Raw genomic sequence first — 144,179 nt, 5'->3', positions numbered from 1 at the left:
TAAAATCTAAGATTAGATTTTACATAATCTTAGATTATGTAAAATCACATACACTGAAATCTCATGATGTCATAGTGAAGCTGAGTTTTACAAGAGATCGGAAGGCTTTGTCAGTTTCCCCTCTCTATAAAGCCAGGGAGATCCTCAGAGGGTTTGTTTATTTCCTCTTTGCCTCCTAGAAGGGGAGATGAAACTGACAGAGCCTTCAGGAGGCAAAGAGGAAATTAACAAACCCTCTGAGCAGTGATCTCTCTGGCTCTGTAGAGAGGGGAAATTAACAAAGCCTTCTGATCTCTTTTAAAGCTCAGCTTCCTGGCTAACATTGTGTCTCCCTTCACGTGCTCCTCCTTGCGTAATTTGTCTCTTGTAGCTTGGCTCTGAGTCATGCTAATTCCAGCTACAGTAGATGAAATGGATAGTAAATGTTTGAAGTGGTCTTACTGATCATAGTAGTGATGCTGATTGAGTTCTCAAGCATACACCTCAGAAGCACTGGCTATGGTCTGGCCTAAATGGAGTGATATGAGGTACAACTAGGGTTGCCAACATACAGGCGGGGCCTGGAGAATCCCCCCAAATTAAAAAAGCTACAGAGAGGAGTACTCTGTAGACAATGGAAACTACAACGGTTGGCATTATACCCTGATGAAATCCTTCCCCAACCTCCCCCCCATACACCCAAGAATTTCCCACTCTGGAGTTGGCATCATGTGCAATTGAAGCCACAGAGATATGAGATCATAAAAGGAACAGGGCGCAAAATGCCACCATTAATGTGCTGAGAGGGGACAGTCGAACCATTGAGATGGACTTCATACGTGGAAACCTTCCAAAAATCCTACCCCCACCAGCAATAAGATTGGTGAAGGCTCCTTTAGCAGCCTGCCACCTAAGTCACATGCAAACAAGTGTCTCAAGATGGTCAAAATATCTTAAATAATTTAGAGTCATGTTTTGGCTCGTATGTCACACAGAAGCCCTTGGGTGTGCCTGGAGCGGCTCTTTAGATAGCTCCTGGCTTACAGATTGCTTCTTTTCTGTTGCTTTTCATTCACTCGCCCTGCAATGTGTGTTTGTCAGACTTAACACACAAGAGCAATTCCCCTCCCCCATTAACTCTTCGGTTGTGGTCACTACATCGACTCTTGGTCAGTTTTCAAACAAGAGATCCTGCCAGCAAAAACCCTTTGTGGGCTCATTTAGCAGCATTTAATGTGTCTTGCACTCTCCGACGTTTGGGCTGTAATTCAACTTAAAAGTTCACTGGCCACTGTAAATGCGCAATGCCTCTCTGGCTGTTTTGCCCCTTGCCAGCTCTTCTCTGTGCTTTGCTTCAGAGCCAAACTACAAGTGACGTCTTACACAGGTTGGACACTAGTCCGCTTCCCTAAAGTTTTGATGGGAAATGTAGGCATCTTGGTCTTGCAGCTGTAATGGAGAGCCAAGCTGTAAAACCAGGATGCCTACATTTCCCATCAAAACTTGAGGGAAGCTGACAAGTGTCTAACCTGTGTAAGGCGTCACTTGTAGTTTGGCTCTCAGAGGCACGGAGGAAGAGCAGGGAAGATGAGTAGCTTGTGCTATGGCCTCTCCTGACCTCCGTTTTGGCCGGGCTGCTAAATCCTTTCCCTGGTTTCAGGCCTCCATGGTTTCTAATAGAAAAAGTTCAAAAACATCTGGTTCTTTGGATGCCTTATGTATGTGTGTTTAATAAATATCTTTTCCACCGGTAAATATATCTCTGCTGGCTGCACCATTTCTTCTGATAAAATATCTATTTCTCTCAAATCTGATTCTGCATCCAGTTTCGGCTCTTGAACAGAGAGGCAATTTTGTGTCTGAGGTTAACATAGGTAAAATCAGTACAACTTGCTCTCAAATGGAATTTTCGAAAATTTAGAATTTGGCAAGCTTTCAGACTGTTAGAAGTTTATGACTAGAGATGGGCACGAACAGTAATACGAACTGTAAAAAGCCACGAACAGCCCAATCAGCTGTTCACGAACAAGCTGTTTGTGAAGCCCTATTCTAAACAAACAGGTGGTTATTGCAAGCCTCATTTGTTGCTGTTCCTTGCTGTTCATCAAGCCAGACAATCTGGCACCTGCAATCAATTCCCTTGGCAACTGGAGGCAGGGACTGCCTCAACTCTGTCTGAACTCCTGCTGTTGCCTTGGAAACCCCAATCTAAGCCCAATTTAGCTTGATAGGCAGGTCTTCCTTTCAAGTGTGGAGCTCCAAATTTGTTACAAGGAAGCAAAGAGCAGGGGGGAGGGGGGATCCCAGCTCTGGTTTTGCAGACAGTGAGGGAGAGACAGTTGCTGTTGGCATTTTGAGAGAGAGACAGGGTGAGTGCATTGGAGCTTGAATTTTCTTTGTGTGTGGTGGGATAGGGATCTACCTCTTCAAGTTCCAGGGCTGCTGCCAGGCTCTAGGCCAAGCTATTATTTTTTATTGGTACATTTCCTGCTGCCTGCTCAGGTAGGGTTTCTGGGAGTGGTGCGGTAGGGATCTTGATGGCTGGAGGAGAGCCTGCTGGCCCCCACAAACAACAAACATCAAACATGTTTGTAAACAGCTCATGTTCGTCAATGTTCATTGTACATTGTTCGTGGATGGTAATGAACAATGAACACCATGTTCAGGGTTTTTTTCTGTTCATGTCCATGTCTATTTATCACTGGGAATAGTGGAGATAACACACTGGATCCTATGTCAACGTCAAGGAAAGCAGATGAAGATGTAATTGATTTGCTCAAAAACTGGCAACTTTGCCTTAATTATTAGATCTTTGTTGATTTCCCATTTCGAAGCAGAAGTACGCTTAGCTGTCCATCATGAACCATTTGAGTTGTAAGCTCAGAAACTGTTTCTTAATCTGAACTTTTCCAACACTAACAGAATGCAAGATGAGAGGATTTAATTTCATGTGTATGTGTATTATCTTTTGGGGTTGTTTTCTTTTTCTCTTTCTCTCTGTTTTCCAGAAATATGATATTGCTGCTGTCAATCTCAAGGGGAGATAAAACTTTAATGAGAAAGCAGTTAAAAAAAAAAAAGCCCAAAGACCTCTGCATGTGACTGCAGTTCCCTTGATGGACTTCTGTGCACTCCGTAACCTTCAGAAGAACTAATTAAATAATGGGCAGTATAATTTTGATTCTGCTTACGAGACAACACTTCTGTGATGGTGTTTAAAAAAGAAGAATGGCCTTTTCAGAACTGATAAAAAGTGTGTTTCGCCGGTGGTCATGATGCAAGACAGAGTTAGATGTAGCCCGTTAGTTTCAATCCACTAAAGCTGGCCTATGTAACATTGAAAACAACTCACCCATCATATACTTCGAAGGACTTGACAGCCTTTGCAACCCCAAGTAGATAAGAAAATCTGGAAATGTATCAACCCCCTGGCATCAACCACTCCACAGGGTTAGTCACAACACAAGTTGTGTACTTTGAGTTGTTAAGATAAATGTTCTTAATTCCCCTTTACCTAGTTTCTTCCTGAAATCCAGCAATCCCTTCCTTTCCCTCTTTTTAGGAATTTGGAGTCAGTTTTTAATCATTTCCTTTTTGATCAAAGAGAAATCTGAAGATGGGCTGGGGGAGGGGGAAGTAAGCTCTGCAAAATTTCAGAATTTCACTCCATAGATTATCAGAGTCAGGCAATATCTTCCCAAACTTTCCTATCTCCCTGCTAGAGCACCACCCTGGGGTGTATAACAAAACAACTGCAAGGGCCGAAGATACAAAAAGGTGCCTTGATTACTCTTCTAAGAAAAATGAAAGAGAAATCCTTAAAAGAGGGGGGGAAGGGAATAAGAGGAATAAACGACTGTATCTAAAAAAGTAAATTTTGGAACAAGAAATTCCCTGCCCCATAATAACTACAGCAGGTGTGCACAGAGCTCAACTAAGTGTGTTCTATATACTGGCCCAGCACAGAGGTGATGTGGTGTAGAATCTGGGTTAGGCAGATTCATGAAAGAGCTGCATAGCTGAATATGGATTGGAAGAGGGGTTCCCCCAGTCCTGGTGACCACCCTATCTCTTTGGATCTCAATGACTTTTAATTAAATAACTTTTTCTCCAAAAAGCCTCTGTAGTCAGGAATGTGGAAGGGAGGGAGTTATAGTATAGCCCGATCTCATCAGATCTTGGAAGCTAAGCAGGGTCAGTACTTTGATGAGAGACCACTGAGGAAGACTCTGCAGAGGAAGGCACTGGCAAACCACCTCTGCTTCTCCCCTTCCCTTGGCTGTTTCCACACACATTGAATAATGCAATTTCAATACACTTTAGAAATGCTTCAGAAGTGGATTTTTTGCTTCACACATGAAAACTCAGGATGATTCCATACACATTGGATAACACACTTCAAATCCTCTTTATAGATCATTTGGAACGGATCTTTTTGTGTGCAGAACAAAAAATCCACCCCCAACGATTGATAAAGTGCATTGAAAGTGCATTATCCAACATGTGTGGAAGCAACCATCAAAAGCCCCTGAGGTCGCCATAAGTCGGTTGTGACTTGACAGCATTTTACACACACACAGTCAGGAATGGAGGCTAGAGAAGTAGGATGCTTCACTGCCAGCCTTTTCTCCTTCTCCAATTCCTCCCTTAGGCTGCTTTCGTCCTCCTCTCTGAGGACCTTCATCCTTCCTCCTCCAGGAAGACAAATGCTGGGAGGAAACGTTTTTAGCATGATGTCCAGATTGGCCCTGTATCTGTGTGGTGGTCTGTTGCATTTTGCACTGCCATAAAGGATTTCTGCTGCTATGGCTTTCTTGCATCGTCTCTGAACCTTTCTTTAGACATTTCTACCATCCATGAATTTCATCTCTGGACTGTATCTACCCAGGAGTCCTCATTTCATTTTCAACCTGACCTGTCAGGAGGACTTATCTCTTGTTGTTCCTGTGAATAGTTTAAGTAGGTAGCCACATTGGTCTGCAGTAGGACAGCAGGATTTGAGTCCAGTGGCACCTTAGAGACCAGCAAGATTATCAGGATAGTTTAGGTGAGTAGCCGTGTTGGTCTGCAGTAGAACAGCAGGATTTGAGTCCGGTGGCATCTTTGAGACCAACAAGATTTTCAGAGCATAAACTTTTGAGAGTGAAGGGAGCTCTGATTCTTGAAAGCTTACACTCTGCAAATCTTGTAGGTCTCTAAGGTGCCACTGGACTCAAATCCTGCTGTTCCTGTGAATGAATCCCAGGTAACTCTGACTTTGATTCATTCATTCGTTCATTCATTTATGGTCAATGACCATTAAGAATCATCAACAAATAGTTACAACATTCCCAAAAGTGGGAAGCACATTAAATTTCCAATATATAAAATAGGGAATATAGTAAACACATCATAAGATTTAAAATGCACATTAAAACATTAAAATTGTTAATATCATACTAAAAGGGAGGAAAAATAGATCTCTATGTATAACCTCATTGCTTGCTACGAAATTTTATCGCTTAGACTCAAAACTTGGCTATACGCCTGATAATAGTTGCGTTTTCATCTATTAAAAGTTACTCCAATCCCTGACAAGATATTAATGTTTGGTGTGTCTATGCCCTAACTCACCCAGGATCCTGATGGCTTCAGAGAGATTAGGCAATTTCTGAATCCCTCCCAGCTTGATGACTCTATGAAAAGATGGTTCTGTGAAAAGTATTACGATTTTCATTCGGTCATTCTGTCCACCTTCGTCGGTTCTCCAAGCTCACCTGGTCAAACCATTTTGCCTCTTTGTCTGTTCTCCTCACCTCTTAAAAGAAGGAGAAAAAAATCACATCCGTCTCACAGGAATATTATGCGTCGTAATTAGTTTAAGTGCTCTGGGAATGAAGCTTTCTAAACACCATGTATTATTACTGAAATATGTGTACGACTCTTTGGGAAAACCAAAGGCATTTCAAATTACTCTAACTGCTACAACCCCATCATTAATGTGAGTACTTAGAAAGCAGGTGCCCATTGTTAAGTCACTGGGGAGGCGATGTGTTTAAAAACGTAATTAAATATAAAAATGCATAACAGAGAAAGCCTATCGTTGACAGCACGGAACAGTTCAGCCTTCCCAGGAATTGTAACAAAGGCAGTGTTAAGAGCTCCAGTCTACACTGTATCTTCTATAACATTGGCTGATTCCGCACACGATGGATAAAAAATCCGTTCCAAATGATCTATAAAGAGGATTGGAAGTGCATTATCCAAAGTGTGCGGAATCAGCCATTGTTGCAGAAATGGCATTGTGGAACTTTCTTCATTGCTGCAGCTTGAGTTCCCTAGGTTTTGTTGACTGTGCACAGTCCTATGAAGCTGTTTGCATATTCCAAAGCATTTTGGCTACCCCATTTTTTTTTAAAGATACAAACAGGGCCATGGGAGCTGATATACAATGAATGGTGCAGTTGACTCTCTCTTATAGAATTGGTTATCAAGCATCATGGTGCATCAATTTTCTAATTCAATGCATACATTTAAGTGTTTTTTGTAATTCATCGTTTAGAACTCAATCAATCAATCAATTTATTCTTGCAGTTCATGACCAGCACATATTAATTTATGCCGATTATAACAAATGGGATTTTGAGAAATAAAGAATAGTAGAATTTTTTTAATGAGCATAAAAACCTTGTAAATTTAAAAACAAGGCTCAGTATTAAGGAGTAGGGCATAGACCAAGAAAACCATTTAATTCATATATTGAATACCTTCTGTAGTCATTCATCAATGTTCCCCTCTAAGCTTTGAGACCCCCCTTAAGATTGGTGGCACGGCTTCTTATTTTTCTTCCCTACAGGCACCACATCTTCACAGAGCCTTCTCCCCTGCAAGATTCAATGCGATGCCATCTTCAGTCTTATTTGGCAGCTATAATAAGATCCCATACACAGACAGAGTTTGTCACTGTGACCATGATAGTATCGAGACAGTTTCGCATGTCCTGCTTTATTGCCAACTATATGCAGACTTGCGTCTTAAATATTTAGAAACAGAATTAATTAATATGAGGGGCTTCCCGGATTCTCTAAAGGTCTTTCACCTTCTGAACAACACCCTGCCTAAAACCACTGAGAATGTAGCCATGCTTCTCTATATGGCTATAAAATTCCATCAGGAGGGGTTCCAGAAGTAACTTGGTTTTTCTATGTTTCTTGTATTGTGAATATTGTGCCAACTGATGCCAATAAGGGTTAACCGAACTGAACTTTTAGAACTAGGAAATTATTGCTCTTAAGATCAACTTTGGTCCACTGGCCCTGAAGCAGTGAAAAGCAACTGTAGCCTGTATCGTTCATTATGTCCATTCATGAATTCTCCCTGATCCGCAGCAGTAGTTTGAGATATTTTGAAGCAATGTTGGCAGTAATCATCGCTGCCCCACATCACGTTCTCTCACCCTTATTCCCACTGCTGCCCCATCACTGCCCAGAGGAGATAATCCTAGGTTTGCTAACCTCCAGATGGGGACTAGAGAGCTCCCTGAATTAGAAGTGATCTGATCTCCAGTCTACAGAAATCAGTTTCCCTGGATAAAATTGGTGCTTTGGTAGGTGAACTCCATGGCATTATACCCCTCTGAGGTCCTTCCCAAACTTCCCCTTCCCCAAGATCCATCCACAAATCTCCAGGAATTTCCCAACCCAGAGTAGGCAAGCCTAGATAATCCTTCCCATTTGTTTGCTTCTTCAGCTTTCTTTAAAAACAACACAGCAAACCTCATGCACCACACAGCACTTCCCAAACTCTTGGGAGGCCCCGCCTTCTTGCAAGAGCTCAGCAGCCATTGGGGTTGCCAGAGCAGCAGGCATCCAAAATGGCAGCCCATTTCTGGCAAGAAGAAGGAATCTGATGAGAGCTGCGGGGCTGGTATGCACAGATTTCCATGGCATTTTTAAAGAGACCTGGTGGAGCAAAGAAGTAAAGAGGATTATCAGCTTCAATAACATGAATCTGCTTCAATAATACGAATGTGAAGCAGTTTCAATATAAGCAAGTTTCATCTGCTGCAATGTACCAGCTTGAAGAGTGTTTTGCCACATGTGATTCCACACTTTCTTGACTGTGCAGTTTTGCTGAATTAACTCACAAATATCCCCAATACTCAGCCAACCCCTCTAAGCCACTTCATGCTAAAGAAATGTAAGGGTGCCTAATTGTACTTCCTGTAAACTTGAGAAGTGCTTCCCTTTCATTCATCCAGAGGAGTTAGATGCGTTAGAGGAGATGGGGGACTCCCTATGCCTCTGATTTTTATGCTTCCTATTTCGCCAATCAGGAAGCAGGGGTTCCTGGTTTTATTCCTAATTACCCAGGTCAAAGGATGTAACAACAAGTTTTTTTCTCAGATGTCTCTTCAGTAAAGTTGGCTGTTCAGATTTCTATCAACAATGAAAACCCACATGCAGCAAAATAATTATTTTCCCCGAGTCTTTTCTGTTTTCCACCAAACAACGTGAGGATCAGCAGGAGATTGCAAATGGGAATATCTTTTATTGATGGCAAAGATTTAGTGCCTCTTTGTGCAAAAGTTTCAAGGCCATGCAAATCCTGAAGCTAGCAAACTATGGGATTGCTTTCAAATAAGGGTTCTTCTGAACCAGCGCACAGCAATCCTTGTAGCATGATTTCCTAAAATTGCAAATGTCCTCAGTTTTGTAATTGTACTATCTATTCTGGGGTGTACTGTTTCCCCCCCTCCTAATTCCTATTCTCATCTCAAATTGTTGTTCAGTTTAGGAAATATTTGATGACTAGGACAATTGCATTCATTCGCTCCATCAAACATGTATTTTCTCAATCCAACAATATACAGGGCAACTAAGTTGAAAATTCTCCCACAACAAATTATTTAAATACCCCCAATAAATATCCATGATTCTGTTCACAAGTGTTCAAAGTGCAAAGTGCAAACACTGTAATAAATATAGTAATAAATAGTTATGAGTAGTTCAAACAATCAATGAGTCAATAAATAAGATACATATATAGGATACATATACACTCATCACTTCTTAAAGATACAACAACATTATAATAATATTTGATTTATATACCACCCTTCAGGACAACTTAATACCCACTCAGAGCGGTTTACAAAGTATGTTGTTATTATCCCTACAACAAAACACCCTGTGAGGTGGGTGGCACTGAGAGAGCTCCTAGAAGCTGTGACTGACCCAAGGTCACCCAGCTGGCTTCAAGCGGAGGAGTGGGGAATCAAACCTGGTTCTCCGGATTAGAGTCCCGCACTCTTAACCATGACACCAAACTGGCTCTCAGTCAATGGTACAGTCCATGCAAGCTTTTGTTTGCACTCTTTCACATTCTTCTTTATTGGTTCAAAGACAATAGTCCACCAGAGGCTCCCAATGGGTATCAAGGTAAATGAAATCTTCTTAATATTCATAAACACAATGTAATCAGAGTCTCTTGTTTTTCAAATGATCATCCAGCCCGTAGGATGCTGCCAGCAGTAATTCCACCCAACAGACCACTAGCCCCACTCTATGCTTTTTCAAGGGCTGATATCTAAGAACGTTATTTCATGGATCTGCAGCTCACTGGATGCACTTGGTTCCTGTGAGTGACGGATACTGCCTCCGTCAATATACAGAGCAAGTCAGACAATATCTTTGACAGGGGAAAAGTAGTAATGAAACATTTCTAGATGCAAATGTTCATGTTGTTCGATATATTGTCGAAGGCTTTCACAGCCGGAGAACAATGGTTGTTGTGGATTTTCCGGGCTGTATAGCCGTGGTCTTGGCATTGTAGCTCCTGATGTTTCGCCAGCAGCTGTGACTGGCATCTTCAGAGGTGTAGCACCAAAAGACAGAGATCTCTCAGTGTCAGTGTCAGTTGAAAGTAAATGTTCAAATCTTCCCTCAGTTAGTTAAACTCTCCTCTGTGTTCCATTGGCCAAAGGGCTGAATCCTTGAAAAACTATAGCCAGGTTTTCCCAGGGCCAGTTCCAGAGTTTCTGCCGCCTCAGGCCGGGGGCAACTTCAGGGCTGTTGCCGCCCCCCCCCCCCCACACGTGCATGCGCAAAGTGTGCACATGCTTGCACCCCGACTGCATGATGACATCACTGCGTGTCATCAGTATGTTGCTGCGAGCTGGCCCCACTGGCGCTCAGTTGCCCCGCACTGCCCCGGCCACCCGTTGCACCTGGCCTGCAGCTGCGTGCAGGCAGCGGCGGCAGCACGGGGCATCTGAGCGGAAGGGCTGGGGGGCTGCCTGCTCAGACTGCCCTGCACTGCCATCACCAGTACGTGCTCCCGGCTGGGCTCAGCAGCTGCGGGGCAGGCGGCCGGGGTGGTGTGCAGGTGGCTTCCCAGCCCTTCTGCTCAGCCATCAGCACTGCTGCTGCCAGTTCTGTGTCACGTGCCCCGCCTCCGGTGCCCCCTCCAGCACCTCAGCGCTTGAAGTGGCTTGCAGACCCACCTCAATGGACGCGCTGGCCCTGGGTCTTCCACAAGTTGCTCCTAAATTGGGTGTCTCATCAAAGAGAGGACCTTCTCGGTCAGTACCACAAGTCTGATCTTGCATAGTTTGTGATTTTTTTAAAAAAATTGTGTAAAGAAGCATCTACTGTTGCATAAAGTGCCATCAAGTTGCACCTGACTGATGGTGACCCAGTAAGGTTTCCAAGGCAAGAAGCAATCAGAGATGGTTTGCCATTTGCCTGCCTGTGCATAGCAACCATGGATTTCCTTGGTGGTCCCCTCTCCAAGTACTAACCAGGGCTGATCTTGCTTAGCTTTCAAGACCTGATGAGATAGGGCTAGCCTGGACCATCCAGATCAGGGCAAAAGTGTACCATCAAGAAGCAACTGGCTCATGGTGATCCCATGAAGTTCCACCTCATTGGGTTTTCAAGGCAACCAATGAGCAGAGGTGATTTACCATTGCCTTCCTCTGCGTAGCAACCCTAATCTTCCTTGGAGGACTCTCATCTAAGTACTGACCCTGCTAGGTTTCCAAGTTCTGACAAGATCAGACCCTCAAGTTGGAATGGAAGGTCATTTCCAGAACTGAAGCAGGTGACATCATTAAAACTTCTGCTCTACCATCAGTCATGGTTGGGCCAGGGAAAACATCTACCTGAGAAACTGGAACACAGAGGCTCTGATCCACAGAAACCGGATCACAGAGGTTCTGTTATGCTTCACAATGACCATAGATGCAGATCTCTCAGTTGACATTAAAAGATCCATCCACTTCTGCACAACTGGAAAGGGTATTACGAAGTTGGATGATATTGTTTGTACCACATTACCTGCATAAACTTGCATTCTATATGAATCTCCCTTCCTGGATTTGGAGTATCAATCTGACAATTCAGTCGAATTTTAAGTAGAGAGAGTTTGGTTCAAATCTTTCTCCAGTCATCATGACACTCACCAGACAAATAACCCATAGCCTAATCTACCTTGCGGAACTGTCATAAGAGGGGGGGGGGAATGGATAATTCCGTGAATCCTACCCAGAGCTCATTGAAGAAAAGATGAGACTTAAACAATAATGGACAGCTAGAGTCAACCAGATTAGATAACACTGGAATAGTTGAAGTCAGATTAAAATAATAATAATAACATTCGATTTATATACTGCCCTTCAGGACAACTTAACGCCCACTCAGAGCGGTTTACAAAGTGTGCTATTATTATCCTCACAACAATCACCCTGTGAGGTAGGTGGGGCTGAGAGAGCCCTGAGAGAGCTGTGACTGACCCAAGGTCACCCAGCGGAGGAGTGGGGGATCAAACCCGATTCTCCAGATTAGGGTCCTGCTGCTCTTAACCACTACACCAAACTGTTTTACATCCATCCAAAGTGGTTAAGAAGCATGTCCTAAAAGTTAAAGATTTAATCCCTTCCCCTCTCCTCTTCAAATCAATCGAACCTCTCGTCCGCATTTAATATTCCTGACTTCCCATCAGAAACAATGAAAAGCTCTTTGACGCTCTTCTTTTTTAACCGTTCCTGCCAAGACAACTGTTAATATAAACAGGACATTTTAGGTCTTGGAAAGTTCTTTGTCGACATAATTATGTACCAAGTATTATGACTCTCATTTTGTAGAGGAATATATATATGCCTGGATTTCCATCGATCCATCTCGAATCAATGCTTTTAAAAAATCTTAAGACACATTTTACTTAAGAGCAGAAGCCTGCATTTTATGTTTTGACATGGTATTATTGATTGGGAAGGCGAGAGTGGGGCACGCCACCTGACTATCTCTTCGCCTTCCACGTCTGGCGGTGTCTGGTAGCACAGCGTACTTAATGGCTTTGCGCTTTTTCTTTCCCCTTCTCTGTTTGTTACCTCTCCTATTTATCCTCCCTTGCCACAGCACGGGGCCTTTCCCAGTTTTTTAAAGTAATCAATACCCCCCACTGCTGGCCGTCACTCATATTTGGCACTCCTGTAAATTATTCAGGGGTCTCTCTTGAGCCATATAAAATTTCTATTGCATTTGTCAATTGACTGATCAATAGTTCATTTTTCTTATCCTCAAAGACACACACACACACACACAGGGTTTTGAACTTGAAAGTCTAACTTCATTCTTTTTAAAAGAGAGAAAGAAAAATGGAGAATGGAAAAAAAATTCTGAAAGGAATACGGCATGTTTAGCTACAAGTTGCAAGAACCACTTCTTGATATTTCGCCACTCTCAACATACATCTCCTCTTATGTATAAATGCCAGCTTGAGCTTTCTCATGGCTGTGAGACGTTCACCCTTCTCTGTAGAATAGGCTTCCAGAATTAATGACATCTGACATTTAAGTGAACCTTAAAGAAATCTGAGCAAAACCAGACACTAACAGTAATATGGCCAATGCCTCTTTACGAAGAGGTGTACTGACATTCTCAGTTTAAAATAATAATAATAGTCAAGTTGTATTGAGGTTCTCAATTGATTTGATGGCTATCCTGCACTTCCTGGCAGCTTTGGAACTGGGGTATAATGTAAAACAAAAAAGGGAACAAAATAATTCCTTTTATATTGAAAGGACAACTTTATTTTTAAAAAGTTTGGTAGCTGATGATATGAACTAAGTCACTTAGCCTTGTAGCATCAAGTTTTACAGCGGTCTCCTTTTTAAAAAAAATGCACAACACTATGTCAGCTAAGCCAAGAAGACGGTCCCAGCAGAGTGAGACGGCTAGAATCTTTTTCTTGCTTTAGGCAAAATGGAGGAATAAAAGAGATGAAAACAAGAAAAGCTTCCTGCCGTAGTTCCAGCAACGGTAACATCAAAACTCCAATCATTTGCTGTTGTAGTTTGGTGGCTCCCATAAATGTTTTAGTTTTGAGAAACTGCTGATCGCAGTGGGGTGATGGTGGGGGAGGATTGGGGGTTTCCTCCAGAATGTTAACTAGCTTGACTGGCTAGGGGAAAAAATCCAGGGCCTTGTAAGCAAGTTGTTACTTGGCTTGGTCTCCAGCATGTTGCTGAGTTGCTACAGAAAGAACTTTCTGTTCCTCCATGGGAATGTTTGAAGCAAAATTCGTGTGAAACGGAAGAGGCATGTTCAGTCTGTGGCCCGTGAACCTGAACTGAGGTTGCCATTTGCCCGGGGGAGGGGGGAGCGGGTGGCAGAGGAATTCCTTCCCCTCCCATTGCCCACCTCTTTCCAGCAAGAATTGGGGGGGGGATGTGGTGGCCAAAACAGCATCCTAAAAATATTTGTTTAAAAAAAATTCTATTCCACCTCCTCAGAGTGCTGCTTGAGCCAGCTTACCATTTAAAACCACATACGCCATTAAGACACAAGCAGCACAAAAACAATCCATAGAAAAGAAGTAGACCATTAAAAAGCTGCTAAGATAAAACCCCATAATTAAAAGTCTGGATAAAAAGGTGCCATTTAACCTGGCACCAAAAAGACTGTAAAGTAAGATCCAGACAAGCCTCTAGGGGAGGCTGTTCCAAAGGCAATGGGCCACCACAGAAAAGGCCCTGCCACCACCCACCTCACCTCTGAAGGCTGGGGCACAGAGACCATGTCTTGAGAGATAGGTCACTGGCAGGCTGGAAAGCATAGGAGGAGATGGTCCTTCAAGTACCCTGTCCCCAAGCCATTAAGGGCCTTAAAGGTAAGAATCAGCACTTGGAATGATGTCCGGAAACAGGTAACCAGCGGAGATCTTTCAGCACTAGGGTGATGTCATCCCTGTAAACAACATCTGACAGTAGCCTGGCTCCTTCATTTTGGATCAACTAAAGTTTCTGAACTGTTTTCAAAGGCAACCCCATGTACAGCACATTACACTAATCTAACTCGAATGTGATCAGATCTTGGATCATTGTGGACAGATAACAGTGTGATATCATGATGTCATTTCCAGCCACATAACCAGAAGTGATGTCATCACTTATCTGGATGCTCTAGCATTCACCCCCCAACTCTATGGTTTTAATATAGAGTTCTGAGTGAATGCTAGACCACCCGGTGAGGCAGTGAAGTCTTTTCTGGTTATGTAGCCAGAAATGACAGCATGACTTAAAAGGATGCAGTTATGGTGAGTCTCCACCCCTAATGTCTAACCTGAACTCATCTCACTGACCAGGGCTGGGTGTCCAATCCACCCTTGGGGTGCTTGGAGTGGCACGATGAACAGAGCACAGGTGCCCCGCAGAGGGTTACTGCAAAGTGGGGAGTCAACAGGCATTGTCATCTGGACCTGCACAGACATCAGCCAGTCCAAAGGGCTCATCTTGGACGTGGATAGTGCTGGCAAAGTAATTATGGTTCCTCACTTGGGAAAACTAAATACCTTGGATGTCAACCATTTATGGAAACTCTGCAGGGCTACCATCAATCGCCTTTCTTTGCCATAAAGCCTAGGCCACTAAATCAGAAGGAATTCAGCCTCTGGCTGGCCACCATATGTATTTGATGTGCTGCATAATGGATCACAACTTGCACAGGCCTGCCATGTAGGCCCACACACAGCAAAGCTTGCATCGGAACAAAAAAAGCAGCCAGGATTCTGTTGGACATTCCTCTTGGCTGGCTCCTCAGATCTTTCTTGCACAATGCCTCTGGATTTCCCGTTGCGAGGTAATATTTTCCAAATGTCCCCCATGATAGCACAGGGATGTGTGCTGAAATTTTATTCAGGTCATTTTGGGGTCATTTGGTTCTCAGTGGTTTTTATTTGTTTCCTCTGTTATAGCTTTCACACCTGTGCCGATTCTAGTCTTTATTTGTTTCCAGGATTCAATGGGAAATGTTTCTGCTCATGATTTCTTGCTTTGCATGCTGATTGCTCCGTGCAGGAAATCCAAAGCTGTAGTTTCCCCAACAGATTCCTGTTGATCCTTTGTCTTGCAGATCTCTGAGAATGGAGAGCCCTCTGTTCCCATCCCCAGTTTAACTGGTTCTGTTGTCAACCCACTCTAACCAATAGGTAGTAAAATAGTGACAGACCTTCATATACATGAAGTGTGCAATCATATTTCACCTACTGCAGCAGACATCTGTAAATGGAGGGGAAAATTGATACATGATTTCATGATCATAACACAGCTCTCTGTGTGGAAGGGAAAATCTGGGAGGCAAATTATTTCAAAAGCACAATATCCACCAACACATGGAACCACCACTGTAATGCTGCATGCAGCTAATACTGCATGAGAGCCAGTTTGATGTAGTGATTAAGAGCAGCAGGACTCTAATCTGGAGAACTGGGTTTGATTCCCCACTCCTCCGCTTGAAGCCAGCTGGTGACCTCGGGTCAGTCACAGCTTCTAAGAGCTCTCTCAGCCCCACCCACATCAAAGAGTGATTGTCATGAGGATAATAACACACTTCGTAAACTGCTCTGAGTGGCCATTAAGTTGTCCTAAAGTGCAGTATAAATTGAATCTTATTATTATGTTGTTAATGCCAGAACAATGACTTGTTTGTGTAGGATGACCCCATCCATTGTGTGTAACATCAGACCCTGTGATTGGCAGGCAACACAAACTCTAGATTGACCAGGCCAGGTATGAATACTAGGAGCATGGCCTTCTGCCATTGCTTGGTTCACAAGAGCAATGCCAACGGAATGACCAAATTCCAATTCTTGGACAACCTGAGTTATATTGAAGAACTATAGAATACAGTAGAGATTGGCATGAACCAAAGTTTGTGATGAACCAGGCCAGTTTGTGGTTTGTGAACCAGTGGTTTGTCAGACCCCATGTCTGACAAACCACCACGAACTTTAGGCTGGTTCCTTTGGTTCATTTTTTGGTTCATAGCTGCAGACAGCCTGGAGCTGATCAATCAGTTTCCTAAGCAACAGGGGATGGACTTCCTGCAGACCTTCTGTGGACCTGGAAGTGATGATTTGCTGACCTGGGTGTGACATTTTCACGAACCAAACAAACCGGTTCGCAAACCGGGGCAGGTTCGTGAATGTTCATGGTTCGTGAAATGCGATGAACCACGAACTGCACGGTTTGGTTTTTTCCGGTCCGTGCCCATCGCTAGAATACAAGACTGTTGTGCAGAAGGAAATACCATCCAGAAGTACAGGAAGTGATATAAGAATGATGCAAAAGGGCACTCTGTATCCAGCTTTAGAAAGATGGCTGTTATTCTGAATAAAAGAGCAGGCACATGGATGCACTTCAAAGAAGGTAACATCCCATTTGTAGATACATTTACAGATCATTATCAGTTGGCCTAGCTCCATAGGAATTAAACAGCCAAACTTTCAACCTCTATAAATCAGCTCAATGAAGCTGATTTATGCCAACTGAGGACTGTAGCATAGGTCACCTGCATTGCTAGGTGATTAGCCAGCCGCTGACCCACTCGCTTTTTGCTGGAAGCCTGCCCCTTGTTCTATTTTTTGCACAGCAGCTGTCAGTGGCTAATTGTGGTGAACTTCTAACACGACATGTTCGATTCTGATGCTTCCTTGTGAAACGTGGGGAGGTGGCCGAAAAAGCAAGAGAGGCGACAGGGCAGGAAATACAGTTTGCTCTTGAACATCAGATCACAGAGAGACCACTCTGCTCATGAAATCAGTCAAAAGGTGAATTCGGGAATCACTGGGATTTCTTTGTACATTGGCCAAAGGCATGTTAGCACTGAAAATATTTATAAAGCAGCAGCAGCAGCATCAGAGGAAACTGATAGACATGCTCCACTAGGGAATTTGCAGTTAAGGGAGCAGAGAAAAAACAAAACAGAACTTAAATGAATAAGCACGTCTTTAATAATAGGCAAAATAGAAAAGAGTCCAGTAGCACCTTTAAGACTAACCAACTTTACTGTAGCATAAGCTTTCGAGAATCACAGTTCTCTTTGTCAGATGCAGGGAGGGTAAGAAGAAACTGGTCAGATATATAGGTGGAGAGGGGAGGGTGGAGTAGATGCAATCAGTGGCTTCTGATAATGGGATTGGTTGGCTTCTGATAATGGGATCAGTTTGCTTATCGGAAACCACTGATTACATCTACTACTAGATTCAAGAGATCTGGGAATTATAGATGGCCAAGGAAGTGGGTAGAGAGGAGTCTCCCCTTCAGTGCCAGGAACAGGGTTATAGCTCATAACACCTGCCCAGTATCTAGGAAGGGTTTGTCTCAGTGGAGCACCCTTAAGTCTGGAGAGGAGGGAATGTCGTGCTGTGTTTGAGTATATAAAGTGTAACATCTGTGAAGCAGTGTCAATCTCTGAAAGAAGCCAGCAACTTAGAGTTATACAAAGTGTTTAGTGCCTCACACCAGTGAAGTTTCTGTATAAAAAACTTTCTGTTTCTTCAGCTGAAACATCTGCCTACCTACCCTCTGACTTTACCTTCTGTAAATAAACCTTCTTACCTTTTGAACCTCCCCAAGCCTTGTGTGCCAGTTTCTGCTAAAGGGAAGCGCAAAGCCCTGATCTGTCCCCTAGTAAGACTTGGCTGGGTAACCATTTTTAATAATCCTTAAGGGTGGGACTAGAAGGAAAGTTGAAAATTATCATCAACCACGTTACCAGCCCAGTATACAGCTCCACAGGCTTAAAGAGGAGAAGTTTTACCTCAGGATAGGGGAAGGTCAGCCTAAGCCTGAGTTGGATGTGGGTTTGTGGCACCTGGCAATCAAAACTCTCAGCATCTCTGAAAAATAATTCCAGAAGAATGAGGGATGGTCTCTGGTCCTGTGGTTTTACCATCTTCTTCCTCTGACCTGGATAACCCAGGCAAGGCCTATCTTGTCAGATCGCAGAAGCTAAGTAGGGTCAGCCTTGCTTAGTAATTGGATGGGAGACCTCCAGCAAAGACCAGAGTTGCAGAGGCAGGCAATGGTAAGTGACTTCTTGCCCATCAAAAACTCCACCAGGGGTTGCCGTAAGTCAACTATGACTTGAGTGTTTTACTTTTCTCCCCGCTATGTTCTGTCTTGGTCTCTAGCCAGTGATGCCTTCTTTGCAAAATCATCTATGAAGTCATTTCCATTTGTTGCATTCCTTACCACTGAATTCTCATTAAAGTCAGAATGTATTCAGAATCATTTGGAGACCTTTTCTTTTCAAAGCGGCAGGAGAAATATTTGGCCACTTTTGTGTGCTAAGTTTCAGTTTTTATGACTGGTCGGGTGCATGGCGGGATCATCCTTAACTTGTTCTTCACAACACAGAGCGAGCCAGAAATTGAAATAGATAATCACCGAAATATTTGCAAATAAATACGACTATTAATTAGACTCCAAAGATGCATTTTGTCCATGGTGCACAATTGGAGGTACCATAACTCTGAACAAATGATAGCAGATGTATTGTCGAAGGCTTTCACAGCTGGAGAACGATGGTTGCTGTGGGTTTTCCGGGCTGTATTGCCGTGGTCTTGGCATTGTAGTTCCTGGCGTTTCGCCAGCAGCTGTGGCTGGCATCTTCAGAGGTGTAGCACCAAAAGACAGAGATCTCTCAGTGTCACTGTGACACAGAGATCTCTGTCTTTTGGTGCTACACCTCTGAAGATGCCAGCCACAGCTGCTGGCGAAACGCCAGGAACTACAATGCCAAGACCACGGCAATACAGCCCGGAAAACCCACAACAACCAAATGATAGCAGGTTAGGGGGGTTTATTTTGTTTTCCTTAAAACATACCTTTCAAACAAAACCTTGAAATATTTATTGGGGGAGCCATATGGAAGAAGCAGATGAGGAGAGAGGATGAAACTCTTTCACTTAAAGGAAGCATACAGAGAAAGCACATTACAAAGCACTTCACATTCTTTATCCCTTTTTTTTTCCAGCTCATCCCACCCTTCGATCCACGAGGGACGACTTCCTTTGATCATTGCAGATCCATATTGACATGTCCCAGTCCATCCTATATTCTCTAATCTTTCAGTGCTCTGTGCAGGGAGCACAAACCCAATACATACGCTCTTACTGCTAGGAACAAGAAATTGCACATACTCTACCCAAGACCACAACTCGACAAAAGTTATATCTTCTTGACTGCTTCTCCTTCCTCTGGAGGGGACTTGATTTGCCAAGAGAATTGAGTTCTTCATTGTTCTTCACTTCCTTACACGTGGCTGATTTTCCAAGAGTACAGGTAATTGAAGTGATTTTACATATATGTTTGAGGGGGTTTGTTTGTCTCTCTCGATCTGACCTTCTCTCTCATGCTCTTGTCTCCCGTCAGGTGAAAGAACCTTCTGGAAGAGACAGAAAGGCCCAGAGCACATGTCATGTCACAAAGCCCTTAAAAGAGTGGAAAAAGAGAAATGGACAAAACACAGCCAGCAGTGGCAAGAGGGGAAGTAATGCGATTCCACAGCAGGCTTTTTTGTTCATGAATTGTACTGCTCGAAGGTGTCGGGCTATCAGGTGGGAAATCATACTGTTTGGTTTCAAATCAAGAGAGCTCAAAAGCAGTGTTCATGAGTGTGTAAAGACTTTGCAGTTCCTACAAGCATGTATTTATTGGGACTCTTTAGGAGGAAAGCTGGGGAAGTCATGTCTCAACAGATATCAACAACCTTGACACTTCCAAAGGAAGTTCTGAGCTTCTGTTAACAGTTTTTTTTTAATGTGTTTCCAGAGATTCTGTCTTGCTTAGCTTGTCCTGAAAAGGGCACGTTCTTTGGTGAGATGGAACTGAATACGGAAATTATACTGATACTATGGCCATACCTCCATGCAGCCTTGGCTGCTAAAGGAGGGGGCTTTGCATTGCTCCCCTGGCAGAATGCAGAGTGGAGCAAATTCCCAGGCATACGGGTCTTGGCCTGGAGCCTCTTTGGAGTGGCTCCGCCTGCCTGGCCGCAGTTGCATTCAACACTCGGCCCACCCTCCTCACCCTGTTTTTGGTGCAGGATTAGCCGGTTGCTGCTATGCAGAGCCAGGTAGGAATTTTTCCCCTTCTTTCCCAAATTGGAAATGGGTAGAGGGTTTTTTCGCCTACTTTGCACCAGGACTTGAGTGGAAGAAATTGGCTTGGGTGGAGCTGTTAGTAGTATCACTGGTGGGATAGAGTTTTGTGAGAGGCAGCAGGCCAGTGAGCACCCTTGGCGCTTCCCTATTGAGGGGGAAGAGGGGTCTGCTAGGAGTGGCTGGTACTGCTTGTGACGGCTGCCAGCGCACGTGGGCAGACTGCCTGGGGAACCCCATGTGCAAGTCCTTCCCTCACTGCTGTATGGCTGAGGCTTGGAGCTTGAAAGGGGGGAACCAATTTGCCTGGCTGGCCATGTATCCTAGCCATCTCTCGGGATGGCTCACATCCAGGTCTTCGGGGCTCGCCCAGGCAGGTCAAGGCGGAGGTCCGCGGGTGACCCCATGGCTTGACCTGTACCGCTTTACCCTTGCCGCAGTTTTGGGTTAATGTTCATGTTGAGGTTAGTTTAATAAAGTGGCCCTTAGATCCAACACCTGTGTCTCTTCATTTCAACTAGGGGGGCAATGTGATGCTCGAGAACAAAGCATCACCATAGATTTAACTCAGTTTCAGCCATCCTTGGCCAAAAGCTCTACGTCTCTGATATATAGATTGTCCCTTAGCCTTGTTCATGCTGCTACCAAAAACACTAAAAATGGACTTGGAAAGAAAACTGAAGAAGTCACATTCACCAGGAAATAACGAATATGTTTCTGGCAGCTTGGCTAAAATCTATTAGCACTAAAACATATTTAAAGTAGTAACCCATTTCCATTGAAATTACAAAAGATCCATCAAACAAGTTCAAATTAATGTTGGAAGGATGACAATATACTTGGGTCTCTATAATATATGGTGAGAGAACAGATTCTACTTGAGACTGTTCCGTAAGATATGGAAGCTCTGTGCTTCGGTGGCAGATCACACGGCTTTTTGTTTTTGTTTTTTTGAAGTAAGGCCCACATTTAGTCCCTGCCATCTCCAATTACTTTCCAAAGATCCCGGAGAACTGTTGCAAATCAGATACCAGGCTTGGCGGACCAAGGTCTAATTTTAGGGGCGTGTGATTCGGTATTCCTGAGCTGAATATATACCCCCCCCCAAATACCTATTCTGTATTATTCAGGTATATCTGGATAAACTGGCATTTACATTCCCAAATAATCCGGATATATTCGAGAATATCCAGAAATCTCATTTGAAAGATTGCAGCAGCTTGTCCCCCTGCCCCCTTTGCAGGCTTCCCAGAATTCCCAGATAACAGGAGGAAAGGGAGGGAGGGTGTATTACTGTGTGTGTGTGTGTCTACGTCAGTGTTGCTTGCTTGCCATATGCCATTGCTAGGTCCGGCTGCTGCTTTGGTATTATTGGCTTGTTAAGTTGGATGCAGAGGTTCTCTGACTTGATGTTGATTCTGTTGGGTTTTCATTGGCCCCAGGTTCTGCTTGGCATCTTTGAGTGGTCGGGCTTGTAACAATGGCCCTTGCTTCTGTTTGGTTCTGGTGGGATTCTCTAGTTTGACATTTCTTCTGGTGGGATTTGTTGGTTCAGTTTGCATTGGGAGGCTTTGCGTCATTGGTTGCTGTTGTGTGCTTGGCTAAGGCTTCCTGTGTCCCAGAGAAAGCCTTGGATTCTTCCTCCATAGGAAATAATGGAGCGTGGCTGGGGGAAACTTTTTTCTGCGCTCTGCAGAACTAGATCTTTTGAGGATCTTCAGTGGATAGGATTCCTGCAATTTTGGTGTAGTTTGCTTGGAAAATGGCCCCTCCAGTCCCACCTGGAGGATTTTCTGATAGTGAATAATGGAGACAATATATTCAGAATTCTGAATATAACCTGAATCTGAATACTATACCAGTATTTCTGGATTTGAATATTGGGAATACCAAATATATATGGTATTCTTGATACCTGAATCTGAATAATACCATTTTGTGTGTGTGCACACCCCAGTCTAATGCATTTGTTCAGTGCATTTTTATTCTGCTTACCTTCCCGGGAGTATACCTCATTCTTCCTCTTTTTTTGATCTCCACAATGACCCTGTAGCTCAGTTTATGGAAGTTTTGTACACAGAAATGGAAGCCCAGCTGTGTGGCAGAATGCATACTTTGTGTGCAGAAGGTCACAGATATAATTCCTGGCCTCTTCCCCTTTAAGGTCTCTGTTAACTGATATTGGGAAAGACTGTTTTTTTGCCTGAAAACGCAGGGAGCCATTCTTAGGGACAGAAGACAAAAATTAAACTACAGATAGACCAGCAGCCTGGATATAAAGCAGCTTTGTATATTCATGACATATTCAACATTCCCCTGGGGCTTTCCTCCAAAGAGTCGGAAGGTTGATAGGGATATGGGTTGGAAAACCACAAGCTTAGACTACTGGCATCAACTGATCAGATTTCCGGGAAGATGAGTTATCCACTTCCATCATTCTTGTAAAGGCTTGCTGCCAAATTATTGAGGGAAAGAAAGAGATGCAAGGGGTCCCTCTGGTTAATTTTTTTAGGAAAAGCCATGCTTGGGCTTTAAAAAGTTGACTGAAGTTAACTAAACTAAACCCTGGCCTAGGACCTAGGAAACATGGGTTCCAGTCCCCACTTAGAGTATCTCTGCAAAAGACATCTTACACGGGAATGCTCAAATGCAGGGAGATGCAAAGATAGCCAGAAAGTGTAGTTTAAAAAGACAGAGCCGGAGATTGCTCCTCAGAGGGTTTGTTAATTTGCCTCCTGAAGGTTCTGCCAATTTCACCTCCCCTTCCGGGAGGCAAAGATGAAGTTAACAAACCCTCTGAGGAGCGATCTCCAGCTTTGTCTTTTTAAACTACGCTTCCCGGCCAACATTGCATCTCCCTGCACTTGAGCGTCCTTTTATTAAGATGTCTCATGAAGCTTGCTGGTATTGCAACCCTAAGTACACTGAAGTCAATTAACTTAGAAGTGTATAACACTGCTTAGGATCGTACATGAAGCTGCCATATAGAATCAGACCCTTGGTCCATCCAGGTCCGTGTCGTCTGCCCAGACTGGCAGCAGCTCTCCAGGGTCTCAAGCAGAGGTCTTTCCTATCACCTGCCACCATGGCCTTTTAATTAGAGATGTCAAGAATTGGACCCGGGACCTTCCTCATGACAAACAAATGGTTTCTCACTGACCTATAGCCCCCCCAACCCACCTCAATGTGTCACCTTGGCCAAGTCACTTTCTCTAAGTCTATCCTATCTTGCAGGAAAAGTGAACTCCTTAGGGAAAGAGCAGGATTTGATAACGATAACGATAACGATAACGATAACGATAACGATAACGATAACGATAACGATAACGATAACGATAACGATAACGATAACGATAACGATAACGATAACGATAACGATAACGATAACGATAACGATAACGATAACGATAACGATAACTGATTTACATACTGCCCTTTGGGACAACTTAACACTCACTCAGAGTGGTTTACAAAGTAAGTTATTATTATCCCCACAACAATCACCCTGTGAGGTGGGTGGGGCTGAGAGAGCTCCGAGAAGCTGTGACTGACTCAAGGTCATGCAGCCGGCTTCAAGCAGAGTGGGGAATCAAACCCGGTTCTCCAGATTAGAGTCCTGCCGCTCTTAGCTGCTCTTAACCACTACACCAAACTGAAATGCAAAAATCATGAAGAAAATTCTGCTTCCTTGCCATTCTGCGCTCAACAAGAGATGCACTCTGCTTAATAAGAGATTCCCTCTTCTTAACTCTTTGTGTGTGTTAGAAGCTGCCAAGTATAGAACCAGAATGCTGTATTACTGCTCTCTGAGATGAACCACAAGACTTGCAATTCCCCACATGGAAGAGTGGTGCATTCCTAAGCTCTGGAGAGATCCCACCCACCCAGGCTGGCTCGCTCCCCGAACTTGGAAAGATTCTATACCACACTAGTCCTTTGCTTGGGCAATAACAGAAACCGGTGATGAGCTGAAATGGAAGTTCAGTAAGAACATCTGAGGGATCTATCATAGCTAGGCATCATTTCAAAGGCAAGGCTCGGTGGGCTGGGATTTAGCGATGTCCAGCAGGGTCACATTGTCTGCATTTTTACAATTCTCACATATCAACATGTCATGTCAGTCCTCCAGCCGACGGTTTCCAGCTCGTTTGACTGGAGTGCTGAATAACTAGATGCACTGACAGCCAATCTTTCATAATGACCGAGAAGATTCAATTCAGATGACCAGCTTTTCTTCCATAGCGTGGAGTGTGTTCGGCTGGTTTAATGACCATGTAGAGGTTTTCATGTGGTGCTGGCGAGGTCACTCACATCACAAACGCTGCTGCCATCAAGATTTTCTTTGTAGTCCCACTCTTATGGAATCCATGAGTAAGCGTGGAATTCTGGAATTTCCAGCCACAGGGCCAAGATGGGTCAGCTCAGGTAATATTCTACTGTGCAGCACCTTGTTTTATATTAGAGGCCTGGGATTGCTGCGAAATACGTGACCAGATATCACACGGTCCTGTTTTTAATAAATATTGGCACACTGCACCAAAAAGTCCTCTAGACACTAAAGATTCCTTTCCCACAAAGACCAGTACTGTAAGATTTAAACACAGAGAGAGAGAGAAATGTGGATTTTGCAAAGTTCTGAAGTTAACTAAACAGTTAACTAGACTGATGATGGTGTTAGTTAACCAGCAGGGGGAGACTTAAGACAGTTTGGCATGTGGAAATTTAGGGCTGGCTCGGTTCATATCATTTCAAAATACAATGCTCTTTACATTATTAGCTAGTGGCAGGTAGAGATTATTAGATAAACAGTGTGACGTGGCATATTACCACTCTGAGTTCACAGTAAATGCTGGAGTTGTTGCTACGGTGCATTGTTTCTTTTGAGAAGTGTCTGTTTTGCTTACCTTTATGATGAAAGCTGGTTCACAGACACCTCGCTGGATCCAATTCATAAGGTCAGGTGTGCTACGAAAGCATTCCCCGTGTGGGAGAGTGGTAGGGAAGGATATAAAAGAGGGGCAAAACAGTTCTAGGACAGGAAGAAGTTACAAACTTTGACACCTGGGCTTAAACCTTCAATGCAACCAAGAGGTAGTTGCCAGTGAAATAAACTAGCTTTCCATCTGTTAAAGAGTTTTTACATTTCTGCCTTGATTAATGGGGTGCTGAATCCTGATTTAGAGCGTCCTTCTACTGGGATACAGGTGAGCCCCCGTACCCATTATCTATGAAGCCGTTCCTAAGTAAGGCAACATTAGCAAGGTATATGCAGGATTGCAAGCCTTGAGTTTAAGAGAGAAGTATGGAGATCTGCGTGCAATCCTGAAAAAAAAATTGCTGCCTGTGAAAGGCAATCTCGATGTAACAAACAAAATTAAGGAAGCTTATTTTTAGGGAGCATTTTGAATTTTTTCTGCACCACTGCTTAGTCCTCAAAACCCCCATTTCTATTTTGCTTCTCCTTTGCTCGAACTGAGCCCACAATTCTTTACTCTCACATCATTTGCAGTTTTCTTGCTCCAAACGTCTCCAATAAAATGTACTCATTTTTCAAAGTTATTCGTGCATCAATACTTTGGCAATATAAATTGGGCATACATTATATATGCAAGGGACTGCATTATATGTATACATTTCATGTTAATTGTGCACAGTATCTGTACAACACATGAGAATCTCCAAAACCAACGGTGAAAACCAGAGCACTGGAACCAGTGACAAAAACATAAACAATTTTTTAAAAATGAGATATGGAAACTCATTCCTATTGATCTGAAAGCTTTCTTAACCTAAGTCTTGTTTCAAACAAAATAATGAAATTCGCTTAACTGTCTGCACTTCTGATTCCCCTTGTGCTAAACTGATAGTTTTCAAACTGTTCCTAGATAATGTTTAATGAAATGTTTTAAATGTTTTTAATGCTGTTATCCGCCCTGAGCCTGCTTGCGGGGAGGGCGGAATATAAATATGATAAAATAAATAAATAAAATAAATAGATGTCCCTCTGAGTCCCCTGAAAGAAATATCAGTTGATCTTCATGGGGCAGATTGGCAATGGTGGGAGAAGACACTTAAAATATAGCTTTCTGACATTGCCAGACTTTCTTTGTACTACTAGCCTCACAGGAACTTTGGGTGAAATCTAGGAACGCAGTTCATAAGGGGCAATTGCTCGGAGGATTCACTGATAACTTGCATGAACCACAAAATGTGCTTCGCAGTTCTGTGCATCACTTTATATGAAAAGATGCAGAAGGATCAACTAACTCAGAAGTCTTAGTATAACAGCAATATTTGGAGCCTGAGCCCTCATTTCCACCTGCTGCATTTACACGGAATCATAGGGTTGGAAGGTTTCTCTCGGGTCATCTAGTCCAACTCCCTGCACAATGCAGGAAATTCACAACTACCTCCCCTCCCCACATGCCCAATGACCCCTGCTCCATGCCCAGAAGATGACAAAACACCATCAGGATCCCTGGCCAAACTGGCCTGGGGAAAATTGCTTCCTGACCCTGGAGTGGCAACCGACATTCCCCTGGGCATGTAAGAAGCAGCCACAAGAACTAAGCACTGATGTAACCCTTCCTTCCCTCCCTCTCATGCTCTGCCTAGGTTCACAGAATCAGCATTGCTGTCAGATGGCCACCTAGCCTCTGCTTAAAAACCTCCAAAGAAGGAGAGCCCACCACCTCCTGAGGAAGCCTGTTCCACTGAGGGGCCGGTCTAACTGTCAGGAAGTTCTTCCTAATGTTTAGCAAAAAAACTCTTTTGATTTAATTTCAACCCATTGGTTCTGCTCCGACCTTCTGGGGCAGTGGAAAACAACTCCATGCCATCCTTCAAGTTTTGAAGATGATTATCATATCACCTCTCAGCCATCTCCTCTCCAAGCTAAACATACCATGCTTGGTCCATTTTCCACTTTGGTCTCCATAGCCAGATATAAGCAGCCTTCAATTCTCTGCTCCATCGCAGTCGCCTTCAAGGATAATGCAAATGATACTCTTCCTGGTAAGTTGTTTCAGATAGAGAGAGATACGGGGGCAAGTTTGCGCAAAGTGTTCTTTAATTTAAATTTGGGAAGATTGACTGCCTACCAGCCGGAGCCAAGAGAAAAGAATTTAATGAGTGTTGTTTAACTAATTGCCAATTATCTTTGAGCAGAGTGGTAATTTCCAGCAGCTGCGTAAAAAGCAAGTTTGGATTCAATTTATATTTTGGTGTTGCCAAGCAGAGGAGATAGCAATGTGTGGGAGGGTGTTGGCTCCTCTCAGTGATTTTTTGAAAAGATAGCATCGTTCTTTGGGAAGGAGGTGGAGACAACGAAAACTGAAGCTCTGTGTTTTTATTTATCTGGAGCCAATGGCTGCAGTAAACATAGATTTTGTTAAAATTCAAGAGTTCTTGAATTCTGAAGTTCTAGAAGTTGCTGTTTCAATGTTTACGCTTCCCATGTTGGTGTACCTAGGATCAGGTTGTCAATTATTCATTGGTTTTAATGACATTGCCCTTTTGAAGATCTAAAGTATCTATCAGATGTTACTTTCACGAGCAGTGGTGTGTAGCGGTTAGTGTACTAGACTAGGTTCTGGGAGACGCAAGGTCAAATCCCCACTCTGCCATGAAACTTGCTGGATGATCTTGGGCTAGTCACAGTCTCTCGGCCTAACCTATCTTACAAGGTCTGAGGATAAACAAGAAGCGATGAGGACATCCTTCTAAGCTCTCTGAAGGAAAGGCAGAATAAAAATGTACAGAATAATTAATGAAGAAAAAAAATAAAAAATAAAAAAAAATTAAAAAAGGAATAATTAATGAAGAAAAATACTGACTCCAGTGAGTGATACCAAAGGAAGAAATCTGTGAGCCACCATCCTAAGTCAGTATTTCCCAGACATCGGACTTGCAAGCAATTCCACACAACCCATTTTAAGGTCTCAGATTGCTGGCCTAAGATGTTCCACAAATATTCTTTCTTTCTCATTCATTCTAATCTTTGACCTTGTAGTGCCTGTCTTGAAACTTCATGGAATATTGTTCTTCCACTATCTGGCAATTAATTCCTAAGGCTCTTGTTGTGACTAGAGATGGGCACGAACAGTAATAAAAAAAAAAAAAAGCCACGAACAGCCCAATCTGCTGTTCGCGAACAGGCTGTTAATGAGGTTCCATTCTAGATGAACAGGTGGTCGTTGCAAGCCTTGTTCGTTGCTGTTTGTTGCTATTCGTCAAGCCAGACAGTCTGGCACCTGCAATCAATTCCCTTGGCAACGTAGGCAGGGATTGTCTGAACTCTGTCTGAACTCCTGCTGTTGCCCTGGAAACCCCAATCTAAGCCCAATTTAGCTTGATAGGCAGGTCTTCCTTTCAAGTTTGGAGCTCCAAATTTGTTACAAGGGAGGCTCTGGTTTTGCAGACAGTGGAGAGGGAGAGACAGATGCTGTTCGGCCGCTCTCCCCAGGGCTCCCGCCAGCTTATCCGGGATCATTTGTGTTACCACACTGGACGCCTCACCTCGAAGGTCGTGACAGCACAGGGCTGTCCACAGGCTATAGTGTAATTCCTATAGTGTTTTATCAAGTTTGTACTGTATATTTTATCTGCATCGTCGCTCATATTTTTGTTACTGTTTTATTGTTTGTAACGGCCTTTGGCCTAATGCAATAAACCTTACCTACCTACCTACCAGATGCTGTTGGCATTTTGATAGAGTGCATTGGAGCTTGAATTTTCTTTGTGTGTGGTGGGATAGGGATCTATCCCTTCAAGTTCCAGGGCTGCTGCCAGGCTCAGAGGCCAAGCTATTATTTATTATTGGTACCTTTCCGGCTGCCTGCTCAGGTAAAGTTTCTAGGAGTGGTGCAGTAGGGATCTTGACTAAACTTGGATGATGGCTGGAGGAGAGCCTGCTGGCCCCCATGAACAGCCAACCACAAACATGTTCGTGAACAGGGCCATGTTCGTGGTTGTTCATGAGTCCCTGTTCGTGAATGCCAATGAACAACGAACATCATGTTCGGGGTTTTTTTTCTGTTCGAGCCCATCTCTAATTGTGACCCACTGGTGCATCTTCACCCACTCATGTTCACTGGAGTATTTTAGGATAATTCTGTTCTTGGACTGCAACCCCACTAAGGTGAACACAGGACACCATCCATATACAATCCCTAGGAACTCAAGAAACCCTTCATTTTTGGTGTCTACCTTGGGACAACAGAAAGAGAGGACAGAATTGTCCAGGACTTGGCACACTATGTGGTCAGTGGGATGCAGTCAGCTCAGTAAATCACAGTTTGTGGCATCTTAGTTTAGGGAACCACACTCCCAAATCACTGAGCAATACAATTTCTTATTTGGCCTGAATATTCTAGAACTCTGTGTCATGGCAGCGAATATTTTGCTGTTCCAAAACTATTTCTCCCCCCCCCCCACACCACCCAGTCACCACCACAAGAAAGCTATATTTTTGAAAGGAATGTGGAAGTGGCAGGAATGGTTGTACGTTCTTTTTCCCCTGCACAGATATTCTGACATATTTTTCATGCCGTGGGGTGTACCTGTCTGACTTGGGCATGCTGCAACAGCTCGTGTTTCTCTGTTTTGTCTGTTCGCGTTTTCGTCTAAGTTTCCATACGGATTGCACTGGAAGGTTTTAAAAAGAAACCCATCCAATGTGAGTTTATATACAGCGCCAGATTTTTGTTAAGCACATGAGAGGATTTGAGTGCCAATTTATTACTAAGTGTCCCTTCTGGCTGTGTCTATAAGTCTCCCATGGAAGAGCCAAAACCCATAGATCACTGGAAACGTTAATCTTCTTATACTTTCACGTATCAGGTTCTCTTTGATGTTACCAAACATGTTGACTCCTATCTTGGTTGAGTGTGCAATCCAGACATAGTTAACATTAATGATGTTTTGTCTACATCATTCACACCAAGTGACTAACAATCTAGAGTTGCTTCCAAACTCTTACTACACTGGAATGTTCATAAAGTCCAGTCTAGAGCAACAGCAGTGTAGGCAGGAGCCCAGTCACACTTTGTGGAAGAGAGGACTGTTAATATATTTTAGGTGATGTCCTGTATTCACTTTTACTGATGTATTTTTAATGATGCAATTTAAGTGTTTCTAATTGGATGTATGGTGTGTTTTATCATGCTATTTTAATAGTTGGCTGCCTTGGAGATCCTGATTGGGCAGAAAAGCAGGATATAAGTGTTGCAATGACACCAGTAAATAGTGATGTACAATCATCTCCTCTAGCAACACCCTGCTTTTTTTTTCCTTTGATGAGCACTCGTAGTTATTCAAATTGTTCTACAAATGCTTTGCACATGGATGCTTTTGCACAGTTGCCATTCTTCCATTTCTTTGTCTAATCAGTCCATGTGCAAAGAGAAGAAAAGTTTACAAAAGAGGCATTTTCCATTGTCGCCTCGATGCTACAGCGTTGGGGACTTTGTGGTCAACTGTGTGGTTTCTCTCTCTCATGGCCTTGTGCCTACATGATTACCAGAGCCAGTTTGCTGTGAGAGCCAGTTTGGTGTAGTGGTTAAGAGTGGCAGGACTGTAATCTGGAGAACCAGGTTTGATATCCCACTCCTCTGCTTGAAGCCAGCTGGGTGAGCTTGGGGCAGTCACAGCTCTCTTGGAGCTCTCTCGGCCCCACCCACCTCACAGGGTGATTGTCGTGAGGATAATAATAACATACTTTGTAAACCACTCTGAGTGGGCATTAAGTTGCCCTGAAGTGCAGTATATAAATCGAATGTTATTATCGAAAGTTATTATTATCTGTTTTCACATGGCATTCCAAACTAGAGTGAGAATGCTTTGCACATTCTTGCATTGCTATCTGGAAACTGTAGTTTCATCCACTACGTTTCAAAGTATGCACCGTCACAAGGAATGCCATTGACACAAAAGCAACACATACTCAAAATGTATCTATGCACGGCTATGCATGGCTTGCTTCTGGTTACCCTGGGGCACACATCATCCCAGAGATCCAATGAATTAAGAGCACGAGCATGGACCAACAATTGTCATGCTGAATCCCACCCCAACTGCACAAACTGAAAATCGTTCCAAATGCCACTTCCTTAGAACTGATAACAAAATGTGAATGTGAACATATGGAATGTTTGATTCATCCTGCTAATCAGGTTAAGTCAGTTTTCAACATGTTCTTGATAGAGGTCTCAGAATCAGAATTTGGGACCGTAGAATTCACTGTGACTTTCCAGGTGCAGTACATCTGGGTGTTATAGGTATATGAATAATTTCCCTATTCACGTGGGACCACTGTCTCGTGATGGGAAGAACAGTCAAAGAAGCAGAGCTCGCAGGCAACTTATTTATTTATTAATATATTTATACCATGCCTTCCCCTTGTCAATCAAGAAGAAGGCTTACAATTACAAGTTCTTAAAGAATCGCACAAACAAACCCAACAAAACCACATTCATACCCACCCCCCAAGAAAATATTCACAGCTTAAACCCCTTTAAAAGGCCTCTCAAATAAGAACAACAACTGCACTTATATCCCACCCTTCTGGACAGATTCATGCCCCAATCAGAGTGATGAACAAAGTCAGTGTGATTATTGTCCCCATAATACACCTAGGGAGCTGGGGCAGAGAGGAGCGACTTACTCAAGGCCACCTACTGCACTCAGGGCAGTTGTGGGAGTTGAACTAGCGGAGTGCTGATTCACAGCCAACCACTTTAACCACTATGGTGCAGCAGCTCTTCCTACAAATGTCTAAGTGGAGCTCCTTTCACCTCCTTAGGGAGCCTATTCTATAGAGTGGAAGCTAACATAGAAAAATACAGGTTCTGGAAGATGCCAGGTGGGCTACCTCAAGTAAAGAAAGAGCCAGCAGGAGGCAACTTGAAGACAGAGATGTATGTGGAGAGATGGTCCTTCATACATGTGGGTTCTAGACCACCAAAGACTAAATTCCATAACCAACACCTTGAATTCAACACATTTATTTATTATATTAGATTTTTAGTCCGCCCTCCCCACCAGGCGGGCTCATGAATATGAATGAATATACATATGCAAAAAGCTCATAAATAACTTTGGGAATTTCCTTTTTTACAGGAAATTCACCACAAGGAAAGAGAAACTAGGGCAATAATAAAACAAGGAAGAAACACAACTGAAATGGGGTGTTCAAGGCAAGCTTGCAAAACTTCTCTCATCCTTAATTCATACTTATAATAGATGTATAATATCTGGTGCTGATTTATTGGCACATGTACAGCCAGTGTGGTGTAGAGGTTCGAGTGTCTGGGAGGCTCCAGGTTTAAATCCTCACTCCGCCACAGAAGCTTGTTGGGGGACTTCAAGCCAGTCATACACTCTTCGCTCAACCTTCCTCATAGGGTTGTTGTGAAGATAAAATAGAAGACAAGAGAATAATGTAAACCACTTTGGGTCTCCGCTGGGGGGAAAGATGGGTTATAAATAAGTAAATAAAATAGCACCGGAAGAAACACATACAGTTTACAGCAAATTAGGTGTAGGTGCTCTTGAAATATCATGACAGTAAAGAATCATGTAAATTCCCGAAAGAGAAGAAAAACTGAAAGATGGTTAGATGGCCATTTATCAGCAATGCTGATTCTATGAGTGATTCCGCACATGTTGGATAATGCACTTCCAATCCTCTTTATAAATCATTTGGAATGGATTTTCTTGTGTGCGGAACAAAAAATCCACCTCAAACTATTGATAAAGTGCATTGAAAATGCATTATCCAATGTGTGCAGAATCAGCCTATGACTCAGTGTGAACTTAGACAAATTGTGAGAGGGAGAGCAGAAAGGGATGAGCCAGTACTTGTCTCGTGTGGCTCTTTCTCATTTGTCCAGGGTAATGCCGACCTCCACTTTGGGCTCAGGAGGGAATTTTCCTCTAAGCCAGATTGTCCAGGGATACAGGAGTATTTTTTTCCTTCCTCTGCACATAGAGCAGGGGACACTGGGGGAGGTGAGGGGAGATAGTTGTCAATTAACTGCAGTGTGCAGAGGGTTGGACTAGATGACCTTTGGAGTGACATCCATATCTATTATTTTATGGTTTTTCAAAGCAAAACAGCAGCAATGAGAACTTTGAAATCATTGCAAAGCAGAACCAGTTCGCTTTAAGCTCGACTGTGGAGAGTATCAGGTAAGGGTTTGGAAATAACGATATAGTAGCAGTTTTCAAGGTGAGTATTTTCAAAATGAAATATGGCAATTACTGTTCTACAGCTTTTAAAACATTACTGGGAAATGTAAACTTTTTCTGGAAATGTAGTTAACTTCTGATGACACTTTGTTTGATTATCCCCTCACACACAACGATTTAGTGAAATATAACCCCGAGGGCAAATCAGCCCCTTCCTCTAAAGTTGGCTCCAGCACCTTTCTTCCCGATTGCTTGATCGTTCCTGAGAACCACGAATTAACAAGCAGATGTAAATAGCGATAAATTATGCTCAATTTTGATGTTTTCCATTTAGCGGAGTATTATGTTGCAAATGATATAGTGCATACTTTAAGAACTCGTTAATTTGGATGCAATAATGGATGAGAATTCCTCAAGGAGTTTTTTAAGGCCAGAAATATGAATGGCATTCGCTCAACGGTTATATGATTAAGCAACGAGACCTGCTGAGACAGGCATTACTAGGGCTTGATTGACGACAATAATTGATTGACGTGCAGAGTTAAAGTCAAGGGCACCGATTTACGGGTTGGGTCAGTCGTCTCTTGGTGATGCCCAGTTGGTAAGTCTTATTACTATGCTGATAGTGTCTGTGACTGAAATGTTGAAATGGGTTTTTAATATAAAAGTGGTAAATTTTAACAGGGGTGAGCCTTAAGTGATTTATCTTGCAATCATACAGAACTAGAAGGGTGGGATCTGGTTGAGCAATAACCAATCTGGAGGTTTTTCTGGGTTCTCCAAGAGTTCTTGAGGTTGTTCTAGGCCACATAATGCAACCGTTCAGTTATGAGTTTCTCACCATCCCGTTAATGTCTTGTAAACTGGATATCTCATACTCCACTATCACTACTTCCACTCTTTCGGTTGGATCCAGCTAGATTTTTCACTAACCGTGCAATCCTAAGAAGAGTTACTCCAGTCTATGCCCATTGAAATAAATAAGCTTAGACTGGTGTAACTCTGCCCAGGATTGCACTGTAAGTCTCACTCAGGGCCAAGCTACACATGACGAATGACACTTGAACGGCAAGTGGATTGAGTGGAGGGCAAGTGAACAGGGAGAAATACACTTGCCATTCAAGTGTCATTCATCATGTGTAGCTTGGCCCTCAGTTCTCCTTATTATTGTAAACCCACTTAGCTTTTGTCAGTGGCTGTTTCCACACATGTTGAATAATGTAATTTCAATACACTTTAGCAATCCTTTGGAAGTGGATTTTTTGTTTCACACATGAAAACCCAGTTTCAAATGATCACTAAAGAGCATTGAAAGTGCCTTATCCAACATGTGTGGAAGCAGCCAGTGGCTGATTCCGCACGTTTGATAATGCACTTTCAATGCACTTTAGCAATCGTTTAGAAGTGGATTTTTTGTTTCACACACAAAAAAAATCAGTTCCAAATCGTCTCTAAAGAGGATTGGAAGTGCATTATCCAACATGTGCGGAATCAGCCAGTGTGAGATTCTCATTATAACCTATTTGGTTGGTCAGAGAAGACCCTTTCTTCTTTTTTCACCTACAAAACAGCTGGTTGGATCTACTTCTTTGTCCTACACATCAGAATGACTCTCTCTGGGAGAAACGTATGCATGCCAATATATCTTCTTTTCTCCCAAAGCTGGCTTGAGGGTAGCAATCTTAGCAAGAAAACAATGCAGAGAAAATAATCACAGACCTATACATAGTGTGTACTTCTGTCCTTATTCAAGCAACCCTGAATTCACAAGCTTGCTCTGCATACCCAGAATGCCGTTTTATATGTTGCACCAGCCACGTTCTAACTCATTTTGAGTCTTTGGCACAGTTCGTTTTGATCTAGGTTTCTCTGGCCAGCGATCCCCCTCTGGTTCACTGTCAGGCAAGAGGAAAGATCTGTACTCCAATTATGCCACTCCATGAGAGGAGCTACTTAAAGGAGGTCAAGGTCACGAAGTTCGCTGGCATCAGAGGCCTAACACTCAACGACCAAGGCATCGCTTCACACTCTCCCACTGATGTATCTGATTGCAGCTCTCCGCCTTCCTCATTGCACAAGATAACAAGATGGCAAAGAGAAGGGCGAGACAATAATGGTATGAAATATTGATAGACTTGTTCCCTAAGCAGTCCACAGATCCAGCCAATGCTGTTGTTTCCATTGGCTGTTAGGATGGAGAACTTGCTACAAGTGTGTGTGTGTGTGCAGGGAGGAAGGATAACATTGAAAGTGACACTTAATTTTTCTCCTATTCATTCCAGGGTCCCCTCCCCCTGTGTGTACTGTCTGGGACACCTACGATACATTTCAGTGGCCGAAATGTTCCAGCAACTGTGATTTGAATAGTGAAGTCTTCTGCTGGACCAAAAGACCAAAGACCAAAAGTGAGAGATCTAAAACGGTGTTAAACATTTGACAAAGGCAAATAGACAATATGTGTGAAATCCTGCTTCCCATCCATCCTTCTATTTGGGGAAGGGGGTGGAATTCAGTCGCTGTTGTGCAGAACACGTGTGCACACACACACACATGAAGCTGCCTTATATCGATTCAGACTCTTGGTCCATCAAGGACCAAGTATTCTCTACCTAGAACTGCAGCAGCTTCCCAGAAGCTCTGGCAAAGGTCTTGAGCCGTAGCCAACTTATGGCAATCCCTGCTGGGGTTTTCAAGGCAAAGAGACTAACAGAGGTGGTTTGCCTCCGCATAGCGGCCCTCGTCTTCTTTGTGGGTCTCCTTTCCAATTATTAACAAACTCCGTCTTAGCTTCCGAGATTTGATAAGATCACCTCTTACCTGACTGTTTAAACTGGAGATGCTGGAGATTGAACCTGGAGCCTCCTTCGTGCCAAGCAGTCGCTCCACAATGCAGCCCCAGGCCCAGGGGGTTGGTTGGATTGAGACATCCCCATCACAGTATGCCAGGAAGGCCTGATGCCCCAATAACAGGAGCAGCGCAAGCAATTTAACACGTGGCTCCCGTCCAATTTCCTGAGTGCTTCCCCCTCTTTGTAGAAGAGAACAAGAGGTACGGCATGTGTAGAATCACAGGAGGAAATAAGAAGGTGCTCCGGGCCTCGCAGGTGGAACAGCTCTCTGTAGCTTAGTAGCAGATCACTGCCCTCCAAGTCTGCAGACCCCAAAGTAATCCCCCTCCCATTCTTCCCACCCACCACCCACCCATGCAAAATTTCCTTATTTATTGCTTGCTTGGAGATTCTGTTTGCTTAGATGGGTGTAAAATGGCTGCCTGCCAGGATTTAGAACTTGAAGGGAATTAAAAGCAATCTGCTATTCCCAAACCAGGGGACTGGATGCAACATGTTTTCTTTTTCATTGTGCTATATTAGCACAATAAACCTACTATGGAATTCACTCCCCTGGTAATTGCAGGTTTGCTGTGGATGTTTTATTTGCTTATGACATCTGTAGCCCACTCATCTTCCAAGGAGCTCAGGCCATAGGGTGATCCCATTTTTTTTTAACAAGGGAAGAGCTGTGACTCACAAAACCCACAGCTCTGTATGCCTCGCAGACAGAAGAGAGTTTTGGTCCCTGGCAGGATGCTAGGAAAGGCCACTCTTTGCCTGAGATCCTGGAGAGCTGCTGCCAATCAAAATGCAAGATGCTGAACTACATGAACCAATAATCTGACTCGGTATAAATGAAATGAAATCCTGCCCTTAAGTCATATCTGACTTATAGTGACCCCTGGTGGGGGTTTCATGGCAAGAGACTAAAAGAGATGGTTTGCAATTACCTGCCTCTGCAACTCTGGTTTTCTGTTGGAGGTCTCCCATCCAATTAATAACCAAGGCTGCTCCCTCTTAGTTTCTGAGATCTGATGAGATCGAGCTCACCTGTGCTATCCAGGACAGGGCATTGAGAGGTTTACTGCCTCTGAACGTGGTGATTCAGGCAGCAGACTTTGGAAAAGATCTCGGCTTGAGAGCTGCTGTTAATATAAACCAGACAATATGGAGCCCAGTGTCCTTGTGCAGCTTCCTATGTCCACGAGAAGCATTGCCCAAAAATGTTAAAGACAGGTTAAAGAGGGGGGAAGCACTGCCCACTTCTCCAAGAATGGCCGGTTCACTTCATAACTGGGCACAGATTTGGACTAATCCCTCCTCGTTTCAAGTCCAACTCTCTGTGCCCTTGCTAAGAAGGTCTTCTGTCTGGAAAGATGATCTAGTGATCCGTGCATGCCCCAGCTCACATGAACAGTCTCAGACCAGCCGATTGGCAACCCTTCAGAGGCCTTCTAGTTCCTGCTCTATTGGAGAACATGCCTAAGAGCAGAACAATACGAAAAAATAGTGGAGATGATTTGGGAGGAGAGTGGACAGGGGGACCCAGCATCTGCCAAACACATCCAAGTGAAAGTTATTTGGCACCCTTTTTTTAAATGTGCATTTTAGATCTATGGGCAAAAGAATAAACTTTTATCTGCATGTGTTGCCCATAGAGATGGGCACGAACCAGGAAAATATCGAACCATGCGTTTCACGAACCACGAACCACAAACTTTCGCAAACTTGCCCTGCTTCACAAATCAGTTCATTTGGTTTGTGAAAATGTCACTTCCGGAGCAACAGAAGGTCTGCAGAAAGCCCATCCCCCCCCCATTGCCTAGGAAACTGATTGATCGGCGCCAGGCTGTCTACAATGACAAACCAAAAAATGAACTGGCCTAAAGTTCGTGGCAGTTCATCAGAAATGGGCTCTGACAAACTTCAGGTTCACGAACCACAGACCAGCCCAGTTTGTGATGAACTTTGGTTCGTATTTTGGTTCATGCCCATCTCTAGTTGCCCATATTGCACTTTAAGTTGTTTCATGGGAGGAATCAGATGCATTTACTCCAAGACTTTTTATACAACTTCTTTGTGTGAGTAATTTTATTTATCATAATCATATGTATTTTACATTTTTAATTAGTTTTGTTCCCCAAAAAATGTCTAGACAATAATTATTACTCAAAAAAATCTCATTTTAGGTCAGATATTTTGGATTTATTAGCTATATTAATGAAGTGCTTTGTAGGAATATATAACATTGAGAAAGGCCTTTGAGCTGAAATGGATCTTGTTCTGGTTCTGTGTGTCTCTGTGGTGTGTGTTATGTACCATCAAGTCACCTCCAACCTATGGCAACCATATCAATGAATGGTCTCCAAAACATCTTATCATTAGCAGACTTGCTCAGATCTTGCAAACTGGAGGACATGGTTTCTTTTATTGAGTCCAGCCATCTCCTTTTAGGTCTTCCTCTTTTCCTTCTGTCTTCTACTTTTCCTAGCATTATTGACTTCTCCAGAGAATCTTACCTTCTCATAATGTGACCAAAGTGCGATAGCCTCAGTTTTGTCATTTTAACTTCTAGGGAGAATTCAGGCTTCATTTGATCTAGTACCCACTTATTTGTCTTTTTAGTTCTATATATATGGAGATAAAATATACTCATATACCTGTATGTATGAGTTTACCAGATGTATATACAAGGGTGTGGTATACAAGGGTATATTGAACCACACTGTTGATGTTTTTAATCATACTTTTGCACTTACATTTCTTGAATTAAATTATATACTGGTGTTTTATTCATTTGTATCATGTTTTTAGTTATATTTAATTCACTTTTTTTGTTCCAGTCTCTTTGATCTCCCTGTAGTACCTTCTTTTAGCCCAATCTGGGTGGTGAGTTTTCATTACAGGTTTTCGTTACAAGAGAGCCAGTTTGGTGTAGTGGTTAAGAGCGCGGGACTCTAATCTGGAGAACCAGGTTTGATTCCCCACTCCTCCCCTTGAAGCCAGCTGGGTGACCTTGGGTCAGTCACAGATTCTCAGAGCTCTCTCAGCCCCACCCACTTCACAGGGTGATTGTTGTTGGGGGGATAATGATAACATACTTTGTAAACCACTCTGAGTGGGCTTTAAGTTGTCCTGAAGGGTGGTATATAAATTGAATATTGTTGTTGTTGTTGTTGTGAGTTCGAGTGCTGCCACTGATCAAGGGACATTGTATTTTACTTATTTATTTCATTTCTTTCCAGCCACAGAGCTCAGGTGGCATCCACAAAGACCGGCAGGAAGTTTCCTATCCAAGCATTGCCCAAACCCAGCTTACCTTCATCAACGTGGCTTCTTCAGGTACCTCCAGAGCGTGTCTTTGGACCTGAGCATATGGAGGGTTTCCGGCAGTATTTCCATCTATGTGTTAAACCCAGAGAACACCTGTAGCCCTCTCCATCCCTGCCCGCTGCTCAGCCAGCTGAGCCAAGGAAACTCTCTGATCATCTATTAATCTCTTTTGTTGCTCTGAAGGTACCGCAAAGGCTTCAGCCGTGGAAGCTGTCTAATGATTCTCTTAAGATCAAAAGGCAGGTGTCATAAAGGTTATTAATATTTTCCAAGTAAAATAGTGTTTGCTTTTCAAAGCCCTCGCCAAAGCTCTCCTGAAGTGTGTTTGTCATAAAAAAAAAATACCTCCAGGTACCTTCGTCCAATATCTAGGCAGACGGTTTCCAGACCAATCTGGGGTGCCAAATTAACAGATCAGAGAGGAATCTTTTTTTTTTTTTTTAAGAAAGAGAGTTAGCTGTGAAATTTTCCAGAATGGCTACTTCACCACTTGAACATCTTTGTTGAGAATATGCCTCCGATGGTGCTTGTATTCATCACAACAGCCTCGGAGGAAACAGTCTTCGTTCAAATGCAGTGCTAGCTGGAAATCACTGGAGTTGGTTGGTTGGTTGATTTATTTATTTATTGCATTTCTAGTCTGCTCTCCCCACAAATGGGCTCAAAGCAAAGCGCAATGCATGTAGTGTAACATAAACATGGAGCAAGGATCACTGAGTGTGTCGAGGGAGGGGAGGTATTTGTGAATTTCCTGCATGTACAGGGGGTTGGACTAGATGACCCTGGAGGTCCCTTCCAACCCTATGATTCTACGATATTAATTTGAAAACCAGATAAAACGTCAGTAAAACCAAGAATACAATTTCTGGGAGGCAGCAGCATACATTTTGCACGACCCAACAATAGCAATAGTCCATGGGACTGGTCAGCCAACTGCTAGATGTTTGCAGTTGGCAGGAGGCCAGTTGACTCCAGGGCCAAGGCAGGGCCAGTGGAAACACCATACCACCCAGGCTATTAGCTCATTCCACACCAAGTTTTTAAAAAATATATATATAAGGCAGTAGTTGATGTGGGCCCTGATTTAAATAGCCCAGGTGAGGCCAATTTCATCAGCTCTCAGAAGCTAAGCGGGGTAGGCCTTGGTTAGTAATTGGATGGAAGACTTCCAAAGAAGACCAGGGTTGCAATAGCAAGAAACCTCTGTTAGTCTCTTGCCATGGGTTGCCATAAGTCAGCTATGACTTGATGGCACTCTCTACCACCAGTCGATGTGGAGCAGCTAAAGCAAGAGATCCTGTTTAGAAGCAGTGGTCCATAGTGGTCAGAGTGCTAGATTGGGAACTGCTCTGCTTGAGTTCAAATCTCCCACACTGCCGTGAAGTTTACTGGGTGACTTTGGGCCAGTTCCACGCTCATAGCCTCCCCTATGTTGTGAGAATCAAATAGGGAAGGGAGAACCAAGGGCGCCGAGGTCCTTAGGGGAAGAGCAGAATTTTTAAAATGTAGGAGAATATGATGAGGAAAAATATATGGTGCACATATATGGTGCCCCCAAATATCATAGTATCCCAATCATGTGTCATCTCCCAACCCAGGAATCTCTCTGGATTGTCGCATTTGATTATCACAATTATCAACCTTCAGCAGTTTAGATCATGTTCTTTTTTCTACCTCTTCTGTCACCAAGCCACCTCTCTTCAGTTTCTGTTGACCATCAACAAGGCACCCAGAAGGAGAATAGAAGCACCCCTCCATTATGGGGGTAAATACAGGGGTCAAGTTACAAAGTAAACTTTTAAAATAAATTCAAAATAGATGTTTATTATCAGTTCTCCTTTTGCATTTTTATTTGTTTCTGGATGTGTGGGTTTGTTTGTGTACCATAAATATTGTACAATTGACCACCGAGGAAAGCCTTGGAGCCAAAACGTGTATGGTTTGTTTTGGTGTTGGTCATTTGACAGTATCATCAACTGCACATGGAGAATGATTTACCTATATTTAACAAAGCATATGTTCAGGCCCTATGTTTTTAACTTGTTTTTAACTTCAACTTTATGTACACTGATAATAAATACCTACTTTGAATTTATTTTAATATTTTACTTTGTAACGTGACCCCTGTACTTTTTATCTCTTTGGGTTGAGTCTGTGGGGGTTCCCCCCTCTTCCTTTCTTCGTTGTTCACCCCTCCATTATGCCTGGATCCAGCTCAGCGAAAAATCCTCTCCCCAAAGTATGCTTGTATTGAATTTTCATCTCATTTGTAGTTATTTTCTCTCTTCCTGAGAGCAGTAAAAAGCTAGTGCATTATGGTGGTATACACGCATGTGTGAATCGACTATTCATTGTCACCATTATATATTGCAGAGTTCTGTTTCATCAAAAGATGCAAAACATCTTTTCCCCAGTAACATGGGAGACTTAAAAAAAAAACCTTAAAATTATTGCATTCCTTCTAGTTCTGCTCTGACATAATTATTTCAGACATCAGGGATGGCTACTGCAGAGAAGCGATGAAATTCTCTGCAAAAAAACAACAACACTGAGCCAAACTGGTTCCCTGCAAGGTATAGATTATATCCTTTCCTGGCTTTTGTAAAAGCTTTCTTTGCATTTTGGACAGGTTAAGTATAGAGGTATAAAGCTTTTATTTCAGTAGCATGAAAGCCGTTTCAAATCGGCCCTTCCGAAAGGAAAATAAATAACACCTAAGAATATAGCATGTAAGTTTGACCACAAGCGATGATGACTATGTGTACAGGTTTATAAACCACCTCCTCTGGATGTTCGCCAGGCCTCAAAACAGTTGTTGGGATGTGCCATTCAGCACAAAGCATACAATGCCAGAGACGGCGGCATTTGTAGCTCTCGGAAGGTGTGTACAGATTGGATAGGTCTAGAAGTTAGGCCAAGAGCCTCGTGGCACAGAGTGGTAAGCTGCAGTACTGCAGCCCAAGCTCTGCTCACGACCTGAGTTCGATCCTGACGGAAGCTGGCTTCACATAGCCAGCTCAAGGTTGACTCAGGGCCAAGCTACACATGACGAATGACACTTGAATGGCAAGTGTATTTCTCCCTGTTCACTTGCCCTCCACTCAATCCACTTGCCGTTCAAGTGTCATTCGTCATGTGTAGCTTGGCCCTCAGTCTTCCATCCTTCCGAGGTCAGTAAAATGAGTACCCAGGTTCCTGGGGGTAAAGTGTAGACGACTGGGGAAGGCAATGGCAAACCACCCTGTAACAAAAAGTCTGCCAAGAAAACATCGCGATGCGATGTCCCCCCAAGGGTCAGTAATGACTCGGTGCTTGCACAGGGGACTACCTTTACCTTTTAGAAGTTAGGCCAAGTGCCTGCAAGGATATGCATATTGAGCAATGGTTTGCATGTGTGAATGGGCTACCACAGATTAACCACAGAGAGAACTTTTGTTTCATCCTTTGTCTTCCTGAATATAATGGGCTGGATTTTTCAACTCCCTTCTGCTACATAAGGAATCTTTCTCCAGGCTGAGCTACCAGAAGCGAAGAAGATAGGGGGTAAAAATTCTACGGACCTTGATCATTCTGACGGTCTGTAGAACTGGACACATCTTGTGATTTGCTTTCCTATAATGTTTGGGTTGGGACTGCATGTGATAAGGGGGTGTGCAAGAGGATATTTTGTTTTGGGGGAGGCATGCTGCTTCTCTGCAGCCCTAACGCTGGAATAGTGGTGCTGGAAAGTCCCATCAAGTCGTAGCTGACTTCTGGTGACCCCTGGTGGGGTTTTCTGGGTACTGGATATCTAAATGACTTCTCCTCCCAATTCTATCCTCACAGCCCACAGTTTTTGTGAAGTGATAGCGAAGAGTAAGTTGGAATCTATGTCCTATGATGGCTCAATAAAATACAATGGCTCAATAAAATACAATCCTGTTAAGAAATTTCATTGACATTATTGAAACTTCTTTTGCTTTTCTCGAAATCTCCCAGACATTTCACTCAAGTATGTGCCTCAATTTTATTTATTTTTAAAAAAATTGATGCATTTAGTCTAGGTTGAATTCTATTTGGATACTTGATTTCTGAAACGTTATTCAACAAATTGATGCCCTAGACTTGCCTCTTCCCATTGCAAACTTCTGAGCGTCTGTGAATGAATAGGGCAGAATTTCAAGATAGGAAATATATGCAAGTGAGAGTTTCTGAACCCATGCCAAGCAATTTGTTCTAGCTTTAATCAATATGCTGTCTTTTAACTTCATATGTCATTATTACTGTTCTTTTTTTTAAAAAACCCCGGTTTTAAAACTTTGAGTGAAATACTATGAACTGGATAAATGCTACTAGTCTTTTAACTTTCAGAAATACTTCAAAACGTTCAAAGTGAATGATAGCCGTTTATTTTTTTAAAAAAAGAAGTCATCAAAGTGATTCAGTTAATAAGCTGTACAATAACAAAGTGATTAGCAACAACAAAATACGTGAATTATATATTTGGAACTACAAATTCTCATGCAGAACAATTTAATTGTTTGATTTATAGTCTTCCTTTGCATAAAGGAAACACCCAGTTCCTTCCTCTACTATGTGTCTGTCACCACCATCTTTTTTGCTCCTCTTAAAGGTGATCTCTAACTAGGAATGTGCCAGAGTGATTACCCGTGGACAAGCTAAAAGTGACAAAAGGCACGTGTTGGACACTTGTCAGCTTCCCTCTAGTTTTGATGGGAAATGTAGGCATCCTAGACTTGAAGCTTCGCTCTCTGACTGCTGTCCAATGGACTTTTCAACTGTCACTTGTCCAACATTCCACCAAGCTGCCTACATTTCCCATCAAAACATGAGGGAAGCTGACAAGTGTCCAACACGTGCCTTTTGTCACTTGTAGTTCCACACCCAGAGAGTAATGTATTGAAAACTTTGGAAATCCCTCCCCAGGGATATTTGTCTGTCCCCTCTATTGCTCTCTTCTGCCTGTGGATGAAGACTTTATTTTGTTTTGTTTGGCATTCCCCCAATAACTATAATTGGCCCTCTTCTCTGTGCTTGGTCTTGCATGTGTGTTATTGAATTATTTTGCACTGTTTAAAATGTTTTAAATTAAAATGGTTTAAAATGTTCTTTTAATCATTTAAAATTTTTATTGTTTGAGGGACAGACAGACAGACAGATAGATAGATGATAGAGAGATATGAGAGAGAGAGAGAGAGAGAGAGAGAGAGAGATTGTAGGATAAAATCTAATGACTGAGAATTCATGTTTGTGTCGTCTTTGCAATTCAGACTCTTATAATTGCGCATGAAAGAATAAATCTGGGCTAGGCAATATTGATGAGGCTTCTTGTAGACTTCTTTCCCCAGAAAGACATCACACATGGCAGAAGCAGAAACATCTGTGAGCTGAGCTGCGGACTTATGCCTGCCTCGTGTCCTCACCACACCCTGTCCTCCAACAACTCTGCAGAGAGGAAAAGGAGAAACTGGGAAGGGTGCTCTAATAGCTGCCATTTCATCTTGCATCCTGTTTGCCAATGATGAACAAAGATCTGATTTTTCAACGATCAGTTTGTCTGTTTGTGAGTGTTCAGCACATTGTTTCACTATATCCCTTACCAACTATGCAATACCGAACAATTGGCTTTTCACACCTGCGCATTCTCACACAGCCCCCATTCCCATTATGGTTGTAAAACTGCTCCGTTCGGCAAGCAATTGTTTAAATAAATTATGAGATCACTCAGAAATAATGAAAATCAGTCATCAATAAATGCTTTGGTGTTCCTTGGTGGCATTAACGGCCACCGTTCAGTTTAAATCAGCAGCAATATTGCGCATGCACAGTTTTGGGAAAACCAAATGCGAATCAGTTCGGCAATCATCCACGGCTGCTTGGCCAAACAGACCAAGTGATTGGCTCATACCTGATTGGTGCCTTCTAATGCTGTAAATTCAATAGCCTGTGGGCCAAGCTACACATGACGAATGACACTTGAACGGCAAGTGGATTGAGTGGAGGGCAAGTGAACAGGGAGAAATACACTTGCCATTCAAGTGTCATTCGTCATGTGTAGCTTGGCCCTTTGACAAATATGTTCATGGTGAAAATTCTAAGCATTCCTAGTTGAGATTCTTTGCAGCCTCCATTTCTTTCTTTGTTGAGTGAACCAATGTGGTATCAAAATTAGAAAGCTGGATTAAAGCTCTGGAATACCCAGGTTCAAATCCTGTGCAGTCACCAAAACTCACTGGGTGACCTTGCTACTCTCTTAACCAGAGCTTTTTTTCAGTGGGAATGCAGTGGAACAGAGTTCCAGCACCTCTTGTATCCAGTGGCCCCGCCCCCCTGATCTCCAAACAGAGATCAGTTCCCCTGGAGGAAACGGCCATTTTGTAAGCCCCCACCCCACCCCGCGTGTTTCTCCCTCATTTCCCTCTTGAGAGTTCCACCACCTCTTAACCTATCCAACCAGTGCTGTGGGATAACATGGCGAAAGAGACAACCATGAGTTCTTCTACGAATTCCTCAGAGGAAAGGTCTGATGAAAACAAAATAGTGACTTCAGTTGCAATGCTTTTTGTTTGTTTGTTCTAAACAGCTTTTTAGATGGTTCATAAGCCCCCTCAGGCACAAATACCGGTGAAGAAGCAGAGTGTAGATGCTCTGAATAAATAAACACACAGTAAAAAGGAGCCAAAGAGAATTGTCAAAGTGTTTTATTCAACATAAAGAACAAAAAGGAGCAACCAAATTCAAATTCCAAATGAGTGGCTTCTTTCCACGTAGGTGAAGTCAACATTGTTGGGATTTAGCAAGTGTTTTCATTTCAGTCATGAAAGAGTTAAACTGTTTGTGTTACTTGCTTAATTAGTAAACTTACTAATTAAGTTTCGAGTGAGTTTCCCCGCTGTAGAAAGGGGAGTCTCCATGAATAATGAAGTAGAATTAGGATTTCCAATTGGGCAACTTGTTTATTGGCGGGGGAGGCAATTAAGTGATTCTATATACTGAAGTTTTATTGCTCTTTGTTCACTTGTCTTCTAAGAGCCAAGCTACAAGTGATGCCTGACACAGGTTGGACACTTGTCAGCTTCCCTCAAGTTTTGATGGGAAATGTAGGCATCCTGGTCTTGCAGCTGTAATGGAGAGCCAAGCTGCAAGTCCAGGACGCCTGCATTTCCCATCAAAACTTGAGGTAAACTAACAAGTATCCAGCCTGTGTCAGGCATCACTTGTAGCTTGGCTCAGTTACTTTTCTAGCAAGATGTAGTCAGCTTAGCAATTTATTATTTTCTCCAAATGTAACCCTATTTTTATCCTTTAGTAACGTAATTTTACAGAGCTAGACTGGAGTGTGTGTGAGTCTATTCGCGTTACTTTCAATGTGCAATCTTTGCACAAACTCTGCTATATTTTCCTACAGTGTGAAGTCAACATGTTACCAGGAACATTGTAATGCAGAGGTCTCCTTTCAGAGAAAAAAAGGCAAAAAAGTTTCTTCCCCTCCCCGCACTTCCTCCCCCTCCCAAGTTCTGTCCACCATTACCCCTCACCTCTGAACTGAAAAAAAGACTTTACGTAGTGTCATAATTTAGCAAATTACTTCCTCAAAGGAAGGTCAAACATTTTACCATTCGATCAATAGGAAGCAACTTACAAATCATGTGTATTGATCATTGTAATCATTCATAGGAATGTAGGGCAGACACTAAAATCACAAGCACTTAGTCTTAATTGCCCACATTAAAGCAATTATGCCCCAAAACTGTCATTGTGTAATGCCGAGCACACCGCACACTTTAATACATCTTGGTAACTTTTAGCAATACAGATGGAATCGTAAGTCAACTTACCGGGCCGTAGCACTAAAGGCCTAAAATATCGCTGGAATTATGCAAACAGGGCTTTGGCCTCGTTCTACACTAGAAGTGATAGCATCAAGAATGTGATTGTAAGAGGGAGGGAGAGGCACGTACTCACACACCCACACACGTATGCATACACACACACTTCTTTTTGCTCTTTCAGAGGGGGAATGCAAAGAAAGCTCCGAATTTGCTAGCTCCATCATCCTTGAAATATTGAGTCACGTAGGTAGCCATGTTGGACTGCAGGACTGGAGTCCAGTGGCACCTTAGAGACCAACCAGATTTTCAGGGTGTAAGCTTTTGAGGGTCAGAGCTTCCTTTTTCAGACACCTGGCACCTTAGAGACCAACAAGGTTTTCAAGATAGTCAAGTGGGTAGCCCGGTTGGTCTGCAGTAGAACAGCAGGATTAGAGTCTAGTGGCACCTTAGAGACCAACCAGATTTTCAGGGTGTAAGCTTTCGAGAGTCAGAGCAACCTTCTTCAGATACCTGAAGAAGGGAGCTTTGACTTTCAAAAGCTTATATCCTGACAATGTTGGTAACGGGAGAGATCTTTCTCTGCCTGAGACCCTGGGGTCAGGCAAATGGAGCTGGATGGGGCTGTGGTCTGATACAGTACGAGTTAGCTTTACGTGCTCACCTCAAAGTTCAGGGACACATCACGCCATGAAACTTTCAAGTAAAGATCCATCTCTCATAGAAAAAAATGCATGTTCATGTGTGGTTTCCATCTCCCACGAGAGCATCTTCCATAACAGGTGTTGGGAAAGAATGTTCCAGAGCCATTGCCAGTCAGAGCAGACAATGTGAGCTACGTACACAAATGGGATGACTTCATGTAAGGCAACTCCATACATGTGCAATTTATGGAGGAGCTGTGGCTCAATGGAAGACCATTTGCTTTATGTGCAGCAAGCCCCCGGCTCAACCCCTGGGACCTCCACAAAGGTGGTTGGTGCCAGGCAAAGCTCCCCTTTCCTGAAACCCTGGAGGGGTGGCTGGCTGCTAGCAGACAATGCTGTACTACAGGGCCTACTTGGTAGAAATAGAAAAAAGCAAGAGACCAGTAGTACCCAAGACTAACAAAATTTATTGTAGGGTATGAGCTTTGGTGAGGCACAGCTCACTTCTTCAGATACAGCTAGAATGTGAGTCCATCTGTCCTTATGTCACGGTCCGTATAGGTGCTACTGATTTCTTGCTCTTTTCTACTATTATAGACAGACTAATACAGCAAGCCCATCTTGATCTACTCGGTAGAAAGTAAGGGTATGCATATATAAAGTTAAATGCATTTTCTGCAGGGGGCCACATGCAATTTGCGAGGCTTGAGGTAGCAATAGTACGGTGATTCGGTCATTTCATTCTTCTAAATTACTCAGCAGTTCCTTTTCAACTTATATACAACACACATCTGGGAAATATGTGTCTGCTGGGTACAGTGCCATGTAATTCTATGATTATCGATAATTATTATCCATTAGACCATCTCAAGCCCTTTTGGTAGCTTCATAAACCCAGAAGTGATATACAGTGATACCCATTCACCATTTCCTAGGCTGGAGGAACCCATCAGGCACCAAGTGAAACTCTGAGATGCCACCCAGCTTAGCTACAGAGAAGAAAAATTCATTCTCTGACGTCTCCAAATAGAGGACTTCAGGCCTTTTGGGAAAGACCCTTCTTTGACTGACTCTTGGAAAAGAATCTGCCAGACAGAAAAGTCAATACTGAGAAAGATGAACCAGTTGTTTGACTTGGTATACGTTCATAAAATTCAGGAACTTTAAGGAGGGATGTAAATTTAGACAGAATTATTCATCTCTGAACCCACAATCTGATACCCTGAGGAAACTCATATATAATATCCTCACTTCTCTTCTTACTGGGAACTGGTTGGTTGGTCTTCAGATTTACTCTAGATCATCAACAGCAAGTTCAGACCTGGATCAAAACAGAAGCTGCAATAACGACACCACCAACAATAAGGAACTGGAAGTCTTTGCAAATGGGAATGTAGTCTCCAAGCTGTGGCTAGGATATAGCCTCCCACACTAAACTCAGGGTATATTTCACAGAGATTTCAAAGGTCTAGTTTCCCTGGGATGGGAAATTCTACCACTTCAGAGTGCAGTTAGGAATAAGCTCACATGATTGAATGCTTCCCCATAGCATAAAAAGAAGAAACATCGAAAACTATTGTGTCAGGGAAGGGCTATTCTAGAACCCTTCTTCTTGATGTACTAATATTCTACAAGGAAGGGTTTTTTTCAAGATGCCTTCAGTCACAGAGCTTTGGGAAGTGGGTGTGTCTCATGCCATCCAATTTTACCAAACTGAGGTCAGACTCTTTAAGAATGTAGTCGGATCTGCCCCGAGGCAACCCATTGATTTCAATGGAGTAACTCTGTTTAGGATTGCACTGTATGTTTGTAAACAAGATTTTCTGGCAATTGTAGCCAGTAGCAGAAGTACAAAAAAAAATATTCTTTTCCGGGGCTTGTAGCCCCACCCCTTTTTCTTTAGCCGCACCCATTCAGCACCACCCATCTTTGTCATAGAATTCTAGGGTTGGAAGGGACCTCTAGGTTCATCTAGTCCAACCCCCTGCACAATGCAGGAAATTCACAACTACCTACCCTCTCCACACCCCCAGTGACCCCTGCTCCATGCCCAGAAGATAGTAAAAGATGGCTAGGATCCCTAGCCAAACTGGCCTGGTGAAAATTGCTACCTGACCCCAAGGTGGCGATCGGCCTTGCCCTAGGCTTGGAAGAAGGGGCCACAAGAACTAAGTACTGATGTAACCCTTGTTCATACCTTTCCTTTAAAGATGGGCCTTGGGACACAATAAATACTGACCAAACCAAAGTAATTTATTTATTTATTTTTAACCGTTATTGTTCATTTCTTAGGGTGGCATTTCTCTACCACCAGTAAACGTAACTCCAGTTCTCTAGCCTTGCTTGTGTTCGCCACTGAGATTTGCTGTAAAAAAACTGTAGATGAAGATCAGCTTTCAAAAGTTTCAGTACCAGTTTTCTTCTCTTTTCGACATTAAGTAGGAGACCAAGTCAACAACATATATTCTTGTCAGAAAGGGGGTGGGGTGTTCTTTGTTCTGTTTTTTGCTTGTTTTGGAAAATATAACCTCACAGAGGATTGTGAGCATTTCTTTTTATCCTGTGTCAGAGAAGCTCTTTTGAAATTAATCCATAGAAACAAATGCACCATCTTCATTCTCAGCTGATCTTCCATGTTTTGAAGACCAGGATTAAAATACTTACCACTGTGGCATGTCACCTCTTCCTTTCCAGATCAAAGATGCTATGGAGAGCAGTCTTTCAGTTTTACGAGCACAGTGGATCCTCCCGAAGCTGGCCATAGATGACGTTGCGATTCCCCTTCGGCGCTCAATGTGTCAGGAAACTGGTGATCCACCTAGAAAAGTGCATTCTTTGACAACTGAAGTTAAAGCAAGACTGATTCCTAGAGATAACAAAAGGGTTTCCATAAGATCATCTGGAGAACTAAAAAGGCCATTAATGTTATTTTAAACACTAATTTCCAACACTTGCACCAAAACTTTTTGTACCCTTTCCTCAGCCAATAACCTCCCAAACTCCTACTTCTCATTTTTTGCCTTCAAGTTCTCCCCATTATTGCGGCGGGATCTAAAGCGCTTCAAACCAAAGAGATAGCAGAGAGACATCAATTCAACGATCGCATGAATCCCTTTTTCCTCAAAGCTTTCCCAACTGGATGATTGGACTTTAACTTGAGAACAAACAGAAAATTTTATTTTGACCAGTGGAGGGGTATAGGGGTCACTTCAAAAGCATAAGCTTCAAAAACATAAGCTTGGGGTTGCCTAAGTGTTCGGATATTTAATATACCATTCCCAGGATTGTACCACTTCAGAAGTCATATGGGGTACCCTGTATTTGAAAGTTCACCCACGCCAAAAATGTATTTACTGCTGAAACCTGGTTTTGTTAGAATTCTCCGAGCCAGCTCTTCTCTCCGGTGTGCCAAAATGTGCAGGAATTTGCAAATAAGTGGTTTTCCTATCTGCATCGTGGTCTGAAAAAGCCTGTGATTTTTGTCTACAAAGGCAATCAGAGGAGGCTCAAGACTTTTTGTCAGGATTTTAGCAAGTGTCTCATGTTCAGTCATGAAAGAGTTAAATTGTTGTTCTGTTATTTAGTCAACTGGTTTTCATAGGACTACTTAGCTGTGGAGTTAAGCTTCCCACCATAGAAAGGGGAGTCTTTGTGCATAATGAAGGAGATCTGGGATTCGCTATTGGGCAATGGGGGGGGCGCAATTAACTAGCAACATATTCTAAGGTTTTATTGCTCTTTGTTCAGTCTCTAAGTATGTAGTGTGTGTTAGTTATCTCGATGTAAGTGTTAGAATCTCACTGAGTTTAAGTCTCACCATCAAGATGTAGTAGCAGGTTAGTTAGCTATCCTTTATTTTCACACCAATGTAACCTTCTATTTTAATATGTAGTCAAGCGTTTTTCTAGACCTAAACACTGGAGTCAGTTCTTATTATATTCTAATGCACAACAATTTACTCTGCTAATCAAAACCCTACACTTTTGCTTTCTGGGGCATCAGTGATTGCTCCCCACTTCCCTGTTACCGTCCCTCACCCATTTGCCCACCTCACCAGGACAGCTGTTGATGACTCCATAGGAGATAATCCTCCAGTCCTCTTTAGAAATAGCATTGTAAACTGTGTACATCCGAAGGGCTACCTGAACACTCGTAATAATCCTTTCTCTCATGAGAGTTTGGCCCCCATACTGCAACAAATAACCAGAAATAGTGGATGTTCACCCACCAAAAGGAGGAATCTTGTTTGGAACCTGATGCATGTGGCTTGAGCCAGTTTGGTGTCGTGGTTAAGAGCAGCAGGACTCTAATCTGGAGAACCGGGTTTGATTCCCCAGTCCTCCACTTGAAGCCAGCTGGGTGACCTTGGATTAGGCACATCTTCTAGGAGCTTTCTCAGCCCCACCCACCTCACAGGGTGTTTTGTTGTGGAGATAATCCAGCTCTGAGTGGGCATTAAGTTGTCCTGAAGGGCAGTATACAAATCGAATGTTGTTGTTGTTGTTGTTGTTACTGTACGTTATTTTTAAAAGGGCTGGAGGGAAGTGGTGGGCAACAAGGGGTTGGTGACTGGTAGGACTGCAGGTTTCCACTACACACACAAAAATCCTTCCCTTTGAGACAAAGAAGCCAGCCCTGAAGGCAATTTTGTACCTCACTTAGGCAAGTTGCTTCTCTGCTTTGTTCCTCTTAAGAAAATGGCAACCAACCCGGTTTCCTTTTTTGATCAAGTGACAAGCTTACTGGATCATGGGAAGTCTGTTGACGTGATTTACCTGGATTTTAGCAAAGCTTTTGATAAGATTCCCCATGACATTCTAATGGGTAAACTGGAAGACTGCGGACTGGACTATAGGACAGTTCAGTGGATAGGGAACTGGTTAGAGGACCTCACTGAAAGAGTGGTGGTCAATGGTGTTTCATCAGATTGGAGGAAGATGTCCAGTGGGGTGCTGCAGGACTCAGTTTTGGGCCTGGTACTTTTCAATATTTTTATCAATGATCTGGATGAAGGGGTAAATTGCTGATGATACCAAATTGGGAGGAGGGGCAAACACCCAAGAAGATAGAGTTAAAATTCAACAAGACCTGAATACTCTGGAGAAGTGGGCAGTGGTGCACAGGATGCAATTCAACATGTAAGTGTACAGTATTACATCTGGGCCACAAAAATGTGAAGCGCAAATACAGAAAGGGGGATACACTTCAAGAATCGGGGGAGTAGTGTATGCAAAAGAGATCTTGAGGTTAGAGTGGACTGTAAACTCAATAGGAGCAGTCAGTGTGCTGCGGTCACAAAAAAGGCAAACTCAGTCTTGGGTTGTATCAAAAGGGCCATTGCATCGAAATCGCAGGAGGTCATAGTTCCTCTCTATACTGCCCTGGTCAGGCTACACCTGGAGTACTGTGTGCAGTTCTTCAGACCTCACTTCAAAAAGGATGTGGACAAAATCGAGAGGGTGCAGAAGAGAGTGACGAGGATGATAAGGGGTCTGGAGACTGAGCCCTACGAGGAAAGGCTGAGGGCCTTGGGAATGTTTAATTTGGAGAAGAGGAGACTGAGGGGGACATGATTGCTCTCTTTAATTATTTGAAAGGCTGTAATTTGGAGAAGGGCAAGGAGCTGTTCCAGTTGGCAGCAGAGGATAGGACCTGAAGCAACAGGCTTAAATTACATGCACAAAGGTACCAGCTGGATATTAGGAAAAACTTTTTCACAGTCATAGTAGTTCAAAGGTGGAATCAGCTGCCTAGGGAGGTGGTGAGCTCCCCTTCACTGGCAGTTTTCAAGAAGAGGCTGGATGAATGTTTGTCAGGGGTGCTTTAGGCTCATCCTGCACTGGGCAAAGGGTTGGTCTTGAAGGTCTGTACGGCCCCTTCCAACTCCGTGATTCTATGTCACATCTATACTTCCCTAAGTGGAAAGACTTGTGGTAAGGTGGTAATCTTTTCCTGAGTCTTTAAGCCATGCCAACACCTGGAGAGTCAGTCATCTCCATTCTTGGTACAGCCATAACCACTGCGATCACAGACCAACTCTTCTTCGATGTGCCAGATCACCCACTTTGATTTCTCTGAATGTACATTGGAAAAACGGGCCGTGGGCTTCCTACTCCATTTTGCCTAGTCAGTGTAGAAATCCAGCAGTCTAGCTGTGGCACCTCTTTTACCTCTGTCAGCCATCACTGCTGGAGCAAAACAACAATAAAAAGGCAGAGGAAGGAGACAGTAACCCATGCCAGAGGAAAGCACCCAGAAGAAGGGCACCAAGCCAGGGCCTTGTCCGAGGGCGCCTCACCGTCTGGCACCTGACCCTCCTCACCCCCATGTTTGGGGCAGAGGTGGATGGAATTTCGTGACAGCTAAGAAGTATGCTTTGTGAGAATGGGGATTACGCCAAAGAATGTCATTTGTCCTCTGTCTTCTTTCATTTAAGCAACAATCAGGTTGTTCGGCCGGCTCCTTTATGAAAGTTTAAAATTGGTTTGTCATCTTTCCCCCCCTATCTCCCCCTTCCCCTTTTGCTTCTCACACCTTATCTGGTTTCTGCATTCTTCCCTCTTCAGTAGTCAAAGTGATTGAAAACTGAGCGGACGATCGTCCCCTCCCGCCACCTTCTTCACATTTCTCATTTACCTCCGAATCAAATAGGCCCTTTGTCTCTGGACGTCCCTTGATATTGCCTCTGTTACACGCAAGATATTCTTCAGGTCGGGTGGGTTAAAAGGGAGGGAGATGCCAGGACAGAAGAGCATCTTGGACTTCCTCTACGTGGCCACGTCGCCACTGAAACTGTCGCCCAATAGAGGAAAGATATACAACTCCTATTTGATGAGCAACGGGCCAATAAATTCATTAATCATCATTTTATGCCTCATCAAACACTTCCCAAGTTCCTCCATGGGAGTTATACAAATTAGCCAGTGAAAAGGCAGTAATTTTAGTTTCACTAGGTAAGTGCTTTCTGATTGCCTTCTTCAACAATGCTTCCCTTGACAAGCTAATAAATCAGGCCTTTCGGAATTGAGAGCACGGCTGGTGCGAACAATGACTCCACATAGTTTTGCCGCCGATTTTAGCTGGAAAGAACCAAAGAGGATGATCTGAGGACCAGAACCGTGGACTTTATAGCCAGGCAAAACCTTTCTTTGTGAAGAATGGGTGAAAAAAATAAAGGCAGAAAGACTGAGCTTGGGGACAGGGAAGAGAAGGAATGGGAGAACTGATTTTTTAAAAAATAAATCAATTACTAAGCATATTAGCAAGCTGTCTCCAGTGGCAACGATGTGATTCCTGAGGTAAGGTATGAAGTGACAAAATCGGGGGGACTTTTATCACTCCTAGGCTGCTTCCACACACATTAGATAATGCACTTTAGCAATTGTTTGCAACTGGACTCCCCTGTGCGAAACAGGAAAATCCACTTAGAATTGATTGCTAACATGCATTGAAAGTGTATTACCCAACATGTGTGAAAGCTGGGCCATTTAACCTGGAAGAAGAGCCATGTACCGACCTAGAATTCTACTTACTCCTTAAGAATTTTTATATACTCAACTAATTGATACAGTAGCTTTGAGGGAGGGAAGTGAAGAAGAGTGAAGGAGAAATGTCATGTATCTAGGCTCAGGGAAGCCAAATATGTAATAATTACTTTATCAGCTTAAAGAAATTTAAAGGTACTGCTTGTTTTATTCCCAAGACTTGTACAAATGTATTGTTTATGTACTTATCGGTTGTATAAGATGTATAATTCTCAAATTATTGTTTAATTTAGAATATGTATAACTTTTATACTATGCACTTACTTTATTCTATTTTCTTTAAATAAAATTCTTTTTTTAAAAAAAGAATTTTTATATATTCGTTTTCACACTCATGAACACATACTAAATCAGACTATTGGTCCATCATACTCTATCTTGTCTACTCCAACTGGAAGCAACTGTCCAGGGTCTCCGGTTAAGCTCTTCCACATCGTCTACTACCTGATATTTCAACCAGAGCTGCCGGGAATTGAAAATAGACTTTCTGCATGCCCAGTGCTCTTCCATTGAGCCACAGCCTTTGTTCCAAGCATCTCAGGACCCAAAGAAGTGTCTTGTACCACCTCTGATCTTGGACGCACCATACATAGAGAGGGAGGCAAACCCTTTGCAAGTCTTGGAAACCCAGAAAATGCTCCGTGTTATATTTACTTGGTTACTGAACTTGCCTTGCTTATAACCTTGTCCCACCGGCTTTTACTGCATAAGACTGTTAGGTGGGCTTCAGGATTTATTTAAACAATATATAGCTATTGCTCTTTCTCTGCTTTTGCTGCCTCCCAACAAACCAGTTGACGTCTACCGCAGTCCATTTTGGAGAGCTTGAGTGTTACAGCACCAGGAGCAATCAGCCTTCTCTCCTACACACACACCGCTGAACCCTTTGAAAGTTTTTTTTTTTTTAAGAGGCCAAGCATTACTTTCAAGCTGTGGACTCTCTGATCAGAGACAAAAACTGTCAAGATGAAGGACTATAAAGGACAAAAGGTCCTTGAAAGGAGAGAGACAATAACCCAAGTGGAGGGTTGGGAGGGTATGGAAATGAAGTCTGATTGCAGAGTCCCTGGTACTGCCCATACCGGGCAAGCATGGCCACTGGTTTTGATTAAAAGGTCGTCCCAACCAGGGAAGCCGGCTAATGATTGCCCAGCATTGTCAACATGCTACTTTAGCTCTGTAAAATTTCAATCCTATATTAGATCTGTAGGAGTTAGCCGTGTTAGTCTGTAGTTGCAAAATAGTAAAGGAGTCCAGTAGCACCTTCAAGACTAACCAACTTTATTGCAGTATAAGCTTTCGGGAACCACAGCTCTCTTCGTCAGATGCATCTGACAGAGAGAACTGTGATTATCGAAAGCTTATGCTACAATAAAGTTGGTTGGTCTGAAAGGTGCTACTGGACTCTAATCCTATATTACTTGCTTGAGACCAGGCCCCATAAAGTGCAATGGACTTCCAAGTAAACGCATCCATAATCAAACTGTTAATGTCTTGGAGAAAGACAGAGAGATGGTTCACACTGTTAGAGGCTGGGCGGAGGGCTCTCTCTTGTGGGACATAGACAAGACCCTTTGGATGTTCATTGGTCATGAAGCCACAGAGTGGTGAATGGGAAGAGGTAAGAGTGATGTGTTAAAAATGAAAACAGGAAAATAGTGTTCCAGCCAACTGTTGAGCCTCTAATCTTGTGCTACTCGGCATTCATTAACAGAGGTGATTCATAGCTCAGCCAGTTCTGTGGTAGAAAGGGCTGCTGCTCAATGAGAGTAAAGAATCCAATAGCACCTTTAAAACTAACCAACTTTATTGGAGCATAAGCTTTCCAGAACCACAGCTCTCTTCGTCAGATGCATCTTGCATCTGACGAAGAGAGCTGTATAGTTCTGGAAATCTTATGCTCCAATAAAGTTGGTTAGCCTTAAAGGTGCTACTGGACTCTTTTACTATTTTGCAACTACAGACTAACACGGCCAACTCCTCTGAATCTATGCTCACTGATAAAAACATTTGCTTTGCTTGCAGAAAGTCCCGGCTTCAATCCTCCGCATCTCCAGTTAAAAAGCATAATAAGTAATCAGCATTGAGAAGAAAGATCATTCTCTTCCTGAGACTTTGGAGAAAGAAAACTTGACTTAGCTCATTTATATCTTGCCTTTCTCCCCAATGGAGACTCAAAGTGGTATTTTTATCACAACAATCCTATGAGGTAGGCTAGGCCGAGAGTTTTTGACTGGCCCGAGGTCACCCAGCAAGCTGCCATGGCAGGGTGGGGGTTCAAACCTTGATCTCCCAGACCCTAGTCTGACACTCTAGCCACTATTCCGCTTTGGCCATCTATGATCAACAACAGGGCTTTTTTTCTGTGAAAAGAGATGGTGGAACTCAGTGGGTTGCCCGCACAGGGGGCAACTCTTGGCGGGAGGTGGTGCCCCTGGTACCACATGTGCGCGCGCAAAGTGCACGCATGCTCCCAGGGCCAATGACTTCACTGTGGGTCAGCTGGAACAAGGGGGGAGTTTTTAAAAGTTTAAATTGCCCTCAGCGAAAATGGTCACATGGCTGGTGGCCCCGCCCCCTGATCTCCAGACAGAGGGGAGTTTAGATTGCCCTCCGAGCCACTGGAGCAGGGTGGAGGGCAATCTCAACTCCCCTCTGTCTGGAGATCAGGGGGCGGGGCCACCAGCCATGTGACCATTTTCAAGAGGTTCTGGAACTCTGTTCCACCGCATTCCAGTTGAAAAAAAGTCAATACTGTGACTTGGAATAAGGCAGCTTTGTATGGTAGGTTGGTAGCTGCAGCGATTTCATTCTCCAGCAACAAAGAGAAATCTTGTGCTCTCGGTGATAACATTGTTTCACTCTAGCCATGTCAATATAAATGGGAAAGGGAAGCGGAATGAAAGGACCTGCAGAATGTAGCCTTCTGCCCCCGAACCTGTTGGCACCTGCAGAAGAATTTAGGTACATTCGAGGCCACCTTGCATTTTTGAGGGTGGGAGAGAAACATGGCAGGCTTATCTAAACTGTATTGCTGTGATGGCGCTGACAAAAATTACTTTAAAAAAAAAAAAGGATGAACGGAGATAGCCCCATCTGTGAGTTCTGTCATGATATCCAGGGCTTAATTGGAGCCAGCAAGCTTCAGCCCTGGAACCTATTATTAATATCTTGGAACAAGACAAAAAAGAATACCTCTTCCTCTAGTAAAAGGCTTTCCCCCCTTCACTAACCACAGTCACCTTTCACAGACATGAGGGGTTAAGAAAAAAAAAAAGTTCATATCGATGGCCGAAAGCCCACAGAGATTTCTGGTGATTTTCTTGCTCTTTAGAAATTAAAAAACCTGGTGATTTATACAGATGTTTATAACGGTGCAAATGATTTACAGTGTTTTTATTAATTTTTTTATCGCACAGTACTTGAACTGGGAGACTTCTAATGAAATTGATCGGCAGTCAGTTCGATAAAACTCCGGATTCTCTCCAGGAAAATCTTAGAGAATTCTCTACCACACAGCATGGTATATTGAGCATCAACCTACATGGCTTTTGAAAAAGAGAATTACATAGAACGCATGCAGGACAGTTCTAATCTCTCAACAGATTCTGGCCGTAATCGCTGAATAGAGCTTCCATATACAGATGCAATATTTCCCCATTAACCCACCCTGGAAATATTCTTTCTAGAGAACTTTCCGGAGGCCTCTGTTGGCCTACAAAGACAGAATCCAGATTTGATGGGATCTCAGTACGATACAGCAATACTTCTGTGACTTATTCAGATTGTGTATCCGGGACTACCAGAAGGAAATGGTTGGGCCACTATTATTGTTTCCAAGAAATGTTATTTTATATGGGGGGGCAGGGGAGCAAAGAAATGTCATTTAGGGAGTCATGGCATAAGAAGGTTCAAAGACCTGGATTTATTTGATTCAGTTGCTAAGCAGTGTTCTTTTAAGAATATTTATTGCAGTGGCCTTTTCATACCAAGTAATTGTCAGAGATATAGGTGCCGTTGAGAAATGACATTGTGTGGTCTGAAATAGGCAGAAATGGTAAATATCCTATTTGGGAAAGACCCACTTAAAACTAGTGTGTGCAGAGAGGTTAGAGGGGAACAGAGAAGACCTGCATTCAGATCCTCACTTGTTACCTCAAGGCAAACACTCTCTGGGCCAAGCTACACATGACGAATGACACTTGAATGGCAAGTGTATTTCTCCCTGTTCACTTGCCCTCCACTCAATCCACTTGCCGTTCAAGTGTCATTCGTCATGTGTAGCTTGGCCCTCAGCCTACCTCACAGGGTTCTGGGGAGGAAAAATGGAAGCAGGAAGGACCACGTACACTGCCTTCAACGCTTTGGCGGGACATTGTTCTATAGTAATTTGGGTGCTGGTTTAGGATCTGGGAGACACAGGTGTGAATCTCCGCTCTGCCATGGAAGCTCTCTGGGTGATCTTGGGCCAGGCACACACGCTCAGTCTAACCTACCTCACAGGGCTGTTGTGAGGATAAAATAGAGAAGGGTTAAGCTGAGGATATGTGGGGTGATGAGGACTGATATGGTTTCTCAGTGGGGAGAGAGGGAGGGCATAAAGTAAATAAATTTGGATTTAAATATAACAGAAGGAGCCAAAGGAGAGCCTGTTGTGACATCTAGTTAATCAAAGAGGGAGCCCTAAACACTATATCTGATGAAGAGAGCTGTGGCTCTCAAAAGGTGGTTAGTCTTAAAGGTGCTACTGGACTCTTGGCTATTTTGCTACTGCACACTAACATGGCTAACTCCTCTGGATCTAAACGCTGTGATATGTGGACCGGTACTTATGCTCTGCCCTTCCATTTGGCCTGTTTTGGAGCCTTGGGCCTTCCAGTTGTGTAAATCCCCCTGAAATCACTGGAAATTACTCACCAGTTACAATCCCTCGAATTGCAATTCTTCTTATTCCTCTGGCTGGGTTGCAGAGGTAGGGAATGGATGGCAAAGCTACCAGTCTCTCCCTGCTGGCACGCTTTGAAATATACACATTGTTAGCCATGTGGACAGGTGAGGGGTGCTTACATAAATCTAGAGGCTGCTATTGTCAGAAGTAAGAGATTACCGGGGAAAGTCGTAATAGAGACTGTATTTAATCTGCAACCAATTGATTGCTCCACTGTTTCAGGTATTTGTACTGTAGGTTTAGATTTGTTGAGTGGTTTTGCAGAAAGCCTCCCGGGTGCGCTGTCTTATCTTTTTTTTCCCCCTTCCCCCAAATTGCTGCCTCTGACAGTATCAGTCCCTTCTTCTTTTTTAAGGGGGGAGGGGTGGAGAAACTTGGCCGTAAATCATGCTCCTAATCAGCTGTCACCAGCCAACAAGCATACATTGGCATTCAGCCGGCAAAATTTGTTTTGGAGAGGCCTTTAGCAACTGAAACCATGTTTGTATCAATAACCATCTGTTAGCTTTGCCTACATAAGTATGTACAACATGGGGAGGAACTAGGCAAAAGACAGAAAGCTGGGAGAGAAGGCGAGAGGGAGGGGGAAAGGGTATTAATTGCCTGTTCAAATGGGGGGGCACTTTTTTAAAAGACAGAAAGGCTGAGAGCCAAAATTCTTTACAAAATACGACTGTTGTGTAAATGGGATTAGATCGAGGAGGTTTATGAGAACTAGGAGGAGATTTATGAGAATGTAGATTTTGATAAGGAAATGGCCCAATCCATAGATTTGTGCTCTCCCTCTCTCCCGAAGCAAGATTCAGGTACAGTAGCACCTTAAAGAACAACTAGATATCCGGGTTGTGCATTTTCTAGAGTCAAGGCAGCTTTGACTCTCGATAGCTCGTACCCTGGACATTTAGGCTGGTCTTTAAGGTGCTACTGGGACCAAATCTTGCTTTTCTAGGGCAGACCACACGAAACTTGGAGAACGTTTCTGAATGAGTGAAAGAAGATCTGGGCGACCATTCAAAGGAAGGTGCACAGGTTCAAGAGAAAGTTCTGCAGAACATCCAATGGTACATCCGTAGAGTGTCTGAACAGAGCTACAGCAAAAGAATCCAAAAAGCAGTTTCTTCCAGGGCTTTTTTTCAGCGGGAATGCAGTGCAACTGAGTTCCGGCACCTCTTAAAAATGGTCACATGGCCGGTGGCCCCGCCCCCTGATCTCCAGACAGAGGGGAGTTTAGACGCGGAGGGCAATCTAAACTCCCCTCTGTCTGGAGATCAGGGGGTGGGGCCACCGTCCATGTGACCATTTTCGCCAAGCACAATTTAAACTTTAAAAAACTTCCCCCTTGTTCCAGCTGACCCCAAGTGATGTCATTGTGCCGCCTTGAATTCCACCACCTCTTTTCCCAGAAAAAAAAGCCCTGGTTTCTTCCAATTCCTTTGGTACTAACAAGCAGCGAGTAACTCTCCTATTCCAACGTGGGGGGTGTGATTGTGTAAGCCCAGGAGGGCTTCATGTACTGCAGTCTAGACCCCAGGTGTAATTCAAGAACCAGCCAGCCTGTTCTCCTCTTGGTGAACTGGCCTTCCACGCATGACTGCTCGCTTCTGGAAATAACTTGGCAAACTGGGAGCCGTTTATCTCTTTTTTTTAATCTCGGGACCTGATCCAATTAAATAAGTGCACGTTTACAATTGCATCCATCAAGGCAAGGAGGAGGAAACTTGGGGGGGGGAGCAGATTGCAAACAAATGAAGACGCCACCAGTCTAGAATGGATGGGCTGGATTCGGGTTGCACCTTCAAGTTCAACTAGATTCCTAGCATATGCGTTTTTCTTCATATCCTGGAAATCAAGTTGGTCTTTAGGGTGCTACTGGACCTGAATTTTGTTCTTCTACTGCAGACCAACGCAGCTACCATCTTGTCCCATGGGCTGTTATTCTTTTTTTAAATCATTTTCTCTGTCTTTTAGGCTCCTGGTTTGGCCCAGAGAACAAATATGTGAGCTCGAATTGAAGGAAAGCCCCCCCCCCTCCAATATGAACTGGCTAAAAAAAATTGTAGGGGCAGTTTTTGCTGGATGTAGCCCCATACGTTTTTGGGTTTTCTTCTGAATTTTGAATGATTAACTCCCCCTTCAGATTTTAGTATAGTGGCTGCTTCCACACACATCGAATAATCCACTTTCAATACTCTTTAGTGAACATTTGGAACTGCTTTTCCATGTGTGGAACAAAAAATCCACTTCCAAAGGATTGCTAAAGTGCATTGAAAGTGCATTATTCAATGTGTGTGGAAATGGCCAGTATTTCAAGCGTTGCATTCCGAGTTTTCTGCCTGTGCTTTTTCTGCGGGGGCGGGGGGGAGGGAGAAAACTCGAAAGAGAAACACCACATTGAAATCTGAAGGTGATTGATTGAAAGTACGATCCTAAAGAGAGGCCATTTCCACACACGTTGAATAATGCACTTTCAATGCACTTTTGCAATCCTTTTGAAGTGGATTTTCTGTTCCACACATGGAAAATCAGTTTCAAATGTTCACTAAAGAGTATTGAAAGTGGATTATCCAACGTGTGTAGAAGCAGCCATAGTTTCCCTTTCTGCACCCCCTACGACCAACTGGCTTCGAAGGGTTTAATTCTGGGATTGCTCTGCTATGCCCGCTAGATTCCTGGGAGCGCCACGCACAGGGGAGGTGGTCCAATGTATCTCTGAATGGTTCTGAGTATCCGGCCTGCTTTCAGCTGTGGCAGGAAAAGGTCCTGTTTCCACTGTAAGGAAAGGAAAGCTTTCACTCGCAGAGCTGCGAAATCACCTGCTCTTCAAGGAGTCTGCCTGCTCTTCTAGGTTTGTCTCCTGCCCACCAGCCTCTCTTGGATCGGCCTGCGTTGGGAGCGACTGCATATCTATCTAATCAGTTTGGAGAGGCTGCCCGTTGCAACTCTGCATGAGTCAACGCTCTAGGTTGGCCTCTTTCCCATCAGCCTCCCCGGATAATTCTGCAGGATGGAACTGAAACAGCCTGGGTGCAGAGAAGCCTGTGACTCACTTAAGGAAGGGGTAGATCTGCAGGAGTCCCTGTTATAAGCTTATAAACTCTTCCAGTGGCAGGCTTCTCTGAAGACGGCAAATTCTTCTTCTTAGACTGAGTCCTATGGGAATGTCGTTCCAGTTTTAATGGTGGGGGGGAGATAACATGCCAGCTCTCTGAAGTTTGTATTGGACAGTCCAAGGCAGAACTTATTAATAGTCTGTGTCTAGTCGGAGGTGAAGATTTTGTTACCACGCAATAGCCCCCCCCCCCATTCAACAGCTGCAAAAATCATGTGGTGACTCTAGCCGGGAGCTGGGGAGGGGCTGAGGCGGAGGTTTGTTTGTTTGTTTTAAAGCTTAGCTACTGGCCCGAGTTATTTATGGAAAGCTCCCATGTGGCTCCCGGTTCTCTATCTGTAGGGCTGTCAAGAGACAAGGGGGTGGGGTGGGGGGCGGGCTGCGACCCCTGCATCCCACTGAAGCCAACAAGCTAAGGTCAGCCGAACTTTTTAAAAAATGATCCGATTTTTTTTTTAAAGATGTTTATGGGGTTGCCCTTTTATGGTTTGGGAAACGATCGAGATCACAGATCCACAACGCTGTGGACGCGATCCAGGAGGGACCGATTGATTACAATGGCAGAGAGTTGCAGTGTGAACCTGTGAATATTTGTCCGAATCAGAAGTAATATGGAAGATCCGCGAGAAAGAAAGAAAGAAAGAAAGAAAGAAAGAAAGAAAGAAAGAAAGAAAGAAAGAAAGAAAGAAAGAAAGAAAGAAAGAAAGAAACCCACTTTATTCAATGGAACTTTCGCCCAAATAAGTGTGCGTTCTCAACTCTTGTTATTCAAGCAATGGGGGTTCGAAATACTTCCTTTTACGTGGCTCCTTGCCTCTTTTTCTGGCTTTTCAAGTCACGTGTGAATTGGGCCGTGCAAGCATGGAAGGAGGGATAGCTACACCCTGCTAGGACAGGTAGCCTAGGCTGCAAATACGTGTTAAGTTTTGTCATTTCAGAAGGAAAACAGAACGCGCTTCTTTCATGGCTCACGTCGTGCGTGTATAGGATGGGACAAGTTTGTACGCAGAGACGGGTCATAAAGGGCCCTGCGCGTGAATCCTCATTCTCAAATGTAACCAAGTTTAAAGACTCCTCATTATTATCTCCCCCTTTTCCTCCCCCACTGGTTGATTTTAAACTCTAAATTACCCCAACTGGAAGAGACTTCTTGCTTTTATTCTCTGGCTGTTCCCACCGCTCCCCCACCATGCAACATTATGATAATGTTGGCCTCCCTTGCAGGGTCGTTGTGAGAATTAATGGAATGCTCTCTATGGATTCTTAGGGCCTGACCAAGCCCGAATTAACCATTTCCTCCCTCCCGTCAGTTGCAAAGGAAAAGATTTAAGCCTACCCCTTTTACTCTCAGACTAAAATCACTAAAAGAGGGCTTTGATCCGAAGGAGACCCGACCTCTAAGCGTTTTTATCAGAGCTGCTCAAAATGCGAAAGGACAGCAGTCCAGCATGTCTGTTTCCAAAGAATATCCTAGAGCGTTTTTAAAAAACACAATGCTATACTTTTAAAAAGAAAAATTAAAACTGGGGGGACGCGCTTGCTATAAAGACATTTCTGATCAAGGCTATGGAGTCTTTTAAAGATCAGTCACACCCCTCTATTAAAAATGCACGCAAGTTTCCTTCGGCCAGATGAACTCGAGCCGCACCATGCTCAGCCCAGCGAAGTCTCATTGGCTTTCCAGGCTAGACTAAATGGCACTTTCACATAACACTGAATAATGCGCTTTCAATCCACTTTCAATGCACATTAGCCCCCGTTTGCAAGCGGATTTTGCTGCTTCGCGCAACAAAGTGCACTGAACGAGGATTTCATCGCGTGTGAAATACTTGTCTGCTGAAGCTCCAGGTGCCCCATAAACTTGGAAGCGTCTCCTTCGGGACCACTGGCGCTAAATTCAGCTGAGGGAATAATATTAGAGGATAATATTGCACGCACAACAGCACACTGTGGTTGTGTTAGTTAGCAGCCTGCTGCGTTTTCTCGAAATATTGTAACTTTTCTCTTGCTCGAACGTAGTGGAAGTGTTTTCCAGTGAAATCGTAAGCAGAGTTACTCCAGTCTCAACCTACTGATTAGACTGGAATAACTCTGTTTAGGATCTCGCTGTTTCTCTCGTTTCCAGCTCTCCTTTTTACGTCCCCCTCCTTCCTCTTTTATTTTAAAGGAGCCAACGCGTTCTTAGCAACCCCCCCGCCCAGTTTCCCCTCCCCTTTTCTAGCTTGGAGAAGCGCGAAGTTGCAGGGACCACCATCTGTCAGTTTACGACCCCCCTTTTTTCCTGGGGAGGGGGGCTAGACTCAGAGCTGCGCTTTGCAAAGGGAAACTGCCCCCTCCCGAGACTTTTTTCTTTCTGTTGTGTCTCAGAACAGCCCCCTTCCCAAGGAAACAGCTGCGCTGAATTTCCAGCACCCATAATTAATTAAGAATCGGGGGGGATTTGATGATTCAATAAAGGCCAGCTTCTCTCTACGGCTCCGGCCCACTGCCTCTCTCCCCCCCCCCCGTCTTTTTTGGGCGGTGGGCAGTTGACTCTCGATACGACTCTTTTCCTTCCCACCCCTGGGAGAAGAGAAGAAATGCCAAAAGACAACCCCCCTCCCCTGGAAATTCTGAGCCACTTGTTGGCAGCTAAAGCGTTTCTCTCCTTTTTGTTTGTATGCACTTTAGCGGGGGGGGGGGGGCGTTAAAGGGGGAAAGCAAAGAGCTTCTCCAAAATTAGCATACTGATCGTTGGGGGGGAAGGCCAGTTTTTTGGGAGGGAGGGCGATTTACTAAATCCTGAGGTGCTTTCCCAATCAACTAACACGGCTGTGTAAAAGTGGGAGGGGCGTTTCAGGTTTTATTATAACCGAATTCGATTCAACGCCCCCCCCCCTCCTGTGAATTAGTTCCCTCTCTAGGGGTTTGTTCGGAAACTAAAAATCAGGGGCTCCATGATAAATCAGCCCCCCCCCCAATAAACCGCAATAAAAATACCACTCTTATTTATCAAGAGAACAAGCCATTCCTCTGGATTTCAGCTGTGGCTGTCCCCTCCAGATCTTCCATAGGGCTTGAGCCCTGCTGAGAACTCCTATCTTGCTGACCCGCATCAGCAGCCGGCTTCGTTCCTTTCTAGACTGTAAATTTACACATACACACCACACCCGATCCATTTAGGTCCCAAAATTATTCCTCGAGGCTTGACATCCGTGTAAATGGGATGGAGGCAAGCCCCCTGAAGGCAAGCCCCCTCGCCCAGCTTATTTAGCTTCACCTGAACGGGTCTGAAAGCGGTTGGACAAAGAATCGGGGTAGTTAACACGCTTTCCTTAAGCGTGCTGCGGATCATTTGAAGCATTCCTCTGGGGTGTTGATTGCCACGGGTTTAAGGTCTGGATTTCCACGCGCAGACAGGCAGACCCGCACCACAGAGTTTCCCAGCTAGCTGCTGCGCTGGGCGCTTTGCGGAGAATGAATTCTACTGGATAATCAGGGAATTCTTTTTCCTATAACCCGGACATGGGGTAGGGAGTGTGGAATTTACCCTCTTAGTACTTTTTTATCCTATACACCAAGATTGCAAGTAGGTTAAAAAGAGGCAATTATTCCCTTTTAGGCAGTCCCTGAATGGAAAATAAACTAGAATAGTCCTGACTTTTTTTCAAACTTAACTAGATTCAGATATTTTGGTTTTCTTAAAGATACGGACGCGATTCCACTTTCATCTGCACTGGAATTTACTACTGAGTGGACTGGATTCACTGCAGATTCAGCTGCCTTTATTTATTGTTGTTGTTTGTTGTTATTGTTGTTGTTATTGTTATTCCACCTTTCTTACTGAAATCCAAGGCGCTTTACACAGCGTAACTGAAACACAGTATAATCAACACCTAGGATGTTCACAGAACAAATTCGGCTCATGTTTTCTGAATGAAGCCCTTTCCTTTTCCCTTCTTGTCCTGTAACTTGCAGCATAAAGCACTTGTTAGCTCTTTTCCTCCCTATGCAAAACATACCCACACGGCAGTTTTAACTGTTCTTGTTTCGGATTTCTGAATGGTACAGGCGGGTCTACCTTTATCTGCCACCATCCGGCGCTTTCCAACACATGTGTGAAAGCGTGTTCAATGGGTTTGAGTCTAAATCCTTGGGCTAAACTGGGGGCGGGACGCATGGGACTCAAAAGTCTCGGCTTCAGCCATTCTCAAGCGAGCCGGGCCAAAGGGTTTAGACTTAGGACCCTAGTTCTTTACTCGAGCTCTAATGTGGAACTGAACTGCAGCGCTCCAAAAAACAACAGGCCGAGCACATGGGGTTCGGAAACGTTTTGGATTCAAATCCTTCAACTGGAATGGGGTTCCCTGGTCCAAACCGGCCAAGGTTGAGAAGGAACACTCTCACAGGCTGTTTCAGTCCTCCTGGCGCCAGCAAGACACGCGTGTAAGAAACAGATTTAAAATGCAACATCTGCACTTGGGAAGTAAATCTTGTGGAAATCAAGGGCTTTTGAGTAAATGAAGGTTAAGGGATACGTGGAGATTTATGGCAGGGAAAAGAGTGGAGAGGAAGGAGGCGGAGTTTCAACACCGACTCTATTCGTCCCTTTTAAAAGAAAATATTCTAATTTAGAGCAGATTTCTAAGGCTTTGACCAAGAACCACCAAAGTGATTTCCCCCCCCCCTCCCCACGAGATTTCATTGAGTTCAAGGGAAGAGTTAAGTACATCCCGTTCATGAAATCTGCATTTCTCCTGGAGACACCCCACTTGGGAGCAGTCAGTGCAAAAACTAAGCTTTGGACCAGGGCACCTTTCCTTTTCAGGCAGAGTCCCAAGAATGTGCTAATGTGTGATTTGTGGTGGCCCAAAGCGTATTTCTGGGTACAGAGCTTTAGGATCCTGGAACTTGTTCGTGCCTTGAAAGCGTCGTCAATATTTGTGGTTGGATTCTCGAATTAGACGCTAGGAAGTGCTGGTTAGGAACTGGGCACCACCTTCAGCTTCCACGGTTTATGCAGGTTTGTTCAGAAGTCACTTTCATAACTGCCAATAGGATTTACACACTGGCTTGGAGGGAGGGGGGGCTTCACTTTGACTGGATCGCGCCCTTTATTTATGTCTGTCTGGCTGTCATTTATAGTCCGCCTTTCGCACTGAGACTCAAGGCGGATTAGGCAGTTTGAGACCAGTACAGTCAATTTCAAGGATATTTCCATAAACAAAGCCATAGGGTAAATAAATACAAGTTTGCAAAGACATAGCATTAGCAAGAATCCGATACAACATAGCGATGAAGTCTATGGTTCCTAGCTCATTAGCAAAGCATCTGAGACCCACCCCCCTCCATACAGAACAGCCCTCCTTTCTGAGTAAAAAAGCCTTTTTGAATAATTCGGGTTTTCAACGTTATTCTGCTGATTGGTGAGGGGGGAGGGCTGGAGGTTACTTTATTCCTGGAGGATTTTCTTTGCAGGCACAACAAAACTGCTGATATGGTTTATAGCCAAGGCTAGAAGATACTCGCCTGCCTTGTCAGAAATCTGCGATCCGATTTATTGCCCGCTATGTTTGATGGGGAAGCCAAATGAATGGGTCGGGCTCCATTGCTTCAACAATTCTCAAACTAGTTGAGTTGGTAGGATTTAAAGCGGATTAGGATTATGAGGCTGCAGAGGTGTTGCGTCAAGAGTGCAAAAGGGGGGAAGGGGCACAGGGACTTTTGGCAAGGACGAGCCGGGGAGGCAGGACTGTCTGCAAAGGGAAAAGATCGCAGAGCTTTACTGGTTCTCCTTGTCTCTTTTTAATTGGAAGAAGAAAGACCATTTAAAAAGTTGATTCAGCCACCACTACCTCCCATGAATCATAGAATCATAGGGTTGGAGGGTCCTCCAAGGTCATCTAGTCCAACCCCATGCGCAATGTAGGAAATTCGCAACTACCTCCCCCCCCCACACACACACACACCGCCAGCGATCCTTGCCTAAAGCATTGCTCCCCAAAACCAGGTAACCTCAGATTTTATTGCTATTTTAAAGAGATTTTCTAGTCCTCAGGAGTGCGAGAGACCCATATCAGTTGATCTACAGAATGGCAACGATCCTTGAATAATGGAAGAGAGGCAGCCCTGTATTCATAATGCAGCCTGACACACACCAATATCCTTAAGGTTAGTTTGTAGTCTGAAGACAATACGGTGATGGAAAGTGCTATCAAGGCATGGCTGGCTTATAGTGCCCTCTGTTGGAGTTTTCAAGGCAAGAGAGGAACAGAGAAAGTTTACCATTGGCTGCCTCTAGATAGAGACCCTGGTTTTCTTAAGAGGTCGCCCATCCAATTACTAACCCAGGCCAACCCTGCTTAGCTTCCGAGACCTGACAGGCTACTGACTGCATTACACACTGTGTGTCATGCAAACCTATTTACCGTACATATCGCATTCGCAGAGGCCTTTCCATTGCGACAAAAAAGTCGTGCTTTCTTTATTGTGTGCATCCTCACAACAACCCTGTGAGGTAGGTTACCATAGTGGAAATGTTTAAACTTCCATCTGCTAGGACCAGGGGCCACTTCTGTAATCAGTGGCAGAGGTGCTGGCGGAATTGCACAGCTAAATTCCCAGGGGACCATTTTGGAGCTGACATGGTTAAGTTGGCATGATAGGCGCCCCATAGTAAACCAGACAGGTTAGACTCGGATTAGTTTTAGTGGCCCCATTCCGGAGTAATATCCACTAACCCCGGGAACAAGTCTGGCTTCTTCGGGGATAAACAGAAGGTCACCGAGATCCAACCAAGGAAGAACTAGGGCCTTGCCAGTCTACTCAGAAGTAAATCACTGTAAATTTAATTCCAAATTATTTCTGCTTTGGATTGCAATCTTTAAACTGCAAATGGAACCAGACTGAGTTTCCTAAGGTCCCGGGACAGTCCTCTGTTACCCTCTCGCCTCCTTATTCGGAGGAAATACATTTGACTGAAATTAGAATTCGCTTTCTTCTCAATAACTTGTGAAATCGACATTTTGGAGAGATAGGGGACTTTTGCTGTTCACTATAGCCCTTAAATAGCAATCCTAAAAAGATTTACTCAGAAGCAAGCCCCATGCTATTCAGTTGGGTTTACTCCCAGGAAAATGTCAGACTGCAGACTTCTGTCCCCTGTTTATCCACAAACCTCAGCAGCCGAAGAGACGGATACCTCAAATAAGCCCCCGCCTCTTGGTCCAGTGGGATTTACTTCAAGGGTAAGCGTGGAACTGATTCCTGAAATCAGTTTAAACCCCAGTCCTCCTAGAGTCATCCCAATAACTGAAAAGCAAAAATCCCATCTCTAGGGATAAAACGGATTGAGATTGGATTGGTGTTTAAACCGGGAGAAGTCTGAAGTGTGGCCGTAGGTAAAGCGCAGTAAAAACAAACCAGAGTTAGGACGCTTTAAATTGCGGATCTGCGTTTGGTCTCAAGTTAAAATAAGCTGAGCTTGCCCTTTCCCGAGCCTGCTGAGCCCTCTTAGACGCCATTTCAGACGTTTTCCCAGTCCCAGTTCCCCCCAATCCATTTAAACCGGTTTCCTGGATTTCTGCTCTTCAGTACACAGAACGCAGTTGGGTCTGCCATTCGCAAACAGAATCCTATACATTTCTCAGCATCTGACTGTATACGTTTTCTCGGAAGGAAATCTCAATGCCCAAAGGGCTTCCCCCTCCCTTGTGGTAAAAGATTATGCCCCCTCCCGCCTCCCGCCTCCCACGTAATCCCGAAGTTTACTAAATAGCCTAGGCTGAAGCCTAACCTACAAGGTCGTTGTAAGAATAAAGTAGCTGGAATGCGGGAACCAGACACCTGAGCCTTTGGAGGGAAAGCAGGACGAATTCCTACAGAGGTGTATAGGATTGGGGCTGCAGGCACGTTTACTTGGAAGTAAGGGATACCGGTTCGAAGGGGACTTTCTCTCAAGTAAGTGCGCGGATTTAATTTCTAAGGCAAAAAGAGAAATAACCACTCAACGTTCTCTTCTGAAGGCAAATTGCCTTTCTGTGCAGAGAAGGGAACCGAACCGGCTTGCAAGGCGCAAACTGGGTCTACTCTTTAGGGGAGCTGCACAATTCGCGCTTGGTCGGATTCTTCTGCCCCGGATCTATTCTGGGATCCTCTCTAGTTTATTGCAGCATAAACTACATCTGACGAAGAGAGCTGTGGTTCTCGAAAGCTCGTGCTTCGTCAGCATCTGACGAAGAGCATCTGACGAAGAGATCTGTGGTTCTCGAAAGCTTATGCTGCTATAAAGTTGGTTAGTCTTAAAAGTGCTACTGGACTCTACTATTTTGCGGCTACAGACTAACACGGTTAACTAGATCTCTGAAGGAGGAGGGTCTTGGAGAAGTTTGGAGGGTGTTTAACTCTTCACGCGTTTCCATCACCAACTCGCTAGCCTCTTTCTAATCCGGAGAAAACGTTCTCAGGGGATAAATCTGTCCTAAGGAGCGGCGTTCTTGCCAGCTTCCAGAATCTAAACTGAAGGGAAGACGGGCTTCTCCATTTCCGGAAGAACAACTTCGAACGATTTAGGCCGCAACTCAGTGCAAGCTGCTTATCAGGGAGCACACACACACAACAACACGCACACACATTCCATGCGACTGACTTCACAGTAAACATGCATAGGTTCCTCAGCACGCAGTTTTAACTGTAGATTAGCCAACGTAATTTCGGCTAAACTGCAGATTCGCCAGTAGCAAAATTCCAGGAAACCTATTCAGAAAACAGGCCTTAATTGGAAGTCCTGCCTTGCCCCAGAAGTTGCTGGGACTTGGGAGACATGAAAAGGACAAACTACTCCTGACCATGCGCAGAGGGTCATTCTGGGATGGGAGGGGGCGAAGAGAAACAGAGAGCGCAGGTCAATTGGAAATAAGGAGATGCTGTTTAGAAGGCCCCAGTAATACTCGAAAGGCAAAGAACGCGATCCGCCAGCCGCTTCTGCCGGAGCAGTTCCTCCTGGTGGGCTCTTGAACTGCTCCGTAGCAAGACTGCTTGCAGCGACCTGGGAGTAAATCGTGCACAACGGACGGGACTTCTCTGTCATTTTCTGTCTGAAGAGAAGGGGGGGACAAAAGTGGAAGCCAGTATGCTTATCTTGAGTCCTTCTCACCCTCCCACCTCAAGAGATCCCCAAACTCTTTATAGCTTATAAGAAAAGTCTGTTGCACTCCGGCTCTATGCTTGTTTGCCCTGTGTTAAATGGGGCTTACTCCTTAGGGGACCGCTCTTTTATTCGGAAATTTTAAAAAATCCCATTGAGTTCAATGAACATGTTTGAAAATATCCCTTCGAAATCCTCAATAAGAAAAAACGTCAGTTATCTCTACTCTTTCTATGGAGTAAACCCCAAGGTCTTGATCCGAGTAAATATACCTAGCTTGAGAATGCAAGTCCTCCTGGATTTCAACGGGTCCCCTTCCTTCTGAGAAGACCCACCCAGTACTGCAGCATTACTCCCTTCCAGCAACTGAAATAATTCCTCGGATGTGTTGTAGCCCTGTTAAATCCCACTCGTCTTACTCGGGGGTAAGACCCCCGAGCCACTCCCGAGGAAGCATCCATACAGCGGGCAGCGCACCTACTCCAGCGCCTGTCGCTTCCGAATGAACCGGTTTGAGCCTCGCGGTTCTCTTTCCCTGGGGAACGGCCGTGACTGTTTAGGGGTTATCCGCAAAAGCCTTTCGATGCTTCCCAGATTGGGGAGGCGGTTTAAAATTAAAAAATGACTTGCAAAGTAAACTTGGAAGTCCGCTTTGGTCGGTTTCAAAGGGAACCGACTTCTAACACAAGTTAGGAAGCGAAAGCGTTACCAAAGGGTCGGAATGGAGCCCGTTCTGGATTTTGCAATTCGGATCGACCTTCCCTGTCTCTGCTTCTTGACTCCCCACCCCTAGAATGTCAAACTGCGCCCCGGGGGTGGGAGGATCTGGTTTTAATCGCCTTGCATTGGAGACCCAAAGAGCGGATCATTAGTTCATTGCCACTGCGTTTGTAAAAAGCCTTTGACCTCCCTCTGAACTGTTCCTTTTTGAAAAACCTCCAGCCGCAACCCAACCGGTTTCCCGGAGCTTTTACGGAGCTGGCCAGGTGGGTGGACGGCCTCTCGCTCCCTAAGCGCGAGATCCACAAGATAAAAAGTCTGAAAAACTAAGCTGGGGAGGGCCGGGCGCCCGGGAAGGGACTAAAACCAGAAGGTGTAAAATATCTGTATTTATATAGAGATCTAGCTGGTCTCTAAGGTGCTACTGGACCCGAATCTTGTTCTATTTAAAAAAAAAAATATCAAAGAAGAGAAACGTTCTGGACCGGACCATACCGGCTTGCAAACGCTTTTCAAAGCAATTTATCTGTGGCTTCTCCTCCTCAAAGCCCCCAGCCTTAGGTCACTTCTCTCTGCTTTGATTTGCACATTTTAGATTCAGGTTGAGTTTCACGGATTGTATGTCTGGAGAATCTAACCCTCCCCCGCCCTATATCTTAAATTGCAAACCTCCACCTCCCCATCCTCAAGCAACTTAAGCCGCAACTCTCGAAGGGACTGAGAGTCTAACAGTGCAACCCTAAGGAGAGTCACTCCGGTTTCAATGGGCTTAGACTGGCGTAACTCTTTTTAGGGTTTGCACTCTAAACCTTCTCATGTGCGAAAGTAATTTTGAGCGAGGGCAAGGAGTACGCTACTCTCGTACAAAGGGGTTGAGCAGGTTTATTTTACAGGAAATCCGGTTGTTTTCGGTGGAATAGGTTCTGGAGCAGGAATGGTGTGGAATTCCGCCTAGAATCGACGCCTTCCAAAACAATACATCCTCTTCAAATATTCGGGTCCGGTAGCACCTTACAGACAAGCTAGATTTCCCGGGTATGAGCTTTGGACTCTCGAAAGCTCATACCCTGGCAATCTAGTCGGTCTCTAAGGTCCTACTGGACCCGAATCTTGCTCTTCTACTACAACCAACTTCCCTGAAACTATCTTCAAATCTGTTTTCTTGAAAGGAAATTTAGCAGCATGGAAGTTTCGCAAATTTATTCCAAGTCAGGTACACCGACCTGACATTATGGGGCCTCTCTACCGGATTTCCCATCCCTCAATGTATTTTCTTGGAAGCAAATAAGTTGATTTCAGTGCTCATGTCCTTCTTTCTACCTGTTCTTAAGTTGGCCGGCACCCGAATGCTGGACCTACCAACTTCATTTCCCCCTCCCCTCTTAAATACTCTCGTGGGTCCCGCTACTAATTCGGATTTGCCCGAAAAAGCGTATTAGTGAATAGCCGTGCAATATTGAGTCCCCTGCACTTTCTATCAAGAATGATTGAGCCGGTTTTAAAAAGCTGTCTCCTCCGCGCTACAAATTAACTTCTTTATAAGGCACAGGGATATTCTTGTTGGCTGAGTCAGTCAGGGACGTCTAGAGACACCTGTAAAATTTCTGGCTAAAAACATTCCTCCCTTGCGGGGTTGAGAACTTGCTTTTAAGGGGATGAGAAAGGCGCCACCTGCCCGAAGAAAATCAAGATGACTCCAAACACCCTGGAGAACGTTTAATGCGTCAATATATCACGCGTTATATACAGTTGCAGACGTTTTTTCGCAGGGACGTTCGAATGGCCCTCGAAAGACGAAACCGAGTGAAATTGACAAAGTTTAGAATCTTTCCTTTCGGAAAAGAATGAAAGTGAAATCTTCTGCCCCCGACATCCTACCCACCTCCATTGTAACTACTTATAACTAGGTGCGTTATAACTGCTTATAACTGGATGAAGCGCCTAGGGAATCTCTGAGACCTGTTTACATCTAGAAGTCGACCGAGGCCCTTTAACAGACTTTAAAACGTGGCATGGAAACCGGGTCACACCCAGTTCCTTCTATTTAATTGGGCTGTTAGACTTTGTTTTTTAAAAAAAAAAAAAAAAGATTGTTTTGATGAGAAGGCATTCGTGTTTTTTAGGGAAACTGAAGTCGGCCTCAATCATTGATAGCGTCTAGCAACGCGGAATAAAAATACTGTGGTTTTATACCGTGATTAAGACACCCGTGATTCTCCCCTCCTCCATTTTCTCAAAACAACCCTGTGAGGTGGTTAAGACGAGAGACAACAACCTCACGTTATCCAACTAGCAGAGACAGAGGTTGAAATCAAGAGTCCCTAAATTCTCTTTCTGTAGCTTAACCACACCACCCAGATATATAGGTTTTTAAACAGTAGAAAAGAGCAAGAGTCCAGTAGCACCTATTAGACTAACAAAATTTGTGGTAGAGAATGAGCTTTCGCCAGTCACAGAAAGCTCATACCCTACCACAAAAGCTGTGAAAGCTCATAGCCCTACCACAGTTTTTGTTAGTGTTTTAGGTGCTACTGGACTTCTGCTCTTTTCTACTGCTACAGACCGACTAACACAGCTACCCATCTTGATACAGGTTTTTTTTTTTAAAAAGTCCTCTGTCATTAAACATTCAAACAGATTCCTTGTGGGGGGGATCCATAGATCTCTTTCGTTGTCCTTTCCAACACTTCCAACACTGGACAGCGAAACATAATGGTTATATTTTAGGTTTCATTATTCATATACCTCATTTATAGTCCGCCTTTCTCATTTACACGCCAGATCCACTACATCTCTTTAAGAATGGTTTCAATCAGGGAGTGGAATTTAAAAAAATAAATAAAGCTGTATTATTTTTTCCACCGGACAACAACTTAATATGTGTGTGTGTTTGTGTGCCTACATATACCCGTCCATCTTGTTATTTAAATTTGCAGCTAGGGAGAGGAGGGTGTGGATTTTTTTAAAAATTCAATTAATTATCTAACGCCATCTTAGTGAAATGGGACCTCGTGAATCGCGCTGAATAACTGCAGCCCTGGAGGGAATGGATTAATTCCCTTCGGAATTCGCACTTCAAACGAAAACCCGATGGGGACTTATTCAATATAGCCCTTATTATAGACGTCGTCAACCTTCTTATTTCTGGCTTATTGTTTGTTTAGCTTACTTCCTTGCTTCAGAGTTCTGGAGCTCCGGACTTTTTTTCTTCTTCTTTTAAAAAAGGACACACTTTTAATTAAAGATAGGTTATTGATGCAAATATTCGTAATTAAATGAAAGCATTTTATCTCCTTCGGGACATTGGACCTTCTGTTTAGATTTAACTTAGGCCTGCCTGAATGGTAAGATTGAAGAGCCATTTTTAAAAAAAAAAAAAAATAGGCCAATAGATTTTCTCCCGTCGAACTTGCCTTAACTCGTCACTAGCTAGAATTAGTGTAACTTATCTCTCTTTAATTGATGCAAATAATTTAAACAGATTGTGGAAGAGGTGAAGCTCTAGTTAATTCTCTCTCTCTCCCCCCCCCCTCCCCCCCTGTCTGGGCAAATAATTGGATCGGGTGTATCGGGTGTAGAACTGGAGTTTTCTTTTGAAATCATTCTTTATACTCTTTCCTCTTTCAGCCACGTTGACTTGATCTCTCTTGCAAAAAACGGCCCCGAGTACAGGCGGTTCTTTTGGGCAGATCATAGCCCACCGGCTGTGAGGAAAGAGGCCATAAAAAATGAACAGGCGTGGGTAAATTAATTAACAGTTAATTATAAGTCAAAGCTGGGAAGCGATTGCAACACCTTGAGCTGGCTACTAAAAATACAGGTATGGAGGAAGACTTTTTAAAACAGATGCTCTACTCCTACCCTGCATGTCGTGATTAAACGAATATTATTGACCAGTTGTTCGAAGTGGATATCAGCCCCAAATCGAATATAGATGGTGTGCGGGTGGATGACTTAGTTTTGGGCTGTTAAGGGTTTTTTTAAAAAGGGGGGGGGGGAACGGATGCAGCAATAAAACGCTACTCGACATGGTAAGCTCTGTTCTTTATCGGTGGGCTTACTCCCGAGTAAACGCATTGCATCTCATTGTGTTATAAGCTCATGGTCTTTAGCAGGGCTTCTTCTGAAAGTCAACCTACTGAATGAACCTTCCAAGAAAAAAAATGAGAAACTATTTTTTAAAATTTTCCAAATAATAAATGAAATAGAGAGGAGGACACAGAGATTTATTTCCGAGTTACTGCTTTTTCAAGGCAGAATGTCTCTAATGCCCCATGTTGTCTTTTTGAGAGAGGGTTTTTCTCTTCTATTTCGGAAGGGGCTGAAAAACCAAGCTTTGAGTCCCAGAAAGAGGCCCTCCGCCAAGAACCTAACAGGTTAAATTTCCTCTTCTTCCACAAATCGGAAATCCATCTTTCTTTGCCTAGGCTTGCGTTTGCCTGGCATTTTTTTCTTCCCACCCGACAGTCGAGGTGCTTGATTCGAAAGGGGTCTTATTAGACATCTTTTCAGTCGAAACCGAGAAAGAAAGAAATCCGCACAACTTCAGAAGGGGAGAGCTACGTTTGAAATTCGGTACAAGTCTGACACCTACCTGTGAATTTGGGAACATTCCAAGGGCGACCCTCCACCCTCCATTTGTATGCGCTAGCCTCTGCACAGAGAAGCGCCCCCCCTCCATCAATTGCTTCTGCACTATAGAACCGCCTATAGGAGTACCAATTTAACCACAGGAAAACTAGAGCAATCAGTGTCAGAAGAGATCTAGCTACCCACGTCCGCACACCTTTCCAAAATGGGGTGGAAGAGGAAAAATTATCTGTAATTATATATCTATAAATATATATATAATCTATATATAATTTGCTATCTTCTAGACATGGAGCAGGAGTCTCTGGCGGTGTGTGTGTGGGGGGGGGGAGGTAGGTATGAATTTTCTGCATTGTGCAGGGGGTTGGACTAGATGACCCTAGAAGTCCCTTCCAACCATATGATTCTATATAACACACACACGCACATATATATATGCATGTATGTGTATATGTGTGTGAGCGTGTATACTGCTGCGCATACATATACATACACACATATACATATATATTTACACACATATATGCATGTGGAGTAGTAGGGAATATACAAGTCTTTAATTCTCCGGTGTATTATCTTAATAGGTATTCCCCCGTCCCTCTTCTCTATAACTCTGCAGACGTTTGCAATAGTAATAAGAGAGAAATATGGCATAAAATCGAACTCATTAGGAAAGTTCACAAGCCGACTGATTTGCATAAACCCCGACACTGATTGGAAGTAATTAGGTTAGGAGACGGCGCTCGGTTGCCATCCTGCGCCTTTTGGAGCATTTCCACGTTACACCTTCCACGCGTTTCTGCCGCCCTCCCTCCCAAGTCGCAAGCTCAACCGAACGACTCCGCTAAAACGCGACTGGCATTTGTGCCCATGACCTTTGGACCCTCCGGGGGTCTCTAGTGCGACTGTTAATCTCCAGATCTCAATAGAAGATCTTTCCAAGCCCTCCAGTCTTTAAATATATAATAATAATAATTTGGAGATCGTCGGGACTGAACCTAAAACTTTCGGCGCGCTGGCTACCACCGCCGCCCTGTCCTAATTTGCAAACCGAATTTGCCTTCCAGATACTCGCTCCTGGGAATAGGCGATACTTCCTAGTCCTATCACCATACTGTCCACTTCAGAAGGTGACATTTAGGTGACTTCTCCCCAGCACAAAAACACACTTCGATTCTCAGCAAAGCTTTCAGCTAAAACTTCTTTAAAATAGAGGCAGTGCCCCGAGAATCTTTATAATTATCTTAGTCTCCTTTAATTGGAAGGGGCGGGAGAAAAATAAGAAAGGGATACCTTTAAAATACTGGTTTGCTTACAGGGAGTTTTAATGGATTGTGGCTTGCCCCAAACATTTGTATTTTTAAGGATGGCTGTAGCTACTTTGATTGACATCGAGAATTCATGAAAGGCCCCCGCAAGACGGTTGCTTAGAAAACTGTTGGATTTCTCGCTCCAGCCCCTTAGAAAACGCATCACGTCGGGAATAACACTACCGATAATAATTCAATAGGCATAAAAATTTAATTTAAACTTGTATATATATATATAGATATTTATATATTTATATATTTATATTTTTTTAAAACTATGAAACAATTTTGGAAAAAAGACACAGAAATGTATATATTTAACAACCCAACATGAATGGCTGTACAGGTGGTTGGATTCCATAATTTACTTCCGAGATATTGTGTTGCCGGTTTAAATACAAAAAAAAAGCTACATTAAATATACAATTTCATACAAATTTCTTCCTCCTTTTTCTTTCTTTTTTAAAAAATTGCCTTTCCTCTCTCCTCTCCCAAACATTATAATTCAGTTTAAGATAGCCTCCCCCACCCCATCTTCCTAAGAGGTGCGTTTACCTTCCAGCAAAACGACCTACAGTGCAATCTTAGGTGGAGTTCCTCTAGTCTAAAGGCACTGAAAGGAATGCATTTAGACCGGAGTAACGCTGCAAAGGATCGCACAGTCAGAACAGAAGTCTCAGGGGTTCCTTTCTTTTGGGGTAGTGTTTAATTTTTTTTTAATAACCGGTCCCAGATCCAGAGCGAATCGGTCTGCAAATAAATTAAAAAACGAGGGAAGGAAGGAAGTCAGGAAAAAACACGGTCCGAGTCCCATCTTGTAGGGCGGAGAGAGATGTTTACGCTCGGCAGAAGCCCAAGATTTAAATATGGGACGTACCTTTCTTCAGCTCGTAAGAGGAGTCTTTGCAAAGCTCGAGCTGCGATTGGCTTCGGAGGAGCTTCGTCTCTTTCGCCAAAGCTTCCGCACGGTTCAAAAGAGTCTGGTTTAATCCGTTAAAATGCGGGCTGGCGTTGCCCGCCGCGCCCGCGTTGTGGAGGTGTCCGAAAGAGCCGTAGTTCGTATAACCCGGGTAAAAAGGATTCGTGTAGTAAAGCTGCCGGGAGAGGACGGCGGTGCTGTTGGGGAAAGGGCACTGGGCAGCCGACGGCGACCTCGACGGCGGGGACTGCTGAGCCGAGCCGGCCGCCCCTAAGCTCGGAGGGCCGGGCAGGGGTGCCTCTCCGTTCCCTTGGCCGCCGCCCTCCTTGGCTTTGTCCGCTGAGGTGGCGATCTCCGCCAGGGACCAGAGTTTGGGCTTGGAGAGGGCCGCCGCCTGCGGGGGCGGCTGGGGCGAGTGGATGACCGACCTGCCGTTGTTGGAGGGGTGGAGGGGGTGCAGCTCCGCCGAGGGGGGTCTGTACTGGAGGGGCGGCGGGTGGGCCGGGGAGGGCTCCTCGTGAGTCGCCTGCAGAAGAAGGCGGCCCGGCACGCAGTGGGCCAAAGGCGGCGAGCACCCCGGCGCTCCCTTGGACGGCGCGTCCTCCGTCGCGTCTTTGCAGTCTGAGTCGCTCAGGGCGCCGTCGGAGTCTTTGCCCGGGGCCGATCCTTTCTGCTCCACGCCTCCTGCACCTGGGGAAAAAGCCACACAAGGGCCATCAGGCCTCTCCGCTCTCCACACCTCCCTCCTCTCCAATCCTCGAGGGCGCGCACCCAGTCCCCTTTTCTCCAAAGCAGTTTCTCCTAAGAACCGGCGAATCCTGCCCTGCAAGGAAAGCCCAAACTCCCCCGTGCCAAAACAAAGGCGGCGATCCCAACAACACTTTCTTGGGAGTAAGTCTCATTGAGCATCATGGGACTTACTTCTGAGTAGACCCCCTCAAAGCCTCCAAGCTGGCCCGCCCGGACGGCTTCCCTCCCAGCCTACCTTCTAATTAGCGCCTTAGAGACCAACTAGGGTATGAGATTTGGAGAGTCAAATTCATACCCTGGTAATCTAGTTGGTCTCTAAAGGGCTACCGGACTGGACTCCTGCTCTTGTACTGCAGACCCACCCGGCTACCCGCCTGAATCTACCTTCTCCAAATCCAATACTAACAACGCTTTCGTGGGAGTAAGCCCTCTGGAGCAGGATTTTGAGTAGACCCTTTACCTGTCTCCGTGGCCTCCGGGTCGCCCTTCTCCTCCAGCTTCTGGGGGTCGTCCTCGTCGTTCTTCTCCAGGTCGATGTTCTCCTCCTCCTCTTCGTCTTCGCTCCGGTTCCGGGGCGTCCAGGTCATTTTATTCTCCTTTTTGAGGCGCCGCCGGGCGTTGGCGAACCAGGTGGACACCTGGGTGAGGGTCATCTTCGTGATGATGGCCAGCATGATCTTCTCGCCCTTGGTGGGGTACGGGTTCTTCCGGTGCTCGTTCAGCCAGGCCTTGAGGGTGGCCGTGGCGTCCCGGGTGGCGTTCTTTCGGTACGCCGGATCGCCGTAGGGGTAGGATCCCAGGGGAGCCGCGTAAGGGTGGTAGCCCAAGGAGCCTGCCATGCCGGGCGTGTGGTCGTAGGGCGAGCCCTGGAGGAAATTGGGAGGGAAGGGACAAGAAGCGGAGGTGAGAACGCGCGTTAAGAACTGAAAAACAGCGACCCGATTTGGCCAGCGGTTTGTGAACAAGGGTAGAGGGGCTCCCCCCCCCCTTTCAGGCCTAGTAGTGCGGGTGTTTGGAAACCTGCTGGATCCAAAGACAGTCCCGTGAAAACTCTGGTGCGAACGTCTGGACGCGGCCGTAAAGAGGACCCGTGAATAGTCCACCAGACACCTCCTGCCTTCTTAGATCGCGACCCCCCTTCCATCCATGCCACATTACCTCGCCGTAAACAGTAACAAATTACACCCCCCGCCATTGAATGCAAGCTTTCACACAAACCTTTCACACCCACAAGCTTTGCTGAGCGGTTGCAAGCCAATGGCTGCGCACAAAGCGAGGAGCTCTAGCCCTTTTTACACTTACACACACACTACCCCCCCCCCCATAAAAGCCCAGCAGAAAACCCCAGATTTCAACTCGATTTCAGCCCTCCCGCGCTCTCTCCAAGAGGCCCAAATCGGCCTCTTAACATTACTTCGACTACAAGTGCTACTGGATTCCTCGCCCCAGCCAGGAAAAAGGGCACCGTTTTTGCTCTTTTGCAGACCGAAATTCGCTTTTCCTCCCGCTTTAATTTGACATATTGAACCTGTTTCTTTGACCAGACTTCTGGAAGGAAAGAGGTTTCCAGGAGTGTTCCGGGGCTTGTTTATTTATTTATTTTAAAGTAAAGAAAGTGGCATTGAAAACTCCGAAATCTCCGTTCTGCAGCGTTGCCTTTCAAAGAATCCTTCGCCTTTCTCGGAATCGGCTTGCGGAGATCGCATTAAAGCTTTGCAATACTTCAGACGGCTCATTAAAGAAGCCGAGAGAGAGAATCTATTCTCTTCTTTCCTTTCTCCACCTTCCATCTCCAACCCTCCAACCGATGAGCATCTAAACTACTGGGCTTGAATTTAAACAATTGAGGGGGGAGGAGGGGGGGTCGGCATTCACATTCTTTTAAAAAATTTACAGCAACGTTAAGCTACATTTATAACGTGGAAAGGGCACGCGAACGCTCTTCTCTGGGCATCTTACTCTTTAAAAAATTAAAATCAAGGGAAGAGGTTTGGGGAGGTCTCCTTTCGCACGGTGTAAATCCCATAGAACTCGATGACTTCCAAGCCCTCTTGGCTAAAACTGGACTCTGCAGAGCTGCGCAGAGCATTTCGAGGGACTTGCTCCCGAGGAAGCACGCCTAAGCTGGGGCACGGCACAGCCGCCCTCGGGCGCACACTTACCTGGGAGTAAGTCCCCTCCAAGCGCGGAAGTTCCTTCGCAAACAAAGCGCACTGTGCCATTTGTATTTAAGACCGTCGTCGCGCCCACGGCGAACCGATCCGGATCCGGCTAACTGATTCGAATTGCCCGCCGTGTAAACGGCTGTTCCTGTCTTCTCCCGGACTGCGTTGCCTTTCTTCCCCGTACCTGACCGCCTGGCCCCCGTCCCCGCCCCGGGTGCCTCTCCAACCACTTCCAACCCGACCGGTTCGGATTTCTGCGCCTTGTCCGCCTCCCTCCCTCCCTGCCCGGCCAGCCTTCAACAAGTTCTTTCGGCTCCATCACCCCTCCGTCCCCCCCGGCCGCCCTTACCACGTAAGAGGAGAAGGCGGCCGCGGCCGCGGCGGCTGGATCCGTGCCGTACTGGAGGTGGGAGTTGTAGCCGGGCGAAGGCGCGCTGAAGGCGGTGGAGCCGGCGTAAGGGGAAAAAGCCGAGCCGGACGACGAGCGGCCCAGCTCATCCGTCCTGGGTCCGGAGATGACGCTGGTGCTGTACGCCGGGCAGGAGTAGAGAGCCAAAGACGCCGAGGGCTGGTATAAGTAGCTTTGAGGATACGACATGGCCAAGCGCAGGCATATACCCGCCAGCCAGCCTGCACAGCAGCTGCAGCCGCAAGATCCGCCGCCCGCTCGGCTCTCTCCGTCTCTCTCGCCTGGTCGGAGGGCGCAGAGCCCCTTGGCTGGACGCGCGCCCCTCTTCGCCGCCTCCCCAGCGCAGCGGATCTAGGCGGGCACCGTGGCCAGCGGCTTTTCTCCCCCCTCCTCCTCCTCCTCCACCTCCCTCCCTCCCTCTTTTGCGCCGAGAAAGGCTCTCTCCCTTTCTCTCTCTGGCTTTCTCTCTCTCTGGCCCCCCTTTCTTTTGAGCTGCTCCAAAGGTCCGGCCAAGATGCGAAGTTGCAAATTGAGGTTTCTGACGCCCCTGCGACGCGCCGTGGCGAAGCTCCACCTTTGGCGGGTGTTGGCGGAGGAAGGAAAGAAGGGAAAGGGTGGGGGAGAGAAAGAAGAGGGGGGAGAGAAAGAGAGAGAGAGAGGAGGCTGGTTCCTGCCGGGCTTGCCACAGCCTCGCAGCCAGCAAAGCGCTCTCCCTCTCGCTCGCTCTCTCAGTGCGTCTTTTGGAGACTCAAGTGCGCCGGCTTCTGGTTGGCAACCGACAGCCAAGCTGTTTAGCGAAGCTCGCCTCCAACTTTGTTCATTTGCTAAAGACACCATCAGCGCGGTTTCCCCTTTGATTTATAGCGAGGAGCTCTCGGGCTCTGGCTCGCTGGCTGCGCTGGAAAGCCGAGGCGTTCGCCTTGATGAAATACGTTTCATAATAAGATTTACTAGCCCTTTGGAAAGAACGTAGGCCGGGGAGGGGGCAGAGAAAGGAGAAAAAAAGAATCTGGACTCTCAGAGTAAACAAACTCGTAGTTATTTATTTATGTGTTTATTTGTTTTTTAAAAAAATCTCTTCCGCTGAGGCGAACTATCCCCAACCCGTTGCCTTGCGATCCACAAACTTGTCTTCCAAAGACAGTGTCTCTCACGTAGAAGGTGAACGTTCCTTCTCGAGCAGTCCTGACCTGGTTCCCCTCTCCCCAGTTCCTCTTGGCTTTTCGGCACTCGGTCGGGCTCTGCGTTTCCCACGCCAGCCTCTGAAAGGGGTTGCCATCCGCAATTCACTTAAGCCGGCATTCTTAACCCCCTCCCCAAATTAGGCGAGGGGGAAATGCCTCTGAAGCGATGCGTGGGTGGAGCCGTTCTGCACGGATCCATCCATCCGGACCCCATCGTACCGACTTGCACTTGTGGCGCACCTTAAGAGGCTTGAGGATCGCGGCGCCGGTGACTCTGGTAGGCTTTCTCGATCTTTGTTGGAGAGCGGGGTGGCTCTTTTGCGAAAGCGCCTGGTTTGGTCTTTGACGTGGGAAATTCAAATTTAAATCTTGGTGCAACTTAGGGGTTTTTTTTTTTGTTCTTAGGAAACCTTTTAGCCTTGGCCTACCTCACCAGGTTATTGTGACAGTAAGGTGAAATCGCACACATCTGAACGAACTGGAGAAAAGACAGTATCTATCTATCTATCTATCTATCTATCTATCTATCTATCTATCTATCTATCTATCTATCTATCTATCTATCTATCTATCTATCTATCTATCTATCTATCTATCTATCTATCTATCTATCTATCTATCTATCTATCTATCAATCATCGCCAGGTATATTCACTGAGATCCCGCTGTCTCCTAGGTTCCTCTGGACAAAAACACAACCACGAACAAATAAGGCGAAGCCCCAGGAGAGGAGATGGAACGACTCAGAGTCAGGACTCCTATGGATCGAGGCCCAAACCCTGTCGCCTAGTCACGTCTTTCTTAGCGGGTGGCTGCGGGAGGTCTACCAACACGGTTGGTTTAATTGCTCCCCCCCCCTTTCTTTTTTTCCCACTGTAGGGCCGCTGAGAGTCGAGCCCCCCTCCCTCCTCCCCGCCCGCGCTACCTGTTGCTCTCTGTGCAAGAAGAGACAGCCAATGCCTGGCAACTCCCTCCCAAGATCCTAAGAAAAATAGGTACGTTTCTCTCTCTTTTTCAAAAAATGATTCGTCGGTTGGATATTGCATGAGTTGGGACGGTAGGAGGGTCTCTTCTTCCACCGGGAGTAAGAAAAGATGAGGGTGGGCTAAAACGAAGATGATAGTGGAGGAAAAAGGGAAGGATGTCCAATGCGGGGTCTCTGGTGGACCTGGCAGAATAAGCCAGGTATACCCCCGCCCCTTTAGAACTCATAAATGGGTGGAAGGGAAAGTACATTAAAAACATATGGACCCGGAGAAATCCCCGGGGATCGGAGAATACACTCTCCCTGGATTCTAGCAGATCTCTTTCCCAGCAGGAAAACATCCTCGGGTATCCCCCCCCCCGATGCTTTTTGGAATTGCTTATGTGTAAACTGCCTCGGGGCTCTCTCGCCGGCTTTGCGCACCCGAATTTTGGCTTCCCACAAACCACGTTAAAACCTCTCGTCTCCTGGTGACGTCCAAGTTTCCCATGCCATCTAAAAGGGGTGTTTGTTGAGGGGGGCGGGAAGAGAAGGTCCACATGGGGAGCTCCAATGCAGAGTCGAGTCTCTCCCTCTCCTCTCCCCACGGCAGCTGTTATCTCTTGCGGTGCGCAATTTGGCGACCAGCTTCCTTCGGAGCGCGTTCAAAGTAAAGGCGGTCGCCGATGGAGTGATTTGCAGCGCCTTCCCCAGGATCGAAGCAGGAAGAGCTTGGACAAAATGCACGATGGTGAATTCGCTGGGCCCGGGGAGGTGAGAAACCACTGGTTTCCAAGGAAAGTATCCTTGCAAAAGTTTCTCCAGACGCACGTGGATCTTTCTTTCTTTCGCTCTTTCGCTCTTCCTCTCTTTCTTTCATGATGGGACGGGGTGAGGGTGGGGGGGCTGGACGTGAGTCACTGAACTGATGTTAAGTTCTCTGGACAGAAAATTAAGTCGTGCTTACACCGCTCTGGACTTTCTTTTTTTGCGCTGGAAGTCAATGTTGCGATTTTAAGGGTTAGGGGTTGTAAGGGTTAAGGCTGCAATCTCATGGACTTGGAAGCAAGTTCCCCCTATTGACTTCCGAGTAAATAAGAACTTGTTCTATGAGCTGCGAAGCTATTCCTTCCACAACTCAAGCCGGAGGTCTTGAAACCCCAAAACGTTCACTTCCACGGCACCAGCTTCTACCTCGGTGTATCGGCTTAATTGGGTTGCGGACCGAGCAGTTTAGCCAAAGAAACGGGGGCGCGCACGCTCCGGATCAGGCCACAAATGAATCCTCTTGGAGATGCGATGTGCTCCAGGTGTCTTTGGCTTGCATTCTTGGGGGGTGGGGTGGGAAGAGGTCCGAGGGAAGATTGCCTGCAATTTCGCACTCAAAGCAGGCAAACCTCCAGAGAATTCCTGCCCTGCCTGCTTATCAATTCCCCTCTCTGGTAGCTGCTTCTAATTCCTTTGGTGCGTTCTAATTTAGAAGGCTGAATTCTTTACTGGGCGAAGGGCTTCTTTAAACCAACAAAAATACTAAATACGAATGGTTCCTTAGTCCTATTACTACTACAGGACAAAAATACTCTAATTAGGTAGGCAGAAGTAATGCACGAAACTTAACATTCTTGTTAAAAGTTTTATTTGAGAAAAAATAAGACTTTCTCTCCCCCCATATAAATATAGATGATTAAGATTCGGGAAACAACGTGGAAGCATTAAACAAACAAGAAGTTATCCTTCTAACTACAACTGAATCCGGTGCTTTCAGGGTTCCTAGCAACATGCTACAACATCCCTGTAAGGTGGGCCGGGATGGTCACTCACATATCGCAGGTGCAGAGTGAGTGTGTGGCTATTTTGGATGCAAGCTTGGTCTTCTCTCATAAGGCAGACGCATGGAGTCCCTGCCCCGAGAAGTTTGCAATCTAAAATGTTTAATAAGGAAGAGTGCAGAAAGGAAAAGAGAGAGAGGGTGATATTGATATGTTTGTGCGCGTAGGGGGGTAACTCTTCATTTCAGTTTCACATTCTTACGCCAGTTTCAGTAAGGACGAGGGCTTGGGGCTTCACAGAAAAGCTTGTCTTTTTTTAGGTATCTGAAGAAGGGAGCGTTGAGTCTGGAAAGCTCATGCCCTGGAAATCTTGTCGGTCTCTAAGGTTCCACTGGACTCTGGTTCCGCTGCTGTTCTGCTGCAGATCAACATGGTTGAAGCTTTAAGAGCGTTTCAAGTGGCAGGCAGAGAGGTCAAGATCTGTCCTGCTCCTTCATAGGTGGTGACTTTCTATGGTAACCAGTGACATGAGTAAAGAGAAGTGGACAGAATTGGGTTACAAGTGGACAGAACTGCCTGGCCAAATAGGGAGGTCTTGCGCAACTGAAACCGTACGATCGTAGACCCAAGTTAAAGTTAGCTGAATAGTTATACACTTTTTTCCCTCCCCAAAAGAACCGTGGGAAATGTAGTTTGGTAAGGCCTCTGGGGAAGGTGCGTGGACCCAGGCTTCTCATTTTCATCGCGAGAGGGGAGCTGGTTTAGAAACCCGTTTCTGTATGTGTATGCATGGCTGTATACTCACACACCCATATAAACATATATACATATATATGTACATGCATACACATACATACCCACAAATATATATAACATGTGCACAACACACACATACATATACATGACACTTACATTATACGTAAGTGTATCATAAATTAAATATATACATTTTAATCTATAAAGAAATTAAATATATACATTTTCCCATGGGAATTTTTTTCTATGTTCACTCACGCTTAAAACAGGGGTGCTGAGTTTTTAAAAAGTCGAAAACAAATTGGAGAAAGAAATCAGTTTGGGAGAAAAGCAGCCGAAGACCTTTAACTGGAGTGAAGACGACAACACACACATTTCCCTTTTAATAGCGTTTTAAAGATTTGGGACTACATTACCCAAGCGCCTCTCTGCCTGTAGGCCCCGCCTTTCTCGCCTCTCCGTTTGCTGATTGGATAGTTGCTTGGAAACGCTCCGGGACGCTCAATCTCGATTGGCTCCCGGCCTCTGCCACTCCTGATTGCCAGCGAAGTGCAATCTCGGCCGGCGCCTGCAGCGGAGGCGCTATGGGGCCGGTGGAGAAGTGGCTGGCTCGTTGCATGGCAGGTTCTGGCTCTTTTTGCCGGTGCGGGCGAGGGAGGAAGCTGGGCTTGGAAAGGTGAGCGCGGCTGGGCATCCTCTAGGGGGAGGAGCAGAGCAGCACGCCCCTTGCAAGACTGGTTCCCCGCATTCCCCCCTCCTGTTCTCCTCCAAAACTCCCGGGGGTTCGGATGCCACCGCCTGCGTTGTCCCCTTGCTTGCTAATTCCTCCTTTATTTGCATCTTGTTGCAAAGTGGGATTAGTTTGCTTTTGATCTGGGAATTGCAAAGCCCCCCCCCCCACCTTTTTAAAGCTCCCAGAAGTGTAGCAAAAATGCCAAACATTTACATGAATGGCTTTTAGTTGGCTAATGGCCTGTCAACTATTAGCCAACTAATGGCTATTAGCTGGCTAATAATTAACTGGCACCTTGAAGAGAGGCGGGATAGGAATATTTTAAAGAAATCGGTCTTTTAAATATTGTTTGTGCTTTTTGACGCTCCGAACGTGTGCTCAGAAGTAAGCCCTCTTGTTTTCTAAGGGGCTTACTACTAGATAAGTATGCATAAGGTTGCTCGGGGCGGGGGGAGTGGTGAAAACAGAGCTTTTCTGAATATCTGGGGTGACAATGCGGATTAGTTAGTTTTGAGGACTCTTTATAGTGCCAATCCTATGCAAAATAACTCTCGTCTAAAAACTCATTCGCTTTTGCTACCGGTGGGGAATGGCTTCTTGTTCCTTTCGACACAGGATTGTTTTCTACGTCTTAGTGATTGTGTTTCTTAGTGATGGTGAAATATTGATGTTGTGGTAAGTGGTTTGGAAGAAAGGAGGTGTGTGGACACACACACAGGCAACAGATCATGCATCTGACGAAGAGAGCTGTGGCTCTCGAAAGCTTATGCTACAATAAAGTTGGTTGGTCTTAAAGGTGCTACTGGACTCTTTACTACAGGCAACAGTGAATATTTGAATTCTGATGAATAGAAAGCCTGATTATGAATAAGAGACCGATGCATGTGTTTTAATCAATATCATTTTATTCCAAACATGAAGGGACAAGCGTGTTGATGTTCCAATCATATAGCAGTAGGCGTGTCTCCATTTTTACTGTAAAAGAGTTTTGGGAGAGAGAAACTGTACGCTGAAATGCAATACTATAATGATAAGGCAGCAAGCAAAGTTTTTCTTTCTTTCTTTCTTTCTTTCTTTCTTTCTTTCTTTCTTTCTTTCTTTCTTTCTTTCTTTCTTTCTTTCTTTCTTTCTTTCTTTCTTTCTTTCTTTCTTTCTTTCTTTCTTTCTTTCTTTCTTTCTTTCTTTCTTTCTTCCTTCCTTCCTTCCTTCCTTCCTTCCTTCCTTCCTTCCTTCCAATACCTGCTTCTTCACAGTCCACATTCCACCTTTCTCAGTGATGTCTGTTCCTTGTTCATTTTACCTGTCTGTGTTTTCCTTGGAAGAAAATCTCTTTTGTTATTAATAGGACAATTCCCAACTAGCAATGGGTAAGATCACAGTTTTAATCTGTAATCTGTTGTCCAGAAGAATCCACTGAAATGTAACCTATGTGATCTTTGATGGCTTTGGGTGGATTATTGTTATTGTATGATTATTGTTGTCAGGTGTATTGTAAGTGGCGCAGTGTGGATTCACACTACTGGTATGTTGTAGTATTCAGACTGCAGATTAGTACGTGTTTTCCACTACACATGGATAATACTAATGTAATATTAAAATGTCACTTATTAATGCATTCATATTGCTGATCTAACATAATTATTGGTGAAGATATCACACACACACCACAAAATCCAGTTCCTAAGTAAGAGTTCTATTTTAAAATGCTAAAATGTATAGGCTATTGAATCACTTGTTTGCCTTTTCCCCCTATTCTGCACTAGATATTAAAGAATCCAGGCCCATTAGAAATCCTGGTTAAATAGAAACCGTCAGCTGGAATCTCCCTGGCACCATAATAAGCAGGCCTAGAATAATTATTATTTTGTGTGCGTGTATGTGGTTATTAAATGTGTGTCCCACTCGGATTATTTTGTTTTAAGAAGCAAGAATCAAATCCCGTGTTCTTAAAAAAAAAATTCACATGGGCTTGTTGCCTCTGGTAAACATGCTGATACCCATAAACCGGGTTCCCACATATTTTTACATTCTCAGTCCACACAGGTGTGCACTTTCCTCAGTTTTAGTTCCTCTGTGACATGGATATTTTGTCACCAGGTTAATTTTTATTGCTCTAAAGCTCTCTCTCTCTCTCCCACCCCCTCCAAAGAGCTTCTGTCATAATCCTCCAACAATACTCTTGTCTTCAGCAAGTTGGAGAGCTTTTAATGCATTTAACGCCGAGTGTGTGTGTGTGCATGCCAAATGAGTAATAATTTGCACTTAGCTCGGTTGCCTCTCGAACCTGAAAGCAGAGCTGTCTCAACAATCCGTTTGTGGCTCAGAGAGGAATAAGGTAAGACAATTGCTGTGTTAACAACCTCCTTTCGATAGCTGTCATTCTGTACAAACAAACAAACAAAAAAGGACTTTATTGTATTTTGCAATTTTGATTCTAGGTTTCATGAACGTGACGCTGCCTAGGCGGTATTGTGCCGTCGCAAATCGAACTGTCTATTGCTGAGTTGAGTCGTCCTTGCTACGGTATTCCTCTTGTCTCGGCATTGCAGTTTTTAAAAAGCACTGTAGATAATTTTTGGAGGTATTGAAACATTTATGGGCAGCTTCCTTTGCTGTGGCTGTCACCTCGGCTTTGCGTCAAATTGTGGATTCATTTCTTAAGGATGTCTCTATTTGCTGCTTTGTCTGCACATTGGGAGATGCTGCATAACCACGCAAAGAGACTTTTTCCTTAGAGACTCACATTTTTTTTGAAGAATAAAAAAGCAAAAGAATCTAAATCTAATCTCCTTTGATGGGGCCTGTTTGACTCTTTTTGATTAAAGGAAAATATGAACTTGACGTATTGGCTCCTCTCGTGTTCTGCTTTATGTCGCTCGAATAGAAAACTTTGCCAACGTTGGAGGAACCGTAACATCGAGGCTGATAAGTCCGCTTCCTCTTTATGAGTTGGTTGAAATTGCCTTCTTCATGCATGCCAAACCGGTCTAATGCAGTGATTGCAGTTTTATGACTGGTGTAGGAAAAAGCTGGGGCCTGGGTCAGCTAGGTGCCGAAAAATATGATACCTTGTGGAGGGCAATGCGTGGGCAACTTTCTTATAGGACTCAAGGTATCTCTCCCACCTTCATATTCATTCTTCAATCAGTAATGGGGTTTTCTTAAGCTTTAAGGTAGCATCCAAGTACTGTACTTCCAGTGGGGCTAGATTTATCCCCTTAGGAACTGACATTTCCCCCCCTACCTTCCCACTCACAGGTGGGTTAAAAATTGGTTTTTAGTTGGGAATCCAGACAATAGTAAAATTTTGGTTTACGACTCTGTGAGGCGTGATCGTCATTCAGTGTTTATAGCTCAACACTCAATTTTTATTATTGCACGTAGGATTGTATTGTAATTCTCTAATTACCAAACATTAATTTTTCTCTTTTACCCATGGGGAAAACCGAGGCTGTTTTCTCTGGGGCCACCCAGAGAGTTAATGGCTGTCAATAATTAGAATCCATGTTTTTTGGATCAGGCCCAACCCTCTGGCCATAGTTCTACACTTGGCTTTCTTTGCCAGCCATTTGGGTGTGCTATTTTTTTTAAAAAAATTTACAGATGTTATTAACAGGTACTTTTTAATTTTTTTTTAAAAAAAAACTTTTACAGGGCAGCTACATGTGAGAACAAAGAGTTCCAGAAGCTAATAATTGATGGGCAGATGCTAGGCCCAATTTTCCCCTGAGGTAACCCCGTGTGTGGGCTGCTCTGCTTCAGACTGCAGGTTGGGGCCTCATCGTGATGGAATTCTTACATACCAAAAAAATAAAATCCCTGCATATGGAAAACTAGCATGCCAGGAGGAAGGCTAGATTAGAATCCTTCCCCTCTGTATAGCTAGAACTTTTTTTCCTGTATGACATTATATGATTGTGTTTGGAAAATGTAGAACTCACAATTTAAATTTAATAGTTCAGAGAGATGTGTGCTGCAGGTACAACTGCCTTTTTATTTATGTATTTATAATCTGCCTTTTTCACTGAGACTCTAGGGGGATCCTACAGGACTAGACAATTTAAATCAATAGGAGTGGGACATCCAATAAACTATGCCCTCCTGTTACAGTTTGTTTTAATTTTTCTAACTTTGATGCTGGATGTAACTATTTTTAGACGGAGCATTTTTTTATCTTGTGAATGCCTATGGCTAATGTCAATAAATCTACTTCCGCTTCTTCAATAAACTATGCAATCAAGTTTGGTTTGCCGAAATCTGAAAACAGAGCTGAAACCGAGAATAAAGATCAAGACAACACATTATATGATGCAGAATTCTCCCTTTTTAAACGTGGTTACTTGGAGTTGTGACAACCTGTGTGTGTCTTTGTGTGCAAGCATGAGAGAGATACACACACTAATAAAGTAAAGCGTTGTCTACTTTTAAGCTGTTAGCAGTATTTCTGGGGAGGGGGTTACTTGCTTTAAGCATGCCAGAAGTATGGATGTGCTTAATAAGCTGGTTATACCCAGCCATTTTTACTCAGTACAGTTTACAGATACTATGAATGGGTAACGAATGGCCAAAAGAAACAAAAAGAGTCTCCTTCTAAGTCTCAATGATTATTTTAGTGAATGATTCAGGATTTCTTCTAATGGCAAATCTCTTCTAATGGCAAAGAGTTGATGGAATGAAAACTGGAAACATGGAGAGAAACTGCAGATGGACATGATCCAGTCCAGGTCCTACTTGTAGCTGCGCATATGCGCAACAGAAAGCACAGATAACCATGTAGGGGCAGGGGGGAGATGAGAAAAGTATCACCCTCAGCAGCAAGAAAATCCTTTGTTATAAAGTAGGATGAGAAGCGGAAGGCAAGAGAGGCCTCTGGAGAGGTGGCATCTAAATTTTCTAAATAAATGAGAGGTAGCCAGGAAATGGATTATGTGTTATAAAGCAGACTGGAGAAACTCCGCATGGGATTGCACTGCAACCCAACCAAAAAGGGGTGCTACACAACACATCTTCTAAAATGTGCTTCCTTTCCTTTAAAATGACTGTTTTGTCCACCTGCAAGCATTTGCAGGCTTTAAAAATTTATTTTCCTCACTTCATTTATATCCCACCTTTCTCTTGGATGGGGATGTGAAGCGGTTTACATTGTTCTCCTCCATTTTATCCTCACAACGAACCTGTGATGTAGGTTAGTCTGAGAGTGTATGCCTGGCCCAAAGTCACCTAGCGAGCTTCCATGGCAGGGTGGGGATTCGAACCCGGGTCTCCCAGATCCTAGTGTGCCACTCTAACCATGATGACTCTTGAAAACCATCTGGTACGTTGACTCGAGTGGTTAAGAGTGGCAGGACTCTAATCTGGAGAGCCGGATTTGATTCCCCACTCCTCCGCTTGAAGCCAACTGAGTTTGATTCCCCACTCCTCCTCTTGAAGACAGCTGGGTGACCTTGGGCTAGTCACAGTTCTCTGGAGCTCTCTCATCCCCACCCATCTCACAGGGTGTTTTGTTGTGGGGATAATAATGACATACTTGGTAAACTGCTCTGAATGGGCATTAAGTTGTCCTGAAGGGCGGTATATAAATCGAATGTTGTTGTTGTTATTGGTGAGTGGTTCTGAATTTTTGCAAATTAAGTCACTGGGAATAGGGGAGGGAGAAAGAATAACTTACTTCCATAAACCTTTCATTACACTTCTCGTTCAGAACGATTTGATGTGAGAAATCTGACTTTTGAAAGCTCATATCCTGGAAATCTAGTTGGTCTTTAAGGTGCTACTGGACCCGAATCTTGCTGTTAGACAATCTTGCATTTCATTATGTGGAAAATAAATAGGATCTCTATCTCTTTTACAGTCTTACAGAAATTAAATGCAAAAGACTGGATGCAAAGGACGGGGTCTTTCCAAATGTATTTATTCTCTGGCTCACAGAAGTAGTAATTCCATGAATGGAAGGAGACCTTTGGCATCAACCCATAGTCCTTTCAGGAGAAGAAGGTAAGAGAAGGGAGAGTTTCTTTCGGACGTTAAAGTATTCTAAAGTGTTTATTTAAAAACAGGTTGGACCAAAGATGAGAATTTGTTTCTTCTCCCAAGTAGAGTAGAAGGAAGGCTGCGTGGCTGATGAAAAACAAGAAATGGGTGTTTCACCTTTTTATTAAATCAGCATTTCAGCTGTTGAGTGATTCATCAAACCTGTTACCCTGTGAAGCAGGTGTAACACGGCTATCCCTTACCCTCAAGTAGGTTTTATTTCACATGGGAGCAATTTTGTCATCTTTGAGAACTACTTAATTTTTTTTTCCAATGAGGAAAAACTTTACATGAGATGTGTGAAGAATATGGTCCTCCCCGCTTTCTTAAATATCAGGACTTTATATCCTTGTTGGTTAAATCTTGGTAGCATAAGGAGCAAAGATTAAATTGAAAGACAAACACTTGCTGGTGTCAGCTTGTTCTTGCAGTTTCACCCTCAGTCAGCATGATGTAGTTATTAGAATATTTGACTGGAACTGGTGGAAGGGATGAGTTTAATTTTCTGTTCAACCACAAAGCTCCTGGGTTGGTTACTTTTTCTCTCCTAGTCTTAGGGTCTCTCTATAAAAGTCATGTTACCTAGGGACGCTCAAGTGAACTTCGTTTCACGTGTCCCCCCTCCAACTTTCCATGCACTCATTCATGCAGTCACACTTCAATTTGCTCCGCGTGCATACAGTCACGTGTTTGATACCAGTCCCTCAACTGCTAAAAGTATCCCAGTTTCCCCCACATCCATTCATTGAAATGCAGATCTTGACACTTTCTCACACCTAGCAAGTCAAAGGAGCCTACAGTACTTGTCCTTGCAGTGAAAACAGAGCTGAATTGGCACTCTGTCCTCTGGAATCACTTGCAGATGCAGTCACACAAAGGGAGCTCCCATGAAAGCGGCATTCACGTGCGCCAAGCAAGAACAGCATTCACATTAATTGAAGACTACACATTCAATCCTGCACTTGAGAGTCCCTAGGTACTTAGTAATGTCTTTTTCCACTCTTAGTCAAAGTAAACAATACTAACCCTGGTAGAGCAAAGCTTGGTAGACCAATGGTCTGCCCTGTTATAAGGCAACATCATATGTTCATGCATATGTTTTGTCTGAACTGTTGCAATCCATTCTACCCTCTCTGGACTGAACAGACATTTCTCTTTGGGACCCTTGATTGAGCTTACAACTTCAATTTTTAAAAACAAATGAAATGAAGGAAATAAAGTAACATTGGAGTGGACCCTACCCCTATCCCTACTATTCCACTGAGCAAAATGTATTTATTAAAAATATTTATACCTCGCCTTTCTTTTTGGCTCAAGTGTGAAACCGTCCTGCAGTCTAATGAGTCATCCTCCAACTTAAGCAGGTCTTCCTCCAACATAGGATCCATTGAAGTTAGAGGACAGCTCCTTAGATTGGAAGGAGCCCCGTGGCGCAGAGTGGCAAGCTGCAGTACTGCAGCTCAAAGCCCTGCTCACGACTTGAGTTCGATCCTGGTGGAAGCTGGTTTCAATTAGGCGGCTCAAGGTTGACTTAGGGCCAAGCTACACATGACGAATGACACTTGAATGGCAAGTGGATTGAGTGGAGGGCAAGTGAACAGGGAGAAATACACTTGCCATTCAAGTGTCATTCGTCATGTGTAGCTTGGCCCTCAGCCTTCCATCCTTCTGAGGTTGGTAAAATGAGTTTCCTGGGGGTAAAGTGTAGATAACTGAGGAAAGCAATGGCAAACCACCCCATAACAAAAAAATCTGCCAAGAAAACATCGTGATGCGACATCCCGACTATGGGTCAGTAATGACGTTGTGCTTGCACCTTTACCTTACCTTTACCTTAGATTGGAGGAAAGATACTTTGAGGATGCTTAGATCTTACCCCATCAGCTAAGTAAGATGAAAGTAGATTCCTTCTGTTTGCAGAGGCCAAAGGATATTGTAGGTGGCCTGTTGGAGAAGCCCTGCTTGGCGGCCAGGATTGCGCCTGGCCACTGCAGGGCTTTGAAGGATGGGACAAGCCTCCCTCCCTCTCACCCTTGTGAACAAATTACCCCAAACTGAAATAAAAATCTTAATCCCATCGATCTACTTCGTGGCATTCCTGGCTTCACAAAAGCGTTGACTATGTTTAAAAAGAAGCATGTTTAACTACAGTTAAGCAACGCAGTGTGGATTGACCAGGGTGGAAATTCTCTCCCAAACTGCCAACTGCCTTCCAAGGTCTCAGGGCCAAGCTACACATGACGAATGACACTTGAATGGCAAGTGTATTTCTCCCTGTTCACTTGCCCTCCACTCAATCCACTTGCCGTTCAAGTGTCATTCGTCATGTGTAGCTTGGCCCTCAGACAGAGGTCTTCTCCCCAGCCTTATTGGCTGGGAGTCTTTTCACAGCTAAGACCAGGGATCGAAACGGAGACCTTCTGCATGGTTTTGACCTATGCTGGGCTCTTCAGCCCTGGCGCTTTTTGTCTCCGGTTTGCCATGGCTTGGTAAAATTTGGCTCTCTTTGCCTTTGTAACTTTGTTCTTGGGAAGAAATCTCTCTGTGGAAAAACAGCTCACCCAAGTGGTTTCTTGCATTTTCTGCAAGTGTGTAATAGATGTCTAAAGACCTGAAAATGGGAAGAAAATCCTCTCTGCTTACAGCAGCTACAGTAAGACTCCCAAAAAACCAGAGCGAAACACGAATCCTACCTTCTTTGGTCACCACGATAAATAAACCAGGGGCTCTGACTCCGGTTGTATTGGAAATGCACTAAATAACACAACCGCTCTGTTTATTACTGGCTTCGTTGGATAATATGCAGCTATAAAGCCTTCATGAGGTTTGTTTTTATTAAGAATGATCTGTCACTCTGAGGGGAGGGGGGGAAGCTACAATTTCTTTGTAATTACAATGGCCCTGGGGCAGTCGTGTGTATGGAAAGAGGGACCAGAGAAAAAATCTTCAAAATGGCAGAGGGTACTCAAATGGATTCCAGAAACGCTTCTTTGAACGTCATCCTTTCCATTTCAAAGTAGTTGCGAACAGGGTTGCCAACCTCCAGGTGGAGCCTGGAAATCTCCCGGAATTACAACTGATCTCCAAACTGATGAGTTCCCTTGGAGAAAATGGCTTGAGCCTTTCTTTGCGGGAGGGTGGAATGGTTTGCTGAGCTTTGTTTTTGAAATATTTATTGGGCACTTCTTCCCAAAAATGCTCAAGCTCCTTGCAACAGAGTAAGTCTTCTTGTGCTGGGGAAAAGCCCTGCCCCCAATTGGGCGAGCCCAGGGTTCATTTCGTTGAAAAAGAGCTGGAGGAACTCATTAGCATAACTCATTAGCATATGCCATGTCCCCTTGCCATCACCGGCAGTGTGTCATTAGCATGATTGATTTGCATATGTCACACCCCCTGACATCACCTATCCCAGCTGTTTTGGACCCAATCCTGGCCATTCAGGGCTGAAATCGGGCCCAAAATGGCAAAAAGGGGCTGAAAATGGCCAAAAATTGGCCCAAAATGGTCAGGATTAGGCCGCTGATGAGCAGGAGATTGATCCACCACCCATATGAGGCCCGATCTGGGCCATTTTGGCCCCAATCCAGGCTGAAACAGGCATAAAATGGCCAAGAGTCAGGTGGGCGGGGCCACCTGACATGTGACCTCTTGGGGGAACTGCCGGAACTGCATTCCTGTGCATTCCCCCTCAAAACGAGCCTTGGGCAAGTCGAACATGACCCTGATACGACCTCATGGTTTGGTAGCTTTAGAAGGGATTGGGCAGATTTCCAGAGCCAAGGCCCAACATTCAATACGAAACAAAATTTAGGGACCAGTAAATGATGGTGGAAAAAGTCAATTAAAAGCCATTTATAAACAGCGCTTTAAAAAGTAGCAATTCAGAAGGTAGGTTTGATTCTTGCTTCTGAAGTGCATGGTTGACAAAGCTTCTTTTGTCTGGGTCTGATAGGTCATCAACTAGCCAGTCTTGATAATGTCCAATATTTGACAGCCTCGTGAAAAATCTGTCCAGAAAATGAATATCCGGTGGGCAAACCAGGTCTTTAATTCGCGGTTGTCGTTGTTTAATGCTTCGGACGCATTTTCTTGTTTGTTTTGTCACTGAGGAAACTCATTGTGAAGCAGGCATAGAGGGAAGGGCCATTTTATATGCCGTAGGACTGGCTAAATCTGAACGTTGGAGCCTTAGCTTGTGTTTCTATATCTAAATTCAAGCTTGATTACACTTTAGAGCATAATCCATCTTCAGAGGCGAATTTATAGAGAATCTTTACAGGGAAGAACAGCATTGATTTGTTCTGGGCACGCGGATGCGGCCGAGAACCGGCTTTTCGATTGGCTGCAATTTACTTAACACGGCAAGCATTTTAAAGAGAGCGTTTGTTTACATAGCTGTGATTGTGTTCCTTCATCCCGTCCTCCTCTGCTTCTTTCTTTGCGCTTCTTGCCCAATGAGAGGCGGCTGGTGGTGGCAGCAGTGGCGGCGGCTCCTGCTAAGTGTTTAAATGATGACACCATTACGTGAAGTGATTTTGCAACGAGGGGTTCCAGCCAAGAATTACACCTGCTTTCCCATCTCCCTCGAATCCTGACTTTGCCTGGCTTCTGTGGATGATGATTGATTTGTTTGTGACAGATTGCAGGAAACAGCCATTGATTTTTCAATATTTTTACCTTAAAATTATTTACAATTGTAACCATGGGGATGTATTTCCATGGGCTGTCGGCTTCTGAAAGACTGGGGATAATATTCCCTGGTCCCTGACAAGACAAATTATCTATAATGAGCGCAGTAGCTGAAGGGTATACTTTTATTTTAAAATATGTCAATAACCTCGGTGACTAAACGAATATTGATTCAGCATAATGAAGGCTGAGTAACGTGAAAATGAGCTCTTCAAGGAGAGGGCTTTCTTTCTTCCTTTCTTCCCCCCCCCTTCCATCCTAGCTTGTAGCAAAGGAGCCCTCTATTTTTTATGACTGCCTGTCAAAAATGTGCCACGTTACAAACGAGTCACGGTTAAACAACAGAGGGCACGGAAGGCTCTAGAAACAACAGCCATGTTGTGCAGGGCATTTCTGCATCAGGAGAGGGCTTCCCAGATGTCAGTCCTGTGCTTTGAAACTATCACATGGTGAGCGTCTGCTGATTATTGCAGCCTGTAGGGAAAAGCAGAGGATCCCAAAATCCTGTACCAGGAGTTATGGAGAGGCAGTCCCATGCATTGCAAAAATCCAAAAAAGAACAATCAGGGCTAAATGAACCTCTATGGAAAATGTTAATAAATATTTAATTGTAAAGTGACTATGTGCTCATGCAAAGTGCCAGGAAAATATAAATACAATATCAATGCATAGAAAACGCATAGAAAAATAGACCTATATACAAAACTGTAAAGCATCCATTCATAAATACATATACAATAATGAATAACTATGAAAACACGTAACAAGTACTTGTCCACCTGACTGGCAGCATATAAATCTTCACAAACACTGTCTCTTTAATTCTCTCAAGGCCAAGTCGAGGAATGAAGCTCCACGGAAGACATGAAAAAGCAGGTGAGAAAGACATGTGGATAAAGTTCATACATCTGTATTCTTCTCATGCAGAAACAAAGTGTGGAACTAGAGATGAAGAATGGGGCTGAACCATGCAGTTCATGATTTGTTGGGTTTCACAAACCACAAACTTTCATGAACTTGCTCCAGTTCACGAACCGGTTTGTTTGATTCGCGAAAACGTCACTTCCAGGGCAGCAGAAGGTCTGCAGAAAGCCCTATGTATTTAACATTTTCAAACTGCTGGCAATAATCTAGATACAGAGTCCCCAAAATGGGGGGGGGGGGCTTGGGCTCCATGGCACCCACTAACATCTTTCCGGGTGCCGAGTGTTTTTAGAAAGTGAGTATCTGTAGGAGAGATACATTTTTATTACTTAAATTCAGGACTTTTTTTCTGGGAAAAGAGGTGGTGGAACTCAGTGGATTGCCAGCACAGGGGGCAACTCTTGGTGGGAGGTGGTGCCCCCGGTACCACATGCACATGCACAAAGAGCGCATACGCTCCCAGGACCACACGATGTCACTTTAGGTCAGTGGAACAAGGGGAGGGGGAGTTTTTTAAAGTTTAAATTGCCCTCTGTGAAAATGGTCATGTCTGGGGGGCCCGCCTCCTGATCTCCAGACAGAGGGGAGTTTAAATTGCCCTCCGCCCATATTACCTTATCAGGTACTAAGGTTCCCTAATGCATTCATGGCGGGATTCGAACTGGGTGCCTTCTGGTTCGCAGCTTTCTGGTTACTCCTCTGACCTAGCTCCTTTAGATGTAAATTTTAACACTTATGTAGATGATTTCTGTCTTTTCCTTTGCATTCTGTTTCTTTTCTTTCCCCTTGTAGTCCCAGGCTCTTGATCACGTGCCCTTACCATGCCCATCAACTAACAGAAAAAGTAACTTTTAAAAATTTTTTGGAGAGTCTGTTTAGAATGTGGACTTTGAACATGGGAAATCTGGGTTCCTCTTATACTTTATAAAGCCCAGTGGAGGGCCTTGGACTACATTCCTGTCTTTCAGCCTTGCTTGCCATAGAGAGATGACAAATGAATTTGTAGCATTCACTACTACAGGATGTGTGTGTGTGTGTTATGTGCCATCAAGTCACTTCTGACCTATGGCGACCGTATGAATGAAAGGACTCCAAAAGGTCCCATCATTAACAAACTCACTCAGATCTTGCAAACTGGAGGACGCAGCTTCCTTTATCGAGTCAAGCCATCTCATTTTGGGTCTTCCTCTTTTCCTATTACCTTCTGTTTTTCCTAGCATTATTGACTTTTTCAAAGAATCTTGTTTTCTTGTGCTGTGACCAAAGTACAATAGCATCGGTTTGGACATTTTAGCTTCTAGGGAGAATTCAGGCCTGATTTCACGTAGAAGCTATAGGATGTACTGGGTTATATTCTTTGTTCAGATGAATGACAAGTCTAAGAGCGGAACTACAAGTGACAAAAGATACAGATTGGACACTTGTCAGCTTCCCTCAAGTTTTGATGGGAAATGTAGGCAGCTTGGCGGAATGTTGGACAAGTGACAGTTGAAAAGTCCATTGGACAGCAGTCGGAGAGCCAAGCTGCAAGACCAGGATGCCTACATTTCCCATCAAAACTTGAGGGAAGCTGTCAAGTGTCCAATCTGTGCCTTTTGTCACTTGTAGTTCCGCTCTAAGTCTCAACTTCAAGTCTCAGGACCTGGTCTTTCATGGAGAGGATATCCCATGTTGTCAACTATGAGAGACAAATCTTTCTAGGAAATGTTGTTTTCCACTATCTCTGTGTACATCTGTGTTCAGGTGCTTATTAAAAACAACCGCAACCCCGATTTATATATCTACATAAAAATCAGTTCCCCAGTGAAGACTTCCACCCCTCACTTTTCATTGTACCTGCTATAATTTATTTTATCTCCAATGTCTTCAGCATTTTTATTTAAAAAAGTGTGTTCCTCTCCTATTGCTCTGCATTGAATGGAAGAGAAAAATGATACTGTGGTCTCTTTAAGATAGAATGTGTTCTCTTTTCTCTGTCAATAAATTCTTTTTCTCTCTTTCTTTCATACAGGGAAGGTTGCATTCGCCAACTCATCTGACGTCCTTGGGCTGCTGATGACAGCTGGAGCTGCAAAATTTGTACATAATTCAAAAACAGTGGATGCATTTTGCCTCCCGCCCCCCTTTCTCTATTTACTGTGTGCACACATTTCATTTGCAGCGTGGTTCAGTTTGCCTTCATTTGATCTGATCGCTGCTTTGACCTGTCATATTTTATCTTGGTGTCCTTTGGAAAGACCATATGCCACTTCCCTTAGTTACTTTGCTTGGCAGAAAACAGGAAGTAAATTATTCCCGAGAAGATAGCTCGCCTCCTAGCTTTAACATGCCTGACTCTAAAAGGCCCTTCACTCGAATCGAACTCCCTGTTTAAAAAACTGGACTATGGGTATGACGGAATTTGACGAGAAACTTCTAGGATGAGCCCAACAGATTTATTTTCTTCCTTCCAGACCTCATTTGATGGTTGATTTGTTATTGTTATTAGCAGGGCTCATTTCGAGGGGAAACGCGCAGGAACGCAGTTCTGGCAGTTCCTCAAAGAGGTCACATGTCAGGTGGGCCTGCCCGCCTGACTCTCGGCCATTTAGGGTCCGTTTCAGCCTGGATCAGGGCCAAAACGGCCTGGATCGGGCCTCTGACGGGTGGTGGATCACTCTCCCACTTAGCAGCAGCCTGATCCTGACCATTTTGGGCCCCTTTTCGGCCATTTTCAGCCCCTTTTTGCCATTTTGGGCCCAATTTCAGCCCTGAATGGCCAGGATTGGGTCCAAAACAGCCAGGATAGGTGATATCAGGGGGTGTGGCATATGCAAATCAGTTATGCCAATGGCACACTTCCATAACTCATTAGCGTGTGCTAATGAGTTTTGCTAATGAGTTCCTCCAGCTCTTTTTCTACAAAATGACCCCTAGTTATTAGAGATCTTCAGGTGGTGTTGTGAAGCTCTTAATTCACCAAGTTAGTGTTCCCAACTCTGGGTTAGGAAATTCCTGTAAGCTTGGGGAAGGACCTCTGCAGGGTATGTCGCCCTCCAAAACAGCTGTTTTCTCCAAGGGAACTGATCTCTGTAGTCTGGAGATCAGTTGTGATTCCAGGAGATCTCCAAGCCTCGCCTGAAGGTGGGTAGCCTTGTACCAGGTCTTTTAAGGGTTTCTAAACTGCAGGCATCTTGTGATAGGGTTCATAGAATCATAGAGTTGGAAGGGGGCCTCCACGGCCATCTAGTCCAATCCGCTGCACAATGCAGGAAATTCACAACTATCTCCCCCCTCCGTGACCCCAGAAGATAGCAAGAGGGGAATATCTGGTGCTTTAGTCTATTCGTTTTAAGTTATAAAGTGTTAACTGCAAAGTGTAAGCTGCCTTGAGCCACAAGGAAGGGAGGGATATGAGTATTTAAATAAATAAACATAGCAAGTGTGCAAAGGGGAGAACCTTCTAAAGTTATAGTTACCAAATTCAAGGTGGAGCCTAGAGTTCTCCTGCAATTGGAACAGCTGTCAGCTTTGGGTGGTAGACTCTATCACACCACATCTCTACTGAGCGCCCTCTCCTCCAACACTGTCCTCTCAAGCACCGCAGCAGAATCTCAAGGAATTTCCTAAGCTAGAGTTGGCAACCCTAATTAAAGTAGAGAACTCCACTCAATTCACTTTTCACATCTTGTGTAATCAGACTCCTGGATACATGGTGGACTTCTATCATAGGCTGCAGCTTCCTGGCTCATATTCACTGCTTGTCACCTCTCCCTTTGCATATTATGGGTTGGAGCCAAACCATGTGATTACATCTGAAGGTGTACCTTTCGATCAATCATCATAGTTTGGCTCTACGCTGTGGTGTTTACTATAGCTAGTAACATCTGGTGTATCTGAGTGCCAGTTCATCAGACAATAATGCTGAGACTTCACATAATCTGTTATTAAGAGAGAGAAGACTTCACAAGGTCTTGTCTTCCTGGCGGCTGGATTTACAGCAAATAAAATGGATGGAGAAACTGAATTAAACATTGACTTGAGTATCTGCTGAGTTCCTCTAAGCCTGTGTTGTTGCCCATCGCTCATAAGCATTGTGATCCCATATAAGCAGCTACGACTATAGATTAGAAGTCTGCTCTTCAGGCATTCTTGAATCACTTCCATGTGGAAATTAAAGGGTAATGAACAGTGAAGTGATCTTGTATACAACAACAACAACTTTGCTTATATGCCGCTCATCTAGACAGATTAGTGCCTCACCCAGAGCGGTGAACAAGTTAGTGTTATTTTCACCACAATACAAACTGGGGAGTTGAACTGAGAGGAGTGGCTTCCCCAAGGCCACCTACTGAGCTCATGGCAGTAGTGGGATTCAAACCAGCAGAGTGCTGATTCACAGCCCAACCACTTAACCACTGTGCTACAGCAACTTTCATAATAACTCTGCTTATATACCACTCTTCTAGACAGATCAGTGCCCCATTCAGAGCAGTGAACAAATCAGGGTTGTTAATATCCCCACAATACAGCTGGGGGACTAGGGCTGAGAGGAGTGCCTTACCTAAGGCCATCTGCTGAACTCACGGCAGTAGTGGGAGTCGAACCAGCAGAGTGCTGATTCACAGCCCAACCACTTAACCACTGTGCTTGAGCTGGTCCCCATTTCTCTGCCCAAGTATCCTCATCCTCTGCCCAAGTATCCTCAAGAAGGCTCCAAGTTGGCCAAATGAAAATGTCCACATTTGGTCCTTAGGAATTTTTATTTCACCTTCCCTGTGACCTGTTGAAGGCAAAGAGCCAGAGACATGTTTTATGCACTAGAAATCAATTATTAGTGATTTCTTTTTAGGTCTGGTATGCTGCAGCTATTCTGATCTTCTCAGAACCTAGGCATCCCAATGTGTTAATAGACTTTCTCCGTTTGCACACTGTTCCTGATCACTTAACAGAGAGGCTTGATGAATCATGCATAATAACAGTAGTTTTAGTCCAGTGGCACCTTAGAGACCAACAAGAGTTTCAGAGTGTAGCTTACACTCCGAAAATCTTGCTGGTCTCTAAGGTGCCACTGGACTCAAATCCTGCTCTTCCACTGCAGACCAACACGGCCACCCACCTAAACAACACTGACTTTGTTCTCTGCTCTGAATGGGACACTCATCTGTCTAGAAGAGCTGCATATAAGCAAGTTGGATGTAATGAATACATGTGTGAAACTGCCTCTTCCATTAATATGTGCAAGAGTCCCCGTTTGGAAGTTCCTACTCTGAGCTTTTCAAGGCAGAAATATAATAAATACAAGGTTTGAATCCAGTAGCACCTTAAAGAGCAACTAGATTTCCAGGGTATGAGCTTTTGAGAGTCAGAGCTCCCTTCATCAGATACAAAGACTTTTCCCACTGACAAAGGGAGCTCTGACTCTTGAAAAACCATACCCTGGAAATCTAGTTGTTCTTTAAAGTGCTATTGGACCCAAATCTTGCTCTTCCACTACAGACCAACACAGCCACCCACCTGACAATAATAAATGCAGTATGCTTGTTTATTTAAATGAGGAGAGAGGTCTGATTAATTTCTCATTTTGTATTCTAAAAAGAGTGTCTTTTTTTTGTTCTTCTTTTGCTTCACTATTCCCATAACTGCTGCAGGATGTTTCAGTCTGTATTGTAACCATCCAGCACCTCCTGCTCCGATTCAGTCTGTAACACATTCTGTACTCCATTTTAAGTCGCTTCAAACTGCACAGTTGGCAACTCGATTTTGCCCTGAAACATCCTCCCCTTCTTTTCCTCCCCAATTTTCCTCCTTTGGTGTTTTAAAACACTTCAAAACTTGCTCTGTGTTTTGTGTTTTGTGATTCATCGGTTTCAATAAAAGGTGTCACCCTATTCTTCATCTTGGAAAATAATTCTTGCATATGTTGGGATGTATAAGGTTCTGGCTTGTGCCGAATGCAGGGTGTTTTGTGGGTTTCCCAGGTTCAAACCTATTACTTGAGCATCAAGTTGACGACTCTAGGGCAAGTTACTTTGGATCATTTTGCTGACTGGCACAAGCAGGCTATTTCTTCATTATCCTCTCAACCAAAAACTGGTTCCTGGAACAGCTAACAATGTAATTAAAAACAAATTCACAATACTGGGGCGGGGGGGGGGACCACACTCAATTAAAACATACACTAAACAGACAAGAATAAAATGTAAATAGCAAGACAGCTCTAAAAACCTGCAATTAAGAACAACAGACTGAAATAAAAACTGTAATACTGAAGGGATGGAGGAAATCCAGTTTGCCTAAATTCTGGGACAACAAATTTGTTTTTTCCCAGCCCTGGAAGGGCAACAAATGAAACATCAAGTAATTGGCTGTGGAATCAGCACTTTGAAGCCACATCTGAAAAGTCCCTGCTTCCTCCCATTTGATTTGTACACCAGCCTTCTGGACAACTTAATGCCACACTCAGAGCAGTTTATAAAGTGTGTTGTTATCCTCATGACAATCACCCTGTGAGTTGGGTGGGGCTGAGAGAGCTCTGAGAGAGCTGTGACTGACCCACGGTCACCCAGCTGGCATCAAGTGGAAGAGTGGGGAATCAAAACCAGTTCTCCCGATTAGAGTCCTGCCGCTCTTGACTGACCCAAGGTCACCCAGCTGGCTTCAAGCGGAGGAGTGGGGAATCAAACCCAGCTCTCTAGATTAGAGTCCTGCCGCTCTTAACCATTACACCAAACTGGAGATAGATAGATATAATCTCTAAGGATAGGCTTTCAGTAGTTTTGGACACTTAGCAATTTCGGACTTTAGAAGCCAGCATTTTGCCCTGGGCCCAGAAAAAAAGGTGGCTGGTGGTAAATCAGTGAATTTTGTCCTAATGCTGGTGAACATAGGATCTCTGTGTGGAAGCAGCCATACTTATACACAAGGTTTTTTTTCTTCAAAAGAATGTGTAGCCAAACACAATCCTCACTTTCCTTCGTCAAGGATCCCCTCTTTAATTTGCAGCCATGTGGAGGGTAAAGATAGCTGGTCCTTTGTTTCCGCATCTTTGGATCACTATATGTTGGCGATGCATGCTTCGTATGGGCTTTGTCGATGCAGGTTCCATGACTCTTGGTAGAGCCTTTTTTTGGTGATTGGAGGAAACTTTTCTTTCCCTTTTTCCCAGTGGTAAAAGTTAGGTGGATCCAACCCACTGTGTATTAGTGGCAGAAATTAGGCTAACCATTCTTTATTTACCACCATCTGACCAATCATATAACACACACTAAAAATGAAAGTTCAAAGCATAAAATAGAACAAATAAAACAATTTGAAATTAAGATCTAATTGCGCTATAATATTTATTTATTTATTTATTTATTTATTTATTTATTTATTTATTTTCAATTTATATTCCGCCCACCCCACACCAGCAGGCTCAGGGCAGAATATAATTTAATATAATTTCCAAGACCTGAATGTCACCAAACAGTATCTGGCTACCTGGTAGGTAATATTGGCAGTGGCACTCTTACTGGATAGGAGACCAATCATATAACCAATCATATAATACTGTTACACTAAAAATGAAAATTCAAGGCATAAAATAGAACAAATAAAACAAGTTGAAATTAACATCTAATTGCACTATAATATTTATTTATTTATTTATTTTCAATTTATATCCCGCCCACCCCACACCAGCACGCTCAGGGCGGAATATAATTTAATATAATTTCCAAGACCTGAATGTCACCAAACAGTATCTGGCTACCTGGTAGGTAATCTTGGCATTCTTATTGGATAGGAGACCAATCATATAATACCGTTACTCTAAAAATGAAAATTCAAGGCATAAAACAGAACAAGTAAAACAATTTGAAATTAAAATCTAATTACAGTATAATATAATTTCCAAGACCTGAATGTCACCAAACAGTTGCTGATTCTGCACACGTGGGATAATGCTCTTTCAATGCACTTTAGCAATCATTTAGAAGTGGATTTTTTGTTTCATACACGAAAAATTCAGTTCCAAATGATCTCTAAAGAGGATTGGAAGTGCATTATCCAACCTGTGTGGAATCATCTAGTATCTGGCTACTTGATAGGTCATCTTGGCATTCTTATTGGACAGGAGATAAGCAAGTCTAGCTTTTTCAGCAAGACCAGAGATTTTACGTAATAACAATTCATACCTGGTTACCTTTTCCCACCTGCATAAAACCTGGATCTAGCCGAGTCCCAATCCATGCACTTTGTTGAATTTTAATCCAGATCCATTTAGAAAATAACTTCTGATCAACATTGCTGCTTCTGCTTCTTAATTTTCGTTGAGTGGTTCAGGGGCAATACCACGTAATTAAACCAACACAGTTTAGTAGATGTGATTCATACATAGCATAGGAAAGTGCTGCTTTAAGCCACGGACTCAAATCCTACCTTTGAAGGCAGATAATGACCAGAAATTAGAGTTAGGGTGGCAGCTCTGTTTATTTAATGCTCAAGATAGAAAACAAAACGTAATCTTGGGAGAAGACGGAATTAAAATATATAAATACTCCAAATAATAGGTTGGTTTCACGCAGACTTCCTGGCTCTGCAATGATTGCTGTTGTCTGTGTGAATATTTCTAGATCTCAAACACTTTGTAGTCAGTGGTTTGTCCAAGTGTCTATTTTTGCCGCAAAAATATGTTTGGACAGAACCCACAATTTACCTTTATAACCAGGGCTATAAATTTCATTGCAGGTTGTGTTCTAAATCTGGCTTGGGCTGAGCAACCATAAGGAACTCACAGAGGTCGCTGGGCCTTGCTTTCTTTTCATCTGGTTTGTTCATAAGCGTGGTTTTACTGGTACAGCTGAGCAAGTTACATCTTACCCACTGTTCTCTTAGGAATAAAAAACTGTCTCTGAAGAAGCAAAAGCAAAGGATGAAGATGATAAGCATCCGATATCATTTCTCCCTGAGGTGGGTCCATGGATCAGTGGAGGAGCTCTTGCTTTGCATGTAGAAGGTCTTTGTTGGCTCTGGCATCTGCAGTTCTCATGTAGTGTGTGTGTCTTATGTGCTATCAAGTCGCCTCCAACCTATGGTGACCTTATGAATGAAAGACCTCCCAAATGTCCTATCATTAACAGACTTGCTCAGAACATGTAGTAGGGAATGACAAGATCGGGCTTGTTCGGGCTATCCAGGTCAGGGCCCTCCTCATCTACCCATGTTGAAATTATTTAGGGTGCAGATTGGTTAATATAAGGCAGCTTTATCAGGCCATCACCTGGAATTCAGAACTTTACTCCTTTATGAGGACTTTCGGTCTGTTACATGCAGGGCTTTTTTTCTGGGAAAAGAGGTGGTGGAACTCAGTGGGTTGCCCTTGGAGAAAATGGTCACATGGCTGGTGACCCCAACCCCTGATCTCCAAACAGAGGGGAGTTGAGATTGCCCTCTGCGCTGGTGCGGAGGGCAATCTCAACTCCCCTCTGTCTGGAGATCAGGGGTTGGGGTCACCAGCCATGTGACCATTTTCCAGAGGTTCTGGAACTCCGTTCCACTGTGTTCCAGCTGAAAAAAAGCCCTGGTTACATGACATTTGGGGCATAAGACCACCTCAAGGGAAAAAAAAAACAGCTTAGAGCCAAGCTACAAGTGACGCCTTACACAGGTTGGACACTTGTCAGCTTCCCTCAAGTTTTGATGGGAAATGTAGGCGTCCTGGTTTTACAGCTTGGCTCTCCATTACAGCTGCAAGACCAAGATGCCTACATTTCCCATCAAAACTTGAGGGAAGCTGACAAGTGTCCAACCTGTGTCAGGCATCACTTGTAGCTTGGCTCTTAGTCCCAGATAAGTAAAGGACCTTGCCTTAGAGGTACAACCTTTGTATCTGCTCGCAGAGGATCCTGGCTTTGATTCCCAGAATTTCTAATTTAATAGTCTCAAGTAGAAGTTTAAAACAAAAGAGAACTTCTCCTAGTCAGAACACATATTATGTGGCTGGAAAAAAATCATGTTGTATGTAACCTGATCTCTGTTTACATAGGAAGAGGATGGCAAAGACAACAAGAAAGGGGAGAAAACACAACTACTTTGCAGAAGAAGGGTAACCAAAGAGGTTGGGGCAAAAGAAAAAAATTGAATATAACTAAATAGGATGGTACCAAAAAGCAGCGTTAGGGTTCAAGCAGATATAACGCTGGAAGTTCAAAGAACTGATATTCCAACATTTTGCTTTCTAGGAAGATCAGGTCCATAGGATCCCAATTCGATTAGGCCTACAATGTGAGAGTCTTTCTATACAAGACACCTCGGCATGTGTTCGTCCAGTGTCGGGAGACGCAATGTTAGCTGGGAAGCATAGTTTAAAAAGACAGCTGGCGGAGATCATTTCTTACAAGGTTTGTTGATTTCATCTTCACCTCCCTGAAGGCTCTGTCGATTACACCTCTCCAGTCTAAAACTGTGCCAGGAAGAGTAGTTTAAAAAGACAGAGCCTATGGAGATCGCTCCATAGGCTCTTCTTAATCTCCCCAAAGGCTCTGTCAGCTTCTCCTCTCTGTCTCTCTCTTTTAAAACTACCCTTCCCAGCTATCATTGCGACTCCTGACAGTGTTCCTCACGTGTCATGTAAAGAAACTCAGTGTAGGAGGGGTAGTGCACTCTCATTTTTTCCATCTGAAATGGCCCCCAGGGACTTGCATGCTTTCCCAGTGGGGCAAATATGAAAACAGCATGAAAGGAAGGCTTAACCTTAGTCCTGATCCTAAACCGGGGTCCTACACATCTGCTTTTTAGGGTAACAGAAGCATTGGGTATACTGTCCCTGGAACTCCCTGAAACTCACCTGTTCAAGCCCTTAGATCACGGACAAGTTAATAATAATATCAATAATAGCAATAGGATGTGAACAAAGTGATTGATAATTCTGACTGATAATGGCTGTTCTCATTTTTGAAAACTGATACAAGGTTTTGGATAGCCCGGGCTAGCCTGATCTTGTCAGGTGCCAGAAGCTAAGCAGGGTCAGCCATGGTCAGTACTTGGATTGGAGACCACCAAGGAAGTCCAGGGTTGCTATGCAGAGGCAGGCGATGGCAAACCCCCTCTAAACAACTCTTGCCTTGAACATCTTACAGGGTTGCTATAAGTCAGTTGCAACTTGAAGGGCAAAAAAGAAAAGAGAAACGTGATGGTGGTATTGCTCATACAAAACAGCCTTATACCAAGAGTTTAGTTCTTGCAAAGCAAGTTTTTGGTTTCAGAGGGTTGGCACATACTGGTGCTTATAATCATCATTATCATCACAATAACAATATTTGATTTATATACCACCCTTCAGGGCAATTTTTCACCAACTCAGAGCGGTTTACAAAATATGTTATTATTATTCCCACGACAATCACCCTGTGCCGTGGGTGGGGCTGAGAAAGCTCCAAGAAGCTGTGACTGACCCAAGGTCACCCAGCTGGCTTCAAGTGGAGGAGTGAGGAATCAAATCCAGTTCTCCAGATTAGAGTCCTGTCGCTCTTATCCACTACACCAAACTCAGTAAAGGTAGTCCCTTGAGTGCCTTCAGGTGTTGCAACACCTCTCCTGGGAAAGTCTAAAAAGTTTGGAGCTTTTCATTTTAGGAAACAAAAGTTGTCCAAGAGCTCCATTCTAAGAAGAGCTTCATTCTTCCAAGCCCATTGATGTTAGGTGGATGCAACTCCGCTTAAGTAGCAAAGAGTAGAGATGGGCATGAACCGAAATACAAACCAAAATTAAACACAAACCAGGTTGGTTCGTTGTTTGTGAACCACAGTTCATCAGATCCCATTTCTGATGAACCGCCATGAACTTTAGGCTGGTTCATTTGGTTAATTTTTTGGTTTGTCACTGCAGACAGCCTGGTGCCAATTCATCAGTTTCCTAGGCAACAGAAGATGGACTTCCTGCAGACCTTCTGCTGGCCTGGAGGTGACCTTCTGCTGGCCCGGAAGTGATGGTTTTCTGACCTGGATGTGCTGTTTTCATGAACCAAATGAACTGGTGCCAATTCATCAGTTTCCTAGGCAACAGAAGATGGACTTCCTGCAGACCTTCTGCTGGCCCGGAAGTGATTTTCTGCTGACCCGGAAGTGATGGTTTTCTGACCTGGATGTGCTGTTTTCATGAACCAAATGAACTGGTTCGCGAACCAGGGGCAGGTTCATGAAAGTTCGTGGTTTGTGGTTCATGACATTTGAAGAATCACGAACCTCATGGTTTGGTTTTTTTCCGGTTCATGCCCATCTCTAGTAAAGAGTCCAGCAGCACCTTTAAGACTAACCAACTTTATTGTAGCATAAGCTTTTGAGAACCACAGTTCTCTTCATCATGCATCTGATGAAGAGAGCTGTGGTTCTCGAAAGCTTATGCTACAATAAAGATGGTTAATCTTAAAGGTGCTGCTGGACTCTTTACTATTTTGTAGCTACAGACTAACACAGCTAACTCCTCTGGATCTAACTCCACTTTGGGTGATGCCCCGAGGAGAAAGTGAGCACCCACTACTGGACAATGCACACAGCAGTGGGCTAGTTGGACCATTGGCTGGTATAAGGCAGCTTCGAATGTTCATGTGGCATTAATCAGCTTTGCTGCACTTATGAACACAAGGCCTTGGCTTAAAGGGGACTGCTAAATACTTGTTGATTTTGATTGAGTGTGTTTTAGCATTTCACCGCAGGGCAACGCTCGCTCGGGGCGCCCTCTTCTTTGCCTCTCATTTCTTTGCTAATTAGCTTCTTGTAAAGATTTGTGGTGTCGAACATTGTTGTTTTGCTGTACCTCTCCACTTTCCCGAATATAGCCGAGTGTACTGTGCCTGTAACTATTAGGTTATCGTGTTGATTCGACAGGCCTTTTAATTTAATAGAATAACAGGGCGCAGACTAGCATAGCCGTTAATTTTTCAAAACATTTTTATTCCGCACAAATTAGCGTGGGTCCTGGAGGGCAAAATGACAAGAGGTTACTGGTAGACTATGTATTTAATTAATTGAAAAAAATGCTCAAATTGCTTTTACAGTTGTTATTAAAAAGTAGAATCAGTGTTGCCACTGCATGGCCATAATTAGCACTCCGGGGAATTAAATATTTAGCATTAGTAATGTAACAGCAGTAAGGACACAAATTTCTATTTTTGTAATGAAAGCAACGTAGTGTAAGTGCAAATGGTTGAAACGACAGCTGTGACAAGTGAAACGGCCTGGGATATTTCAATAAGACACCTCATTGGACAGCTAGTCTTGCCGCATTATTGTCGGTAAAAGAGCCGCGAGTTGAAATCCCAATGGAAGCCCATTACCCCAAGTATTTAGGCTTCTAATTGCATGCTGCGAGAACAGTTGGGCAAATGTCGCATTGTGAGTGTTTGAAACGTAGAGAGTTTTTCCCCAACCGACCCTTGGAAGAAAAAAAAAAGTTCGGGCCTTTTACAATTTTTTGTCAGTTTTCAAGAGGGCGTGCGCCAAAGGAGGAAGGGCATGGCGGAGAGGTTTTGCTTCTTTTAAGTTTAATTACATTTTAAGCATAAGTGCTTTCAGCCAAACAACATGAAAAGTCGGATATGGGGGCTCTAATGAGCTGAGGATGGTTAGAAAGACCCAGAGGGATTCATTCATTAAATTAATGGGATAAAAGACTGGGTTTAGGCATAGTGTGTTGACTGAGCCAGACTGAAACCCCAGATACAGAGCTCCACCTCCTCACAGTTCTCACCCTAAACAGGCCACGTCGAGATTTTAAACAGCCGCCTATTACGTCTGTTCAGCTTGTCAAAGCATATTATATTACCATCTAATAATTCAACTTTGTTTCTCTTTGGGGGCGGAGGAATGAGCGGAAGTGTACTGCAATAGAAACCGGTTTCTGACTCTTTCTTTTATTATAAAAATGCCATCTCGCAATGCAGTGCCTACAGTGCCATCCAAAACAGCGTTACAGCCATCTAAGTCCATTAAAGTCAATGGGCTTTGAAGAGTGCAACTTTGCTTAGGATGGCTCCATTAGATTTGGAACTCTCTGTCTTTCCTGACATGCTAATGAAGGGGGGAGCCTGCTGAAAACATGGCAAACAGAGAGAAGGAGACTCCCCGTCCCGTTCTGTAAAGCCACCCTTTGCAAATATTAGCAAAACAAGTATCTACATGCCCACAAGCATATAATGGCTCGTCCCCCTCGGTGTATGTATGCTTCAGATAGTCAATAACCTGACACTTGAGGCTACAGTCTTCAGATGACAGACTGAAGCAACTTGTCACTAAATCTTGCTAAATGTAGCCTGCTAGCTGTGGATGGCGGTCCGCGATCCCTGAAAACCCTCCTGCTTTAGTTTAGTATTGCCAGCCTCCAAGTGGGCATGGAAATCCCCCCGAACTACAACTGATCTCCAGCTGACGGGGATCAGTTCCCCTGGAGAAAATGGCTGCTTTGCAGGGTGGGCTTTGTAGCATTATGCCCTGCTGAGGTCCCTCCCCTCCTCAAGTCCTCTTCTCCAAAGGCTCCTCCTCCCTCGATCTCCAGGAATTTCCCATCCTGGAGGTGGAAAACCCAATAGTAGCTGCAGCAGATCTAGGACTGTGTTTGTCTTCTCCTAGGTAGGCCATGGTACATAGATGGTTGGCTGCTTTTGAGGGTGGGGGAGGTAGGCCTGGATAGTATGTGGTTTGTAATAACAACAACAATAGTAGTGATGATGATAACGTTCGATTTATATACCGCCCTTCAGGACAACTTAACACCCACTCAGAGTGGTTTACAAAGTGTGCTGTTATTATCCTCACGACAATTACCCTGTGAGGTGGGTAGGGCTGAGAGAGCTCTGAGTAGCTGTGACTGACCCAAGGTCACCCAGCTGGCTTCACGTGGAGGAGTGGGGAATCAAACCTGGCTCTCCAGATTAGAGTCCTGCTGCTCTTTCTTTACTCTTTTATGGAGGTTCCTTGAACTGAGTCAGCCCATTGGTCCGTCACAGTCCATTCTCTGACCAAGCAGAGGCACTCCAAGATCTCATGGTGACGTCTTTCACATCATCTGCTGCTTCATCTTTTCATCTGGGGATACCTAGGATCGAACCTTGGATCCTTTTGCATGCAAAGCAAGTGCTCTATGGCTGAGACCCAGCCGCTCATGAACAGCCTGGTTGCTGAGATTGTCAGAAGGAGGACAGGCCTCCTTCTGTTGTTCTTGGCTCCAGCTTCTGCAGAGAAATTTCTTCAAGCCACTATGTATTCTTTAGCATAGGCCCTCTCTAGGGATGTGCGTTTCGGCATTCAGAATGCCGAAAGAATGCCGAAACAAAAGTGTTTCGGCTTCTTTCGGGGAATGCCGAAACGTTTCGGGGAATGCCGAAACGTTTCGGGTAGCCGAAAGAAAAAAGCCGAAACGTTTCGGGATTCTTTCGGCTTTCTTTTGGCTTTTCAATGGGAAAATGCCTCCGTCTTCCCGGACATCTGGGGGAGGCATTTTCCCACCGAATAAGCCCAAAATTGGTGGGGACCTTCCTCTAACCCTTCTCTAACAACCACCCAAGTTTCAGACAGATTGGACTTTGGGGGGCCATGTTATGGCCCCCCAAAGCAGGTCCCCCCATCCTCCCATAAGAAAGCGAAGGAGCAGCATATTGTTAGCATGCTGCTGCTCATCTTTCTTCATTATTTCCTATGGGGAAAAAATGAAGAAGCAGGCTTCCTTTGCCAGGGGTGGCATTTTGCATGCAAAATGCCCCCTCACCCTCAGGGGCCCTTCTCCCACCCCTCCTCCCACCCCCCACCAAGGCTCAGCCTGCTCCCACTTGGGGGGGCCATTTCATGGCCTCCCCAAGTAGGTGCTCTAATCTCTACCACTGACAGCTGGGGAAGGCTTGTCTTGCCAGGGGTGGCATTTTGCATGCAAAATGCCCCCCAGCCCTCTGGGGCCCTTCTCTCACCCTTCCTCCCACCCCCCACCAAGGCTCAGACTGCTCCTACTTGGGGGGGGGGCATTTCATGGCCTCCCCAAGTAGGTCCTCTCAGCCCCTAAAGTCCACCCCTTACAGCCCCACACAAACCCAATTCCCCCCCAGCTGCCACACACAGACCCAAATCCCCACATTAGCCCCTCACAGACCCAAATCCACCCCCACCTGCCCCACACCAGTAACCCCAGGAACAGGCTGGCAAAGGCCAGCCCTCTCCCTTTGTTCCCTATGCTGGGAACTTCTAAACTCTCTTTCCCTGGGCAATTCTGCACAGCCCAGGGGTGCCACAATGGTGGGCACACTTCTGAGTGCCAGCTGGTCCCTGTGAAAGAGCACCTGAACCACAGACACCCTCCCTCAAATTCCCCCACCACCTACAGAGATGGCTGGCCAGCCAGCCCCATTGTTCCCTATGATGGGAACCAACTGCACAACAAAGAATAAAACAAGAACAACACAAAATAAAGTTTTAAAAAAATTATTTTCTCCCTTCCAAAGTACAAGTAGGCAAAGCATTATGACACATTACACCAGCAGTCCCCCACACAGAAAAATAACACAACTCACTTAACATCAGAGAATCACAAAGCATGATTCCTGTCAAAAACACTTTATTTCTTGAACAGCTTTAGGTTACACAGCAGGGGGGAACACCAAAGGGCATGGCAGCACTATCTTACACAAAAATAACACAACTCACTTAACATCAGAGAATCACAAAAACACAATTCCTGGCAAAAACACTTTATTTCTTGAACAGCTTTAGGTTACACAGCAGGGGGGGAACACCAAAGGGCATGGAAGCAGTATCTTACACAAAAATAACACAACTCACTTAACATCAGAGAATCACAAAAACACAATTCCTGGCAAAAACACTTTATTTCTTGAACAGCTTTAGGTTACACAGTAGGAGGGCACAACAGGGCATGATAGCAATGTACTACAAAAAATGATACAACCCACTTCACTGTTTTTGACAGCAATTGTGTTTGTGTGATTCTCTGATGTGAAGTGGGTTGTGTTATTTTTGTGTAGTACACTGCTTTCCTGCTCTGTGGTGCCTTCCTACTGTGTAACCTAAAGCAGTTACAGAAATAAAGTGCTTTTGACAGCAATTTTTTGGGGTGATTCTTTAATGTGAAGTGAGTTGTGTTATTTTTGTGTAAGATACTGCTTCCATGCCCTTTGGTGTTCCCCCCCTGCTGTGTAGCCTAAAGCTGTTCAAGAAATAAAGTGTTTTTGACAGGAATTGTGCTTTTGTGATTCTCTGATGTTAAGTGAGTTGTGTTATTTTTGTGTAAGATAGTGCTGCCATGCCCTTTGGTGTTCCCCCCTGCTGTGTAACCTAAAGATGTTCAAGAAATAAAGTGTTTTTGACAGGAATCGTGTTTTGTGATTCTCTGATGTTAAGTGAGTTTTGTTTTAATTTTTCTGTGTGGGGGACTGCTGGTGTAATGTGTCATAATGCTTTGCCTACTTGTACTTTGGAAGGGAGAAAATAATTTTTTTAAAACTTTATTTTGTGTTGTTCTTGTTTTATTCTTTGTTGTGCAGTTGGTTCCCATCATAGGGAACAATGGGGCTGGCTGGCCAGCCATCTCTGTAGGTGGTGGGGGAATTTGAGGGAGGGTGTCTGTGGTTCAGGTGCTCTTTCACAGGGACCAGCTGGCACTCAGAAGTGTGCCCACCATTGTGGCACCCCTGGGCTGTGCAGAATTGCCCAGGGAAAGAGAGTTTAGAAGTTCCCAGCATAGGGAACAAAGGGAGAGGGCTGGCCTTTGCCAGCCTGTTCCTGGGGTTATGGGTGTGGGGCAGGTGGGGGTGGGTTTGGGTCTGTGAGGGGCTAATGTGGGGATTTGGGTCTGTGTGTGGCAGCTGGGGGGGAATTGGGTTTGTGTGGGGCTGTAAGGGGTGGACTTTAGTGGGAGCAGTCTGAGCCTTGGTGGGGGGTGGGAGGAAGGGTGGGAGAAGGGCCCCAGAGGGCTGGGGGGCATTTTGCATGCAAAATGCCACCCCTGGCAAGACAAGCCTCTCCCAGCTGTCAGTGGTAGAGATGAGAGCAGAGCACCTACTTGGGGAGGCCATGAAATGCCCCCCCCCAAGTGGGAGCAGGCTGAGCCTTGGTGGGGGGTGGGAGGAGGGGTGGGAGAAGGGCCCCAGACGGTTGGGGGGCATTTTGCATGCAAAATGCCACCCCTGGCAACACAAGTCTCCCCCAGCTGTCAGTGGTAGAGATTAGAGCACCTACTTGGGGAGGCCATGAAATGGCCCCCCCAAGTGGGAGCAGGCTGAGCCTTGGTGGGGGGTGGGAGGAGGGGTGGGAGAAGGGCCCCTGAGGGTAAGGGGGCATTTTGCATGCAAAATGCCACCCCTGGCAAAGGAAGCCTGCCTCTTCATTTTTTCCCCATAGGAAATAATGAAGAAAGATTAGCAGCAGCATGCTAACAATATGCTGCTCCTTCGCTTTCTTATGGGAGGATGGGGGGACCTGCTTTGGGGGGCCATAACATGGCCCCCCAAAGTCCAATCTGTCTGAAACTTGGGTGGTTGTTAGAGAAGGGTTAGAGGAAGGTCCCCACCAATTTTGGGCTTATTCGGTGGCCGAAAGAATGCCGAAATAATGCCGAAAGAATCCCGAAAGCTGAAAGCCGAAAGAGATTCTTGTTTCGGCTTTCGGCTTTAACGATAGAGAATCTTCTTTCGGCTTTCTACTTTCGGCTATAGCCGAAAATTTTTGGCTTGCACACCCCTAGCCCTCTCCTGGACTTCACTTCTTAGTCAGAACTTGATTGCGTTTCATTGTGTCTTTGCTAGGTGTTTGATAGCATTGACTTTTGCAGACTGGAATTTGTATTCTTTGGTTAGATGCAAACATTTTTCGTTGGTTCCACAGAACTTCTTGTCCCATGGGACAATCCAACTCTGTATTTGGCTCTTTTCTGTCAGTTGAACCTTTGGAATCTGACCTCCTTTCATAACCCCCAACTATTCCGGCTGAAGTAATTCCTCTGCCTTCAAGCCCTTTTTGTTTGTGTCTCTAAGAAAAGGCACAGGTTTCTTGGCACCACGGGTGATAGCTGCACAGGCCTGATACGGGAGCTGCTGAAGTCTATATTGTTGACAATTGACAATCGAAGAAACCTTTCTAGCCTGGACTGGGACAACTTATTTAGACTGGAGTCAATTTCGGCAAAGCTTTTCCTCTGCAAGGTTGTTGAGGCTTGTTTCTTGTCTGTCACTGACAGGATCAATTCTGTTAAGCTCTGTACTAATCTCTCTCTTTTTATGGATGTCAAGCTGGAGTGGAGTAAAGGGGAAATCAGCTTGCTTGGAATGGTCAAGTATTGACAGTCTTAAGAAAATTTCACTTCTCTGTTTTATTGGTGTCCTTTACTATTTTATCTTAGGAACATAGGAAGAGTTCTGCTGGGTCAGAACAATAATCCATCTAGTTTAACATCCTGATTCCAAAGAAGATGTCCTAGAAGACCCACAAGGACAAACACAGAAGAGAGAGCCTTCCACTGTTGTCTCTTTCCCCTAGCAGCTGGTGTTCAGAGGTATACTGTCTCTCAACATGGAGGTTCAATTTAGCTATCATGGCTACAACTCGTTGACAGGTGGTGTGTTTCACAAATTAATTGTGTTGTATGATGTGCTTTATTGCCTCAGATAACAGTGTTCTACCAAAGAAAAAGAAAATGACTTCTAGAAATAAATGATAATGTAAACCAGTAGACAGTAACTAAGTGTGCACTAAGAAAATATTCCTCGATCAGGGCTTAATTTGATCAGAGATTTAATTCTGGAATCTTGTTGTTTTACTCTGTGGTATTCACCTTGGAAACTATAACGGAATAAATAAGTGTCTTTGATCATGTGCAAAGTAAAAACAATGGGGCCAGGCAACAATGAAATGTGGACTGCAAAGTCTTTTCTTCTCTCCATCAATAATAAAATGATTGCTGTATCATCTACTCTTTTCAAAAATTGCTGTATCATCTACTCTTTTCAAAAACCTCTACACTTTTCAAAATTTTCTAAAGGCTGTAGAACCTGTGGAGAGATGTTTAAGAGAATAAGTGTGGTGTGGTAATTAAAAATGACTAAGAGCTAAGCTACAAAAGATGAATTACACAGGGAGGAGCATGTGAAGGGAATCACAATGTTAGCCGGGAATCTGAGTTTTAAAAGAGATTGGAAGGTTTTGTCAATTCCTCCTCTCTATAGAGCCAGGGAGATGCTGCTCAGAAGGTTTATTTCCTCTTCACCTCTTAGAAGGGGAGGTGAAATTGACAGAGCCTTCCAGAGGCAAAGAGGAAATTAACAAACCCTCTGAGCGGAGATCTCTCTGGCTCTGTAGAGAGGGGAAATTGACAAAGCCTTCTGATCTCTTTCAAAACTCAGCTTCCCGACTAACGTTGCAACTCCCTTCACATGCTCCTCCTTGTGTAATGCGTCTCTTGTAGCTTGGCTCCAGGTCTGGCATGACCTGGGTTCAATCTGCTGCCCTGTCCTTGAGCCATTCTTAAACTGGACAATTTTATTGGGTTGTAGTGATGAAAAAATGTGCAGGAGTCTCTGAACTTCTTAGAGGAAGGGTGGAAATCAAGTAGATGAATAGCAATTTTTGTGTTTGCGAAATTGCTCGCCAGTCTCTCGGCTTATGGTGGACATCACTGAGATGTAGTGTATTTTCCAAAGAATGATGCTCCCCACCCCTTTTCATCTGTAGCAGTAAAGAAGTTGTGTTCTTTTCAAGTGGATCAGACATCATAAGACCCATTTCATGGGAGGATATTGACAAGATAATTAAATGTTACTACAACGGAAGTGGCAAGTGTCGTCACATTGCAGCCAAATTACAGTGACCCTATAGGGTTTTCAAGGCAAGCAACAAACCAAGGTCCTGTGCCATTCCCTGCCTCTTCCTTTATGGTCTCACATCAAAAAACTAACCAGGGCCGACCCTACTTAACTTCTGAGATCTGACTAGATTAGGCTAGCCTGGGCCATCCAGGTGAGGGTTGCTATGGTACAAGCAGGAAATGAAAGCATTTCTCATATTCCCCACATATGAGAGATTCACTCACTTAAAAAAAAATCTCTTTAACAGTGTTTCTCCAGATAGGAACACCCCCCCCCCTTCCAATCTTCAAAAATATCATATTTCAGGAATGCAATCAACGTTCTTTGCAATAGTTGTTAATGTGAAAGTGTAGATAACTGTTGATCATTTGTGGGAGTTCCTAAAGAGTTGAGAAATGTCAATAAATTTTACAGTGTCGTTTACAGAGTGCTGAAAGTGAGGCCGAAATGTCATTCTTATTCTTTTTGTTCTAAGTGTTAGCGTTGCTAGGCTGTTTGAGTTCCTCCGGCATAGCCTGTTTCCGTAGGAAATGTACTTGTTAATGAGTGCTTAAACATCTATTCAAATCCTTTTGGATGCTTGGCCAGGGTTAACATTCCAAATGTAGGATTAGCCACCTGGTGTAGCCTTTGCTAGGAGTTCCTGTGGGGACACCCACCTTCATCCGCGAAAATGTAACAAGCTTTAGCTTTGCTGTGGCTATCCCAAAAGCACTGCCAGAGATTTGAAAATGGCATTCTCTAACTTTTATGGACAATTTTGTAAAGGTGGATCTTTATAAGGAAGGGTGAATCCTCATTAAATCAAACTATAACACGATGGCAATGTAAATAACATGAACAGTATTAACAGTAGCATAGTAATACAGCACAATGCTTGGGCAGAGAAAGCAGAGTGTCCCTAGGGAATGGCAATGTTCTCACATTTGTGATTTGCTTCTCAACATGATCACACTGACATCCTGCCTATGAACATGATTCCTCCTTGAAAATTCAGAACAAATGAATTGCTCATGTCAAGAGCCAAGAAACTGTTCTGTAGACTGCAATTCTGTTTTCCAAAAGTTCTAGTCAATGTCAATGTCAGCAATCGAGGACTTTCATCCAGACCGAGGAAGGGGTTAGAACTAGAGACAGGCACGAACTGAAATACAAACCAAAGTTTGTCACGAACTTGGCTGATTCGTGGTTCACAAACAGGTGGTTCGTCAGAGCCCATTTCTGACGAACCACCACGAACTTTAGGCTGGTTCGTTTCATTTGTTTTTTGGTTAATCACTGCAGACTGCCTGGCACTGATCAATCAGTTTCCTAGGCAACGGGGGGTGGGGGGTGGGGTGGCTGTCTGCAGACCTTCTGCTGCCCCGGAAGTGATATTTTCATGAACCCAATGAACCGATTTGTGAACCGGGGAAAGTTCGTGAAAGTTCATGGTTCAAGGTTCGGAATTTTCCTGATTTGTGCCCTTCTCTAGTTAAAACAATTGACGTCTGAACATGTACGGATAGTAATTTCTCTCTTTGGGGTCTTAGCTGTGCAAGAGAAAAACAGGCATGTGTGTTTACATCGATACCTCCATTTTTATTATAAGCTGAGCAGGGACTTCATGGCAATGGATTGTAGCACTCATTAGAACTGACTACTATGAGCTGGGGAAACTCATTTTTTTGTCTATATTTTTCACCTTTGCATCAGTCATCGTCTTTCTTTGGACAAGCCTTAGTTTGCAGCTGACACAAATAGGAACCGTTAGAATGTATCACACAAGAAATTGATGGCCTGTAGAGGAGGATGCAGCATCTGAAGAAGAAGAAGAAGTAGTAGTAGTAGTAGTAGTAGTACCCTGACCTGGATAGCCCAGGTGAGCCTGTTCTCATTAGATCTCAGAAGCTAAGCAGGGTCAGCCTTGGTTAGTAACTGGATGGGAGACCTCTAACAAAGACTAGGGTTGCAGAGGCAGGCAGTGGCAAACCATCTGTTAGTCTCTTGCCATGAAAACTCCATCAGGGGTCACCATAAATCAGCTATGGCTTGAAGGCACTCTCCACCAAGTAATAGTAATAATAAGCCCTTAGACACAATTTGTTCCTGATTTCCTAGGACAAAAACAATATCTCAAGGGTGCATTGACATACAGTTTCCTCACAGAGAGAGATCCTACCCACAAGGTGCTTCAGCCAACTCCAGCAACGATTCATGCAGGTGCCTATCTTCCCCCTCCTGTCAGCTAGGCAGGAAACACACCTTTTCTAGCCCTGATGTGCATGTTAATGAACCAGTTTCTCAAACTTTAAGGACTAGTATTGACTACAGGTGCAGAGAAACCTTCCCATCCCTTTTGTCATGTTTGCTAGCATGGGTGACAGAGATCCATCAATGGCTACTAGCCAGTTTGGTGTAGTGGTTAAGAACTGTAGGACTCTAATCTGGAGAACCAGGTTCGATTCCCCACTCCTCCACTTGAAGCCAGCTGGGTGAACTTGGGGCAGTCACAGATTCTCGAAGAACTCCCACTCCCACCCACCTCACAGGGTGATTGATGCTTTTTTTCAGCAGGAACGCAGTGGAATGGAGTTCCGGCACCTCTTGAAAATGGTCACATGGCCAGTGGCCCTGCCCCCTGATCTCCAGACAGAGGGGAGCTTAGATTGTCCTCCGTCCTGAGTGGCATGGAGGGCAACCTAAACTCCCCTCTGTCTCGAGATAAGGGGGCGGGGCCACCGGCCATGCGACCATTTTAGCCGAGGGTGATTTAAACTTTAAAAAACTCCCCCCCCCTGTTCCAGCTGACCCAAAGTGACACCATTGTGCGGTCCTGAGTTCCACCACCTCTTTTCCCAGAAAAAAAGTCATTATCATTATCATTATCATTATCATTATCATTATCATTATCATTATCATTATTCATGGTGACTGAGTAGAATCTTCCCATCCAGTAGCAGCACATTGCTGAATGCTAGTGCTCGGAGGAAACACCAGGGAAAGGCCTTATCACCTATGCCCTGCTTGTTCGGCCCTTCAAGGCAATGGCCACTGTGTGAGACAGGATGCTGGACTTGACGGGCCAGTGGTCTAACCCAGCAGGGCTTTTCTGACCTTCTTATGATCAGTAACCAAGTTTTCTGAGAACATGATTCTCGAAAGCCTTATGCTACAATAAAATCGGTTAGTCTTAAAGGTGCTACTGGACTCTTTTTGATTTTGCTGCTACAGACTAACACAGCTAACTCCTCTGGAAGTTTTCTACAATGCCAAAGGTCCTGGCAATGAACTGCACATTTGCTATCTCCAAAGGCAATAGAATATGAGAGGATTTCAGTGTGTGTGCTTGATTGGGATGTAGTTCTAGATATTTCTCAACCGCTTAAGCAATTTGAGCTAGTCGGATCGGTAGCTTTTATGTGATATCACAGCCGTTGCGTTGCGGCATGTGTTTTCCCATTGCCATTATGTAGTAGGCCGGTGTAATATGTCAAAAGCGTTCTCTCGCAATGAGTACATCACAGAAATGAGACATGACAGGTTGCAAATCAAATGCACTGTATCTGCTTTTTAAATATAGGAAAGGCGCCAAGAGGAATAAGGTGGCCACAAGGGGTTACGGCAGTTGCCGAAGATACGGCAGTGTGTCTCGTACAAAAGTAAATTGCACATAGATTTGTTCTTGGTGGGGAGGAGAAGGTTCGAGTTTGACGTTCACATCTACACATCCCTACAAGCAAAGCCACCAAATTGTTTTGGAACAAGTGTCAGTTCTGGTTCAAGGATGACCAAGATTGTTTGACAGTCCCCTTACAGGTTTGAACAAGGCCAAGCGGGGTTGGCGAAACTAGCAAGCCGGTCCCTACTTGGCTCGTGACTCTGTGAGTAATTTTTCATCTACAGGAGCATAAAAGAACAACAAAGCTACAATACCGGCTTAATCCCAGCTATCATCTCCTAACAAAGCTACCTTCCCGTCAGCCATCCTTGAAAAGTCACAGCAAAGCCTTAAACCTCCTGAATCAAATTCAGAAACGGTGAAAAGAAATCCACTGCTCTTGAAGGTACATTGTGTGCTTAGGCTGTTGAGAATTCAGTACTATGGCTCTCGCCTGCCTCCATCGTAGGAACAGTGAAAGATTCTTTTCGCAAGGGTCCACCTAGCTCAGTAATCTAATGACTCTTGGTGGTTCTTCAGGTCACAGGCAGAGGCTGTTTGGTAGTTTTTTGGGAATTTTTATCGACTTTGGACCTTCAGGGTGCTATTAGGAAATGGAATGCCATACATTTATATTGTGCTACTAGTAATAACAGAACTCAGGAGTTCTGTGCTGGGAAGGCACACTTTTGTATTATCCTACAGAAAGAAGTGACATTTGCTGATAAAGTACAGCATCTACAGCCATCCTGAGAAAACACATATTTTGCAAATCTGGGACATGGATATGGAAAATAGACACAAATGAGAGTTAACAGCAATAATAACAACAACATTCGATTTATATACCGATCTTCAGGACAACTTAATGCCCACTCACAGCGATTTGCAAAAGTATGTTATTATTATTCCCACAACAATCCCCCTGTGAGGTAGGTGGGGCTGAGAGAGCTCTGAGAGAGCTGTGACTGACCCAAGGTCACCCAGCTGGCTTCAAACGGAGGAGTGGGGAATCAAACCTGGCTCTCCAGATTAGAGTCCCAATAAGAAGGGATTTTAAGAAATTTACCCCCTAAGGGGGTAAAAAGGGGTAAAATGTGTTTTCCCAAAGGGATACAGCTACAGCTTCCCTGTGCGGCTGGCATACTGTTGCCTGCTTGTGACCCCACGTACTTCCAGATCAGCCACTCTTCCAATTGGGCCAGCCTTTCAAGGTCATTTGCATATGCGGGCTGATTGGGCCTCACAACATTCCACATCTCATCCCCCACCCCCCGCCACAACCCAGAGACACTTGGAACACCAGTCATTTGCATATGTGGCCTGATTGGTCCTCACCTCCCACATCCTAAACAGTATGCAGTTGCTATTTAAAGTAGTTAAATACCATAGCAAAGCATGGGTATCAAGCTAGTAAATAATAAATAAGTGTACACATCTTGAGATCTGACTTCAGATGCCTTCTCATTTAATTTGGCCTTTAGTTGGATGTTAGGGTCCAGGAGGGGTTTGAAAACCTGGGAGAGAGCAAATCATCATCATCATCATAACCCTGTGCTTATATACTGTTTTTCAGGACAGATTAGTGCCCCACTCAGAGCAGTTAACAAGTCAATGTTATTATTATCCCCATAACTAACACCTTGTGAGGTGGATGGGGCTGAGAGCTCTGAGAGAGCTGTGGCTGACCCAAAGTCACCCAGCTGGCTTCAAGTGGAGGAGTGGAGAATGAAATCTGGCTTTCCGGATTAGAGTCCTGCTGCTCTTAACCTCGATCTCACCCAGCTGGATTCAAGCCGAGGACTGGGGAATGAAATCTGTAAATGACTAATTTTTACAAGTATCTGTTTGACTCTTTGGCATTTCACTATGTGTTTCTAAAGAGTTTTTGGATATTTTCTGAACAAGTCTTTCCATTCCTGCCCTTATCTGGATAGCCTAGGATAACCTGATCTTAGACGCTAAGCTGAGTCAGCCCTGGTAAGCACTTGGATGGAAGACCACTAAGAACTCTGGGATTACTATACAAAGGCAGGCAATGGCAAACCACCTTCTGTTCATCTCTTGCCTTGAAAACTCATGCACATTTTTTCTCAGTCATTAATCTGCAGACATTCCCTGACCTGGATAACCCAGGTGAGCCTGATCTTGTCAGATCTCAGAAGCTAAGCAGGGTTGGCCTTGGTTAGTAATTGGATGGGAGACCTCCAACAAAGGCCAAGGTTGCAGAGGCAGGCAACGGCAAACCCTTGCCATGAAAACCCCACCAGGGGTTGCCATAAGTCTGCTATGACTTGACAGCATTCTCCACCACCTATCTATAGACGTAGTATTTTGCAAGAACTTTTTGTGCCCATCTCTGGAGCTCAGAGCTTCTGAACATTTGGTCCAGCCCCTCTCTCACCTCATTGCCCGAACTGTTTACTAGGCTGTCTTTTCCTGAGCAAATATTATTAGCAACTCATTTAAAGTCTCCGCAGCCAACAGCGGAATGGCAAGCCAAGATGGGGAAACGCATGTCGACGGATCATTTGCAAGTCTTTTGCATTTCAGCGATTCGGCTAAATAACATGTAAGACGTTTGCCCCTCCTCCTCCTCCTCCTTTCTTCTCCCCTTGTGTTGAAGCCTTGTATATGATAGTTAATTAGACAACATTTAATTTGGCTTAACATTTTTGTGTCAGTTTTGTGAAAGGGAAACTCTATAATTAGGGAAAACAGATCAGGTTTCTGTCAGACTTATAACCTCTCACTCTAATTTAATGCTCACTTCCACAGTGCAATGTCACACGCCGAGTGCAGAATTCCCCTCCCTCTCTGCACTGTCTTTTACGCATGGCTAGTAACAAAGTTGCCCATATTGTGCACAACTGACAGCAAAATTGGATCTTTCTTATGCAGTTTTGCTGGTATTTAACAGGTTCACCCTTCAAGTACAGTTACCTGAAGACACCATCTCTAAATTTTTCTCTTTAAAATGGTGTGTTTGTGTGTTTTAGTGCAGAAAGAGGATGTCTTTGACCAAGTGTGTGCTAAACTGAGCTTTTTGTAAAGTGCCCTGGATTTGAGTCCAGTGGTACCTTAGAGACGAACAAGATTTTCAGGTTGTAAGCTTTCGAGAGTCAGAGTTTCTTCAGATACCTGAAGAGATCTGGTATCTGAAGAAGAGAGCTCTGATTCTAGAAAGCTTACACCCTGAAAATCTTGTTGGTCTCTAAGATGCCACTGGATTTAAATCCTGCTGTTCACTGGATTCAAACACAGCTGCCCATCTAAACTAGCCTGAAAATCTTGCTGGTCTCTAAGGTGCCACTGGACTCAAATCCAACACAGCTACCCACCTAAAAGTACCCTGACAAATTTGAAACGCCACACATTTCTCTTTATATCTCCACAACAGAAAAGGCTAGAAACTTATTTTTTAAACAATGAAAGCTGGGAATTCAGAAGAACCAGTAGATTTGGGCAATGGATAGATATAACGATATAGCATTATAGTGTAAACAGCACTTACTGATTAAAAAGGAAACTTCTCAAGTGAGCTGCTGGTGGTATGGAGTGGAGAAAAAAATGGTAGCTACAAGAAGCTCCTTGTATGGAAGGAACATTGTGTGTATGTGGGTGGGAATTTAAAAATTCCCATGTCCCTGTGCAAACAGTGTGCAAATGTATCTGTACTGTGCTCTTTCTACTAAAGAGACACTGAAGAAAAGCAAGTTTGGGAAACAAAAAGAAAAGCAGGGTAAATCTGGAAAATATGTTGGGGGGTGTTAGAGGATGACATTGCATGGATTAGAGAGAGAGTGAAGCTCCACTTTTGGAGCAAAGGTGGAACGAAACATCAGTTTGGATGCAGCCTTAGATCTGTTGCTTTTTCTGAGTTTAACTCATAGAATCATAGGGTTGGAAGGTACCTCCAGGTTCATCTAGTCCAACCCCCTGCACAGTGTAGGAAATTCATACTCACTGACCTCTGCTCCATGCCCAGAAGATGGCAAAACACTGTCAGGATCCCTAGCCAGACTGGCCTGGGGAAAATTACTTCCTGACCCCAAGGTGGCGATCGGCCTTACCCTGGGCATGTAAGAAGAGACCACGAGAACTAAGCACTGATGTAACCCTTCCTGCCCTCCCTCTCTGAACAGGTTCACAGAATCAGCAGTGCTGTCAGATGGCCACCTAGCCTCTGCTTAAAAACTTCCAAAGAAGGAGAGTTCACCACCTCCCGAGGAAGCCTGTTCCACTGAGGGACCGCTCTATCAGGAAGTTCTTCCTAAAGTTTAGCCGATAACTCTTTTGATTTAATTTCAAGCTGTTGGTTCTGGTCTGACCTTCTGGGGCAATAGAAAACAGCCCCATGCCATTCTCTATATGAGAGCCCTTCAAGAACTTGAGGATGGTTATCCCATCACCTCTCAGTCATCTGCTCTCCGGGCTAAACATACCGAGCTCCTTCAACCTTGAAATTCTTTGAGGAGGGGTTTAGAGGTGGAGCCTGATGAGGGTGGAGTTTAGGGAAGGGAGGACCTCAGGAGGGTGTAATGCTATAGAGTCCACCCTCCAAAGCAGCCATTTTCTTGAGGGGAACTGATCTCAGTAGTCTAGAGACCATTTGTAATTTTGGGAGATCTCCAGCCTCCACCTGGATTTTGGCAATCCTAAAGAGATGCAAAAATGTGATAAAATTAAAGGTATGGATATAAATATTTCAAGGGAAAAGATTAATGATGAAAGGGTAGTGTTGGGTGTGTGTTTTTCTTTCACCTGGAGAAACCACAATTATGTTTCTTTTCATCAGAAATTGTGGAGGAGTGTCTGAGGTCCGAGGATGAAACTTCTCAGAAGACTTGAGACTTATTTTAACAAATCACATGCGTCTCAGTGAACCATGCCCTTGATGTATTATGTATATAGTCAATATATACTACAGGGTTTGTGTTGCCAAAGAAGTTTTCTCCCTCTCGAAAGGGACCTTTTATATCTTGTCCTATTCTTTGTTCAGCAGGGAACAAAGTTTGCCATCCTGAGGCACTGGGCCTTTGATGAGGTTCAGGTAACCTCTGGAAAAAAATGATCTACAGTGGAAACAAAAGGAATCCTGTCAGCTTTGATTGAAAACTTTGAGTCATCTTGTCAGCCTGGGTGTTCAGGAAGACACGGAACATGTTGGTAAATGGGCCGGAATGGAGTTCCACCATTCGATCAGCTTTCAGAGGCGCAGATGAAGTTTGGCACCGAGATGAAACGGCAGATGAAACGGGAACTGCTTCTGTAGCACAGAAGATGTGATCACCGAGGCAGCTGAAGCGAGTGATAGACAATCCCTGATAGAAAATTCCTTTTGATCTTAACTGATTTGATAACTGATCAGATCCAAATGCACTACGCTGTTTTGGATCCGTACATTAATTTCTCTTTTGTTTAGTTTTGGATTTTCAAAACACACGTACTTTATTTTATGTTTCCACCAACAGAACCCTGGAAATTCATTCAAGTGTGCTTTCTTTAATCTGCACCATTCTTAGTTTGTTTTTCTTTTTTTTTCAGGAAAAAAAATCTTATTATATGGTTCTTCTGAAACAAATTTTACTTCTTTGTGTGGCAAGAGTGCAAGTTTGCATAAATTAGCATTAGCCGTGGTTAGTTTGCCAGCCTCGATTTAGGTGCCTGAAGCATTATTGCAAAATATAACGTTGCATTTCATTTTTCTAAACAATTCTTTGGGGGAGGGAGGAATCTTTAAAGAAATTTCTTCTGTAAGAAGATGTAGTAAAATAGGTCACACATGAAGCTGTCTTATACTGAATCAGACCATTGGAACGGAAGTCTCCAGTATGAATGTTTTTCCAGCGAAGACTGAGAATGAACTGAGTAGAGTTGCCAGCTCTTTCGCTATGACAGAAGACCCCAGTAGATAATAGACTGAATTGGAGGCAAGATGGCATCCTGAGTAGACACACCAGCGTATCGCTCCTGCTTTTATCCGGATTTAAGATAAGTGTCTGTGCTGAACTTTGTATTTTGATTGTTGATAATAGATTAATTTGAAAAAATTGCCGTTGGCATAATGTCAGTTCCCAGGAAAACCTGGAAATGAAGTAATGCTATGCTAGGAATCGGGGAAAATTCTATGGTTTCACCTGGAAGTAACATCACACCTCCATGTCCCTGCCTCTTCCCATCTCCTGCTGGGTTTCTAACCATTGGCTAGCAAGCCTAGAACTGAAGCCTTAAATACTATCAAAAAAGGAGGAGATACAGGTCCTTGCTCTCCAGGAGTGCTTTATAAAAATTAGAGAAAGTTGTGACAGTAGTTCAAGAAAGCAGTGTGATCGCTCAAACCCGACGGATTTGGTAAGTCATATCCATTCAGCTCCCTCTTTAAAACTAGCAAGTAGGGCATGAACGAAACAGTTGGGTGTTGGAGCATGCTTGTAAACAACCAAAAGAAACAATTCAGTTGTCTAAGTTATGGCCTACTTTCCTAAACGAACCAGTGAGTTGATGAACAAAGCTATACAGAAGCCACTTCTCTACATTTTAAAGTGTTGTGATAACTGACCTTTATCTATTCCTGTGGTTCAATTCTCCTCTTAAAGTTGTAGGCCTTGGAGGCGAAGGACGAAGAGGAAGGTCTACTGAGAGCCGGCAGAGCCCCCAAAGATTTCCTCTGAACTTCCCCCAACTCCATCACATTCAGAGAAACAAAAATACGATTCTTTTTTAGAACAAGCAGACAGCTGCAACTGCCTCTTAACTTCACCTCCCAGGCCCTCAGAATTTTGCAGGTCTAGTTTTCTCCCTCTACCCTGCCAGCCCTGGGAAGACGCTCAACATAGTGGCCTTACTTAGACAGCCTCATCGAATCTTCCTCTTCCTCTATTAAAAAAAGCAAGCAAACTGTACGTTGAAAAAAGTTGTGCATTTCTAAGACTCAGATCTAGAAATCTGGAGGGGGAAAACCTCGAAGCTTTCCATTTAACTTCTCATGAATTCCCAATGATGGTTCTCTTTCTATTTCCAAAACATATTACGCCTTTATTGGAGTTAATCTCCCTGTCACGCTCTCGCACCAAAAGAGAAAGATGCTTAGACTGGAAGATGCAAGTAGATAGATCTTTACATTTTGGAATGAGGGAGAAGGCTGGGGATGGTTTTTGTATGTGTGCTGAAAGATATCCCCTCATCAGACTGCATGTCTTCCAATGACATATGGGCACCAGAAGTACAGCAAGACAGCCAGGAAATGTACGTGTGGCAAAGGAGTATAACCTTTGCAGGGTCACACAGCTAAATCATGTTTTACATAAGCTCAGATTCTATGTACACATGCATTTCTCAACATGATGAATCTAGGAAATGGTAATAAATAGCCAGGGCTACAACATTGTATTTGAACTTCCAGAGTTCATTCTTCTGTAGCGGTAATCAGCCATTCCACCCAAATCAGTCTTCCCCCAAAATATGTGTTGTTATTAAAGGCACAGCAAACAGAAACAAAACAAAAAAAAAACAATCGGGAGAACTGGAAAAGACCAAAAGGCCAACTGAGGGCCAAGCTACAAGTGACAAATGACACTTGAACAGCAAGTGGATTGAGTGGAGGGCAAGTGAACAGGGAGAAATATACTTGCCGTTCAAGTGTCATTCGTCACTTGTAGCTTGGCCCTCAGTTGTCCATCATGTGGTGAAATAATTCACCCACCCATAAAGTACCAATGTACCCCCAATCAATCGTGTGCTGGAACCAGAAGATAGCAGCACTGTAGGACGTGGCCTTCAGAGCAAAGATGGACTCAGGGCCAAGCTACACATGACGAATGACACTTGAACAGCAAGTGTATTTCTCCCTGTTCACTTGCCCTCCACTCAATCCACTTGCCAGGCAAGTGTATTTTGTCATGTGTAGCTTGGCCCTCAGATACTCATCCCAGCTAGCTCGTTATCTCCATGGTTTCATCTATGCTGACTTTGGTACTTGCACCGGAGTTCAATGTTTAATTTAAAGAGAACGATATCCTCGTAATAATTCCAAGAACTATTGTCTGGTTTTTCCTTCCTGCCATACTGTGACATTTCCTAAATCTACTTTTACTTAAAAATTGCAGTTGGCTGATCATAGAATCATAGAATCATAGAATCATAGAGTTGGAAGGGGCCATACAGACCATCTAGTCCAACCCCCTGCCCAGTGCAGGATCAGCCTAAAGCATCTTGTTGTTGCTATGTCACTCATGGGGGAAACCCAGAAGTGATGTTAGTCTGCTCTAGGAATGTTCAGAAACTCCATGGTGCCCCTGTTAACAGTCAGACCTGCCCTCACACTAATAGCTTATGAATATGGCAATATCATAAGACCCTCTCTTTATTCTTTTAAAAATAGAAGCACTGCCTAGTAAGGCAGGAAATGGCTGCCAGATCCTCGGCAGGAGCTGGAAAATTACTGACATGTGAGTCGCCATGCAAGACTAGCTGCCCCACCATGCCCCGGAGATGTGCAAGAATTCAGACAATAGGGTCTTCCAGGAGTTCCTGAACAGATCTCCTTAACACACCCGGTTGATCTCATCCACTCTCCCATTCCAGGCTATTTAGGTGTCAGATAGCCTCATGTATCCAGCCATCGTAGATCATCAATCATCATTGATAACTTTAGCTTCACCCAGGAAGGCTTAATCAAACCTTCCCAGTTTTATTGTCTCATCCCAGAGACAGCTTCCAAGCTCTTTGTCTCACTCTGGAGAAAGCCATTAAGTTACTGTATTTGGGCAATCCTGCCCCAGGGATATTCCATAGTGTAACTGGACTACCTGCTGCCCCATTCAGTGTGTGTTTTGGACCTACCCACACACTCTCAGATTGCACATCGGAGCCCCCCTCTCTCTCTTCTTGCTGCAAAGTGCTGGACGCTGAAGCTGTTCCCATTCTGGACTGGTAACTATCACCCCCAAACCCTGAAACTCTATCCAACCTCCTCTCTGTTTTTCCTAGGAAACTCTGTATGTGTGTGGAGTATGTTCTTGTATGATTGCTTTTGATACCTCTTTAATAAAAATCATTCTTTCAACACCCGCTTGGTCATTTTGAGAGTCCTCTGAGGAAAGGGACCTGGTATACATTGGTGGAGAAGATCCCAGTGACCACTCCTCTTGAAGTCTTTGCATGCCAATTCCCCCAACTTGCATAGAGACCCCCCATTTGCTTAACACCCCCCTCCATGTCCCCACCTTCCACAGACACCCACTGGTTACCAGCCTGGTGATATATCACAGGCCAAATGATATATCATGTAGTGAAGTCTGGTGATATCATAGGTTGGGACTTGGTGATGTCATGGGAATGACCTGGTGATGTCATAAGGCATCCAGTGATTTTTCCTTTAATAGCAGTGGTACCTTCACATTCACACACTGCTTGGAATTCTAGTGTATGGCGCCTGTATAAGTTGTATAGTCATAGATGTGGGGAGATTGACTATTCATCTCATGACAGAAATAACATGGAAACAGATTATGTAGCTGAGCCGTTAATGCCAATATATTGCCACTCACCTCCACATGCAGGCAAGCAGAGAAATCTTAAAAGAATCCATCTAATGTGTCAGTTAGTTGATAGCCTTGAGATTTCAACCTCCACTCTGAGAATGAGCTTCACATCTCGATGTCAGGCCAAAGCCGGCATCCGGGCAACCTTAGCCCGGATGCTTGGCAACCAAGAAAAGTGGTCAAGATCATCCAGCAAAAACAAACAGAAGTATTTCAGCATCTTAACTTCTAATATGCTTTTGTTTGAGCGCAAGCTTTCATGGACTCGAGTTGGCTTCACTCAGCTGTCTTTGACTTGCCTAAATGGAGCTTTTTGATAAGCCTGAGTTTTGGAATCCATTGGAGATTCCCCTCCCCTTTTAAAATGTTATTGATGTATGTGGTGAGGATTATCCGACAACATTATAACATGCCCTTAACAGCACATCATCAGATACATTGGGGAGAGGGGGGGGGAGTTAATAAGGCAAAAGCCCACTATCTTTCTTCTTCTCTTTCTTTTTTGAAAACCGTTCTTAATTTAATCCATATACTAAGTGTGCTTTCCAGTTACAAAAATTTATGATAGGTATCGGGCAGAAGTGAAATGGTGATATGAAATTGTGACTGATGTAAAACAGACATACAAAATGAGAGGCATTAGGACGCTCGCTTTGAAGTTGGATAAAGCCAGGAAAGTGATATTCACTTTAAATTAAACCTGCTGTTACAGATACCTACTGGGTTCGGAGAACAATTTTTTTAAAGAAAAAAAAAGCTTTGGCTCTCTCATTCTTTGCACATTGCTTTGTCATTTACTGTGAAGTTTTGGAAATGTGGTTTTAAAGAAGCAGGCTGGCTCTGAAAACGACCGCAAGATAGAACATGAAGTACAAAGTTGACGAGGCCCTCTTGTGAATGGGCTGCTGGGGGTACTTTGTGCTCAAAAAAAAAAATTGAGTGAGGTCTCTGGATATTTACAGGAGGATCAAGAACAGGGATAAATGGAAATGTTGCATACCCAAGGACAGTGCATTAAAAATGTTCCACGTTCTGTATCAAGTTCACCCACATTTTGTTTGGAATCTGTGTCTGGAATGTAAGAACATAAGAGTAGTTCTGAAGAAGCTGAGATCCAAATCTTTCTTCAGACATGAGGCTCACAGGCCATCCAGCAGGCAAGTCACTAACTCTAAACCAGCCTAACCTTGAGGGAATCTATGAAGGGAGATAAGATTAAAATTTGTCAAGTACTGATATCATTTACGTAGCACAACATTTAATTAGGAAAGCGGTTTGCGAGTTCTCTGTTTTGTCACCTGGAGCACTATTACTCCCATTTTACTGACGGAAGACAGAGGACAAGCAATTTGCCCACAGCTACCGAAAAAATTAGCTTCACGCAGTATGACTCTTATGGGAAGAAGACTCCAAGTGCTGGCTTATTGTCAACTGGCACTCAAAGTATAATTTCTCAAAACGTTTTCTGGAAACTTGTGGTAGCCGTGGGTGGCAATGAAAATGAGGTCGAGCCATAAGACTAGCTGGTGCTAGAGTTGCCTGCTCCAGCTTGGAAAATTCCTGGAGATTGGGGGGTGGGAACTGAGGAAAAGAAGGGATTTCAGTGGGAATATAATGTCTTAAGAGTCCATCCACCCAAGATGCTTTTTTCTTCAAGGGAACTAATTTATGTAGTCTGGAGATCAGTTATAATTCTGACAGAACCCCATCTGGAGGTTTGCAGGTCTTCAAAAAGCATGTGTGTATGTTAGAATTGGCAGCTCCCCACCAGGGGGTGGGGAACTCCTAGGCGAAAAATTGTCTTCAGGAAGCATGTGTGTCTGTTAGAATTGGTAGCCCCCCACCAGGGGATGGGGAACTCCTGCCCTTAGCTTCTCAGCTGGCCGATAGGAGAAGAAATGTGGGGACTTACTCATCCCAGTGGACACTTCTGGATGGCACTGTGACATCACCAGCAAAGCAACAATATCACTTCCTGTACACCTGGAAGTGATGTCATCAGGTCTCTGGGTGAAGTCCTGATAATTGAACAAAAAACATAGAGTTTCTGTCCAAATACAGAGAGGTTCTGGTGTTGGTTGTTGTGGGTTTTCCGGGCTGTATTGCCGTGGTCTTGGCATTGCAGTTCCTGACGTTTCGCCAGCAGCTGTGGCTGGCATCTTCAGAGGTGTAGCACCAAAAGACAGAGATCTCTCAGTGTCACAGTGTGGAAAAGATGTAGGTCATTTGTATCTACTCAGGAGGGGTGGGGTTGAGCTGAGTCATCCTGTAAGAGTTTCCCAGGGTGTGGAATGCTAATGGCGGGAGGCTTCACTGTATCCTGAGGAGGTTCTTTTGCATATGACCCAGGTATCCAGGAATGGGAGTTTTCCCTCGATTTCTTTCTCCATGGTGAATTGTATGTTCAGGTGGATGTTGTTGAGATGATTCAAAAACCCCATCAATTCTTCCTCCCCATGGCTCCAAATGATAAATGTATCATCCACAAACCGGAACCATACACTAGGTTTGTGGGGTGCTGATTCTAGAGCTGTTTTTTCAAAATGTTCCATGTAGAAGTTTGCTATAACTGGGCTGAGTGGGCTCCCCATGGCCACCCCATCCATCTGTTCATAGAATTCGTTGTCCCATTGGAAGTAACTGGTTGTCAGGCAATGGTGGAATAAGGCTGTTACATCCTCTGGGAAAATCTGATTAATAAGTGCAATAGTGTCTTTTACTGGAACCTTGGTAAACAGGGATACAACATCAAAACTGACAAGTATGTCTTGTGGATTGAGTTTCAGAGAACTGATTTTGTTGATGAAATCTGCTGAATCTTTGATGTAAGACGAGGTTTTCCCGATGTGGTCCTGCAGGAGATCTGCCAGATGTCTAGCTAATTCATATGTCGGTGAACCAATGGCACTCACAATGGGTCGGAGTGGGACTGAATCCTTATGTATTTTGGGGAGTCCATATAGTCTGGGTGGCTGTGCTTCAGTCTTGCATAGTTTTCTGTGCGTGTCGGGATGTAGTGAGGAATTCTTGATCAGCGCATTTGTTAGCCTGGTGATTTTGCAAGTGGATACCTGGGTCATCCGCATTCCTGGATACCTGGGTCATCCACAAAGCAAACTTTCAGTTAGGTCACAAGGTCTACAGGAAACCAACTCACACTGATCGGTACCTACACAAAAACTCCAATCACCATCCCCGACAGAAAAGAGGCATAATGAAAACATTAGTGGATCGTGCAAGACGGATATGTGAGCCGCACTTTCTCAATGAGGAAATTAATCATCTAAACCACGCACTTCAGGCAAATGGCTACTCCAGAAATGAAATCCGAAGAGCAATCAAACCCAGGATGAATCAAACAACCAAAGAAAAACAGTCTCCCACAGGAAAAGTGTTCTTGCCATATATCAAAGGAATTACTGATCAGATGGGAAAGCTTATGAAAAAGCATAACCTTCAAGCAGTATTCAGACCCACCCGAAAAATACAACAGATGCTACGATCAGCAAAAGACAGTAGAGACCCCCTCACCTCTGCAGGAGTATACCGTATACCCTGCAGCTGTGGACAAGTTTACATCGGGACCACAAAGCGTAGCATCCAGACAAGAATAAAAGAACATGAAAGACACTGCAGACTTGGACAACCTGAAAAATCAGCAGTGGCTGAACATAGCCTAACTCAAACAGGGCACAGTATCTTATTCCAGGACACCAAAATACTGGACAACACTTCCAACTACTTTGTCAGACTGCACAGGGAAGCCATTGAAATTCACAAGCATAAGCAAAACTTCAACAGGAAAGAAGAAACCTTAAGAATGAACCGAGCATGGTTTCCAGTTCTGAAAAACACCAGGCTAACAAAACACGCCACACCCGACAATAGCCCTGCAGAGAAGATTAGCACATCAAGTACCAATCCATATGCAAAAGAACCTCCTCAGGATACAGTGAAGCCTCCCGCCATTAGCATTCCACACCCTGGGAAACTCTTACAGGATGACTCAGCTCAACCCCACCCCTCCTGAGTAGATACAAATGACCTACATCTTTTCCACACTGTGACACTGAGAGATCTCTGTCTTTTGGTGCTACACCTCTGAAGATGCCAGCCACAGCTGCTGGCGAAACGTCAGGAACTGCAATGCCAAGACCACGGCAATACAGCCCAGAAAACCCACAACAACCATCGTTCTCCGGCCGTGAAAGCCTTCGACAATACAGGTTCTGGTGTGATGGGGTCATTAGTGGAAAGGACATTGTCATATCATTGAAGCACGTATGTGATAGGAATCCCCAACTATACTGACTGCTATCTTCCCCCCTCCCGCCCAGTTGCCAAAGGCAACATGGCAACCCTGGTGTATGTGGTGCAGCAATTTCAGCTGGGGGATGCCTGGAGTAGAATGGTTAGAACGTCAGACCAGGAGAAATTTGTGCACAATCCCTTTTTCTGTAGTTCACAGAGTAGTGCACAACGAAGCAGTTACAAAGAAATTAGGAACCCTGTCTTTGATTATCTGGAACTCAGGGCCAAGCTACACATGACGAATGACACTTGAACAGCAAGTGTATTTCTCCCTGTTCACTTGCCCTCCACTCAATCCACTTGCCGTTCAAGTGTCATTCGTCATGTGTAGCTTGGCCCTAGGATTGATGCTCACTGGCTGAGCTTGAGAGAGCCACACTTGCTCAGCTTAACCTGACAGAGCCAAGCTACAAGTGACGAATGACACTTGAACGACAAGTGTACAGACTCACGTGTATTCCTCCCTGTTCACTTGCCCTCCACTTGCGCTCCCCTCGATCACGTCATTCATCACTTGTAGCTTGGCCCTCACAGGGTGGTTGTGAGGATAAGATGGGGAAGGGAGAACCACATGACTTGGTTGTTGTGGATTTTTCGGGCTGTGTCGCCGTGGTCTTGGCATTGTAGTTCCTGACGTTTCGCCAGCGGCTGTGACTGGCATCTTCAGAGGTGTAGCACCGAAAGACAGAGATCTCTCAGTGTCAAACATGACTTGCTCTGAACTTCTTGGAAGAAGGGGTAGGTCAGAAATGTACCAAACAGAGGGAAAGAATGGGCGGCCGTATCTCGTCCCAGTTCTGCAGGATTGTTTCTGCATCTGAACCCTTTCCTTATTGCACTTTCTTGTTTCCCTATTGTGACCATTCTTGGTGTGTGCAATGCACCCACGGCCTACCCTGTGCGCATCATCTTGTGACCACTAATAATAATAGTTTCTGGTGAAGATTTTTCTTTTTTAAATGCCCAGCTGATACTAACATTTGCAATGCAAACTTGTCACGTTTTAGTAACTCGCATTCCAGGGCTTGTGGCTCAATGAATGTCATAAGCTGTTCTGAATTTTTATATTGCCTTGGAATTTCCATCGTAAATTCATAAGCAAATAGAGGGAAACAGTGGATCCAAGAGCCCGGAGAGCATTTCCCTAGAAATCTGGCAAAATAGCTATCATTATGGCATATCATTCTCATCTAACTCCACCAGTATTCCTAAGGCATCCATAATTACAGCAAGAATCACACCACATTGGGCAAATGGAGTGAGTGAAAGCTGGCAGCGATACGGCAAGAAAGCCCCCTTGGGCATTTATGCAAACTTAACTGTAGATTTGCTTCAGCTGTGCTTAGTGTCTGTGAATGTTGGAGAGTTTTATCCAAATAACTGCAACCGGAGATTGAATTTCAGCACGTACACATTCCAACGTTCCCACTGTCAGGATGGCACATTCAGAAGTGGGACAGGGAACCCCCCCCAAAAAAAACCCCTCTCAAGGGCTATTAAACCAGCCACATAAAACCCTGCATGTCTCCACCGAGTATCATGCAAATTACTGTAGAAATAATGAAATGTAAGGGTTTGTTGAGGCTGCCGAAGTGCCGATACATCTTGCTGTTAGACCCCGAAAAAAGGAAAAATATGTTAAAGCTTACATGACTTTTTAAAAGACAGCTTGAGAATAAAGTATTAAATCCGACTGCCAAGATCATTTACCAAACCTTGATTTAATATTTCTTCCAGAGGATTGGCTGGGAAAGGAGGATTTCATTTTTTTGTTTCATGGCTGTGTGCTGTCTTTAAAGAACAGCGACAATTACATAGAGTGAAGACTTTGCAAGAGTGGTAGGGGGTGGCTCTTTATTTGCCTCCAATGGACTATCCCAAAAACGAACACAGGACTGATATCCAAAAACGAACACAGCTAGTGAAAGCATCTTTATAAATATTCGGCTTAAGGGATGTTCGTACAATTCTTCCCAAATTTCTTCACCGAATTTGATCCGTCTACTCTCCGGCGCAGCACCTGGAAACATACTCAGTAGTGCTTTTTCCTGTTCCCTTGGGTTCATCGCCTACGTAACAATGAAATGAAATATGCATTCAGAAATACATTTTGGAGAATAGTTTATGACTTCCTTTCATTCAGTCAGACAAATATGAAATACATGTAATGCCACATGCGATGCTTTCTCCTGATCCATTTGCTTGGTGCTAAGGGTTTCAAGTTTTTGGTGCCAGGTTAAAACATATTTATTTTTTCCTGGCATTTTGTGATCAGTTGTGGTTGTGTGTGCTCACGCACACGCACTGTGGGCCAAACTACAAGTGACGAATGACACTTGAACAGCAAGTGTATTTCTCCATGTTCACTTGCCCGCCACTTGCTGTTCAAGTGTCATTCGTTACTTGTAGCTTGGCCCTGTGTCTTTTGAACTCTGTATATTATCCATGTCAAATATTGCTCTGATAAGGTTAAGCCTGTTGGTTTTAACATATTCTTTTACAACGAGATGCTTTCCCCTGCTTTTTCTGTAATTTCTTTGTTCCTTTTAGGAATTGTTGGAGATTGCTATTGATTTTTTAAGCCTGGAGTTGGAGATGCATCGGCTGAGGTTTTCATTAGCTTGGAAATTTGGTTTATTGTAATTTCTGGTTTATTGCAAGCACCTTCATGGCTGAGAGCATGTTGTGTATCTGTTTAAAGTAGATAAAGATCAAGCAGAAAAGTAAAATGTGGCTGCAGCTAGGAAGGAGAACATTTGCCCGACAAGAAGAAGGTCCCGTACTCAGTCCCCTGCAATTCCAATTAAAAAGATCAGATGTGGTCTGAAACTCTTGTGTCTAAGAGCCAAGCTACAAGTGATGAATTACACTTGCCTGGCAAGACTCATGCGTATTCCTCCCTGTTCACTTGCCATTCACTTGCACTTCACTTGACCACTACGTGGTCAAGATGGAGTGCAAGTGAATGGCAAGTGAACAGGGAGGAATATGCGTGAGTCTGTTCACTTGCCGTTCAAGTGTCATTCATCATTTGTAGCTTGGCTCTCACTTGATCAAGTGGAGCACAAGTGAATGGCAAGTGAACAGGGAGGAATACATGTGAGGGCCAAGCTACAAGTGATGAATGACACTTGAACGGCAAGTGTACTCCTCCCTGTTCACTTGCCCTCCACTTGCTCTCCACTCAATCCACTTGCTGTTCAAGTGTCATTCGTCACTTGTAGCTTGGCCCTCAGTCTGTTCACTTGCCAGGCAAGTGTAATTCGTCACTTGTAGCTTGGCTCTGAGGGCCAAGCTACACATGACGAATGACACTTGAACGGCAAGTGTATTTCTCCCTGTTCACTTGCCCTCCACTCAATCCACTTGCCGTTCAAGTGTCATTCGTCATGTGTAGCTTGGCCCTGAGACTGCAGAGAGCCACTGCCAATCAGAGTTGCCCAAACTGACTTTGATAGATGAATGGGTGGCTCATGCATTCAAAACATATATTCCAATATTTTGGGCAGAAACATTGGCCAGGGGAGGGGGACGTGCAATATCCAAAGGACCAGAATATTTATTCTCTGGTAGTCCCAGCAATGATGACAAGATGCATCCAGAGGAATTCACTCATCCTTTGTTTTGTTTGTTTCTAAGAAGGTGGATGGGAGGGAAGGCAGCATGGTATAGCCCGATCTCGTCAGATCTCAGAAACTAAGCAGGGGCAGTACTTGGATGGGAGACCACCAAGAAAGACTCTGCAGAGGAAGGCAATGACATACCACCTCTGCTTCTCCCTTGCCTTGAAAGCCCTTTGCTGGGGTTGCCATAAATTGGTTGTGACTTGACAGCGCTTTACACACAAGGAGGTGGATATTATCAATAGTATTACATCTATTTATTTAGAAACTATTTATGCTGAGTCTCTAGAGACCATGTAAGAGGACATTTTCTTCTAGGGGAAATAATGGGGAAGGTCAAATTGAGGGCATTCAATGGTGGGGGCTTCCCTTGAGTCCTGAGCATGGAAATTGCAAACACGACATGTTCTGTTCATTGAAAAGGTGGTACAGTTTAGTGCAAGGATTTGATGCCCTGTCTCTTGTGCCAGTCTTGAGAGTTTGTTTGGGGATCGGAGCCATTGGTATGTGGATCTCAAATGTTTGGCTCTGTTTGGAAGGGTACAACAACCAAAACCCAAGGGGGAGTCTACAATGTGCTCACAAAACTACAGGGAGCCCACTCCAAGGAGACTCAAATAAGTAGCCAATATAACAGTCAATAATATTGTTTTATAAGGTGCAATAATTATAAGTGCAAAGTGATTAACACAATTGTTGGACTGTACTGACTCCACCACTCAGTTCACTAGGGTGAGAGCCAATGCTTGTGAATAATCTGTATCACCAGTGCTTGTGAATGATGTATTGTGAACTGATATGCAATTGAATATGGCTATTGAAGAAGCTTTGTGAAACGGGATGTTTTAGTTGCTAGCGCACCCGTTGCCATCTCTCCCAAATCACTGCTTCCTGTCTGATGAAATCTTGTCCTTCACAACGGTTATTTGCCTGCATAGGAACAAAACGTTGCATTGTTAAAAAGGACTATAATATGTTGAATTATTTATATTGTTGAACTTACCTGTGGTACTTACCTTATATTGGGGCATTGGTTGAACTATATATATTATTAGGGGCTCTCACCCTAGTGAACTGAGTGGTGGAGTCAGTACAGTCCAACAATTATATTAATCACTTTGCACTTATAGTTATTGCACCTTATAAAACAATATTATTAACTGTTATATTGGATACTGCCCATGGCGCAGAGTGGTAAGCTGCAGTACTGCAGCCCAAGCTCTGCTCATGACCTGAGTTCGATCCCAGCAGAAGCCGGGTTCAGGTAGCCAGCTCAAGGTTGACTCTGCCTTCCATCCTTCCGAGGTCGGTAAAATGAGTACCTAGTTTCCTGGGGGTAAAGTGCAGATGACTGCGGAAGGCAATGGCAAA

The 144,179-nt window shown here is 44.2% G+C and overlaps 1 protein-coding gene and 1 long non-coding RNA gene across 4 annotated transcripts; one reads left to right on the top strand and one right to left on the bottom strand.

The window, feature by feature from the left end:
* Positions 1-50,463: 50,463 nt before the first annotated feature.
* Positions 50,464-84,183, bottom strand: IRX5 (iroquois homeobox 5). 3 transcript variants are annotated; one of them, XR_008598364.1, is made up of 5 exons: positions 83,760-84,183; positions 81,706-82,111; positions 80,454-81,185; positions 50,896-51,097; positions 50,464-50,791 (listed from the first exon to the last, which is right to left on the bottom strand). XR_008598364.1 is itself a non-coding variant. In XM_055000604.1 (4 exons), the coding sequence occupies exons 1-4, from the start codon at positions 84,006-84,008 to the stop codon at positions 51,030-51,032; spliced, it is 1,407 nt and encodes a 468-aa protein (XP_054856579.1). In that variant the 5' UTR covers positions 84,009-84,183; the 3' UTR covers positions 50,464-51,029. The 3 variants fall into 3 exon arrangements, 2 of the variants coding, with proteins under 2 accessions (XP_054856579.1, XP_054856580.1); XM_055000604.1 differs by having other exon boundaries at positions 50,464-51,049; XM_055000605.1 differs by lacking the exons at positions 50,464-50,791; positions 50,896-51,097 and having other exon boundaries at positions 79,907-81,185.
* Positions 64,205-106,691, top strand: LOC129344105 (uncharacterized). The gene is made up of 6 exons (XR_008598365.1): positions 64,205-64,249; positions 85,883-85,998; positions 86,581-86,741; positions 95,077-95,219; positions 100,777-100,820; positions 102,880-106,691. It is a non-coding gene; the product is annotated as an uncharacterized LOC129344105 (long non-coding RNA).
* The last annotated feature ends 37,488 nt before the right edge of the window (positions 106,692-144,179 follow it).

Source organism: Eublepharis macularius, chromosome 16 (assembly GCF_028583425.1).
Source record: "Eublepharis macularius isolate TG4126 chromosome 16, MPM_Emac_v1.0, whole genome shotgun sequence".
In the NCBI taxonomy this organism is placed as follows: domain Eukaryota; kingdom Metazoa; phylum Chordata; class Lepidosauria; order Squamata; family Eublepharidae; genus Eublepharis; species Eublepharis macularius.
This window is presented reverse-complemented; position numbering and strand designations above follow the sequence as displayed.

Bases quoted from the DNA above. Each gene is read 5' to 3' on its own strand.
- IRX5 (XM_055000604.1), bottom strand. From the start codon at position 84,008: ATGTCGTATCCTCAAAGCTACTTATACCAGCCCTCGGCGTCTTTGGCT. The intron at 82,112-83,759 runs GTAAGGGCGGCC...AATTTCCTCCAG, and splicing joins CCGCCTTCTCCTCTTACGTG to GGCTCGCCCTACGACCACAC. The intron at 81,186-81,705 runs GTAAAGGGTCTA...CTTTTTCCCCAG, and splicing joins CCCGGAGGCCACGGAGACAG to GTGCAGGAGGCGTGGAGCAG.